The sequence below is a fragment of the Oncorhynchus mykiss genome, chromosome 10 (genome assembly GCF_013265735.2).
Source record: "Oncorhynchus mykiss isolate Arlee chromosome 10, USDA_OmykA_1.1, whole genome shotgun sequence".
NCBI classification, from domain to species: domain Eukaryota; kingdom Metazoa; phylum Chordata; class Actinopteri; order Salmoniformes; family Salmonidae; genus Oncorhynchus; species Oncorhynchus mykiss.
This window is the reverse complement of record NC_048574.1, coordinates 75,268,887-75,401,115: the sequence shown is the minus strand read 5'-3', so window position 1 is coordinate 75,401,115 and position 132,229 is coordinate 75,268,887. Positions and strand designations below refer to the sequence as shown.

The 132,229-nt window shown below is 44.9% G+C and overlaps 1 protein-coding gene, 2 long non-coding RNA genes and 1 pseudogene across 4 annotated transcripts; all 4 read right to left on the bottom strand.

The window, feature by feature from the left end:
- Positions 1-11,158: 11,158 nt before the first annotated feature.
- LOC110512116 (CD5 antigen-like) lies at positions 11,159-86,736 on the bottom strand. Of its 2 annotated transcripts, none has more exons than XM_036933978.1 (8): positions 86,147-86,736; positions 67,504-67,533; positions 66,961-67,272; positions 66,227-66,532; positions 65,823-66,101; positions 43,032-43,352; positions 11,684-11,775; positions 11,159-11,570 (listed from the first exon to the last, which is right to left on the bottom strand). In XM_036933978.1, the coding sequence occupies exons 1-8, from the start codon at positions 86,235-86,237 to the stop codon at positions 11,436-11,438; spliced, it is 1,566 nt and encodes a 521-aa protein (XP_036789873.1). In that variant the 5' UTR covers positions 86,238-86,736; the 3' UTR covers positions 11,159-11,435. The 2 variants fall into 2 exon arrangements, with proteins under 2 accessions (XP_036789873.1, XP_036789874.1); XM_036933979.1 differs by lacking the exon at positions 86,147-86,736 and adding an exon at positions 78,263-78,438.
- Positions 13,619-34,745, bottom strand: LOC118936767. Its single transcript, XR_005034231.1, has 3 exons — positions 34,539-34,745; positions 14,336-14,365; positions 13,619-14,104 (listed from the first exon to the last, which is right to left on the bottom strand). It is a non-coding gene; the product is annotated as an uncharacterized LOC118936767 (long non-coding RNA).
- Positions 86,737-94,451: 7,715 nt separating the features above from the next.
- LOC110516474 lies at positions 94,452-98,149 on the bottom strand (annotated as a pseudogene).
- Positions 98,150-98,820: 671 nt separating this feature from the next.
- On the bottom strand, positions 98,821-110,145 carry LOC118936769. Its single transcript, XR_005034233.1, has 4 exons — positions 109,968-110,145; positions 108,310-108,503; positions 99,130-99,159; positions 98,821-98,897 (listed from the first exon to the last, which is right to left on the bottom strand). It is a non-coding gene; the product is annotated as an uncharacterized LOC118936769 (long non-coding RNA).
- Positions 110,146-132,229: the final 22,084 nt, after the last annotated feature.

Here is a 132,229-nt window from a genome sequence, read left to right as displayed (position 1 = left end):
TACAACACACATCCCCAACTCAGATTACTATACTATACAACACACATCCCCAACTCAGATTACTATACTATACAACACACATCCCCAACTCAGATTACTATACTATACAACACACATCCCCAACTCAGATTACTATACAACACACATCCCCAACTCAGATTACTATACAACACACATCCCTAACTCAGATTACTATACTATACAACACACATCCCCAACTCAGATTACTATACAACACACATCCCCAACTCAGATTACTATACTAAACAACAAACATCCCCAACTCAGATTACTATACAACACACATCCCCAACTCAGATTACTATACAACACACATCCCCAACTCAGATTACTATACTATACAACACACATCCCCAACTCAGATTACTATACAACACACATCCCCAACTCAGATTACTATACAACACACATCCCCAACTCAGATTACTATACAACATACATCCCCAACTCAGATTACTATAGTATACAACACACATCCCCAACTCAGATTACTATACTATACAACACACATGCCCAACTCAGATTACTATACAACACACATCCCCAACTCAGATTACTATACTATACAACACACATCCCCAACTCAGATTACTATACAACACACATCCACAACTCAGATTACTATACAACACACATCCCCAACTCAGAGTACTATACAACACACATCCCCAACTCAGATTACTATACTATACAACACACATCCCCAACTCAGATTACTATACAACACACATCCCCAACTCAGATTACTATACAACACACATCCACAACTCAGATTACTATACAACACACATCCCCAACTCAGATTACTATACTATACAACACACATCCCCAACTCAGATTACTATACAACACACATCCACAACTCAGATTACTATACAACACACATCCCCAACTCAGATTACTATACAACACACATCCCCAACTCAGATTACTATACTATACAACACACATCCCCAACTCAGATTACTATACAACACACATCCCCAACTCAGATTACTATACTATACAACACACATCCCCAACTCAGATTACTATACTATACAACACACATCCCCAACTCAGGTTACTATACTATACAACACACATCCCCAACTCAGATTACTATACAACACACATCCCCAACTCAGATTACTATACTATACAACACACATCCCCAACTCAGATTACTATACTATACAACACACATCCCCAACTCAGATTAATATACAACACACATCCCCAACTCAGATTACTATACAACACACATCCCCAACTCAGATTACAATACTATACAACACACATCCCCAACTCAGATTAATATACAACACACATCCCCAACTCAGATTACTATACAACACACATCCCCAACTCAGATTACTATACAACACACATCCCCAACTCAGATTACTATACAACACACATCCCCAACTCAGATTACTATACTATACAACACACATCCCCAACTCAGATTACTATACTATACAACACACATCCCCAACTCAGATTACTATACAACACACAACCCCAACTCAGATTACTATACTATACAACACACATCCCCAACTCAGATTACTATACAACACACATCCTCAACTCAGATTACTATACTATACAACACACATCCCCAACTCAGATTACTATACAACACACATCCCCAACTCAGATTACTATACAACACACATCCCCAACTCAGATTACTATACTATACAACACACATCCCCAACTCAGATTACTATACAACACACATCCCCAACTCAGATTACTATACTATACAACACACATCCCCAACTCAGATTACAATACTGTACAACACACATCCCCAACTCAGATTACTATACAACACACATCCCCAACTCAGATTACTATACTATACAACACACATCCCCAACTCAGATTACAATACTATACAACACACATCCCCAACTCAGATTACTATACTATACAACACACATCCCCAACTCAGATTACTATACTATACAACACACATCCCCAACTCAGATTACTATACAACACACATCCCCAACTCAGATTACTATACAACACACATCCCCAACTCAGATTACTATACAACACACATCCCCAACTCAGATTACTATACAACACACATCCCCAACTCAGATTACTATACAACACACATCCCCAACTCAGATTACTATAGTATACAACACACATCCCCAACTCAGATTACTATACTATACAACACACATGCCCAACTCAGATTACTATACAACACACATCCCCAACTCAGATTACTATACTATACAACACACATCCCCAACTCAGATTACTATACAACACACATCCACAACTCAGATTACTATACTATACAACACACATCCCCAACTCAGATTACTATACAACACACATCCCCAACTCAGATTACTATACTATGCAACACACATCCCCATCTCAGAGTACTATACAACACACATCCACAACTCAGATTACTATACTAAACAACACACATCCCCAACTCAGATTAATATACAACACACATCCCCAACTCAGATTACTATACAACACACATCCCCAACTCAGATTACTATACAACACACATCCCCAACTCAGATTACTATACAACACACATCCCCAACTCAGATTACTATACTATACAACACACATCCCCAACTCAGATTACTATACTATACAACACACATCCCCAACTCAGATTACTATACTATACAACACACATCCCCAACTCAGATTACTATACAACACACATCCCCAACTCAGATTACTATACTATACAACACACATCCCCAACTCAGATTACTATACAACACACATCCTCAACTCAGATTACTATACTATACAACACACATCCCCAACTCAGATTACTATACAACACACATCCCCAACTCAGATTACTATACTGTGCAACACACATCCCCAACTCAGATTACTATACTATACAACACACATCCCCAACTCAGATTACTATACTATACAACACACATCCCCAACTCAGATTACTATACAACACACATCCCCAACTCAGATTACTATACAACACACATCCCCAACTCAGATTACTATACTATACAACACACATCCCCAACTCAGATTACTATACTATACAACACACATCCCCAACTCAGATTACTATACTATACAACACACATCCCCAACTCAGATTACTATACAACACACATCCCCAACTCAGATTACTATACAACACACATCCCTAACTCAGATTACTATACTATACAACACACATCCCCAACTCAGATTACTATACAACACACATCCCCAACTCAGATTACTATACTAAACAACAAACATCCCCAACTCAGATTACTATACAACACACATCCCCAACTCAGATTACTATACAACACACATCCCCAACTCAGATTACTATACTATACAACACACATCCCCAACTCAGATTACTATACAACACACATCCCCAACTCAGATTACTATACAACACACATCCCCAACTCAGATTACTATACAACATACATCCCCAACTCAGATTACTATAGTATACAACACACATCCCCAACTCAGATTACTATACTATACAACACACATGCCCAACTCAGATTACTATACAACACACATCCCCAACTCAGATTACTATACTATACAACACACATCCCCAACTCAGATTACTATACAACACACATCCACAACTCAGATTACTATACAACACACATCCCCAACTCAGAGTACTATACAACACACATCCCCAACTCAGATTACTATACTATACAACACACATCCCCAACTCAGATTACTATACAACACACATCCCCAACTCAGATTACTATACAACACACATCCACAACTCAGATTACTATACAACACACATCCCCAACTCAGATTACTATACTATACAACACACATCCCCAACTCAGATTACTATACAACACACATCCACAACTCAGATTACTATACAACACACATCCCCAACTCAGATTACTATACAACACACATCCCCAACTCAGATTACTATACTATACAACACACATCCCCAACTCAGATTACTATACAACACACATCCCCAACTCAGATTACTATACTATACAACACACATCCCCAACTCAGATTACTATACTATACAACACACATCCCCAACTCAGGTTACTATACTATACAACACACATCCCCAACTCAGATTACTATACAACACACATCCCCAACTCAGATTACTATACTATACAACACACATCCCCAACTCAGATTACTATACTATACAACACACATCCCCAACTCAGATTAATATACAACACACATCCCCAACTCAGATTACTATACAACACACATCCCCAACTCAGATTACAATACTATACAACACACATCCCCAACTCAGATTAATATACAACACACATCCCCAACTCAGATTACTATACAACACACATCCCCAACTCAGATTACTATACAACACACATCCCCAACTCAGATTACTATACAACACACATCCCCAACTCAGATTACTATACTATACAACACACATCCCCAACTCAGATTACTATACTATACAACACACATCCCCAACTCAGATTACTATACAACACACAACCCCAACTCAGATTACTATACTATACAACACACATCCCCAACTCAGATTACTATACAACACACATCCTCAACTCAGATTACTATACTATACAACACACATCCCCAACTCAGATTACTATACAACACACATCCCCAACTCAGATTACTATACTGTGCAACACACATCCCCAACTCAGATTACTATACTATACAACACACATCCCCAACTCAGATTACTATACTATACAACACACATCCCCAACTCAGATTACTATACAACACACATCCCCAACTCAGATTACTATACAACACACATCCCCAACTCAGATTACTATACTATACAACACACATCCCCAACTCAGGTTACTATACTATACAACACACATCCCCAACTCAGATTACTATACAACACACATCCCCAACTCAGATTACTATACTATACAACACACATCCCCAACTCAGATTACTATACTATACAACACACATCCCCAACTCAGATTAATATACAACACACATCCCCAACTCAGATTACTATACAACACACATCCCCAACTCAGATTACTATACTATACAACACACATCCCCAACTCAGATTAATATACAACACACATCCCCAACTCAGATTACTATACAACACACATCCCCAACTCAGATTACTATACAACACACATCCCCAACTCAGATTACTATACAACACACATCCCCAACTCAGATTACTATACTATACAACACACATCCCCAACTCAGATTACTATACTATACAACACACATCCCCAACTCAGATTACTATACAACACACATCCCCAACTCAGATTACTATACTATACAACACACATCCCCAACTCAGATTACTATACAACACACATCCTCAACTCAGATTACTATACTATACAACACACATCCCCAACTCAGATTACTATACAACACACATCCCCAACTCAGATTACTATACTGTGCAACACACATCCCCAACTCAGATTACTATACTATACAACACACATCCCCAACTCAGATTACTATACTATACAACACACATCGCCAACTCAGATTACTATACAACACACATCCCCAACTCAGATTACTATACAACACACATCCCCAACTCAGATTACTATACTATACAACACACATCCCCAACTCAGATTACTATACTATACAACACACATCCCCAACTCAGATTACTATACTATACAACACACATCCCCAACTCAGATTACTATACAACACACATCCCCAACTCAGATTACTATACAACACACATCCCCTACTCAGATTACTATACTATACAACACACATCCCCAACTCAGATTACTATACAACACACATCCCCAACTCAGATTACTATACTAAACAACAAACATCCCCAACTCAGATTACTATACTATACAACACACATCCCCAACTCAGATTACTATACAACACACATCCCCAACTCAGATTACTATACTAAACAACAAACATCCCCAACTCAGATTACTATACTAAACAACACACATCCCCAACTCAGATTACTATACTATACAACACACATCCCCAACTCAGATTACTATACAACACACATCCCCAACTCAGATTACTATACTAAACAACAAACATCCCCAACTCAGATTACTATACTATACAACACACATCCCCAACTCAGATTATTATACTATACAACACACATCCCCAACTCAGATTACTATACAACACACATCCCCTACTCAGATTACTATACAACACACATCCCCTACTCAGATTACTATACAACACACATCCCCAACTCAGATTACTATACAACACACATCCCCAACTCAGATTACTATACTATACAACACACATCCCCAACTCAGATTACTATACAACACACATCCCCAACTCAGATTACTATACAACACACATCCCCAACTCAGATTACTATACAACACACATCCCCTACTCAGATTACTATACAACACACATCCCCAACTCAGATTACTATACTATACAACACACATCCCCAACTCAGATTACTATACAACACACATCCCCAACTCAGATTACTATACTACACACATCCCCAACTCAGATTACTATACAACACACATCCCCAACTCAGATTACTATACAACACACATCCACAACTCAGATTACTATACTATACAACACACATCCCCAACTCAGGTTACTATACAACACACATCCCCAACTCAGATTACTATACAACACACATCCCCAACTCAGATTACTATACAACACACATCCCCAACTCAGATTACTATACAACACACATCCCCAACTCAGATTACTATACAACACACATCCCCAACTCAGATTACTATACTATACAACACACATCCCCAACTCAGATTAATATACAACACACATCCCCAACTCAGATTACTATACAACACACATCCCCAACTCAGATTACTATACTATACAACACACATCCCCAACTCAGATTACTATACAACACACATCCCCAACTCAGATTACTATACAACACACATCCCCAACTCAGATTACTATACTATACAACACACATCCCCAACTCAGATTACTATACTATACAACACACATCCCCAACTCAGATTACTATACTATACAACACACATCCCCAACTCAGATTACTATACAACACACATCCCCAACTCAGATTACTATACAACACACATCCCCTACTCAGATTACTATACTATACAACACACATCCCCAACTCAGATTACTATACAACACACATCCCCAACTCAGATTACTATACTAAACAACAAACATCCCCAACTCAGATTACTATACTATACAACACACATCCCCAACTCAGATTACTATACTATACAACACACATCCCCAACTCAGATTACTATACAACACACATCCCCAACTCAGATTACTATACTATACAACACACATCCCCAACTCAGATTACTATACAACACACATCCCCAACTCAGATTATAATACTAAACAACAAACATCCCCAACTCAGATTACTATACTAAACAACACACATCCCCAACTCAGATTACTATACTATACAACACACATCCCCAACTCAGATTACTATACAACACACATCCCCAACTCAGATTACTATACTAAACAACAAACATCCCCAACTCAGATTACTATACTATACAACACACATCCCCAACTCAGATTATTATACTATACAACACACATCCCCAACTCAGATTACTATACAACACACATCCCCTACTCAGATTACTATACAACACACATCCCCTACTCAGATTACTATACTATACAACACACATCCCCAACTCAGATTAATATACAACACACATCCCCAACTCAGATTACTATACAACACACATCCCCAACTCAGATTACTATACTATACAACACACATCCCCAACTCAGATTACTATACAACACACATCCCCAACTCAGATTACTATACAACACACATCCCTAACTCAGATTACTATACAACACACATCCCCAACTCAGATTACTATACAACACACATCCCCTACTCAGATTACTATACAACACACATCCCCAACTCAGATTACTATGCTATACAACACACATCCCCAACTAAAATTACTATACAACACACATCCCCAACTCAGATTACTATACTATACAACACACATCCCCAACTCAGATTGCTATACTATACTTGACCAACATATGTTATATTATAACAACTTAAATTACTTAGGATAAAAGCAGACAATATTGCCACTCCTATTTGACACATTTTCAATTTAAGCCTACTAGAAAGCATGTGCCCTCAGGCCTGGAGGGAAGCTTCAGTCATTCTGCTACCCAAGAATAGTAAATAGTAAATTGTGTGTTTGACCAGATACAATGCTATTTCACAGTAAACTAATTGACAACAGCATTTTAGCATGCTTATAGGGAAGGACACTCAACAAGCACAGCACTTACACAAATGACTGATGATTGGCTGAGAGAAATTGATGATAAAAATGATTGTGGGGGCTATCTTGTTAGACTTCAGTGCAGCTTTTGACATTATCGATCATAGTCTGTCGCTGGAAAAACGTATGTGTTATTGCTTTACACCCCCTGTTATAATGTGGATAAAGAGTTACTTGTCCAACAGAAGAGAGAGGGTGTTCTTTAATGGACGCCTCTCAAATATAATCCAGTTAGAAACAGGAATTCCCCAGGGTAGCTGTTTAGGCCCCTTGCTTTTTTCAATTTTTACTAACGACATGCCACTGACTTTGAGTAAAGCCAGAGTGTCCAGCCCTAAATATTTCTAAAACTAAAAGCAGTGTATTTGGAACAAAACATTCACTAAACCCTAAACCTCAACTAAATCTTGTTGAGATGACTAAACTGCTTGGAGTAACCCTAGATTGTAAACTGTCATGGTCAAAACATATTGATGTGGTAGTAGCTAAGATACGGAGAAGTCTGTCTATAATAAAGCTCTGCCTTAACAACACTATCAACAAGCAGGTCCTACAGGCCCTAGTTTTTACCTTCTTAACAACACTATCAACAAGCAGGTCCTACAGGCCCTGGTTTCTACCTTACTTAACAACACTATCAACAAGCAGGTCCTACAGGCCCTGGTTTCTACCTTCTTAACAACACTATCAACAAGGCAGGTCCTACAGGCCCTAGTTTCTACCTTCTTAACAGCACTATCAACAAGCAGGTCCTACAGGCCCTAGTTTCTACCTTCTTAAACAACACCATCAACAAGGCAGGTCCTACAGGCCCTAGTTTCTACCTTCTTAACAACACTATCAACAAGGCAGGTCCTACAGGCCCTAGTTTCTACCTTCTTAACAGCACTATCAACAAGCAGGTCCTACAGGCCCTAGTTTCTAACTTCTTAACAACACTATCAACAAGCAGGTCCTACAGGCCCTGGTTTCTACCTTACTTAACAACACTATCAACAAGGCAGGTCCTACAGGCCCTGGTTTCTACCTTCTTAACAACACTATCAACAAGCAGGTCCTACAGGCCCTAGTTTTTACCTTCTTAACAACACTATCAACAAGCAGGTCCTACAGGCCCTGGTTTCTACCTTCTTAACAACACCATCAACAAGGCAGGTCCTACAGGCCCTAGTTTCTACCTTCTTAACAACACTATCAACAAGGCAGGTCCTACAGGCCCTAGTTTCTACCTTCTTAACAACACTATCAACAAGCAGGTCCTACAGGCCCTAGTTTTTACCTTCTTAACAACACTATCAACAAGCAGGTCCTACAGGCCCTGGTTTCTACCTTCTTAACAACACCATCAACAAGGCAGGTCCTACAGGCCCTAGTTTCTACCTTCTTAACAACACTATCAACAAGGCAGGTCCTACAGGCCCTAGTTTCTACCTTCTTAACAACACTATCAACAAGGCAGGTCCTACAGGCCCTAGTTTCTACCTTCTTAAACAACACCATCAACAAGGCAGGTCCTACAGGCCCTAGTTTCTACCTTCTTAACAACACTATCAACAAGGCAGGTCCTACAGGCCCTGGTTTTGTCGCACCTTGACTAATGTTCAGTCGTGTGGTCAGGTGCCACAAAGGACTCAGGAAAATTGCAATTGGCTAAGAACAGAGCAGCACGGCTGGCCCTTGGATGTACACAGCTAATTCATACTGTATGTTGTAGTCTGTCCAAATGGATAATCACACAGACTGATCTCAGTTAATTCATACTGTATGTTGTAGTCTGTCCAAGAGGGGAATCACACAGACTGATCTCAGTTAATTCATACTGTATGTTGTAGTCTGTCCAAGAGGGGAATCACACAGACTGATCTCAGTTAATTCATACTGTATGTTGTAGTCTGTCCAAGAGGGGAATCACACAGACTGATCTCAGTTAATTCATACTGTATGTTGTAGTCTGTCTAATAATTAAATCACACAAGACTAACAGCCTGTAATTTTATTAAAATTGTTCAGTTGATTACATGGCAGTTTAGAGAGCAACATCAAAACAATAATCTACATCATAATCAATATCATAACATTTATAATCAATAACATCATTATCTCTATACTACTAACAACATAACACTAATCTACATCATAATCAACATCATAACATTTATAATCAATAACATAATGAAGTAAACAACATCATAAAAACAAACCCCAACAACAAACCACGATAAAGACTACTGTATGTTGTAGTCAAAAGACAAAAGCAAAAAGAAACACATTCTGGAACAAAAACAGACGAAATGTAGCTACTATCTTACAATAATAAAACCCCGTGTTACTAAAACCCATGTTACCCAAAACCCCATGTTACCCAGAACCCCATGTTACCCAAACCCCATGTTACCCAAAACCCCATGTTACCCAGAACCCCATGTTACCAAAACCCCATGTTACCCAGAACCCCATGTTACCAAAACCCCATGTTACCCAAAACCCCATGTTACCAAAACCCCATGTTACCCCATGTTACCAAAACCCCATGTTACCAAAACCCCATGTTACCAAAACCCCATGTTACCAAAACCCCATGTTACCCCATGTTACCAAAACCCCATGTTACCCCATGTTACCAAAACCCCATGTTACCCCATGTTACCAAAACCCCATGTTACCAAAACCCCATGTTGCCCAAAACCCATGTTACCCCATGTTACCAAAACCCCATGTTACCAAAACCCCATGTTACCAAAACCCCATGTTACCCAAACCCCATGTTACCCAAACCCCATGTTACCCAAAACCCCATGTTACCCAGAACCCCATGTTACCAGAACCCCATGTTTCTCTGGTGGTAAAAACCAAACTAAATGAATAATGGTGGTTGCAGTCACTCCTTTTAGATTTCTTCCAAGGTTCTAGAAAGAGAAACTAATTCTGAACTTGTTATTAAAATTAGAACCACTTCAGGTTTGTCACCACATTTTAAACACCAGTCCACTGCTGACCATCGATTTAAAACACAAAACTGACCTAAGATCAGCATGTAGGGTCAGATTCATTCTACTCCTACTCCGTCCCCTGGGCTGCTCTCTCCTCTCCCGGTCCAGCTTCAGCTCTGGAGCTCAGAGAGACCATCTCCATGGCATTGACGTCAAGATCCATGCTGCTCACCCTGTTCACTCTCTTCTGCCTCCTGGTGGGCTAGGGAGACACAGCACCAACAGTCAGACATTTACTCTCTGGTATCTCCATTCTCTCTCTCCCCCTCAACCTCTAGTTTAAATGACTTGTAACGTCTGAGTAAATGTCTTTACCTTGTAGTACAGGTAGGAGGAGGTGGTGATGGCTGTCAGTAGGGTCAGCAGCACTACAACGTGTCTGATGATGAAGGCTGGCAGAGGAGAGGCTGCAAACAGAAACACCTTTGATGAGGGGACTGATCATCATCACATAGATCTGTGGGAAATCTGTCAATGACAAGTTATAAGTCTGGTTCATGTTCACTTACCTGTGATGGTGAGGGAGAGGAGCTCACTCTCAGAGGAGAAGTTATGAGAGAAAACATAATTGTCATAAACACAGCTGTAGTTCCCTTGGTGGGAGTCATCTGCAGCAGGGAAGAGGAAGGCAGCAGAGTGATTGACAGCTGGCTGGGTCAGGGTTCTGTTGGAGCCGGTGAACGTGAGGAGGAAGGAGCCTCCTGGGTACTGTGGCTGAGTGGAGCAGGTGATGGTGAAGTTGTAGCCCCTGAACATCTCGGGCCCCTGGTGGCCCCTGAAGACCCCTCCCATTGAGTCAGTCAGGAAGATATCAGGCTGGACCAAGAGATCTGTAACAATAAAAGAGAACAAGAAAAACCTCTTCAACTAGTTTCCTATAGATATGACAATAACATCAGCATGTAACAGTGCCAGCCACCCTCCCTCACAGGGCAACATGAGTAGTGGGCCTACAGTCACTGAGACAACATATGTTGATATCAGGCTTAAGCAGGACATCTGGAACAAGAGGAGAGAAAAAGAAAACGTAGCTCCTCAAATACTTTCCTAATTTAGATATGACAATAACATGACATGTGACAGTGGTAGTGAGTAGAGACGTTCACTGAGATAACACTCAAATACAAAGCATTCTGGGATATTTAAGTTGTATTTGATTCCTACTTGACTGAGTGATCTATTTAGTAAAGCAGACATACAAGCTAAACAGTCATCATGAGAGGTGCAGAGGAAGTTGTATGAATGAAGGAAATCAGTTGAATGTAATTATAATATGCTATAATATGTTGTTATTACCTGAGCAGATCACTGTGAATCCAGGAAGGAGATCCTCTGATCTTCTACACTCCCTCAGTGAAGACTCAGACCAAGAACAGGAAACTACAAACCCTCTAGTGGTGTTTCCAGGAAGTACTGAAACAGTGGAGCCACAACCCAGCTGTCTACACACTACTGCAACTACATCCTCCTGGTCCCGGTCTTCAGTTCCCACAGTCCTCCACTCTCCCTGGTGGTACCACTCCACTCCACCAGCACAGCGACTGTCTCCTCCCACCAGCCTCACATCATCAGGCTCTGAGAAAAGAAAAGAGAGAGACAGTAATCTTACTATTTTCTCACTAAAACACACCTATATTGTCTCTCATATTCTTCACTCCAGGTGAGAAACAATGTTGATTGAGTGACAAACTGTTTCTTACCTGAGCAGGTGAGTCCAACAGCATTACCAGGTAGGCAGGTGTTGTGTTTTCTGTCTGAGGTGTCACAGTCCAGGAGAAGGGACTCATTGCCTTTACACTGGAACTCTTTATCCCAGGTCTGACCCTCACCTTCTCCATAGAGCCCCCCCTGTAGAGCTGCAGGAGCCCCACAGCCAACATCCCTACAGACTACCTCTGCATCCTGCCGGTCAAAGTCAGCTTCACACACTGAGGCCCAGGACTGATTGGACTTCACCTCCACTCTCCCAGAGCAGAGACCAGCTCCATCCACAAGCCGCACAGACTCTGGAGAAAAAGAGTTGGTTGAACATTCAATCAGTTTTGTTGATGACACTGTCAAGGACTAAACACAAATATGTTGGATAAAAGATTGTAGTTTGCTATGTTTGATACTGTAAGAGGTAGAAATGGGTTCTTAGTCACTCAGGATCAGGTTGGGAATAATGCAGGCAGGAGACAGGAATAAGTTCACTTCACTTTATAGAAAATAAACAGCTGGACATCCATCAGGCAGCTTCACTTCAGTACCATCTGAACTACAATGATCTGCCCATGAACATCTCCCATAAACCAATATGACAAACACAAATATAATGTTTAAATACATCTGACATCTCTCCCTCTATTTAAATGAAATAAAAACACATAAAACATGATACATGGTAATATTGTATAAATAAATCTCTCAATATGACCAGTCTCTTACCTGAACAGGTCACATGATGATAATATCCACCATCACAGACACCAGGTCCTCCTATGACATCACACTGTCTAATAGAAGACTCATCTCCATAGCAACTACTATATAGTGTGACTCCTCTTCTTCCATCTTCAAACAGAGGTCCTCTAGATTCAGCTACAGGATTCCCACAGTCCAGCTCTCTACACACAACCTTAACCTCTCTCATGCTCCACCACCCAGTACATAGACCTGACCACTCTCCTCTGTAGAAGGCTTCCACTGTCCCAGAACAGGAAGTGGTCCCATTCACCAGTCTGACTGAGAGTTCAGCTGTAAACAGCAGAGAGGAAAACACAGTGGTGAGGACAGATGATGACAGTGATTCTGTTATTCTAACAGCAGTGATGCTTTGTGGTTGACAAGTATTAGTAGTTCCATAAAACACTACTTGTTATTGGGGTTTAGAATGGTTTGTATGGACACATGAATTTCTCCATGTGGGATAATAAAATTGACTAATATTGAACTGCTATAATCACTGTAGATTTATACTCTACCTACCTGGTGGACTGACGCTTTGAGCCTGGAGATCTGAGGAGAAAGAGAGAGACAGAGGAGAAAGAGAGAGAAAGAGACAGAGAGATAGAGAGAAACAAAGGAGAAAGGGAGGAGTCAGAGGAAGAGAAAGGCAGAGGTGAAATGAACATCAACATGACCTTTCATGATGTGATGGGGAAGACAGGCTTATCGTTGGTATGGTGCAACAACACCCATGTGTACATACACCATATATACAAAAGTATGTGGACACCCCTTCAAATGAGTGGATTCTATTTCAGCCACACCCCTTCCTGCCAGATGTATAAAATCAATCACTCAGCCATGCAATCTCCATAGACAAACATTGTCAGTAGAATGGCCTTAATGAAGCGCTCAGTGACTTTCAACATGACAACGTCATCGGATGCCACCTTTCCAACTCATACGGTCAAATTTCATTATCCCCCAACTCTTCTCTTCTCCTCTTCTGCCCCTCTCGTCTACTCCTCTCCACCCACTCTTCACCTCCCACTCTCTTCTCCCTCTATTCTCATCTCTTCCCCCCCTCTCTTCTCTCTTCTCCTCCCCCTTTCCTCTCCTCTTCACCCCCACTATTCTACTCTTCTCCCCCTCTTCTCCCTGTCTTTTCTCCTCTTCTCCCCCTGTCCTCTCCTCTTACTTATCTTCTTCCCCACTCTTCTCCTCTTCTCCCTCTCTTCTGCCCCTCCCTTCTCCACCCCGCTTTCCTCCCCCTCACCCTCTCTTCCCCTCTCCGTTCTCTTCTCCTCTTCTCCACCTCTACCCTTCTTCTCCTCTCTTCTCCCCATCTCTTCTCCTCTCCTCCCCTCTCTTCATCTCTTCTCCTCTTCACCCCCACTCTTCTCCTCTTCTCCCCCTCTCTTCCTCTCCTCTTTCCCCCATCTCTTCTCCTCTCCTCTTCTCCTCTCTCCCCCATCTCTTCTCCTCTCTCCCCCATCTCTTCTCCTCTTTCCCCATCTCTTCTCCTCTCCTCTTCTCCACCTCTTCTCTTCTCCCCTCTTCTCCCTCTCTTCTCCTCTTTCCCCCATCTCTTCTCCTCTCCTCTTCTCCTCTCCTCCCCCTCTCTTCTCCTCTCCTCCCCCTCTTTTCTACACCCTCATCTCTTCCCCTCCCCCTCTCCTATTATTTTCTCTCCTCTCTTCTCCCCTCTCCTCTTCTCCACCTCTACCCTTCTTCTCCCCTTTTCTTCTTCCCCCATCTCTTCTCCTCTCTCCCCCATCTCTTCTCCTCTTTCCCCCCTCTCTTCTCCTCTCTCCCCCATCTCTTCTCCTCTTTCCCCCATCTCTTCTCCACCTCTCATCTTCTCCCCTTACCCACTTCTCCCCTCTCTTCTCCTCTCCTCTCCTCTCCTCTTCTCCAACCCTCTCCTCTTCTCCCCCTCTCATCTTCTCCCCTTCCCCACTTCTCCCCTCTCTTCTCCTCTCCTCCCTTCTCCACCTCTCCTCTTCTCCCCTCTTCTCCAACCCTCTCCTATCCTCTTCTCCCCCTCTCATCTTCTCCCTTTCCCCACTTCTTCTCCTCTTTTGACAATCTCTTCTCCTCGTCTGCCCCTCCCTTCTCCACCCCGCTCTCCTATCCTCTACACTCCTCCACCTCTCCCAGCTCCCCCTCTCTTCTCCTCTCCTCCCTCTCCTTCCTCTCTCTTCTTCCCTCTCCTCTTCTCCCCTCTCCTCTTCTGCACCTCTCCTCTTCTCCCCTCTCCTCTTCTCCCCTCTACTCTCCTCTTCTCCACCTCTCCCCCTCTCCCCTCCTCTTCCCCTCTCATCTCCTTCTCCCCCTCTCATTCTCCCTCCACTCCACTCCTCTTCTCCCCCTCTCATTCTCCCTCCACTCCACTCCTCTTCTCCCCCTCTCTACTCCTCTCCCTCCCCTCTCTTCTCTTCCCTCTCCTCTCCACCTTTCCTCTTCTCCCCTCTCCTCTTCTCCCCTCTCCTCTCCTCTTCTCCCCCTCTCATCTCCTCTTTTGACACTCTATTCTCCTCTTCTCCCCTCTCCTCTTCTCCCCTCTACTCTCCTCTTCTCCACCTCTCCCCCTCTCCCCTCCTCTTCCCCTCTCATCTCCTTCTCCCCCTCTCATTCTCCCTCCACTCCACTCCTCTTCTCCCCCTCTCATTCTCCCTCCACTCCACTCCTCTTCTCCCCCTCTCTACTCCTCTCCCTCCCCTCTCTTCTCTTCCCTCTCCTCTCCACCTTTCCTCTTCTCCCCTCTCCTCTTCTCCCCTCTCCTCTCCTCTTCTCCCCCTCTCATCTCCTCTTTTGACACTCTATTCTCCTCTTCTCCCCCTCTCATTCTCCCATCCAATCAGACGTGTCTCACCTCAATATGGATCTAGTCCAATCAGATGTGTCTCACCTCAAAATGGATCTGGTCCAATCAGATGTGTCTCACCGCAACACGGATCTAGTCCAATCAGACGTGTCTCACCACAACATGGATCTAGTCCTATCAGATGTGTCTCACCTCAACATGGATCTAGTCCAATCAGATGTGTCTCACCTCAACATGGATCTGGTCCAATCAGATGTGTCTCACCGCAACATGGATCTAGTCCAATCAGACGTGTCTCACCTCAACATGGATCTAGTCCAATCAGACGTGTCTCACCGCAACATGGATCTAGTCCAATCAGATGTGTCTCACCTCAACATGGATCTAGTCCAATCAGACATGTCTCACCTCAACATGGATCTAGTCCAATCAGACGTGTCTCACCTCAACATGGATCTAGTCCAATCAGACGTGTCTCACCTCAACATGGATCTAGTCCAATCAGATGTGTTCACACTGATATTGATCTAATAGACAACAGTGATTTTTTTAATGACACAGAATAAACACTAAAAAACACATTACATTTAAATAGCTGTAATAACTTAGCTCTGTACACTATTCTGATTAGATGCTATTTAATGCTGAGTTTGGACACAGGTTTCTATAGGAACACTAAGGCACCTGGACCACATATTGAGATGTGTCTTTAGTTAAGTAAATCAGCTGTTACATAAGGTGACAGTTGTAGGACTGCTGAGATGGGAGACTCTGTCCATAGGACAACAATCAGTCGTATATTGCACAAATCTGGCCTTTATGGAAGAGTGGCAAGAAGAAAGCCATTTCTTAAAGATATCCATAAAAAGTGTTGTTTAAAGTTTGCCACAAGCCACCTGGGAGACACACCAAACATGTGGAAGAAGGTGCTCTGGTCAGATGAAACCAAAATTGAACTTTTTGGCAACAATGCAAAACGTTATGTTTGGCGTAAAAGCAACACAGCTGAACACACCATCCCCACTGTCAAACATGGTGGTGGTAGTATCATGGTTTGGGCCTGCTTTTCTTCAGCAGGGACAGGGAAGATGGTTAAAATTGATGGGAAGATGGATGGAGCCAAATACAGGACCATTCTGGAAGAAAACCTGATGGAGTCTGCAAAAGACCTGAGACTGGGACGGAGATTTGTCTTCCAACAAGACAATGATCCAAAACATAAAGCAAAATCTACAATGGAATGGTTCAAAAATAAACATATCCAGGTGTTAGAATGGCCAAGTCAAATTCCAGACCTGAATCCAATCGAGAATCTGTGGAAAGAACTGAAATGTCATGTATTGTCATGTTGTGTCTTTCTGTCCTTTCCTTTCACCCTGTCTCCCTCTGCTGGTCGTATTAGGTTACCTTTTCTCCCCCGCTTTCCCCCAGCTGTTCCTTGTCTCCTCTTGACTACCTCGTCACCCCTTCTCCCACCTGTTCCCCTTTTCCCTCTGATTAGTCCCCTATATCTCTCTCTGTTTTTGTTCCTGTCCTTGTCGGATTCTTGTTTGTTGTGTTTCATGCCTGAGCCAGACTATCGTCATGTTTGCTGTAACCTTGTCCTGTCCTGTCGGAATCTGCCGGTCTATCTGAGCCTTCCACAGTTTGGTTATTAAAGAAGCTCTGTTTAAGTTAGTTCGCTTTTGGGTCCTCATTCACTCACCGTAACAGAAGAATCCGACCAAGAATGGACCCAGCGACTTCGGATCCTCTCCACTCAGCCGTCGAGATCCAGGGAGCGATGCTAGGCAGACACGAGCAGGAATTGTCTGCTGCTCGACATGCCGTTGAGACCCTGGCCACCCAAGTCTCCAACCTCACAGAACAGGTTCACCATCTCCGCCTCGATCCACCGGCCACTTCCAGGGCTTTCGAATCTCCGGAGCCCAGAATCATTAACCCGCCGTGTTACTCTGGGGAGCCCACTGAATGCCGCTCGTTCCTCACCCAGTGTGATATTGTGTTTTCTCTCCAGCCCAACACTTACTCCAGGAGCACTGCTCGTGTCGCCTACGTCATATCTCTCCTTATTGGACGGGCTCGTGAGTGGGGCACGGCAATCTGGGAGGCAAGGGCTGAGTGTACTAACCAGTATCAGGACTTTAAGGAGGAGATGATACGGGTTTTTGATCGATCTGTTTTTGGGGAGGAGGCTTCCAGGGCCCTGTCTTCCCTATGTCAAGGTAATCGATCCATAACAGACTACTCTATTGAGTTTCGCACTCTTGCTGCCTCCAGTGGCTGGAACGAGCCGGCTTTGCTCGCTCGTTTTCTGGAGGGTCTCCGCGCAGAGGTAAAGGATGAGATTCTCTCCCGGGAGGTCCCTTCCAGCGTGGATTCCCTGATTGAACTCGCTATTCGCATTGAGCGACGGGTTGATCTTCGTCACCGAGCTCGTGGAAAGGAGCTCGCGTTCTCCGTTGCCCCCCTCTCCGCATCACTACCATCTTCCTCTGCCGGCTCGGGAGCTGAGCCTATGCAGCTGGGAGGTATCCGCATCTCGACTAAGGAGAGGGAACGGAGAATCACCAACCGCCTCTGTCTCTATTGCGGTTCTGCTGGTCATTTTGTCACTTCATGTCCAGTAAAAGGCCAGAGCTCATCAGTAAGCGGAGGGCTACTGGAGAGCGCTACTATTCCTGTCTCTCCTTCAAGATCCTGCACTACCTTGTCGGTCCATCTACGCTGGACCGGTTCGTCAGCTTCCTGCAGTGCCTTAATAGACTCTGGGGCGGAGGGCTGTTTTATGGACGAGACCTGGGCTCGGGAACATGACATTCCTCTCAGACAGTTAAGGGAGTCCACGGCCTTGTTCGCCCTGGATGGTAGTCCTCTCCCCAGGATTCAGCGTGAGACGCTACCTTTAACCCTCACTGTTTCTGGTAATCATAGCGAAACCATTTCTTTTTTGATTTTTCGTTCACCTTTTACACCTGTTGTTTTGGGCCATCCCTGGCTAGTTTGTCATAATCCTTCCATTAATTGGTCTAGTAATTCTATCCTCTCCTGGAACGTCTCTTGTCATGTGAAATGTTTAATGTCTGCTATCCCTCCTGTTTCCTCTGTCTCTTCTTCACAGGAGGAGCCTGGTGATTTGACAGGGGTGCCGGAGGAATATCACGATCTGCGCACGGTGTTCAGTCGGTCCAGGGCCACCTCTCGTCCTCCACACCGGTCGTATGATTGTAGTATTGATCTCCTTCCGGGAACCACTCCCCCCCGGGGTAGACTATACTCTCTGTCGGCTCCCGAACGTAAGGCTCTCGAGGATTATTTGTCTGTAGCTCTTGACGCCGGTACCATAGTCCCCTCCTCCTCTCCCGCCGGAGCGGGGTTTTTTTTTGTCAAGAAGAAGGACGGGTCTCTGCGCCCCTGCATAGATTATCGAGGGCTGAATGACATAACAGTTAAGAATCGTTATCCGCTTCCTCTTATGTCTTCAGCCTTCGAGATCCTGCAGGGAGCCAGGTTTTTCACTAAGTTGGACCTTTGTAACGCTTACCATCTCGTGCGCATCAGGGAGGGGGACGAGTGGAAGACGGCGTTTAACACTCCGTTAGGGCACTTTGAATACCGGGTTCTTCCTTTCGGCCTCGCTAACGCTCCAGCTGTCTTTCAGGCATTAGTCAATGATGTCCTGAGAGACATGCTGAACATCTTTGTTTTCGTTTACCTTGACGATATCCTGATTTTTTCACCGTCACTCCAGATTCATCTTCAGCACGTTCGACGTGTCCTCCAGCGCCTTTTAGAGAATTGTCTTTTTGTGAAGGCTGAGAAGTGCACTTTTCATGCCTCCTCCGTCACATTTCTCGGTTCTGTTATTTCCGCTGAAGGCATTAAGATGGATCCCGCTAAGGTCCAAGCTGTCATTGATTGGCCCGCCCCTAAGTCACGCGTCGAGCTGCAGCGCTTTCTCGGCTTCGCGAACTTCTATCGTCGTTTCATCCGTAATTTCGGTCAGGTGGCAGCTCCTCTCACAGCCCTTACTTCTGTCAAGACGTGCTTTAAGTGGTCCGTTTCTGCCCAGGGAGCTTTTGATCTCCTCAAGAATCGTTTTACATCCGCTCCTATCCTTGTTACACCTGACGTCTCTAGACAGTTCGTTGTCGAGGTTGACGCGTCAGAGGTGGGCGTGGGAGCCATTCTTTCTCAGCGCTCCCTCTCTGACGACAAGGTCCACCCATGCGCGTATTTTTCTCATCGCCTGTCGCCGTCGGAACGTAACTATGATGTGGGAAACCGCGAACTGCTCGCCATCCGGTTAGCCCTAGGCGAATGGCGACAGTGGTTGGATGGGGCGACCGTTCCTTTTGTCGTTTGGACTGACCATAGGAACCTTGAGTACATCCGTTCTGCAAAACGACTTAATGCGCGTCAGGCGCGTTGGGCGCTGTTTTTCGCTCGTTTCGAGTTCGTGATTTCTTATCGTCCGGGCTCTAAGAACACCAAGCCTGATGCTTTATCTCGTCTCTTCAGTTCTTCAGTAGCCTCCACTGACCCCGAGGGGATTCTCCCTGAGGGGCGTGTTGTCGGGTTGACTGTCTGGGGAATTGAGAGGCAGGTAAAGCAAGCGCTCACTCACACTCCGTCGCCGCGCGCTTGTCCTAGGAACCTTCTTTTCGTTCCCGTTCCTACTCGTCTGGCCGTTCTTCAGTGGGCTCACTCTGCCAAGTTAGCCGGCCACCCTGGCGTTCGGGGTACGCTTGCTTCCATTCGCCAGCGTTTTTGGTGGCCCACCCGGGAGCATGACACGCGTCGTTTCGTGGCTGCTTGTTCGGTCTGCGCGCAGACTAAGTCCGGTAACTCCCCTCCTGCCGGCCGTCTCAGGCCGCTTCCCATTCCCTCTCGACCGTGGTCTCACATCGCCTTAGTTTTTGTCACCGGACTGCCTTCGTCAGCGGGGAAGACTGTTATTCTTACGGTTGTCGATAGGTTCTCTAAGGCGGCTCATTTCATTCCCCTTGCTAAGCTTCCTTCTGCTAAAGAGACGGCACAAATCATCATCGAGAATGTTTTCAGAATTCATGGCCTTCCGTCAGACGTCGTTTCAGACAGAGGTCCGCAATTCACGTCTCAATTTTGGAGGGAGTTTTGCCGTTTGATTGGGGCTTCCGTCAGTCTCTCTTCCGGCTTTCACCCCCAGTCTAACGGTCAAGCAGAACGGGCCAATCAGACTATTGGTCGCATCTTACGCAGTCTTTCTTTTCGCAACCCTGCGTCTTGGTCAGAACAGCTCCCCTGGGCAGAATACGCCCACAACTCGCTTCCTTCGTCTGCGACCGAGTAGCCTCGGGTACCAGCCTCCGCTGTTCTCATCTCAGTTCGCCGAGTCCAGCGTCCCCTCCGCTCAGGCTTTTGTCCAACGTTGCGAGCGCACCTGGAAGAGGGTCAGGTCTGCACTTTGCCGTTATAGGACGCAGACTGTGAGGGCTGCTAATAAGCGTAGAACTAAGAGTCCTAGATATTGTCGCGGTCAGAGAGTTTGGCTCTCCACTCAGAACCTTCCCCTTAAGACGGCTTCTCGCAAGTTGACCCCGCGGTTCATTGGTCCGTTCCGTATTTCTCGGGTCATTAATCCTGTCGCAGTTCGACTTCTTCTTCCGCGATACCTTCGTCGCGTCCACCCGGTCTTCCATGTCTCCTGTATTAAGCCCGTTCTTCGCGCCCCCGCTCGTCTTCCCCCCCCCCCCCCATCCTTGTCGAGGGCGCACCCATCTACAGGGTCCGCAGGATTTTGGACATGCGTCCTCGGGGCCGTGGTCACCAGTACCTCGTTGATTGGGAGGGGTACGGTCCTGAGGAGAGGAGTTGGGTTCCCTCTCGGGACGTGCTGGACCGTGCGCTGATCGAGGATTTCCTCCGTTGCCGCCAGGTTTCCTCCTCGAGTGCGCCAGGAGGCGCTCGGTGAGTGGGGGGGTACTGTCATGTATTGTCATGTTGTGTCTTTCTGTCCTTTCCTTTCACCCTGTCTCCCTCTGCTGGTCGTATTAGGTTACCTTTTCTCCCCCGCTTTCCCCCAGCTGTTCCTTGTCTCCTCTTGACTACCTCGTCACCCCTTCTCCCACCTGTTCCCCTTTTCCCTCTGATTAGTCCCCTATATCTCTCTCTGTTTTTGTTCCTGTCCTTGTCGGATTCTTGTTTGTTGTGTTTCATGCCTGAGCCAGACTATCGTCATGTTTGCTGTAACCTTGTCCTGTCCTGTCGGAATCTGCCGGTCTATCTGAGCCTACCACAGTTTGGTTATTAAAGAAGCTCTGTTTAAGTTAGTTCGCTTTTGGGTCCTCATTCACTCACCGTAACATGAAAACTGCTGTTCACAAATGCTCTCCATCCAACCTCACTGAGCTCAAGCTGTTTTGCAAGGAGGAATGGGAAAAAATGTCAGTCTCTCGATGTGCAAAACTGATAGAGACATACCTCAAGCGACTTACAGCTGTAATCGCAGCAAAAGGTGGCGCTACAAAGTATTAACTTCAGGGGGCTGAATACTTTCGCAAGGCACTGTAAATGATATTCTTCCATTTTAAACAGCCTACCAGGCTCTTCCACCATCTCTACTGATCTGGTCTGCTTGATGATGAACAAAATGTAGACCACAGCATGATTATTATATGACTACCACATCTCTGTACCCCTCACACACAATCCATGTTTGGCAGAAGCTCTTTTCAATTACAAATGAACCCTTCGCCTACAATTTCTGCGAACGTGTGAACCTGTAAACGATGGAAATATGAGACTCAGGAACACGATGATGTTCTCCGTTTTGTCCTACGACCCCATAAGCATCGTCTGAGGTCATACAGTCCATCTGTCAACTTCTGTCTGTAGTGTCAGAACCGTTTGGACGACACACTAACATGACCCCACTATGGAAAGGTGAGTCTCTCAGGAAGACATACAGGTTGTTGTGATCTAGGACACACTAACATGACCCCACTATGGAAAGGTGAGTCTCTCAGGAACACATACAGGTTGTTGTGATCTAGGACACACTAACATGACCCCACTATGGAAAGGTGAGTCTCTCAGGAACACAGACAGGTTGTTGTGATCTAGGACGTCCACAAGCTTTACAAGACTCGTCTGAAGGTCTCCTGGTACCAGTTTAACACATTTATGGAAGTAGATATGGAGATAGTTTAGTTCTTAACAATAAGGGGTTACATTCAAGTAAAAAATTATAGTTTCCTGATCTGTCTTATATCTCTCAGATAAAGACCATGATTAAAAAAACAACAACTAAAATCCAAGGTTTAAAAATGTCACAGTAGGATGAAAGACAGAGGACACTAAAGTCTCTTCATATCTGGGCTTAACAATAAGATATACGGGCCATTTCTGCTTGGCTGTCAATCAACTGAAAGAGGAAGGAAGAGGGACTTTTTGAGCTATCAAAAGACAAATTCAAATTGACATAACAATTAGAACCTCACACAAAGTATCCAAATCTACACTTGAACCAATTGCCCTTTGTGGGAGTGAAGTGTTAGGTCCACTAACCAATCAAGATTTTTTAAATGGGGCCAACATCCAATTGACATTCTGCAAAAACATTCTCATAGAAAAAGGCCCAAATAATGCATGTAGGGCAGAATAGGGCCAATATCCATCACTAATTAATATCCATCACTAATTAATATCCATCACTAATTAATATCCATCACTAATTAAAATCCATCACTAATTAATATCAATCACTAATTAATATCCATCACTAATTAATATCCATCACTAATTAATATCCATCACTAATTAATATCCATCACTAATTAAAATCCTTCACTAATTAAAATCCATCACTAATTAATATCCATCACTAACTAATATCCATCACTAATTAATATCCATCACTAATTAATATCCATCACTAATTAATATCCATCACTAATTAATATCCATCACTAACTAATATCCATCACTAATTAATATCCATCACTAATTAAAATCCATCACTAATTAATATCCATCACTAATTAATATCCATCACTAATTAAAATCCTTCACTAATTAATATCCATCACTAATTAATATCCATCACTAATTAATATCTATCACTAATTAATATCCATCACTAATTTAAATCCTTCACTAATTAATATCCATCACTAATTAAAATCCTTCACTAATTAATATCCATCACTAATTAAAATCCTTCACTAATTAATATCCTTCACTAATTAATATCCATCACTAATTAATATCCATCACTAATTAATATACTTCACTAATTAATATCCATCACTAATTAAAATCCTTCACTAATTAATATCCATCACTAATTAAAATCCTTCACTAATTAATATCCTTCACTAATTAATACCCATCACTAATTAATACCAATCACTAATTAATATCCAGAAACAAGTCTTCAATGTCTATAACCACATAAAAACAAGAGAGCAGCACTGAAATACCAAGAGATGAACATAGAGAAAAGTCCCTTCATCCAGCTGGTCCTGAAGCTTAGTTCACAAACCACTACTAACCCAACAAAGCCTCAGGACAGAACTCAGACAGTCTGGCCCAAACAAATTATAACCAAACATATTAAAAATGATTTTACCTATTGGGAAAACATTACAAATTCTCAATTTGAACTTAAATGCTATTTGGCCCTAAACAGACAGTACATGATAGCATACATAGAGACAATGTACAGACTTATTGAGCTTAGCCTTGCTATTGAGAGAAGTTGCCATAGGCAGAGAGAAGACGGGCTATGTGCCCACTGCCCACAAAATGAGGTGAAAACTGAGCTGCACTTCTTAACCTCCTGCCAAATGTACGATGATATAAGATACACATATTTCCCTCAGATTACAAAGATCCCAAAATAATTTGAAAACAAATATAATATTGACAAGCTCCTGTATCTGTTAGGTGAAATACCACAGTGTGTAATCATGTCAGCAGAATGTGTGACCTGTTGTGATGAGAACAGGGTAACCAGTGGAGAACAAACACCACAGTAAATAAAACCTAGGACTAGATTTATCACTTTAGTTCATTTCCCTTGACATTTGTACTTCTACTTTCTGTACATACATCTCACACTCTCCTACACACACCAGCTGACTGAGAGGGCCCTAGTGGAGCTCTCCTATAGACACCAGCTGACTGAGAGGACCTTAGTGGAGCCGGTTGACTGAGAGGGCCCACATAGAGCAGGCTGGCTAAGAGGGCCCTAGTGGAGCCGGCTCGTTGAAAGGGCCCTAGTGGAGCCAGGTGGCTGAGAGGGCCCTAGTGGAGCCAGGTGGCTGAGAGGGCCCTAGTGGAGCCAGGTGGCTGAGAGGGCTCTAGTGGAGCCAGTTGGCTGAGAGTGCCCTAGTGGAGCCAGGTGGCTGAGAGGGCTCTAGTGGAGCCAGGTGGCTGAGAGGGCACTAGTGGAGCCAGGTGGCTGAGAGGGCCCTAGTGGAGACAGCTGGCTGAGAGGGCCCTAGTGCAGACAGCTGGCTGAGAGGGCCCTAGTGGAGCCAGGTGGCTGAGAGGGCCCTAGTGGAGCCTGGTGGCTGAGAGGGCCCTAGTGGAGCCTGGTGGCTGAGAGGGCTCTAGTGGAGCCAGGTGGCTGAGAGGGCCCTAGTGGAGCCAGGTGGCTGAGAGGGCTCTAGTGGAGCCAGTTGGCTGAGAGGGCCCTAGTGGAGCCAGGTGGCTGAGAGGGCTCTAGTGGAGCCAGGTGGCTGAGAGGGCACTAGTGGAGCCAGGTGGCTGAGAGGGCCCTAGTGGAGACAGCTGGCTGAGAGGGCCCTAGTGGAGACAGCTGGCTGAGAGGGCCCTAGTGGAGCCAGGTGGCTGAGAGGGCCCTAGTGGAGCCTGGTGGCTGAGAGGGCCCTAGTGGAGCCTGGTGGCTGAGAGGGCCCTAGTGGAGCCTGGTGGCTGAGAGGGCCCTAGTGGAGCCAGGTGGCTGAGAGGGCCCTAGTGGAGCCTGGTGGCTGAGAGGGCTCTAGTGGAGCCTGGTGGCTGAGAGGGCCCTAGTGGAGCCAGGTGGCTGAGAGGGCCCTAGTGGAGACAGCTGGCTGAGAGGGTCTATGGTGGCAAAATTATGTTTATGTTTATCTATAATGTTTATCTAGTGTATCTATGTATTTAATTATAGTCTGTTATGTTTATCTAGTGTATCTCTGTATTTAACTAAAGTCACATGATGTTCTGATGAGATTTGCTCCCTCTGCTAGAACACTTCCCATTTGTCTACATGACTGACTCATGGTTCTGGACTCACAGCCAAATGCTGTTTCTCCATATCCTGTTATTGAGCAGTAGACTGAACTAAACTGTGAGAGACGAGCAGGACAAATGGTTGTGGTTCTCTTGAGAAACAGTGTTGAGACATTGAGCACTGAGAAATGGTGTGACATTTCTCAACAAGACCTCACCACAACAGTCACAATGTGGAAAGGTGGACCTCTCTCTGCAAAGGAGTTTATATATAATTTAATACATTTGCTTTCTTATGTTTCTGTTTTCTCAATTGTTCAGCTCCATAGGTCAGGGGTCAAGCTGAGCTGAGCCAATAGTGGAAGAGGGTACTGGTTATGATGACATCACTACTGGTTATGATGACATCACTACTGGTTATGATGACATCACTACTGGTTATGATGACATAACTGGTGAGAAGCCTGTAGTGAAAAGATATTCAGTTGACTTCATGTTAGTCTGTCAGCCCTCCCTCTCCTCCCCTTATCTCTCACCCTCCCCACCCCCTCCTCTCTCTCTTTTGACATCTCCCTCCCTCTCCTCCCCTTATCTCTCACCCTCCCCACCCCCTCCTCTCTCTCTTTTGACATCTCCCTCCTTCTCCTCCCCTTATCTCTCACCCTCCCCACCCCCTCCTCTCTCTCTTTTGACATCTCCCTCCCTCTCCTCCCCTTATCTCTCACCCTCCCCACCCCCTCCTCTCTCTCTTTTGACATCTCCCTCCCTCTCCTCCCCTTATCTCTCACACTCCCCACCCCCTCCTCTCTCTCTGCTCCTCTCAATTACATTCAATTGAAGGGCTTTTTTGGCATGGGAAACATATTAACATTGCCAAAGCAAGTAAACTAGTTAATATACAAAAGTGAACTAAACAATGAAAATGAACAGTAAACATCACACTGACAGAAGTTCCCAAAGAATAAAGACAGGTCAAATGTCATATTATGTATATATATACAGCGTTGTAACGATGTGCAAATGGTTAAAGTCCACAAGGGAAAATAAATAAACATAAATATGGGTTGTATTTACAATGGTGTTTGTTCTTCACTGGTTGACCTTTTCTTGTTGCAACAGGTCACAAATCTTGCTGGCTGTGATGTCACACTGTGGAATAGCAAGACTATGCTCACTGAGTCTGTACATAGTCAAAGCTTTCCTTCAGTTTGGGTCAGTCACAGTGGTCAGGTATTCTGCCACTGTGTACTCTCTGTTCAGGGTCAGTCACAGTGGTCAGGTATTCTGCCACTGTGTACTCTCTGTTTAGGGTCAGTCACAGTGGTCAGGTATTCTGCCGCTGTGTACTCTCTGTTTAGGGTCAGTCACAGTGGTCAGGTATTCTGCCGCTGTGTACTCTCTGTTTAGGGTCAGTCACAGTGGTCAGGTATTCTGCCACTGTGTACTCTCTGTTTAGGGTCAGTCACAGTGGTCAGGTATTCTGCCACTGTGTACTCTCTGTTCAGGGTCAGTCACAGTGGTCAGGTATTCTGCCACTGTGTACTCTCTGTTCAGGGTCAGTCACAGTGGTCAGGTATTCTGCCACTATGTACTCTCTGTTTAGGGTCAGTCACAGTGGTCAGGTATTCTGCCACTGTGTTCTCTCTGTTTAGGGTCAGTCACAGTGGTCAGGTATTCTGCCGCTGTGTACTCTCTGTTTAGGGTCAGTCACAGTGGTCAGGTATTCTGCCACTGTGTACTCTCTGTTCAGGGTCAGTCACAGTGGTCAGGTATTCTGCCACTGTGTACTCTCTGTTCAGGGTCAGTCACAGTGGTCAGGTATTCTGCCACTGTGTACTCTCTGTTCAGGGTCAGTCACAGTGGTCAGGTATTCTGCCACTGTGTTCTCTCTGTTCAGGGTCAGTCACAGTGGTCAGGTATTCTGCCACAGTGTTCTCTCTGTTCAGGGTCAGTCACAGTGGACAGGTATTCTGCCACTGTGTACTCTCTGTTTAGGGTCAGTCACAGTGGTCAGGTATTCTGCCACTGTGTTCTCTCTGTTTAGGGTCAGTCACAGTGGTCAGGTATTCTGCCACTGTGTACTCTCTGTTCAGGGTCAGTCACAGTGGTCAGGTATTCTGCCACTGTGTACTCTCTGTTCAGGGTCAGTCACAGTGGTCAGGTATTCTGCCACTGTGTACTCTCTGTTTAGGGTCAGTCACAGTGGTCAGGTATTCTGCCACTGTGTTCTCTCTGTTTAGGGTCAGTCACAGTGGTCAGGTATTCTGCCACTGTGTGCTCTCTGTTCAGGGTCAGTCACAGTGGACAGGTATTCTGCCACTGTGTACTCTCTGTTTAGGGTCAGTCACAGTGGTCAGGTATTCTGCCACTGTGTACTCTCTGTTTTGGGTCAGTCACAGTGGTCAGGTATTCTGCCACTGTGTTCTCTCTGTTCAGGGTCAGTCACAGTGGTCAGGTATTCTGCCACTGTGTACTCTCTGTTTAGGGTCAGTCACAGTGGTCAGGTATTCTGCCACTGTGTACTCTCTGTTTAGGGTCAGTCACAGTGGTCAGGTATTCTGCCACTGTGTTCTCTCTGTTTAGGGTCAGTCACAGTGGTCAGGTATTCTGCCACTGTGTTCTCTCTGTTTAGGGTCAGTCACAGTGGTCAGGTATTCTGCCACTGTGTACTCTCTGTTCAGGGTCAGTCACAGTGGTCAGGTATTCTGCCACTGTGTACTCTCTGTTCAGGGTCAGTCACAGTGGTCAGGTATTCTGCCACTGTGTTCTCTCTGTTTAGGGTCAGTCACAGTGGTCAGGTATTATGCCACTGTGTACTCTCTGTTTAGGGTCAGTCACAGTGGTCAGGTATTCTGCCACTGTGTTCTCTCTGTTTAGGGTCAGTCACAGTGGTCAGGTATTCTGCCACTGTGTACTCTCTGTTCAGGGTCAGTCACAGTGGTCAGGTATTCTGCCACTGTGTACTCTCTGTTTAGGGTCAGTCACAGTGGTCAGGTATTCTGCCACTGTGTACTCTCTGTTCAGGGTCAGTCACAGTGGTCAGGTATTCTGCCACTGTGTACTCTCTGTTCAGGGTCAGTCACAGTGGTCAGGTATTCTGCCACTGTGTACTCTCTGTTCAGGGTCAGTCACAGTGGTCAGGTATTCTGCCACTGTGTTCTCTCTGTTTAGGGTCAGTCACAGTGGTCAGGTATTCTGCCACTGTGTTCTCTCTGTTCAGGGTCAGTCACAGTGGTCAGGTATTCTGCCACTGTGTACTCTCTGTTCAGGGTCAGTCACAGTGGTCAGGTATTCTGCCACTGTGTACTCTCTGTTCAGGGTCAGTCACAGTGGTCAGGTATTCTGCCACTGTGTTCTCTCTGTTTAGGGTCAGTCACAGTGGTCAGGTATTCTGCCACTGTGTTCTCTCTGTTCAGGGTCAGTCACAGTGGTCAGGTATTCTGCCACTGTGTACTCTCTGTTTAGGGCCAAATAGCATTCTAGTTTGGTCTGTTTTTTTTTGTTGTTAATTCTTTCCAATGTGTCAAGTAATTTTATTTGTGTTTTCTCATGATTTGGTTGGGTCTAATTGTGTTGCTGTCCTGTTCTCTCTCTCTTCCTGACATATAGAATCAGGTCTGTTGATCTTGACTCAGCTCACAGACATCTAGGTTCCCCCTGATCTAACATAACCCCAATATAATACATAATATATGCTCTCATTAATTTACATAGAGACAGATACAATCAATCATTGACACACTGAATATACAACAGTCAGATGCATGACATCATCACCAATGTTCCCTCTAACTTTCTCCGTCACTGAGCAGATTTCAGGTCTTCCAGTGTGTGTTTACTGTGAACACTGAGGCTGTACCCCCTTTAACTTACAGTTCTAACAGTGTGTGTTTACTGTGAACACACAGGCTGTACCCCCTTTAACTTACAGTTCTAACAGTGTGTGTTTACTGTGAACACTGAGGCTGTACCCCCTTTAACTTACGGTTAACAGTGGACAAGTGGGCTACTGTGGCTATTTGATCATAATGTAGATCTACCACAGTAAAGGGACACGTTGACGGTGTGAACAGGAGAAACTCTAGAACAGTGATGGTGTTAACAGGGGAAACTCTAGAACACTGATGGTGTTAACAGGAGAAACTCTAGAACAGTGATGGTGTTAACAGGGGAAACTCTAGAACAGTGATGGTGTTAACAGGAGAAACTCTAGAACAGTGATGGTGTTAACAGGGGAAACTCTAGAACAGTGATGGTGTTAACAGGATAAACTCTAGAACAGTGATGGTGTGAACAGGAGAAACTCTAGAACAGTGATGGTGTGAACAGGGGAAACTCTAGAACAGTGATGGTGTTAACAGGAGAAACTCTAGAACAGTGATGGTGTTAACAGGAGAAACTCTAGAACAGTGATGGTGTTAACAGGAGAAACTCTAGAACAGTGATGGTGTGAACAGGATAAACTCTAGAACAGTGATGGTGTTAACAGGATAAACTCTAGAACAGAGATGGTGTTAACAGGAGAAACTCTAGAACAGAGATGGTGTTAACAGGGGAAACTCTAGAACAGTGATGGTGTTAACAGGAGAAACTCTAGAACAGTGATGGTGTTAACAGGGAAAACTCTAGAACAGAGATGGTGTTAACAGGGAAAACTCTAGAACAGTGATGGTGTTAACAGGATAAACTCTAGAACAGAGATGGTGTTAACAGGGGAAACTCTAGAACAGTGATGGTGTTAACAGGAGAAACTCTAGAACAGTGATGTGTTAACAGGGGAAACTCTAGAACAGTGATGGTGTTAACAGGGGAAACTCTAGAACAGTGATGGTGTTAACAGGAGAAACTCTAGAACAGTGATGGTGTGAACAGGGAAAACTCTAGAATGGTGATGGTGTTAACAGGAGAAACTCTAGAACAGAGATGGTGTGAACAGGGAAAACTCTAGAACAGTGATGGTGTGAACAGGGAAAACTCTAGAACAGAGACCTAAAGCGAAGTTTTTTTTTGGATGATTGACAATTAATAACTGTGGCTCTAAATGCTATAAAATCCACCTTCTCCACAATAAGTGTTTCCAGATCACTTGATTGACGTACAACATTTACAACTGGTTGTGGTTCATCCACCTCCATCTCTTCTTCAGAACTGTGGCCTCTTTTCCCTTCAACTCTCTTCATCACCTCCACATAGGAGACTTACTGTACAGCCCTGATCCTTGACTCCTCAACCTCTTTCACCCTAACAGGGAATTCTGGGAATTCAGGAATATGATCCCAGCTACATTCTCCATAGAGATCAAACAGCTACATTCTCCATAGAGGTCAAACAGCTACATTCTCCATAGAGGTCAAACAGCTACATTCTCCATAGAGGTCAAACAGTTACATTCTCCATAGAGGTCAAACAGCTACATTCTCCATAGAGGTCAAACAGCTACATTCTCCATAGAGGTCAAACAGCTACATTCTCCATAGAGGTCAAACAGCTACATTCTCCATAGAGGTCAAACAGCTACATTCTCCATAGAGGTCAATAATACATAATGTCCAACGGTACGCCAGAGATATCAACCCCATACCATTCCAGGTTACTATGACGACACCATACCATTCCAGGTTACTATGACTAGACCATATCAACACCATACCACTCCTGGTTACTATGACTGCACCATATCAACACCATACCAACCGGTTGGTGACCAGCTGCTCTAGAAAATTGAACGAAGTTCAATCTCGTGCTTCTCGCTATTGGCTGATTTATCTGCAGCTTAGGGAGAACATTGTGTCACACCCTGATCTGTTTCACCACTCTGCCTGTCCTGACTCTGAGCCCACCTGCCTGACCGCTCTGCCTGTCCTGACTCTGAGCCCACCTGCCTGACCACTCTGCCTGTCCTGACTCTGAGCCCACCTGCCTGACCACTCTGCCTGTCCTGACTCTGAGCCCACCTGCCTGACCACTCTGCCTGTCCTGACTCTGAGCCCGCCTGCCTGACCACTCTGCCTGTCCTGACTCTGAGCCCACCTGCCTGACCCTGAGACCACCTGCCTGACCACTCTGCCTGTCCTGACTCTGAGCCCACCTGCCTGACCACTCTGCCTGTCCTGACTCTGAGCCCACCTGCCTGACCGCTCTGCCTGTCCTGACTCTGAGCCCACCTGCCTGACTACTCTGCCTGTCCTGACTCTGAGCCCACCTGCCTGACCACTCTGCCTGTCCTGACTCTGAGCCCACCTGCCTGACCACTCTGCCTGTCCTGACTCTGAGCCCACCTGCCTGACCACTCTGCCTGTCCTGACTCTGAGCCCACCTGCCTGACCACTCTGCCTGTCCTGACTCTGAGCCCACCTGCCTGACCACTCTGCCTGTCCTGACTCTGAGCCCACCTGCCTGACCACTCTGCCTGTCCTGACTCTGAGCCCACCTGCCTGACCACTCTGCCTGTCCTGACTCTGAGCCCGCCTGCCTGACTACTCTGCCTGTCCTGACTCTGAGCCCACCTGCCTGACCCTGAGCCCACCTGCCTGACCACTCTGCCTGTCCTGACTCTGAGCCCACCTGCCTGACCACTCTGCCTGTCCTGACCCTGAGCCCACCTGCCTGACCCTGAGCCCACCTGCCTGACCCTGAGCCTGTCCTGACTCTGAGCCCGCCTGACTGACCACTCTGCCTGTCCTGACTCTGAGCCCACCTGCCTGACCACTCTGCCTGTCCTGACTCTGAGCCCACCTGCCTGACCACTCTGCCTGTCCTGACTCTGAGCCCACCTGCCTGTCCTGACTCTGAGCCCGCCTGCCTGACCACTCTGCCTGTCCTGACTCTGAGCCCACCTGCCTGACCCTGAGCCCACCTGCCTGACCACTCTGCCTGTCCTGACTCTGAGCCCACCTGCCTGACCACTCTGCCTGTCCTGACCCTGAGCCCACCTGCCTGACCCTGAGCCCACCTGCCTGACCCTGAGCCTGTCCTGACTCTGAGCCCGCCTGCCTGACCACTCTGCCTGTCCTGACTCTGAGCCCACCTGCCTTACCGCTCTGCCTGTCCTGACTCTGAGCCCACCTGCCTGACCACTCTGCCTGTCCTGACTCTGAGCCCACCTGCCTGACCACTCTGCCTGTCCTGACTCTGAGCCCACCTGCCTGACCACTCTGCCTGTCCTGACTCTGAGCCCACCTGCCTGACCACTCTGCCTGTCCTGACTCTGAGCCCACCTGCCTGACCACTCTGCCTGTCCTGACTCTGAGCCCACCTGCCTGACCACTCTGCCTGTCCTGACTCTGAGCCCACCTGCCTGACCACTCTGCCTGTCCTGACTCTGAGCCCACCTGCCTGACCCTGAGCCTGCTTGCTGATCTGTACCTCTGCCCTCCTCTGGATTACAGATCTCTGCCTACCCTGAGGATGCCTGCCGTCCTGTACCTTTGCCCCCTTACTCTGGACTATCGACCCCTCCCTGCCTTGACCTGTCTTTGCCTGAAACCTGTTGTCTGCATTTGGGTCTTACCTTGGTTCTTATAAGACTGACCATCACACCTTAACTGATATTAGTGCCTGTCCGCAGATGGACAGTTAGACTACAGTAAAGTACATTTACAGGTGATCACATCATTGTTCTGCTTTGAGACACATTTTTACTGTCTGCTTCCAGTTGCATGTTATTTTACTAACCCTGCAAATTATAATATATCTTACAATTTCGAAACATACCTGTGCTCCAGAACAGGATCATCAATATTACTGCAGGTATCATATCTTTCACTAACTGGGGCTCCACTGAGTGAAACAAGTCTACTGTCATGAAGAGAGGACTGAAGAGTGAGAAATACTGCTAGACTATATGACTTCTATCTCATTACTTCCTTACTTCAATTATGTGGCAAACTGTTAAGCAAATCAGAAGGAAACACTGACATCAGAAAAACTCCACAGGAAACTGCTGACAGAGCAGCAGTTACACATGGTGTCCTATAATATCTTACCTAATTGTCAGTGACTGACTTGAGAAAGTCACCTCTAACTTTCTGTGTTGTAGAAGCTAGAGGTCTGTCACCCAAGTCAACTCAACAGGTGTGGTGGTAAATGAGACATGCTATACTGTTTTTTTACTTAGAGAATTGTCTGTTAAATGCTAGTTTTTTTCCACTGATACAAACTTGTCTTGTGTGACTTAGTGTTAAGTCTGGGCGGACAGCAAAGAGCTGTTTGGGTGTGACCACAGTGTGTGACACATCCTGTTTTTCACCATCTGCAGGGACTCCACTGTGTGGAAATCTGTTAGAAATCATCAATGACATCACATCAACTCACAAGTATCACAGTCGGATTGAAATTAACACTTGGTAGACTATATAACTTCTACATCCATGGTGGTGATATTAACACTTGGTAGACTATATAACTTCTACATCCATGGTGGTGAAATTAACACTTGGTAGACTATATAACTTAAACATCCATGGTGGTGATATTAACACTTGGTAGACTATATAACTTAAACATCCATGGTGGTGACATTAACACTTGGTAGACTATATAACTTAAACATTCATGGTGGTGATATTAACACTTGGTAGACTATATAACTTAAACATTCATGGTGGTGATATTAACACTTGGTAGACTATATAACTTAAACATCCATGGTGGTGACATTAACACTTGGTAGACTATATAACTTCTACATCCATGGTGGTGATGTCGGGGCAGGTTCCTTGTACCTTGTCAATCATTTGCTTATTGGTGAAATCAGCAACCAGACAATATCTTTAAGTAAATAAATTGTTCATTTATTAATGTGGTTGCAGACAGAAGTTGACAACGGGAACACAGCATGTATGTTTCAGAGTAAGTTCTGCACCCCATCTAAGGGCACAGCTGATTATATACATGTGATCACTAGCTGGTGGTATGATCACCTACGTCAATGTGTGTGTGTATCAATAAGCTGAGGTTACCTTATAAAGTAACCTGGTACAGTAGCTTCTCTGAATTCATTAGCATTGACCACTGTCACACAATATCAACATGTCAAAACCAGACAGTGGTTACTTCTCTTTATCTAGTTTCAGTCTGACTCAGACCCAGCCTGCAAGCACACTCTCACAACAGTCAGGGCCTAACCACAAAGACTAATATAGACTCAGACCCAGCCTGCAAGCACACTCTCACAACAGTCAGGGCTTAACCACAAAGACTAATATAGACTCAGACCCAGCCTGCAAGCCCACTCTCACATCAGCCAGGGCCTAACCACAAAGACTAATATAGACTCAGACCCAGCCTGCAAGCCCACTCTCACATCAGCCAGGGCCTAACCACAAAGACTAATATAGACTCAGACCCAGCCTGCAAGCCCACTCTCACAACAGTCAGGGCCTAACCACAAAGACTAATATAGACTCAGACCCAGCCTGCAAGCCCACTCTCACATCAACCAGGGCCTAACCACAAAGACTAATATAGACTCAGACCCAGCCTGCAAGCCCACTCTCACATCAGCCAGGGCCTAACCACAAAGACTAATATAGACTCAGACCCAGCCTGCAAGCCCACTCTCACATCAGCCAGGGCCTAACCACAAAGACTAATATAGACTCAGACCCAGCCTGCAAGCCCACTCTCACATCAGCCAGGGCCTAACCACAAAGACTAATATAGACTCAGACCCAGCCTGCAAGCCCACTCTCACAACAGCCAGGGCCTAACCACAAAGACTAATATAGACTCAGACCCAGCCTGCAAGCCCACTCTCACATCAGCCAGGGCCTAACCACAAAGACTAATATAGACTCAGACCCAGCCTGCAAGCCCACTCTCACAACAGCCAGGGCCTAACCACAAAGACTAATATAGACTCAGACCCAGCCTGCAAGCCCACTCTCACAACAGCCAGGGCCTAACCACAAAGACTAATATAGACTCAGACCCAGCCTGCAAGCCCACTCTCACATCAACCAGGGCCTAACCACAAAGACTAATATAGACTCAGACCCAGCCTGCAAGCCCACTCTCACAACAGCCAGGGCCTAACCACAAAGACTAATATAGACTCAGACCCAGCCTGCAAGCCCACTCTCACATCAACCAGGGCCTAACCACAAAGACTAATATAGACTCAGACCCAGCCTGCAAGCCCACTCTCACATCAACCAGGGCCTAACCACAAAGACTAATATAGACTCAGACCCAGCCTGCAAGCCCACTCTCACATCAACCAGGGCCTAACCACAAAGACTAATATAGACTCAGACCCAGCCTGCAAGCCCACTCTCACAACAGTCAGGGCCTAACCACAAAGACTAATATAGACTCAGACCCAGCCTGCAAGCCCACTCTCACATCAGCCAGGGCCTAACCACAAAGACTAATATAGACTCAGACCCAGCCTGCAAGCCCACTCTCACATCAGCCAGGGCCTAACCACAAAGACTAATATAGACTCAGACCCAGCCTGCAAGCCCACTCTCACATCAACCAGGGCCTAACCACAAAGACTAATATAGACTCAGACCCAGCCTGCAAGCCCACTCTCACAACAGCCAGGGCCTAACCACAAAGACTAATATAGACTCAGACCCAGCCTGCAAGCCCACTCTCACAACAGCCAGGGCCTAACCACAAAGACTAATATAGACTCAGACCCAGCCTGCAAGCCCACTCTCACATCAACCAGGGCCTAACCACAAAGACTAATATAGACTCAGACCCAGCCTGCAAGCCCACTCTCACAACAGCCAGGGCCTAACCACAAAGACTAATATAGACTCAGACCCAGCCTGCAAGCCCACTCTCACATCAACCAGGGCCTAACCACAAAGACTAATATAGACTCAGACCCAGCCTGCAAGCCCACTCTCACAACAGCCAGGGCCTAACCACAAAGACTAATATAGACTCAGACCCAGCCTGCAAGCCCACTCTCACAACAGCCAGGGCCTAACCACAAAGACTAATATAGACTCAGACCCAGCCTGCAAGCCCACTCTCACATCAACCAGGGCCTAACCACAAAGACTAATATAGACTCAGACCCAGCCTGCAAGCCCACTCTCACATCAACCAGGGCCTAACCACAAAGACTAATATAGATGCTTGTACAACGTATAGTGGCAGAGTTTTAGACACATAGAAACAGTATCTATTATAAGGCCTGCAGCAAAACAGATGAATCTTCAAGTCCCTTAATCACTAATGGGGAGGGTCTTTGGGACCCACCCTCTACAATGACATCAACACTTGGTAGACTATATAACTGAAACATATTGGTTGTTCCTGTTGGGTAGCAACTTCACCAGCTTGTTGTTGTTGTTGTCATGGTTGTCCTGTTGGGTAGCAACTTCACCAGCTTGTTGTTGTTGTCATGGTTGTTCCTGTTGGGTAGCAACTTCACCAGCTTGTTGTTGTTGTCATGGTTGTTCCTGTTGGGTAGCAACTTCACCAGCTTGTTGTTGTTGTCATGGTTGTCCTGTTGGGTAGCAACTTCACCAGCTTGTTGTTGTTGTCATGGTTGTTCCTGTTGGGTAGCAACTTCACCAGCTTGTTGTTGTTGTCATGGTTGTTCCTGTTGGGTAGCAACTTCACCAGCTTGTTGTTGTTGTCATGGTTGTTCCTGTTGGGTAGCAACTTCACCAGCTTGTTGTTGTTGTCATGGTTGTTCCTGTTGGGTAGCAACTTCACCAGCTTGTTGTTGTTGTCATGGTTGTTCCTGTTGGGTAGCAACTTCACCAGCTTGTTGTTGTTGTCATGGTTGTTCCTGTTGGGTAGCAACTTCACCAGCTTGTTGTTGTTGTCATGGTTGTTCCTGTTGGGTAGCAACTTCACCAGCTTGTTGTTGTTGTCATGGTTGTTCCTGTTGGGTAGCAACTTCACCAGCTTGTTGTTGTTGTCATGGTTGTTCCTGTTGGGTAGCAACTTCACCAGCTTGTTGTTGTTGTTGTTGTCATGGTTGTTCCTGTTGGGTAGCAACTTCACCAGCTTGTTGTTGTTGTTGTCATGGTTGTCCTGTTGGGTAGCAACTTCACCAGCTTGTTGTTGTTGTCATGGTTGTTCCTGTTGGGTAGCAACTTCACCAGCTTGTTGTTGTTGTTGTCATGGTTGTCCTGTTGGGTAGCAACTTCACCAGCTTGTTGTTGTTGTCATGGTTGTCCTGTTGGGTAGCAACTTCACCAGCTTGTTGTTGTTGTTGTCATGGTTGTCCTGTTGGGTAGCAACTTCACCAGCTTGTTGTTGTTGTTGTCATGGTTGTCCTGTTGGGTAGCAACTTCACCAGCTTGTTGTTGTTGTTGTTGTCATGGTTGTCCTGTTGGGTAGCAACTTCACCAGCTTGGTGTTGTTGTCATGGTTGTCCTGTTGGGTAGCAACTTCACCAGCTTGTTGTTGTTGTCATGGTTGTTCCTGTTGGGTAGCAACTTCACCAGCTTGTTGTTGTTGTCATGGTTGTTCCTGTTGGGTAGCAACTTCACCAGCTTGTTGTTGTTGTTGTTGTCATGGTTGTTCCTGTTGGGTAGCAACTTCACCAGCTTGTTGTTGTTGTTGTTGTCATGGTTGTTCCTGTTGGGTAGCAACTTCACCAGCTTGGTGTTGTTGTCATGGTTGTTCCTGTTGGGTAGCAACTTCACCAGCTTGTTGTTGTGGTTTTTCTGAAGCATCTTGTGTGATGTTGGTCTTGAGGGGAGAGGGTGAGAGAAGATGGATTCTATTCATATGCTGTCCAGCTTCTGAAGAACGTATGGTGCTAGAATGGAGAGGAAGTCAATAAACAACAGAACGTATGGTGCTAGTATGGAGAGGTGAGGAGATCAATAAACAATATATTTAGATTCTCTTCACAACTGGACAGTTACAGTACATTTTACCTTAAAGTAAAATCCTAATTGTATATATACTTACCTATATAGACACACTTCCCATGGTTTGACAGTAAAAACCTAGCTATTATCCTACTGAACAGTACAGCTTGGGTTGGTCTACTATTATCCTACTGAACAGTACAGCTTGGGTTGGTCTACTATTATCCTACTGAACAGTACCACTTGGGTTGGTCTACTATTATCCTACTGAACAGTACCGCTTGGGTTGGTCTACTATTATCCTACTGAACAGTACAGCTTGGGTTGGTCTACTATTATCCTACTGAACAGTACCACTTGGGTTGGCCTGTAACAAGTAATTAAAGAGCAGCAGTAAAATAACAACAGCAGGACTATATACAGGTCAGTACCTGGCTCTCCAGAGAAGACAGGCTATGTGCCCACTACCCACAAAATGAGGTGGAAACTGAGATGCACTTCCTAACCTCCTGCCAAATGTATGACCAGTTAATTCATACTGTATGTTGTAGTCTGTCCAAGAGGGGAATCACACAGACTGATCTCAGTTAATTCATACTGTATGTTGTAGTCTGTCCAAGAGGGGAATCACACAGACTGATCTCAGTTAATTCATACTGTATGTTCTAGTCTGTCTAATAATTAAATCACACAAGACTGACAGCCTGTAATTTTATTAAAAACATTCAGTTGATCACATGGCAGTTTAGAGAGCAACATCAAAACAATAATCTACTTCATAATCAATAATCTATATCATAACATTTATAATCAATAACATTATCTCTATACTACTAACAACATAACACTAATCTACATCATAATCAATATCATAACATTTATAATCAATAACATCATTATCTCTATACTACTAACAACATAACACTAATCTACATCATAATCAATATCATAACATTTATAATCAATAACATCATGAGAGGTAAACAACAACAAACCCCTTTATTAAAAAATGTTTAAAAATACAAAGAATGAACAGATGATTATAATAATACCTGGACTAATAATGGAAACACTTCAAGATAAAGAATCTAAGAGACACTAAATAAGATAAAGAATCTAAGAGACACTAAATAAGATAAAGAATCTAAGAGACACTAAATAAGATAAAGAATCTAAGAGACACTAAATAAGATAAAGAATCTAAGAGACACTAAATAAGATAAATAATCTAAGAGACACTAAATAAGATAAATAATCTAAGACACTAAATAAGATAAAGAATCTAAGAGACACTAAATAAGATAAATAATCTAAGAGACACTAAATAAGATAAAGAATCTAAGAGACACTAAATAAGATAAATAATCTAAGAGACACTAAATAAGACAAAAAAATAAAGATAAGAAGCAATACTGGAACATGAAACAGACGTAATTGAGCTGCTCTCTTAAAATAATTAAAAAACGATTGTTACCAAAATCCCATGTTACCGAATTCCCATGTTACCCAAACAACATGTTCCCCCAAACCCCATGTTCCCCAAAACCCCATGTTACCCAAACCCCATGTTACCCAAAATCCAATTTTCCCACACCCCATGTTACCCCAAACGCCATGTTACCCAAACCTCATGTTATCCAAAACCCCATGTTACCAAAACCTCATGTTTTTTCAAAACCCCATGTTACCAAAACCCCATGTTACCCAAAACCCCATGTTACTCGAAACCCCATATTACCCAAAACCCCATGTTACCCAAAACCCCATGTTACCCATAACCCCATGTTACCCCAAAACCCCATGCTACCCAAACCTCATGTTTTTTCAAAACCCCATGTTACCAAAACCCCATGTTACCAAAACCCCATGTTACTCAAAACCCCATGTTACCCAAAACCCCATGTTACCCAAAACCCCATGTTACCCAAAACCCCATGTTACCCATAACCCCATGTTACCCCAAAACCCCACGTTACCAAAACCCCATGTTACCCAAACCTCATGTTATCCAAAACCCCATGTTACCCAAATTCCCATGTTACCCCCATGTTACCAAAACACCATGTTACTAAAACCCCATGTTACCCCCATGTTCCCAAAACCCCATGTTACTAAAACCCATGTTACCCCCATGTTACCAAAACACCATGTTACTAAACCCCATGTTACCAAAACCCCATGTTACCAAAACCCCATGTTACCCAAAACACCATGTTACCCAATCCCCATGTTACCCAAAACACCATGTTACCCAAAACACCATGATACCCAAACCCCATGTTACCCAGAACCCCATGTTACTAAAACCCCATGTTACCAAAACCCCATGTTACCAAAACACCATGTTACCCAAAACACCATGTTACCCAAATCCCCATGTTACCCAAAACCCCATGTTACCCAAAACACCATGTTACCCAAATTCCCATGTTACCCAAAACACCATGTTACCCAATCCCCATGTTACCCAAAACACCATGTTACCCAATCCCCATGTTACCCAAAACACCATGTTACCCAAAACACCATGATACCCAAACCCCATGTTACCCAGAACCCCATGTTACTAAAAACCCATGTTACCCCAAACCCCATGTTACCCAAAACCCCATGTTACCAAAACCCCATGTTACCCAAAACCCATGTTACCCAAAACCCATGTTACCCAAAACCCCATGTTCCCAAAACCCCTTGTTACCCAAAACCCCATGTTACCCAAACCCCATGTTTCTCTGGTGGTAAAAACCAAACTAAATGAATAATGGTGGTTGCAGTCACTCCTTTTAGATTTCTTTCAAGGTTCCAGAAAGATAAACTAATTCTGAACTAATTCTGAACTTGTTATTAAAATTAGAGTCACTTCAGGTTTGTCACCACATTTTAAACACCTGTCCACTGCTGACCATCGATTTAAAACACAAAACTGACCTAAGATCAGCATGTAGGGTCAGCTTCATTCTACTCCTACTCCGTCCCCTGGGCTGCTCTCTCCTCTCCCGGTCCAGCTTCAGCTCTGGAGCTCAGAGAGACCATCTCCATGGCATTGACATAAAGATCCATGCTGCTCACCCTGTTCACTCTCTTCTGCCTCCTGGTGGGCTAGGGAGACACAGCACCAACAGTCAGACATTTACTCACTAGTATCTCCATTCTCTCTCTCTCCCCCTCTCCCTCTCCCTCTAGTTTAAATGACTTGTAACGTCTGAGTAAATGTCTTTACCTTGTAGTACAGGTAGGAGGTGGTGATGGCTGTCAGTAGGATCAGCAGCACTACAACGTGTCTGATGATGAAGGCTGGCAGAGGAGAGGCTGCAAACAGAAACACCTTTGATGAGGGGACTGATCATCATCACATAGATCTGTGGGAAATCTGTCAATGACAAAGTTATAAGTCTGGTTCATGTTCACTTACCTGTGATGGTGAGGGAGAGGAGCTCACTCTCAGAGGAGAAGTTATGAGAGAAAACATAATTGTCATAAACACAGCTGTAGTTCCCTTGGTGGGAGTCATCTGCAGCAGGGAAGTGGAATGCAGCAGAGTGATTGACAGCTGGCTGGGTCTGGGTTCTGTTGGAGCCGGTGAACGTGAGGAGGAAGGAGCCTCCTGGGTACTGTGGCTGAGTGGAGCAGGTTATGGTGAAGTTGTAGCCCCTGAACATCTCGGGCCCCTGGTGGCCCCTGAAGACCCCTCCCATTGAGTCAGTCAGGAAGATATCAGGCTGGACCAGGAGATCTGTAACAATAAAAGAGAACAAGAAAAACCTCTTCAACTAGTTTCCTATAGATATGACAATAACATCAGCATGTAACAGTGCCAGCCACCCTCCCTCACAGGGCAACATGAGTAGTGGGCCTACAGTCACTGAGACAACACATGTTGATATCAGGCTTAAGCAGGACATCTGGAACAAGAGGAGAGAAAAAGAAAACGTAGCTCCTCAACTACTTTCCTCATTTAGATATGACAATAACATGACATGTGACAGTGGTAGTGAGTAGAGACGTTCACTGAGGTAAAACTCAAATACAAAGCATTCTGGGATATTTAAGTTGTATTTGATTCCTACTTGACTGAGTGATCTATTTAGTAAAGCAGACTGACAAGTTAAACAGTCATCATGAGAGGTGCAGAGGAAGTTGTATGAATGAAGGAAATCAGTTGAATATAATTATAATATGTTGTTATTACCTGAGCAGATCACTGTGAGTTCAGGAAGGTGATCATAACTTCTCCAACACTCCCTCAGTGAAGACTCAGGCCCATAACATGTAACTCCAAACCCTCTATTGGTGTTTCCAGGTAGTACTGAAACAGTGGAGCCACAACCCATCTGTCTACACACTACTGCAGACAAAAACATCCTGGTCCTGTCAGCAGTTCCCACAGTCCTCCACTCTCCCTGGTTGAACAGCTCCACTACACCAGCACAGCGACTGTCTCCTCCCACCAGCCTCACATCATCAGGCTCTGAGAAAAGAAAAGAGAGAGACAGTAATCTTACTATTTTCTCACTAAAACACACCTATATTGTCTCTCATATTCTTCACTCCAGGTGAAAAACAATGTTGACTGAGTGACAAACTGTTTCTTACCTGAGCAGGTGAGTCCAACAGCATTACCAGGTAGGCAGGTGTTGTGTTTTTCGTCTGAGGTGTCACAGTCCAGGAGAAGGGACTCTTTGCCTTTACACTGGAACTCTTTATCCCAGGTCTGACCCTCACCTTCTCCATAGAGCCCCCCCTGTAGAGGTGCAGGAGCCCCACAGCCAACATCCCTACAGACTACCTCTGCATCCTGCCGGTCAAAGTCAGCTTCACACACTGAGGCCCAGGACTGATTGGACTTCACCTCCACTCTCCCAGAGCAGAGACCAGCTCCATCCACAAGCCGCACAGACTCTGGAGAAAAAGAGTTGGTTGAACATTCAATCAGTTTTGTTGATGACACTGTCAAGGACTAAACACAAATATGTTGGATAAAAGATAGTAGTTTGCTATGTTTGATACTGTAAGAGGTAGAAATGGGTTCTTAGTCACTCAGGATCGGGTTGGGAATAATGCAGGCAGGAGACAGGAATAAGTTCACTTCACTTTATAGAAAATAAACAGCTGGACATCCATCAGGCAGCTTCACTACAGTACCATCTGATCTACAAGGTCTGATGCTGTATGTCAGGGTCAGGATGGGCCAAGAGTAGAAAAGGTTACTGGTTATGATGACATCACTGGTGAGAACTCAGTGATAAAAATATATTTGATCTCTCCCATATCTTCCTCTCCTCCTCCCTCATTCTCTCTTTGTGACAGTGGTAGTGAGTAGAGACGTTCACTGAGATAACACTCAAATACAAAGCATTCTGGGATATTTAAGTTGTATTTGATTCCTACTTGACTGAGTGATCTATTTAGTAAAGCAGACTGACAAGTTAAACAGTCATCATGAGAGGTGCAGAGGAAGTTGTATGAATGAAGGAAATCAGTTGAATATAATTATAATATGTTGATATTTCCTGAGCAGATCACTGTGAGTCCAGGAAGGAGATATAATACATGGACAAAAGTATGTGGAACTCAGCAGTGAGTTTTACAACAGAGGATTATTTTTAGGCTCTACGTGGTTCAGAACTCGGCGGTCCGTTCTGTGAGCTTGTGTTGTCTACCACTTCACGGCTGAGCCGTTGTTGCTCCTAGACGTGCCACGTTGAAAGTCACTGACATCTTCAGTAAGAACATTTTACTCCCTATGTTTGTCTATGGAGATTGCATGGCTGTGTGCTCGATTTTATACACCTGTCAGCTACAGGTGTGGCTGAAATAGCCGAACCCACTAACGTCCACATACTTTTGGTAATATAGTGTATCTTCTTATTACCTGAGCAGATCACTGTGAGTCCAGGACGGAGATAATACGTTCTTCTACACTCCCTCAGTGAAGACTCAGACCCAGATCAGGAAACTCCAAACCCTCTAGTGGTGTTTCCAGGTAGTGCTGAAACAGTGGAGCCACAACCCAGATGTCTGCACACTACTACAGCTATAGACATCACGTCAGAGAAAGATCCCACAGTCCTCCACTCTCCCTGGTCGTACCACTCCACTCCACCAGCACAGCGACTGCCTCCTCCCACCAGCCTCACATCATCAGGCTCTGAGAAAAGAAAAGAGAGAGACAGTAATCTTACTATTTTCTCACTAAAACACACCTATATTGTCTCTCATATTCTTCACTCCAGGTGAGAAACAATGTTGACTGAGTGACAAACTGTTTCTTACCTGAGCAGGTGAGTCCAACAGCATTACCAGGTAGGCAGGTGTTGTTCTCTCTGTCTGAGGTGTCACAGTCCAGGAGAAGGGACTCATTGCCTTTACACTGGAACTCTTTATCCCAGGTCTGACCCTCACCTTCTCCATAGAGCCCCCCCTGTAGAGCTGCAGGAGCCCCACAGCCAAGCTCCCCACAGACTACCTCTGCATCCTGCCGGTCAAAGTCAGCTTCACACACTGAGGCCCAGGACTGATTGGACTTCACCTCCACTCTCCCAGAGCAGAGACCAGCTCCATCCACAAGCCGCACAGACTCTGGAGAAAAAGAGTTGGTTGAACATTCAATCAGTTTTGTTGATGACACTGTCAAGGACTAAACACAAATATGTTGGATAAAAGATAGTAGTTTGCTATGTTTGATACTGTAAGAGGTAGAAATGGGTTCTTAGTCACTCAGGATCGGGTTGGGAATAATGCAGGCAGGAGACAGGAATAAGTTCACTTCACTTTATAGAAAATAAACAGCTGGACATCCATCAGGCAGCTTCACTTCAGTACCATCTGAACTACAATGATCTGCCCATGAACATCTCCCATAAACCAATATGACAAACACAAATATAATGTTTAAATACATCTGACATCTCTCCCTCTATTTAAATGAAATAAAAACACATAAAACATGATACATGGTAATATTGTATAATGTATAAATAAATCTCTCAATATGACCAGTCTCTTACCTGAACAGGTCACATGATGATAATATCCACCATCACAGACACCACGTCCACCTATGATGTCACACTGTCTAATAGAAGACTCATTTCCATAGCAACTGCTATATAGTGTGACTCCTCTTCTTCCATCTTCAAACAGAGGTCCTCTAGATTCATCTACAGGATTCCCACAACTCAGGTCTCTACACACAACATTAACATCTTTCATGTCCCACAACCTAGAACATAGACCTGACCACTCTCCTTCATTGAAGACTTCCACTGTCCCAGAACAGGAAGTGGTTCCATTCACCAGTCTGACTGAGAGTTCAGCTGTAAACAGCAGAGAGGAAAACACAGTGGTGAGGACAGATGATGACAGTGATTCTGTTATTCTAACAGCAGTAATGCTTTGTGGTTGACAAGTATTAGTAGTTCCATAAAACACTACTTGTTATTGGGTTTTAGAATGGTTTGTATGGACACATGAATTTCTCCATGTGGGATAATAAAGTTGACTAATATTGAACTGCTATAATCACTGTAGATTTATACTCTACCTACCTGGTGAACTGACGCTTTGAGCCTGGAGATCTGAGGAGAAAGAGAGAGAAAGAGACAGAGAGAAACAAAGGAGAAAGGGAGGAGTCAGAGGAAGAGGTTAAATGAACATCAACATGACCTTTCATGATGTGATGGGGAAGACAGGGATATCGTTGGTATGGTGCAACAACACCCATGTGTACATACACTTTATATACAAAAGTATGTGGACACCCCTTCAAATTAGTGGATACTATTTCAACCACACCTCTTCCTGCCAGATGCATAAAATCAAGCACTCCGCCATGCAATCTCCATAGACAAACATTGTCAGTAAAATGGCCTTAATGAAGAGCTCAGTGACTTTCAACATGGCAACATCATAGGATGCCACCTTTCCAAGTCAGATGGTCAAATGTCTCCCCTGATAGATTTGCCCCGGTTAGCTGTAAGTGCTGTTATTGTGAAGTGGAAACGTCTAGGAGCAACACCGGCTTTCCTCTGTTGCAACACTCACTAACGAGTTTCAAAACTGCCTCTGGAAGCAACGCCAGCACAAGAACTGTTCATTGGGAGCTTCATGAAATGGGTTTCCATGGCCGACCAGCCTCACACAAGCCTTAGATACAAATGGGAAACGCCAAGCGTCAGTTGGAGTGGTGTAAAGATCTCCGACATTGGACTCCGGAGCTTTGACCACATGTTCTCTGGAGTGATGAATCATGCTTCACCACCTGGCAGTCTGACAGACAAATCTGGGTTTGGCTAATGCCAGGAGAAAACTACCTGCCCGAATGCGTAGTGCCAACTGTAAAGTTTGGTGGAGGACAAATCATGGTTTGGGGATGTTTTTCATGGTTCTTAACGCTACAGCAAACAATTTGATAAAAATATATATTTTTAGTACTCACACATGAATCATATCCTGTTTTCAGGTCATGTGTTGTTTTAAGCCAGCAGTAAAAACACACTGACAGGACAGTTCCTCTTATGGCCACTAGGTGGTAATCTGGTGTCACAGACGCAGGACTGTAGACCAGAAAGAAGCATTGTCCCAATTATCTCTCCTTTCTCCTAATGTGTGCACTTGGTCCCTTCACTGAAATGACTGGTAAACTAAATATGGTAGAAACACATAATTGAACCGCTCTCCTTGAAGTTCTTGATGATCTGATAAATGATTTATTTAGGTGCAATCTTACTGGCAGCAATATCTTGCCTCTTTTTCTGCAAAGCAACGATGACGGCCCGTGTTTCCTTTTAGGTAACCATGGTTGACAGAGGAAGAACAATGATTCCAAGCACCACCCTCCTTTTGAAGCTTCCAGTCTGTTATTTGAACTCAATCAGCATGACAGAGTGATCTCCAGCCTTGTCCTCATCAACACACACCTGTGTTAACGAGAGAATCACTGACATGATGTCAGCTGGTCCTTTTGTGGCAGGGCTGAAATGCAGTGGAAATGTTGTTTTGGGATACATTTGCATGGCAAAGAGGGAATTGAATTAATTGGAAATCATCTGGTCACGCTTCATAACATTCTGGCGTATATGCAAATTGCCATCATACAAACTGAGGCAGCAGACTTTGTGAAAATTCATATTTGTGTCATTCTCAAAACTTTTTTTAGTTAATTACTTATATACATGATTAGCTCAATCAGGTGATATTAATTACGGATAAATTATTTTATAGAATAGCATGTCATAGCAATTATTCCGGCATAGCCAAAGACACGACAACACACACACACACACACACACACACACACACACACACACACACACACACACACACACACACACACTGTTACATTGACAATGTACTTATTCTGCTCTGTTCTTCATGTACATATCTACCTCAAATACCTTATTATTATCTATCCTGATGTCTAGTCACTTTACCCTGCCTTCATGTACATATCTACCTCAAATACCTTATTATTATCTATCCTGATGTCTAGTCACTTTACCCTGCCTTCATGTACATATCTACCTCAAATACCTTATTATTATCTATCCTGATGTCTAGTCACTTTACCCTGCCTTCATGTACATATCTACCTCAAATACCTTATTATTATCTATCCTGATGCCTAGTCACTTTACCCTGCCTTCATGTACATATCTACCTCAAATACCTTATTATTATCTATCCTGATGTCTAGTCACTTTACCCTGCCTTCATGTACATATCTACCTCAAATACCTTATTATCTATCCTGATGTCTAGTCACTTTACCCTGCCTTCATGTACATATCTACCTCAAATACCTTATTATTATCTATCCTGATGTCTAGTCACTTTACCCTGCCTTCATGTACATATCTACCTCAAATACCTTATTATCTATCCTGATGTCTAGTCACTTTACCCTGCCTTCATGTACATATCTACCTCAAATACCTTATTATCTATCCTGATGTCTAGTCACTTTACCCTGCCTTCATGTACATATCTACCTCAAATACCTTATTATTATCTATCCTGATGTCTAGTCACTTTACCCTGCCTTCATGTACATATCTACCTCAAATACCTTATTATTATCTATCCTGATGTCTAGTCACTTTACCCTGCCTCCATGTACATATCTACCTCAAATACCTTATTATTATCTATCCTGATGTCTAGTCACTTTACCCTGCCTCCATGTACATATCTACCTCAAATACCTTATTATCTATCCTGATGTCTAGTCACTTTACCCTGCCTTCATGTACATATCTACCTCAAATACCTTATTATTATCTATCCTGATATCTAGTCACTTTACCCTGCCTTCATGTACATATCTACCTCAAATACCTTATTATTATCTATCCTGATGTCGTCACTTTACCCTGCCTTCATGTACATATCTACCTCAAATACGTTATTATCTGTCCTGATGTCTAGTCCCTTTACCCTGCCTTCATGTACATATCTACCTCAAATACCTTATTATTATCTATCCTGATGCCTAGTCACTTTACCCTGCCTTCATGTACATATCTACCTCAAATACCTTATTATTATCTATCCTGATGTCTAGTCACTTTACCCTGCCTTCATGTACATATCTACCTCAAATACCTTATTATTATCTATCCTGATGTCTAGTCACTTTACCCTGCCTTCATGTACATATCTACCTCAAATACCTTATTATTATCTATCCTGATGTCTAGTCCCTTTACCCTGCCTTCATGTACATATCTACCTCAAATACCTTATTATCTATCCTGATGTCTAGTCACTTTACCCTGCCTTCATGTACGTATTGGTGCATTAGGAAAGTATTCAGACCCCTTGTCTTTTTCACATTTTGTTAAGTTACAGCTTTATTCTAAATGTAATTTTAAAAAACATCCTCATCAATCTACACACAATACCCCATAATGACATCACAATACCCCATAATGACATCACAATACCCCATAATTACATCACAATACCCCATAATGACATCACAATACCCCATAATGACACAGAAAAAACAGGTATTTAGAAATGCTTGCTAATTTATTAGAAATAAAAAACAGAAAAACACTATCGTTCAACAGTTTGGTGTCACTTAGAAATGTCCTTGTTTTTGAAAGATAAGCACATTTGTTGTCCATTAAAATAACATCAATTTGATCAGAAATACAGTGTAGAGATTGTAAATGTTCTTTCCTCTTCTCCACCTTTCCTGTTTTCCCTCTTCTCCCCCTCTCTTCTCCTCTTCTCCCCCTCCCCCTCCTCTCCCCTTTCTCCTCTCCTCCCCCTCTCCTCTTCTTCCCCTCCCCTCCCTCCCCTCTTCTCTCTCCTCTTCTCCCCCTCTCTTGTCCTATTCTCCCCCTCTCTTGTCCTATTCTGCCTATCATCTACTCTTCTGCCCCTATCTTCCCCCTCTTCTCCCCCCTCTTATCCCCCTCTGCCCTTCTCCCCTTCTCTTCTCATCTCCTCTACTCCCCCCCACTTCTCCTCTCCTCCCCTTCTCCTCTCCTCTACTCCCCCCCACTTCTCCTCTCCTCCCCTTCTCCTCTCCTCTACTCCCCCCCTCTTCTCCTCCCCTCTCCTCTCCATTTCATTCTGTACTCCAACATCTGCCTGGTATTCAAGATAACACACAACATTTCAGCACCAAATTTGTTTTCATCAACCTCAGACTTAAATATCAGTGTTCCAAGAACCTCCACCAGGGGAACTGTAGAATCCTCAAACGGTCCACCACCTTCTCCCAAACTGCCTTCTCACACAAACCAATAAAGACATGGAATGGTCTCACCTCAACATGGATCTAGTCCAATCAGACATGTCTCACCTCAACATGGATCTAGTCCAATCAGACGTGTCTCACCTCAACATGGATCTAGTCCAATCAGACGTGTCTCACCACAACATGGATCTAGTCCACTCAGACATGTCTCACCTCAACATGGATCTAGTCCAATCAGACGTGCCTCACCTCAACATGGATCTAGTCCAATCAGACGTGTCTCACCTCAACATGGATCTAGTCCAATCAGACGTGTCTCACCTCAACATGGATCTAGTCCAATCAGACGTGTCTCACCGCAACATGGATCTAGTCCAATCAGATGTGTTCACACTGATATTGCCTGCTGCTACCTGCTGCCTCTCATATCCAGTGCGATAGAGTCAATGCACAGGGCTTCTTCACAAAATTGGATCTCAGGAGCGCTTACAACCTGGTGCGTATCTGGGAGGGGGACGAGTGGAAGACGTCATTTAGTACCACCTCAGGGCACTATGAGTACCTCGTCATGCCGTACGGGTTGATGTCTTCCAGGCCTTTGTAGACGAGATTATCCGGGACCTGCACGGGCAGGGTGTAGTGGTGTATATATCGACCACATTCTGATGTACTACGCTACACGCGCCAAGTGTGTGTCCCTGGTGCACATGGTACTTGGTCGACTGTTGGAGCCTGACCTGTACGTCAAGGCTGAAAAATGTCTGTTCTTCTAACAGTCTGTCTCCTGGAGAGTGACTGCATTTCCACTTCAGGGGTGGAGATGGAGAGTGACTGCATTTCAGCTGTGCGTAATTGGCCGACTCCCACGAAGGTAAAGGAGGTGCAGCGGTTTCTATGGTTTGCCAACTACTACCGGAGGTTTATTCGGGGCTTTGGTCAGGTAGCCAACTACTACCGGAGGTTTATCCGGTGCTTTGGTCAGGTAGCCAACTACTACCGGAGGTTTATCCAGGGCTTTGGTCAGGTAGCCAACTACTACCGGAGGTTTATCCAGGGCTTTGGTCAGGTAGCCAACTTCTACCGGAGGTTTATCCGGGGCTTTGGTCAGGTAGCCAACTACTACCGGAGGTTTATCCGGGGCTTTGGTCAGGTAGCCAACTACTACCGGAGGTTTATCCGGAGCTTTGGTCAGGTAGCCAACTACTACCGGAGGTTTATCCGGGGCTTTGGTCAGGTAGCCAACTACTACCGGAGGTTTATCCGGGCTTTGGTCAGGTAGCCAACTACTACCGGAGGTTTATCCAGGGCTTTGGTCAGGTAGCGACTCCCATTACCTCACCGCTGAAGGGGGGACCGGTGCGACTGCAGTGGACGGCGGACAGGGCTTTTGGTCACCTGAGGGCTCTGTTGACCTCGGCTCCCCTGCTGGCTCATCCGGATCTGGGAAAGGAGCCGTGCTCCCTCAGCGCTCGGGTACGCCACTAAAGCTCCGCCCCTGTACTTTCTTTTCGAAGAAGCTCAGTCCGGCGGAGTGAAACTATGATGTGGGGGACCGGGAGCTGTTGGCTGTTGTCAAGGCTCTGAAGGTGTGGAGGCATTGGCTTGAGGGGGCTAAACACCCTTTTCTCATCTGGACTGACCAGCGCAATCTGGAGTACATCCGGGCAGCGTGGAGACGGAGCGGTCCATAGATCACTGATCATAGATCAGAGGAGTGGTCCATAGATCACACTCCCGAACTTCCGGCCTCTTGCCTGGTGGCACCGGTAGTGTGGGAGCTGGACGTGGACATCGAGGGGGCGTTACGTACAGAGCCCACAGTCCTTAGCCATTCCTGAATGACCGTGGTCTCACCTGTCGGTGGACTTCCTCACGGATCTTCCTCCCTCACGGTCCTGGTCGTTGTGGATCATTTCTCTAAGTCCTGCCGTCTCCTTCCTTTTCCCAGTCTCCCTACGGCCCTGACTGAGGAGGCCCTGTTTACACACGTCTTCCGGCACTATGGGGTGCCAGTGTCTGATCGAGGTCCCCAGTTCACGTCAAGGGTCTGGAGGGCGTTTATGGAACGTCTGGGGGTCTCGGTCAGCCATACCTCTGGTTTTCACCTCCGCCATCGGGTTTTCACTGGTCTGGCTCTTGACCCGAAACCTGCCCCTCTGCCTGCCCTGCCGGAAGCTGGGCCCGCGGTTCAAAGTCCTGAGGAGACTGAATGAGGTTTGCTACAGGTTACAGCTTCCCTCCGATTACCGTATTAACCCCTCGTTTAATGTGTCTCTCCTCAGGCCGGTGGTGGCTGGTCCACTCCAGGAGTCTGAGGTGCAGGTGGTTCCTCCACCCCCTCTGGACATCGAGGGGGCCCCGGCGTATGCTGTTTGAGCCATAATGGACTCGAGGCATCGGGCGAAAGGCCTTCAGTACCTCGTGGAGTGGGAGGGGTACGGTCCGGAGGAGAGATGCTGGGTGTCGGTGGAGGACGTTTTGGACCCTTCGTTGCTGCGGGAGTTCCACCGTCTCCATCCGGATCGCCCTGCGCGTCAAGGGGGGGTACTGTTACAACTTCCACAGAAGTCGGTCCCGCTCCTTGTTCGGGCAGCGACGTCACCGGCCTTCTAGCCATCGCTGATCCACTTTTCATTTTCCATTTGTTTTGTCTTTGTTTTACACGCCTGGTTCCAATTCCAAATTACATGTTCATTATTAAACCCTCTGTTTTCCCCATGGTTTTTGTGCGGGATTGTTTTATGTATGTTTGGTGTGTTACTGTGGGCTCGGTATTTACGACACGTTATTGGAATATTTGAGTAAAGTTACATGTGTTACTCATCTCTACTGTCCTGACTCCTCTGCATCAGCTACACCCAGAACATTACAGTAGGACTGTGAACAAAGTAGCTGAATCGTCAAAGACTGAGGTCACCCAAAGACAAGTAATCCAGAACTTTCTCTGGGAAAGAATTACAAATCTACCACTTTCATATAAACACCTCGATACACAGCAGAACATCTACACTGATTCCATCCAACAAACATGCTGATTTGTTTTAATGAACACTTTTAATAAGGTTGGTAACAAGATGGAACATCGTTGAGGAAATCTGTTGCAGCTCAAGTCGACTACAACATCCACAATGCAATGCTCTCTGTGTGGGCGGGCTGGCTGGCTACCTGGCTAGCTAAGTGTATCTACACACAATAATACCAAAGACAATATCAGCATGTGAGGAAGCTGTTAAATCACCTAAACAAACTGTACTATCAATTTAGGAGTCTACAATCTCACCATATTCAACCTTCAGATCGATGTGTCTCCCAGAGTGGAATCTAACATTCACAACTTCAGAAATACTGTTGAGGAGATGGGAAACGTTGCCCTTGCTACCTCAATAGGCGGTGCAGTGCATTCTGGGTGATTCTGGGACAAGGAGAGCGCTCTTTTAAGGCTTGAATGGGTCTATTGGGCTCTAGATCAAAAACACAACATTATCATGAGTTTTGTCAACAAGAAGTACAACATTCCAGATATTTTCGGAGATGTGAGATAATGAACTTGCTGTCTGTAGTATTGTATAGCTTTGGAATCGTGACAGAACGTACTTTTGATGAAAACAGGCAGTTTCTCGACATGAAGTACACTGACTTTGAGAAGGGATTTCGTGGTGATTGGTTTAGCAACCGCGTGACGCAGCATGACAACGTGAACGTGATTGGTCGACAAACCACTACCCTCTCCTCTGTCCCCTCCTCTACTCCCTTTCTCCACTACTCTCTCCTCTGTCCCCTCCCCTCCTCTCTCTCTCCACTACTCTCTCCTCTGTCTCCCTCCCCTCCTCTCTCTCTCCACTACTATCTCCTCTGTCCCATCCCCTCCTCTCTCTCTCCACTACTCTCTCCTCTGTCCCCTCCCCTCCTCTCTCTCTCCACTACTCTCTCCTCTGTCCCCTCCCCTCCTCTCTCTCTCCACTACTCTCTCTTCTGTCCCATCCCCTCCTCTCTCTCTCCACTACTCTCTCTTCTGTCCCATCCCCTCCTCTCTTTCTCCACTACTCTCTCCTCTGCCCTCCCCTCCTCTCTCTCTCCACTACTCTCTCCTCTGTCCCCTTCCCTCCTCTCTCTCTCTCTTCTACTCTCTCCTCTGGCCTCCCCTCCTCTCTCTCTCCATTACTTTCTCATCTGTCCCCTCCCCTCCTCTCTCTCTCTCTTCTACTCTCTCCTCTGGCCTCCCCTCCTCTCTCTCTCCACTACTCTCTCCTCTGTCCCCTCCCCTCCTCTCTCTCTCCACTACTCTCTCTTCTGTCCCATCCCCTCCTCTCTCTCTCCACTACTCTCTCTTCTGTCCCATCCCCTCCTCTCTTTCTCCACTACTCTCTCCTCTGTCTCCTCCCCTCCTCTCTCTCTCCACTACTCTCTCATCTGTCCCCTCCCCTCCTCTCTCTCTCTCTTCTACTCTCTCCTCTGGCCTCCCCTCCTCTCTCTCTCCATTACTTTCTCATCTTTCCCCTTCCCTCCTCTCTCTCTCCACTACTCTCTCCTCTGTTCCCTCCCCTCCTCTCTCTCTCCACTACCCCCTCCCCTCTCTCTCTCTCTCGTTCTCTCTCTCTTCCTGACATATAGCATCAGGCCTGTTGAGTTTGACTCAGGTCACATCTATGACGTGACAAACTTTTAGGCAGATAAGATCAGTTAAACCCACATAACAACAGGAAACACTGACATTAGAAAAACTCCACAGGAAACTGCTGGCAGAGCAGCAAAGTTACACATATAGTGTGTGCTATAATATCACCTCTAACTTTCTACTGCTTGAGTTCACCTCTTATAAGGGTTTACTGGACAACTTGAATAAGGTCTGGATGTCTTATATTGAAAACAGTACAACAAAAGGAGTCTGTATTGAAAAGATGCCCACTTCCTGTTTTCAATAGCTGCTGGGTTGTTCAGTCCTGCCCTGGGGGTCTGCTGTCCTGTGTGTTGTCACTCTGGCCTTGACCTAATACACCTGAAACCAATAATGAATGTTTCACTCAGACCCTAAAGCTGAGTAGGATGTGTTGGGTTGGGGCTCTGCAGGGCAGTGGACACATAGGGACAGAACAGGGAGACCCAGCTATATTGTGTGGATGTTAAACAGCTCTACAGTTCTACTAGGTCATATGAGATTAATTATATGGAGGATGTAATGTAGTGTATATTGTGTGGATGTTAAACAGCTCTACAGTTCTACTAGGTAATATGAGATGAATTATATGGAGGATGTAATGTAGTGTATATTGTGTGGATGTTAAACAGCTCTACAGTTCTACTAGGTCATATGAGATTAATTCTATGGAGGATGTAATGTAGTGTATATTGTGTGGATGTTAAACAGCTCTACAGTTCTACTAGGTCATATGAGATGAATTATATGGAGGATGTAATGTAGTGTATATTGTCTGGATGTTAAAGAGCTCTACAGTTCTACTAGGTCATATGAGATTAATTATATGGAGGATGTAATGTAGTGTATATTGTGTGGATGTTAAAGAGCTCTACAGTACTACTAGGTCATATGAGATGAATTGTGCTGTTTCTGTGTTAATGTATGTGCAGGTGTTTCCAAACCTTTCCCTTGGGATGAAAACTAAATCAAAAGGTAGGAATGAAATTGTGTTGGAGAGAGTTGAGTTATGTACTAGACTGGTGGGGACTGGAGAGAGAGTTGAGTTATGTACTAGACTGGTGGGGGTCAGGGAGAGAGTTGAGTTATTTACTAGACTGGTGGGGGTCAAGGAGAGAGTTGAGTTATGTACTAGACTGGTGGGGGTCAGGGAGAGAGTTGAGTTATGTACTAGACTGGTGGGTGTCAGGGAGAGAGTTGAGTTATGTACTAGACTGGTGGGGGTCAGGGAGAGAGTTGAGTTATGTACTAGACTGGTGGGGGTCAGGGAGAGAGTTGAGTTATGTACTATCTGCATAAACATTCTTAGAAAAAGACCCAAATAATGTTGGACAGAATAATTAATTAATATCCATCACTAATTAATATCCATCACTAATTAATACCCATCACTAATTAATATCCATCACTAATTAATATCCTTCACTAATTAATATCCATCACTAATTAATACCCATCACTAATTAATATCCATCACTAATTAATATCCATCACTAATTAATATCCCTCACTAATTAATATCCATCACTAATTAATATCCAGAAACAAGTCTTCAATGTCTATAACCACATAAAACCAAGAGAGCAGCACTGAAATACCAAGAGATGAACATAGAGAAAAGTCCCTTCATCCAGCTGGTCCTGAAGCTTAGTTCACAAACCACTACTAACCCAACAAAGCCTCAGGACAGAACTCAGACAGTCTGGCCCAAACAAATTATAACCAAACGTAGATAAACGATGGCAAACTATCTGACCACCGTGACTGAGAAAAAACGGAGAAAAAAATGGACAATTGACAGACTCAGTGAGCATCGCCTTGCTATTGAGAGAGGTAGGCAGAGAGAAGACAGGCTATGTGCCCACTGCCCACAAAATGAGTTGGATACTGAGCTGTTCTTCCTAACCTCCTGACAAATGTACAACGATATAAGAGACACATATTTCCCTCAGATTACAAAGACCCCAAAATAATTTGAAAACAAATATAATATTGACAAGCTCCCGTTTCTGTTGGGTAAAATACCACAGTGTGTAATCATGTAATTTGTACTTCTATGTTTTGTACACACATCTCACACTCTCCTACACACACCAGCTGGCTGAGAGGGCCCTAGTGGAGCCGGCTGGCTGAGAGGGCCTTAGTGGAGCCGGCTGGCTGAGAGGGCCCTAGTGGAGCAGGCTGGCTGAGAGGGCCTTAGTGGAGCCGGCTGGCTGAGAGGGCCTTAGTGGAGCCGGCTGGCTGAGAGGTCCCTAGTGGAGCCGGCTGGCTGAGAGGTCCCTAGTGGAGCCGGCTGACTGAGAGGGCCTTAGTGGAGCCAGCTGACTGAGAGGGCCTTAGTGGAGCCGGCTGACTGAGAGGGCCTTAGTGGAGCCGGCTGGCTGAGAGGGCCCTAGTGGAGCCGGCTGACTGAGAGGGCCCTAGTGGAGCCGGCTGGCTGAGAGGGCCCTAGTGGAGCCGGCTGGCTGAGAGGGCCTTAGTGGAGCCGGCTGACTGAGAGGGCCTTAGTGGAGCCGGCTGACTGAGAGGGCCTTAGTGGAGCCGGCTGGCTGAGAGGGCCCTAGTGTAGCCGGCTGACTGAGAGGGCCCTAGTGGAGCCGGCTGGCTGAGAGAGCCCTAGTGGAGCCGGCTGACTGAGAGGGCCCTAGTGGAGCCAGCTGACTGAGAGGGCCCTAGTGGAGCCGGCTGACTGAGACAATTTCTCTCTCCTCCACAAATGTCCCCTCCCCTCCTCTCTCCCCTCCCCTTCTCTATCATTCTCTCTCCTCCAAAAATCTCTCTCCCATCCACTTCTCCACCCTCCCTTCTCTCTCCACTCCCCTACCTAGACACATGACACCATCTCCCCAGACGCATGACACCATCACAACTTAACTGACATTAGTGCCTGTCCCCAGATGGACAGTTAGACTACAGTAAAGTACATTTACAGGTGATCACATCATTGTCCTGCTTTGAGACACATTTTTACTGTCTGCTTCCAGTTGTATGTTATTTTACTAACCCTGCAAATTATAATATTTCTTACAATATCAAAACATATCTCAGTAACTGTCACAAGTGTATATCAGTATAAGAGCATCTTACCTGTGCTCCACAACAGGGTCATCAGTACCACTGCAGGTATCATATCTGTCTCTAACTGGGGCTCCACTGAGCGAAACAAGTCTACTGTCATGAAGAGAGGACTGAAGAGTGAGAAATACTGCTAGACTATATGACTTCTATCTCATTACTTCCCTACTTCTATGACGTGACAAACTAAGCGGATAAGATCAGTTAAACACACCTACCTACAGGAAACACTGACATTAGAAAAACTCCACAGGAAACTGCTGGCAGAGCAGCAAAGTTACGCATAGTGTGTGCTATAATATCACCTCTAACTTTCTACTGCTTGAGTTCACCTCTTATAGAATATTGGCTTAATGTTCCAGCACCTAAATATAAACAGTACCAGCACCCAAAATGAGTACTGATGAGGTCTCATGTTAGAGCAGGAGAAGGGGGGATGTGGTGTAGAAGCTAGAGGTCTGTTACCCAAGTCAACTCAACAGGCCTGATGCTATATGTCAGGGGCAGGCTGGGCTGGGCCAAGAAAGGAAAATTATACTGGTTATGATGACATCACTGGTGAGAAGTCAGTAATGAAAATATATTCAGCTAATTTAAATGTCAGTCTATCTCTCCCTCCTCCCCTGTCTCCTTCTACCAACTCAGTCTGTCATTAAGTCCTATCTCTCTCTCTCTCATCTCTCTCTCCCTCCTCCCCTGTCTCCTTCTACCAACTCAGTCTTATCTCTCTCTCTCATCTCTCTCATCTCTCTCTCCTCCCCTGTCTCCTTCTACCAACTCAGTCTGTCATTAAGTCCTCTCTCTCTCTCTCATCTCTCTCTCCCTCCTCCCCTGTCTCCTTCTACCAACCCAGTCTGTCAATAAGTCCTATCTCTCTCTCTCATCTCTCTCTCCCTCCTCCCCTGTCTCCTTCTACCAACTCAGTCTGTCAATAAGTCCTATATCTCTCTCTCATCTCTCTCTCCCTCCTCCCCTGTCTCCTTCTACCAACTCAGTCTGTCATTAAGTCCTATCTCTCTCTCTCTCTCTCTCTCTCATCTCTCTCTCCTCCCCTGTCTCCTTCTACCAACCCAGTCTGTCAGTAAGAACTAAACTCAGCAAAAAAAGAAACGTCCTCTCACTGTCAACTGCCTTTATTTTCAGCAAACTTAACATGCGTAAACATTTGTATGAACATAACAAGATTCAACAACTGAGACATAAACTGAACAAGTTCCACAGACATGTGACTAACAGAAATATATAATGTGTCCCTGAACAAAGGGGGGAGGGGGTCAAAATCAAAAGTAACAGGCAGTATCAGGTGTGGCCACCAGCTGCATTAAGTACTGCAGTGCATTTCCTCATGGACTGCACCAGATTTAACAGTTATTGCTGTGGGATGTTACCCCACTCTTCCATCAAGGCACCTGCAAGTTCCCGGACATTTCTGGGGGGAATGGCCCTAGAATGCTAGAATGGGGAGGAGGACAATAAACAACAGAACGTATGGTGCTAGAATGGAGAGGAGATCAGTAAACAATATATTTAGATTCTCTTCACAACTAGACAGTTACAGTACATTTGACCTTAAAGTAAAATCCTAATTGTATATGTACTTACCTATATAGACACACTTCCCAGGTTTGACAGTAAAAAACCTTGCTCCAAAGACTATTTTCCTGACTGTCTCTACTGATGGCGTCTAACAGCAGAATAAAATAAGTGGGATATTTAAACAGCACTGAAACAGAGTAGGTTGCTAGTTGACGATGTGTTGTAAATTGTTTCAATGCTGCCGTCTACAGATCTTCTAATGTATTGTAATACCACATGTACCAATACAGTAGAATAGACAGGGACACTGTGTAATGACACAATGACCCTCCATCCAATGTTCTGCTGCTGTTGTGCAACATTGTGACGCCACTGACATGTTTACAGGTTGCCATGCCGACGAAAGAGAAGGTGTTTTCATTCTGTAACAAGGCCTTCACTTCAGTCTGGATGGCTGGTTGACTGCAGACCGGTTACACAGTATCAGTGGAGGTGTTAGGCTGTTTCTGCTCTCCTCCCAACTACTAATGGAATTGTCCTGCCAATGCAACGTATGAAAATGTATCCAGTCACTACTGTAAGTCTCTCTGGATAAGAGCGTCTGCTAAATGACTCACATGTTCAATGTAATGTTCAGTTTGACAATATCAATGGAATAGACCAAAGCAGAGCCATGTATTTAGATATGAACAGATATCTCGATGGAGGATAATGTCAGTATTGAGCTACGTTATTAGCTGTTTTGCTCACCAAAGGTGGAACAAAGTGAAACTGTTGATGTCAAAGCCTCAGTTCCGGGAGAGTAGTGGGTGAAACCATTCACCTCAGGAAAAGGGGTGATATAAATAACGTTTCCTTTCATTATGTGTTACTGAATTCATTAAAATATTTGCTGCCATTGTAGTAAGGTTGGTAATACGAGAGGTCTTCGGACTTACCATTTTTGTATAATTTTCTTTGAAAGAACAACTAGTGTGTTTTGAGTGCTTCTCCCCTATTTGGGAAGTTGGTCTGCCCGCTCCTCAGTCTGACAGATATTCTGAGAGCAGGTTCGCGTCCTCTTCCTCTGTACATAAAAACTGTTTCAAACTGTATAACACAATAGTGGTTTTGGAAAACTGGTTCACATATCCTAAAGTCAATAGCGAATGTGGCTCTGTAGATATTTATTTAGCCGTTCATGAATTGAAGACCTATTTCAGCCAGTTAACCAAGTTGTTGCTGTCTTAGCTAGCCGTGTTAATGACGAGCTAACGAGCACCGTTGGTCTCTGCACTACAATGTCACGCTAGTTATTACCAGCAGGTGATTTACTAGCAGGTGACTTGTTGAAATATTAAGTTAATGTTTATTTTCTTACTACCGTAAAAGGTTTATATAAAAGGGTTGTACTTGTGCTCTGTATTTATGGATTAATATCACTTCACATTGAGGGTTTGTATCACTAACGTTACTGTTGCTCCTATCTAACAGATATCTTGTGTCCTACCTAACCATGTATCACTACTGTTGTTACTATCTAACAGATATCTTGTGTCCTACCTAACCATGTATCACTACTGTTGTTCCTATCTAACAGATATCTTGTGTCCTACCTAACCATGTATCACTACTGTTGTTCCTATCTAACAGATATCTTGTGTCCTACCTAACCATGTATCACTACTGTTGTTCCTATCTAACAGATATCTTGTGTCCTACCTAACCATGTATCACTACTGTTGTTCCTATCTAACAGATATCTTGTGTCCTACCTAACCATGTATCACTACTGTTGTTACTATCTAACAGATATCTTGTGTCCTACCTAACCATGTGTCACTACTGTTGCTCCTATCTAACAGATATCTTGTGTCCTACCTAACCATGTATCACTACTGTTGTTCCTATCTAACAGATATCTTGTGTCCTACCTAACCATGTATCACTACTGTTGCTATTATATTACTGAACAGTACAGCTTGGGTTGTTCTACTATTATCCTACTGAACAGTACAGCTTGGGGTTGTCTACTATTATCCTACTGAACAGTACAGCTTGGGTGGGTCTACTATTATCCTACTGAACAGTACAGCTTGGGTTGGTCTACTATTATCCTACTGAACAGTACCACTTGGGTTGGTCTACTATTATCCTACTGAACAGTACAGCTTGGGTTGGTCTGACTGTGAAAGACCAATATGGGTATTTACAGTTTTAGGTCATTCAGAGTGTATGTCACTGTTTCCCATATAATATTTCACATCGTTTTACTAAATTAGAGTACTGTATACCCACTTCTCCTGTCACCACTACCCCACTGACCTACACAACAGCTTTCAACATACCAGTATTTAGTTGGGAAACTTTCAAAAGAAATGCTGAAATGAATAAGAATAAGAAATTAAAGTAACAAGTAATTAAAGAGCAACAGTAAAATAACAATAGCAGGACTATATACAGGTCAGTACCTGGCTCTCCAGAGAAGACAGGCTATGTGCACACAGACCTCAAAATGAGGTGGAAACTGAGATGCACTTCCTATCCTCCTGCCAAATGTATGACCAGTTAATTCATACTGTATGTTGTAGTCTGTCCAAGAGGGGAATCACACAGACTGATCTCAGTTAATTCATACTGTATGTTGTAGTCTGTCCAAGAGGGGAATCACACAGACTGATCTCAGTTAATTCATACTGTATGTTGTAGTCTGTTCAAGAGGGGAATCACACAAACTGATCTCAGTTAATTCATACTGTATGTTGTAGTCTGTCCAAGAGGGGAATCACACAGACTGATCTCAGTTAATTCATACTGTATGTTGTAGTCTGTCTAATAATTAAATCACACAAGACTGACAGCCTGTAATTTTATTAAAAGCATCCAGTTGATTACATGGCAGTTTAGAGAGCAACATCATAACACTAATCTACATCATAATCAATATCATAACATTTATAATCAATAACATCATGAGGGGTAAACAACAACAAACCCCTTTATTAAAAAAAAATTCAAAATACAAAGAATGAACAGATGATTATAATAATACCTGGACTAATAATGGAAACACTTCAAGATAAAGAATCTAAGAGACACTAAATAAGATAAAGAATCTAAGAGACACTAAATAAGACAAAGAATCTAAGAGACACTAAATAAGATAAAGAATCTAAGAGACACTAAATAAGATAAAGAATCTAAGAGACACTAAATAAGATAAAGAATCTAAGAGACACTAAATAAGATAAAGAATCTAAGAGACACTAAATAAGACAAATAAATGAAGATAAGAAGCAATACTGGAACATGAAACAGACGTAATTGAGCTGCTCTCTTAAAATAATTAAAAACCGATTGTTACCAAAATCACATGTTACCGAATTCCCAAGTTAACAAAACCCCATGGTACCCAAAATTCAATTTTTCCCAAAACCCCATGTTACCAAAACCCCATGTTACCCAAACCCCATGTTACCCAAAACACCATGTTACCCAAAACCCCATGTTACCCATAACCCCATGTTACCCAAAACCCCATGTTACCCAAACCCCATGTTACCAAATCCCATGTTACCCAGAACCCCATGTTACCAAAATCCCATGTTACCCAAAAACCCCATGTTACCAAAAACCCCATGTTACCCAAAACCCCATGTTACCCAAACCCCATGTTACCAAATCCCATGTTACCCAGAACCCCATGTTACCAAAACCCCATGTTACCCAAACCCCATGTTACCCAAACCCCATGTTACCCAAACCCCATGTTACCCAAAACCCCATGTTACCCAAAACCCCATGTTTCTCTGGTGGTAAAAACCAAACTAAATGAATAATGGTGGTTGCAATCACTCCTTTTAGATTTCGTCCAAGGTTCTAGAAAGATAAACTAATTCTGAACTTGTTATTAAAATTAGAACCACTTCAGGTTTGTCACCACATTTTAAACACCAGTCCACTGCTGACCATCGATTTAAAACACAAAACTGACCTAAGATCAGCATGTAGGGTCAGCTTCATTCTACTCCTACTCCATCCCCTGGGCTGCTCTCTCCTCTCCCGGTCCAGCTTCAGCTCTGGAGCTCAGAGAGACCATCTCCATGGCATTGACATAAAGATCCATGCTGCTCACCCTGTTCACTCTCTTCTGCCTCCTGGTGGGCTAGGGAGACACAGCACCAACAGTCAGACATTTACTCTCCAGTATCTCCATTCTCTCTCCTTCCCTCTACCCCTCACCCTCACCCTCTAGTTTAAATGACTTGTAACGTCTGAGTCAATGTCTTTACCTTGTAGTACAGGTAGGAGGTGGTGATGGATGTCAGTAGGATCAGCAGCACTACAACGTGTCTGATGATGAAGGCTGGCAGAGGAGAGGCTGCAAACAGAAATACCTTTGATAAGGGGACTGATCATCATCACATAGATCTGTGGGAAATCTGTCAATGACAAAGTTATTTGTCTGGTTCATGTTCAGTTACCTGTGATGGTGAGGGAGAGGAGCTCACTCTCAGAGGAGAAGCTATGAGAGAAAACATCAGTCTCATAAACACAGCTGTAGTTCCCTTGGTGGGAGTCATCTGCAGCAGGGAAGAGGAAGGCAGCAGAGTGATTGACAGCTGGCTGGATCTGCTGTATGTTGGAGCCGGTGAACGTGAGGAGGAAGGAGCCTCCTGGGTACTGTGGCTGAGTGGAGCAGGTGATGGTGAAGTTGTAGCCCCTGAACATCTCGGACCCCTGGTGGCCCCTGGAGACCCCTCCCATTGAGTCAGTCAGGAAGATATCAGGCTGGACTGTATCAATAAAAGAGAACAAGAAAAACCTTCAACTAGTTTCCTATAGATATGACAACAACATGATCATGTAACAGTGCCAGCCACCCTCCCTCACAGGGCAACATGAGTAGTGGGCCTACAGTCACTGAGACAACATATGTTGATATCAGGCTTAAGCAGGACATCTGGAACAAGAGGAGAGAAAAATAAAACGTAGCTCCTCAACTACTTTCCTCATTTAGATGTGACAATAACATGACGTGACACTGGTAGTGAGTAGAGACGTTCACTGAGATAACACTCACATACAAAAGCATCCTGGGATATTTAAGTTGTATTTGATTCCTACTTGACTGAGTGATCTATTTAGTAAAGCAGACTGACAAGTTAAACAGTCATCATGAGAGGTGCAGAGGAAGTTGTATGAATGAAGGAAATCAGTTGAATATAATTATAATATGTTGTTATTACCTGAGCAGATCACTGTGAATCCAGGAAGGAGATCATCTGATCTTCTACACTCCCTCAGTGAAGACTCAGACCCAGAACAGGAAACTCCAAACCCTCTAGTGGTGTTTCCAGGAAGAACTGAAACAGTGGAGCCACAACCCAGCTGTCTACACACTACTGCAGCTACATCCTCCTGGTCCCAGTCTTCAGTTCCCACAATCCTCCACTCTCCCTGGTAGTACCGCTCCACTCCACCAGCACAGCGACTGCCTCCTCCCACCAGCCTCACATCATCAGGCTCTGAGAAAAGAAGAGAGAGAGACAGTAATCTTACTATTTTCTCACTAAAACACACCTATATTGTCTCTCATATTCTTCACTCCAGGTGAGAAACAATGTTGATTGAGTGACAAACTGTTTCTTACCTGAGCAGGTGAGTCCAACAGCATTACCAGGTGGGCAGGTGTTGTGTTTTCTGTCTGAGGTGTCACAGTCCAGGAGAAGGGACTCATTGCCTTTACACTGGAACTCTTTATCCCAGGTCTGACCCTCACCTTCTCCATAGAGCCCCCCCTGTAGAGCTGCAGGAGACCCACAGCCAACATCCCTACAGACTACCTCTGCATCCTGCCGGTCAAAGTCAGCTTCACACACTGAGGCCCAGGACTGATTGGACTTCACCTCCACTCTCCCAGAGCAGAGACCAGCTCCATCCACAAGCCGCACAGACTCTGGAGAAAAAGAGTTGGTTGAACATTCAATCAGTTTTGTTGATGACACTGTCAAGGACAAAACACAAATATGTTGGATAAAAGATTGTAGTTTGCTATGTTTGATACTGTAAGAGGTAGAAATGGGTTCTTAGTCACTCAGGATCGGGTTGGGAATAATGCAGGCAGGAGACAGGAATAAGTTCACTTCACTTTATAGAAAATAAACAGCTGGACATCCATCAGGCAGCTTCACTTCAGTACCATCTGAACTACAATGATCTGCCCATGAACATCTCCCATAAACCAATATGACAAACACAAATATAATGTTTAAATACATCTGACATCTCTCCCTCTATTTAAATGAAATAAAAACACATAAAACATGATACATGGTAATATTGTATAATGTATAAATAAATCTCTCAATATGACCAGTCTCTTACCTGAACAGGTCACATGACGATAATATTCACCATCACAGAAACCAGGTCCTCCTGTGATGTCACACTGTCTAATAGAAGACTCATCTCCATAGCAACTACTATATAGTGTGACTCCTCTTCTTCCATCTTCAAACAGAGGTCCTCTAGATTCAGCTACAGGATTCCCACAGTCCAGCTCTCTACACACAACCTTAATCTCTCTCATCATTCTCCACCAACTAGAACATAGACTCAACCACTCTCCTCTGTAGAAGACTTCCACTGTCCCAGAACAGGAAGTGGTCCCATCCACCAGTCTGACTGAGATTTCAGCTGTAAACAGCAGAGAGGAAAACACAGTGGTGAGGACAGATGATGACAGTGATTCTGTTATTCTAACAGCAGTAATGCTTTGTGGTTGACAAGTATTAGTAGTTCCATAAAACACTACTTGTTATTGGGTTTTAGAATGGTTTGTATGGACACATGAATTTCTCCATGTGGGATAATAAAGTTGACTAATATTGAACTGCTATAATCACTGTAGATTTATACTCTACCTACCTGGTGGACTGACGCTTTGAGCCTGGAGATCTGAGGAGAAAGAGAGAGACAGAGGAGAAAGAGAGAGAAAGAGACAGAGAGAAACAAAGGAGAAAGGGAGGAGTCAGAGGAAGAGAGAGGCAGAGGTTAAATGAACATCAACATGACCTTTCATGATGTGATGGGGAAGACAGGCTTATCGTTGGTATGGTGCAACAACACCCATGTGTACATACACTATATATACAAAAGTATGTGGACACCCCTTCAAATTAGTGGACTCTATTTCAGCCACACCCCTTCCTGACAGATGTATAAAATCAAGCACTCAGCCATGCAATCTCCATAGACAAACAGTGTCAGTAGAATTGAGTTAATGAACTCCTCTCCACTCCAATCCTCGCCCCTCTCCTCCCCTCTCTACTCTTTTCTCCCTCTTTTCTTCTCTCCTTTCCTCTTCTCCCCCCCTCATCTCCCCCTTCTCCCCCCTCTCCTTTTCTCCCCCTTCTCCCCCTCTCTCTTCATCGTCTCCCCATCTCTCCCTCTCTTCGCCTCAACTCCCCCCTCTACTCTTCTCCCCTCCTCCCCCTCTCTTCTACTCTTCTTCCCAATTCTACCCCTCCCCTCTCCTCGTCTCACCCCTCTGCTCTTCCACCCTCCCCTCCCACCTCTGATCTTCTCCCCCTTTCTTCTCCTCCTCTCCCCTCTCTTCTTCTCCCCCTCTCTTCTCCTTTTCTCCCCTCCCCTCCCCTCTCCTTTTCTCCTCCTCTCCTTTCTCCTCCCCACTCACCTTCTCCCCCTCTCCTCTTCTCCCACCTCTCTTCTCCAACTCTCCTCTTCTCCCCCTTCTCCACCTCACTCTTCATCTTCATCTTCTCCACCCTTCTCCCCCTTCTCTCCTCCTCTCTTCTCCTCTTCTCCCCAATTCTACCCCTCCCCTTTCCTCTTCTCACCCCTCTGCTCTTCTCCCCCTCTCCATTTCTCCTCCCTGCTCCCACTCTCTTCTCCCCCTCTCCTCTTCTCCTCCCCCCCTTCTCCTCTTCTTCCCCTCCCCTTTTCTCCCCCTCTCCTCTCCTCCTCTCCACTCTCTTCTCCTTTTCTCCCCCTCTCATCTTCTCTTCTCTTCTCCCCCTCTCCTCCTCTCCCCTCCTCCTCTCCCCTCTCTTCTCCTCTTCTCCCCCTCTCTTCTCCTTTTCTCCCCTCTCTTCTCCTTTTCTCCCCTCTCTTCTCCTCTTTTCCCCTCTCTTCTCCTCTTCTCCCCTCTCTTCTCCTCTTCTCCCCTTCTCCCCTCTCTTCTCCTCTTCTCCCCTCCCCTCTCATTTTCTCCTCCTCTCCTCTCTCCTCCTCTCCCCCTCTTCTCCTCCCCCCTTTCTCCTCTTCTTCCCCTCACCTTATCTCCCCCTCTCTTCTCCTCTCCTCCCCCTCTCCTCTTCTCACCCTCTCCTCTCCTCCCCTCTCTTCTCCTCTTCTCCCCTTCTCTTCACCTCCTCTCCCCCTTATCCTCTTATCCTTTTCTCTTCTCTCCTTTTCTCCCCTCTCCTTTTCTCCCCCTCTCCTCTTCTCTTCTCCCCCTCTCCTCTCCACTCTCTTCTCCTCCTCTCTTCTCCTTTTCTCCCCCTCTCCTCTTCTCTTCTCCCCCTCTCCTCTCCACTCTCTTCTCCTCCTCTCTTCTCCTTTCCTCCCCCTCTCCTCTTCTCTTCTCCCCCTCTCCTCTTCTCCCCTCCCCTCTCCTCTTCCCCCCTCTCCTCTTCTCTTCTCCCCCTCTCCTCTTCTCTTCTCCACCTCTCTTCTCCTCTTCCCCCCTCTCCTCTCCTCTTCTCACCCCTCTTGTCTTCTCCCCCTCTCCATTTCTCCTCCTTGCTCCCACTCTCTTCTCCCCCTCTCCTCTTCTCCTCCCCCCCTTCTCCTCTTCTTCCCCTCCCCTTTTCTCCCCCTCTCCTCTCCTCCTCTCCAATCTCTTCTCCTTTTCTCCCCCTGTCATCTTCTCTTCTCTTCTCCCCCTCTCCTCCTATCCCCTCCTCCTCTCCCCTCTCTTCTCCTCTTCTCCCCCTCTCTTCTCCTTTTCTCCCCTCTCTTCTCCTCTTCTCCTTTTCTCCCCTCTCTTCTCCTCTTCTCCCCTCTCTTCTCCTCTTCTCCCTCTCTTCTCCTCTTCTCCCCCTCTCTTCTCCTCTTCTCCCCCCTTCCTCTTCTCCCCTCCCCTCTCTTCTCCTCTTCTCCCCTCTCTTCTCCTTTTCTCCCCTCTCTTCTCCCCCTTTCCTCTTCTCCCCTCCCCTCTCATTTTCTCCTCCTCTCCTCTCTCCTCCTCTCCCCCTCTTCTCCTCCCCCCTTTCTCCTCTTCTTCCCCTCACCTTATCTCCCCCTCTCTTCTCCTCTCCTCCCCCTCTCCTCCCCTCTCTTCTCCTCTTCTCCACTTCTCTTCACCTCCTCTCCCCCTTATCCTCTTATCATTTTCTCTTCTCTCCTTTTCTCCCCTCTCCTTTTCTCCCCCTCTCCTCTCCACTCTCTTCTCCTCTTCTCCTCCCACCTCGGATCTTCTCCCCATCTCTTCTCCTTTTCTCCCCTCTCTTCTCCTCTTCTCCCCCTCTCTTCTCCTTTTCTCCCCTCTCTTCTCCTCTCCTCTTCTCCTCCCACCTCGGATCTTCTCCCCCTCTCCTCTCCCCCTCTCTTCTCCTTTTCTCCCCTCTTCTCTTCTCCCCCTCTCTTCTCCTTTTCTCCCCTCTCTTCTCCTCTTCTCCACCTCTCCTCTCCGTTTCTCCCCTCTCTTCTTCTCCCCCTTTCCTCTTCTCCCCTCCACTCCCCTCTCCTTTCTCCTCCCCACTCGCCTTATCTCCCCCTCTCTTCACCTCCTCTCCCCCTTATCCTCTTATCCTCTTCTTTTCTCCCTCTCTCGTTTTCTCCCCTCCCCTCTCTTCTCGTCTTCTCACCTCCCCTCTCTTCTCGTCTTCTCCCCTCCCCTCTCTTCTCGTCTTCTCCCCTCCCCTCTTCTCCAGCCTCTTCTCCCTCCCTCTCTTCTCCTCTTCTGACCCTCTCTTCTCGTCTTCTCCCCTCCCCTCTTCTCCCCTTCCCTCTTCTCCAGCCTCTTCTCCCTCCCTCTCTTCTCCTCTTCTGACCCTCTCTTCTCCTCCCTTCTCCCCCCCTTCTCCTCTTCTTCCCCTCCCCTTTTCTCCCCCTCTCCTCTCCTCCTCTCCACTCTCTTCTCCTCCTCTCCCCTCTCTTCTCCTCTTCTCCCCCTCTCTTCTCCTTTTCTCCCCTCTCTTCTCCTCTTCTCCCCCTCTCCTCTCCTCTCCTCTCTTCTCCTCTTCTCCCCTCTCTTCTCCTTTTCTCCCATCTCCTCTTCTCCCCCTTTCCTCTTCTCCCCTCCCCTCTCATTTTCTCCTCCTCTCCTCTCTCCTCCTCTCCCCCTCTTCTCCCCCCTTCTCCTCTTCCCCTCGCCTTATCTCCCCCTCTCTTCTAGTCTCCTCCCCCTCTCCTCTTCTCACCCTCTCCTCTCTCCTCCTCTCCTCTCCTCTCCCCTCTCTTCTCCTCTTCTCCCCTTCTCTTCTCCACCTCTCTTCACCTCCTCTCCCCCTTATCCTCTTATCCTCTTCTCTTCTCTCCTTTTCTCCCCTCTCCTCTTCTCCCACTTTCCTCTTCTCCCCTCCCCTCTCCTTTTCTCCCCCTCTCCTCTCCTCCCCTCTCTTCTCCTTTTCTCCCCTCTCTTCTCCTCTTCTCCCCCCCTCTTCTCCTTTTCTCCCCTCTCTTCTCCTTTTCTCCCCCTCTCCTCTTCTCTTCTCCCCCTCTCCTCTCCTCTCCTCTTCTCTTCTCCACCTCTCTTCTCCTCTTCCCCCCTCTCCTATTCTTTCGCTCCCACCTCTGATCTTCTCCCCCTCTCCTCTTCTCCTCCCTTCTCCTCCTCTCCTCTTCTCCCCCTCTCTTCTCCTTTTCTCCCCTCTCTTCTCCTCCTCTCTTCTCCTTTTCTCCCCTCTCTTCTTCTCCCCCTTTCCTCTTCTCCCCTCCCCTCCCCTCTCCTTTCTCCTCCTCTCCTCTCTCCTCCCCACTCGCCTTATCTCCCCCTCTCTTCTCTCACCTCTCTTCTCCTCCCCCTCTCCTCTTCTCACCCTCTCCTCCCCTCTCTTCTCCCCTCTCTTCTCCTCTTCTCACCTTCTCTTCTCCACCTCTCTTCACCTCCTCTCCCCCTTATCCTCTTCTTTTCTCCCTCTCTCGTCTTATCCCCTCCCCTCTCTTCTCGTCTTCTCACCTTCCCTCTCTTCTCGTCTTCTCACCTCCCCTCCCTTCTCGTCTTCTCCCCTCCCTTCTTCTCCCCTCCCTCTTCGCCAGCCTCTTCTCCCTCCCTCTCTTCTCCTCTTCTGACCCTCTCTTCTCCTCTTCTCCCCCTCTGCTCTTCTCCCCCTCTCTTCTCCTCCCTTCATCTCCCAGTCTCTCTTCTCCTCTTCTGTCCCTCTCTATTCCCCCCTTTTCTCCCCCTCTCCTCTTCTCCCCCTTTCCTCTTCCGACCCTCTTTTCTCCTCATTTACCAGTCTCTCTTCTCCTACCCCTCCCCTATTCTCCCCCTCTCCTCTCCTTTTCTCCCAGTCTCTCTTCTCCTCTTCTCCCCCTCTCTTCTTCATCCACTCCCTCCTCTCCTCTTCTCCCCCCTGTCCTATTCTCCCCCTCTCTTCTCCCCCTTCTCCCCCCTCTCTTCTTCCCCTCCTCTCCACTTCTTTCCCTGCCCTCTTCTCCCCCTTTCCTCTTCTCTCCCTTTCCTCTTCTCCCCTTCTCCTCTCCTCTTCTCCCTCTCTGTTCTCCTCTTCTCCCCCTTCTCCCTTTCTCCTCTTCTCCCCTCCCCTTCTCTCTCTCCTCTTCTCCCCCTTCACCCCCTCTCTTCTTGCCCTCCCCTCCCCTCTCTCCTCTTCTCCCCCTTTCCTCTTTTCCCCCTCTCCCCCTCTCTTCTCCTCTTCTCCCCCTCTCTTCTCATAGTCTGCCTATCATCTACTCTTCTGCCCCTATCTTCCCCCTCATCTCCCCCTCTCCTCTTTTCCCCCCTCTGCCCTTCTCCCCCTCTCTTCTCCTCTTCTCCCCCTCTCCTTCTCTTCCTGCACTCTCATCATCTCCCCCCTCTCCTCTTCCCCTTCTCCTCTTCTGACCCTTTATTCTCCTCTTCTTCCCCTCTACTCCCCCCCTCCCCTCTTCTCCCCCTTTTCTCGTCACCCCCTCCCCTCTCCTCTTCTCCCTGTTGCTTCTCTTCCCCTCTACTCCCCCCCTCTTCTCCTCTCCACTCTTCTCCTCTCCTCTCCTCCCCTTCTCCTCTCCTCTACTCCCCCTTGCTTCTCTTCTCCTCCCCTCTCCTCTCCATTTCATTCTGTACTCCAACATCTGCCTGGTATTCAAGATAACACACAACATTGCAGCACCAAATTTGTTTTCATCAACCTCAGACTTAAATATCAGTGTTCCATGAACCTCCACCAGGGGAACTGTAGAATCCTCAAACGGTCCACCACCTTCTCCCAAACTGCCTTCTCATACAAACCAATAAAGACATGGAATGGTCTCACCTCAACATGGATCTAATCCAATCAGACGTGTCTCACCTCAACATGGAACTAGTCCAATCAGACGTGTCTCACCTCAACATGGATCTAGTCCAATCAGACGTGTCTCACCTTAACATGGATCTAGTCCAATCAGACGTGTCTCACCTCAACATGGATCTAGTCCAATCAGACGTGCCTCACCTCAACATGGATCTAGTCCAATCAGACATGCCTCACCTCAACATGGATCTAGTCCAATCAGACGTCTCACCTCAACATGGATCTAGTCCAATCAGACGTGTCTCACCTCAACATGGATCTAGTCCAATCAGACGTGTCTCACCTCAACATGGATCTAGTCCAATCAGATGTGTTCACACTGATATTGATCTAATAGGCAACAGTGACTTTTTAATGACAGAATAAACACTAAAAGACACATTACATTTAAATAGCTGTAATAACTTAGCTCTGTACACTATTCTGATTAGATGCTATTTAATGCTGTGTTTGGACACAGGTTTCTATAGGAACACTAAGACACCTGGATCACATATTGAGATGTGCCTTTAGTTAAGTAAATCAGCTGTTACAAAAGGTGACAGTTGTAGGTGTCACGACTTCCGCCGAAGTCGGTCCCTGTCCTTGTTCTGGCGGTGAAGAAGGAAGGCGGTCTGCGCCCGTGCATTGACTATCAAGGTATCAACCAAATCACTGTGAGGTACATCTACCTCCTGCCTCTCATATCCAGTGCGATAGAGTCAATGCACAGGGCTTCTTCACAAAATTGGATCTCAGGAGCGTTTACAACCTGGTGCGTATCCGGGAGGGGGACGAGTGGAAGACGTCATTTAGTACCACCTCAGAGCACTATGAGTACCTTGTCATGCCGTACGGGTTGATGTCTTCCAGGCCTTTGTAGACGAGATTTTCCGGGACCTGCACGGGCAGGGTGTAGTGGACCACATTCTGATATACTCTGCTAAACGCGCCAAGTGTGTGTCCCTGGTGCGCAAGGTACTTGGTCGACTGTTGGAGCCTGACCTGTACGTCAAGGCTGAGAAATGTCTGTTCTTCCAACAGTCCGTCTCCTTCCTAGGGTACCGCATTTCCACCTCAGGGGTGGAGATGGAGAGTGACCGCATTTCCACTTCAGGGGTGGAGATGGAGAGTGACTGCATTTCCACTTCAGGGGTGGAGATGGAGAGTAACCGCATTTCCACTTCAGGGGTGGAGATGGAGAGTGACCGCATTTCCACTTCAGGGGTGGAGATGGAGAGTGACCGCATTTCCACTTCAGGGGTGGAGATGGAGAGTGACCGCATTTCCACTTCAGGGGTGGAGATGGAGAGTGACCGCATTTCCACTTCAGGGGTGGAGATGGAGAGTGACCGCATTTCCACTTCAGGGGTGGAGATGGAGAGTGACCGCATTTCCACTTCAGGGGTGGAAATGGAGAGCGACTGCATTTCAGCCGTTTACCACGGTAAAGGGAGTGCAGCGGTTTCTATGGTTTTCCAACTACTACCGGAGGTTTATCCGGGGCTTTGGTCAGGTAGCCAACTACTACCGGAGGTTTATCCAGGGCTTTGGTCAGGTAGCCAACTACTACCGGAGTTTTATCCAGGGTTTTGGTCAGGTAGCCAACTACTACCGGAGGTTTATCCAGGGCTTTGATCAGGTAGCCAACTACTACCGGAGATTTATCCAGGGCTTTGATCAGGTAGCGACTCCCATTACCTCACTGCTGAAGGGGGGACCGGTGCGACTGCAGTGGACGGCTGAAGCGGACAGGGCTTTTGGTCACCTGAGGGCTCTGTTTACCTCGGCTCCCCTGCTGGCTCATCCGGATCTGGGATAGGAGCCGTGCTCCCTCAGCGCTCGGGTACGTCACTAAAGCCCCGCCCCTGTACTTTCTTTTAAAATAATCTCAGCCCGGCGGAGCGAAACTATGATGTGGGGGACCGGGAGCTGTTGGCTGTTGTCAAGGCTCTGAAGGTGTGGAGACATTGTCTTGAGTGGGCTAAACACCATTTTCTCATCTGGACTGACCACCGCAATCTGGAGTACATCCGGGCATCGAGGAGACGGAGCGGCCCATAGATCACTGATCATAGATCAGAGGAGCGGTCCATAGATCACACTCCCGAACTTCCGGCCTCTTGCCTGGTGGCACCGGTAGTGTGGGAGCTGGATGCGGACATCGAGCGGGCGTTACATACAGAGCCCACTCCCCTCCACCTGCCCAGAGGGAAGTTACAGCCCTTACCCATTCCACAACGACTGTGGTCGCACCTGTCTGTGGACTTCCTCAAGGATCTTCCTCCCTCATGATCCGGGTCGTTGTGGATCGGTTCTCTAAGTCACGCGGTCTCCTTCCTTTTCCCAGTCTCCCTACGGCCCTACAGACTGAGGAGGCCCTTACACATGTCTCATGGGCACTATGGGGTGCCAGAGGATATAGTGTCTGATCGAGGTCCCCAGTTCACGTCAAGGGTCTGGAGGGCGTTCATGGAACGTCTCGGGGCCTCAGTCAGCCTTACCTCTGGTTTTCACCTCCGCCATCGGGTTTTCACCGGTCTGGCACTCGACCCGAAACCTGCCCCTCCGCCTGCCCTGCCGGAAGCTGGGCCGGCGGATTGTGGGGCCATTCAAAGTCCTGAGGAGACTGAACGAGGTTTGCTACAGGTTACATCTTCCTCCCGATTACCGTATTAACCCCTCGTTCCATGTGTCTCTCCTCAGGCCGGTGGTGGCTGGTCCACTCCAGGAGTCTGAGGTGCAGGTGGTTCCTCCGCCCGCTCTGGACATCGAGGGGGCCCCGGTGTTTGCTTTTCGAGCCATACTGGACTCGAGGCGTCAGGCGAAAGTCCATCAGTACCTCGTGGAGTGGGAGGGGTACGGTACGGAGGAGAGATGCTGGGTGCCGGTGGAGGACGTTTTGGACCGTTCGTTACTGCGGGAGTTCCACCGTCTCCATCCGGATCGCCCTGCGTGTCAAGGGGGGGGTACTGTTACAACTTCCACAGAAGTCGGTCCCGCTCCTTGTTCGGGCAGCGACGTCACCGGCCTTCTAGCCATCGTCACCGGCCTTCTAGCCTTCGCCACCGGCCTTCTAGCCATCACCACCGGCCTTCTAGCCATCGCCACCGGCCTTCTAGCCATCGCCACCGGCCTTCTAGCCATCGCCACCAGCCTTCTAGCCATCGTCACCGGCCTTCTAGCCATCGCCACCGGCCTTCTAGCCATCGCCACCGGCCCTCTAGCCATCGCCGATCCACTTTTCATTTTCCATTTGTTTTGTCTTTGTTTTACACGCCTGGTTCCAATTCCAAATGACATGTTCATTATTTAACCCTCTGTTTTCCTCATGGTTTTTGTGCCGGACTGTTTTATGTATGTTTGGTCTGTTACTGTGGGCTCGGTATTTACGACACATTATTGGAATATTTGAGTAAAGTTACATGTGTTACTCATCTCTACTGTCCTGACTCCTCTGCACCAGCTACCCAGACCATTACAGTAGGACTGTTAACAAAGTAGCTGAATTGTCAAAGACTGAGGTCACCCAAAGAAAAGTAATCCAGAACTTTCTCTTGTAAAAAATTACAAATCTACCACTTTCATACAAACACCTCGATACACAGCAGGACACCTACACTGAATCCATCCAACAAACATCCTGATTTGTTTTAATGAACACTTTTTATGACACTAAAATAACCTTCAACTACAGTATATATGATGGGATTATTGTCATTGTTACATTATATAGGCTACAGGAAGTTATATTCTTCCATTGTAAATAACAGGTTCTCCCTCCATCTACAATCATCAGGTCTGCTTGCAGATGAACAGAATGTCTTGGAAAGCCAGACCTTTAGACCTCATAGTTCTGTCCAATACATTGCGGATTTTTTTCATATTTATTCTTTCCTTACAAGTTGGGATTTAAATTGATGGACACACCATGATGTCTCAGTGAAAAATGTATTACGTAGTATCTACCATTTCCATTACTATTTATCTAGCATCTCGTCCATGTGTCCAACCGCATGCGACCACCTGCAAAAGGTACCTGCATCAGTATAGTTGCCTAGCTGTGTAAAAGGGACCTGCATCAGTATAGTTGCCTAGCTGTGTAAAAGGTACCTGCATCAGTATAGTTGCCTAGCTGTCTAAAAGATAGCGTTAGGAAGTAGTTTGGGGCTGTAGGGTATGGCTAAATGGGATGTGTAGAAATACAGCTAAACCTAGGGTATGGCTAAATGGGGTGTGTAGAAATACAGATAAACCTAGGGTATGGCTAAATGGGGTGTGTAGAAATACAGATAAACCTAGGGTATTGCTAAATGGGGTGTGTAGAAATACAGATAAACCTAGGGTATGGCTAAATGGGGTGTGTAGAAATACAGATAAACCTAGGGTATGGCTAAATGGGGTGTGTAGAAATACAGATAAACCTAGGGTATGGCTAAATGGGGTGTGTAGAAATACAGATAAACCTAGGGTATGGCTAAATGGGGTGTGTAGAAATACAGCTAAACCTAGGGTATGGCTAAATGGGGTGTGTAGAAATACAGATAAACCTAGGGTATGGCTAAATGGGGTGTGTAGAAATACAGATAAACCTAGGGTATGGCTAAATGGGGTGTGTAGAAATACAGATAAACCTAGGGTATGGCTAAATGGGGTGTGTAGAAATACAGCTAAACCTAGGGTATGGCTAAATGGGGTGTGTAGAAATACAGATAAACCTAGGGTATGGCTAAATGGGGTGTGTAGAAATACAGATAAACCTAGGGTATGGCTAAATGGGGTGTGTCGAATCCCTCCACCAGTTGTAGCTCATTTACTATAAACTCGAAAGTAGTATTTGGAGAACAGCAAAAACTAACAGAAATGTCCCCAGACATTCACTATTTAACTGTACTTGAATGCTTAAAAGGTCGCAAAATGTTTTATATCGGTTATCGGTATGGTTTATTTTTGGCAAGGAAAATATTGGATATCAGTATCGGTCACTATCGGTGCTTCCCTAATAATAAGGTTGGTAACAAGATGGAACATCATTGTGGAAATCTGTTGCAGCTCAAGTCGACTACAACATCCACAATGCAATGCGCTCTGTGTGGGCTGGCTGGCTGGCTAGCTAAATGTATCTACACACAATAATACCAAAGACAATATCAGCATGTGAAGTAGCTGACTAGTTGTTAAATCACCTAAACAAACTGCACTATCAATTTAGGAGTCTCCAATCTCACCATGTTCAACCTGCAGATCGATGTGTCTCACAGAGTGAAGTTTAAATCACAACGGCAGATATACTTTTGAGGAAACGTTGACGATACTACGTCATTGGCCCACGCGGTGCATTCTGGGCGACTCTGGGACAGGGATCGCTCTCCATCACGGAGTGAATGGAGTCTACTGGGCGCTAGCTCAAAAACCCAACATTAACACGAATTTAGTCAACAAGAAGTACAACATTACTAGTCTTTACCGAGATGTGAGGTAATTAACTTGTTATTTGTAGTATCGTATAGCTCTGGAATCGTGGCATTACGTACTTTCGACGAAAATAGGCACATTTCTCGACAAGGAATTGCATGACGATTATCTTAACAACCGCGTGACGCAGCATGACAACCTGAACGTGATTGGTTGATAGTCTGCTGGGAAGGGCGTTACAAATTGATTCATTATATTAGATTCCTATCTCCTTTTCTATAATATCTCTGGCAAAGGCACCACGCAATGCATCCTGGACTAAAGAGGCAGACAAATAGGAGAAACGTGTTAGACCCTCCGTTAAATGACCAGTTTCTCAAGGCAGGAATATCACAAAAATATGATCAATGGCTCATTCGAGAGAAGACCTCCCGAGTTAAATCGTCCAGTATTGAAATCTGACATGTATGAATAACGTTTTCGCGATCTAAAAGTCATATTCCTATTAACTTCCAGTGTAGTGAGACTTTATCACGGTGCGACGTCATAATGGACATATTTCTGCCTGCTTGAAGGCAAATGACTCAGATACACATGAAAACATGAAATGACGCAGGGAATCGATAGAACATCACTCAGAAACGAACAAAAACAATACAATATTTAACCTTCACCTGAACCCACACCGCTGATTGGACAGCGCCTCCATACAGGAAGGCAATGCATAGTGGGGCTCCGTGGCCTGTGGTTGAATGAACAACGTTTCTGTCCAGTAGCCAGCTAGAAATATTCCGTTTGTGGGCAGTTAAACATTTTTGGGGCTCAGTTGAGTATCATAAAATAATATGGACATAATTACAGTCACGCAGATCTTTAGGAATTGTAGGATCAATTGTAAAGTGTCACTCGTGAAAAACGTTGTTGACCCCCTGCTATAATGTATATGAAGTCACCCTTGTGGAGCGATTCGTATTGTGTACTATGACAGTGTCATTGTCTCATGTTCGTCCCACCTACATTGTTGCTCTGCATTCAGAGATGTTCCTTATGATGTCTGCACCCAAATCATTTTGGAAACTGAAACATTTAGTATCAACAAGACAACTCTGATAATATTCACATTGCAACATAGTAGTCAACACGGAGGCAGCACGGGCCAGCTGGTCTGTCTGATATTATTGTGTTGAATACGCAGCATCTTGGTGCTCATTATATACTAAAAACAGCCCTACATCCACACTATAGATAAATAACTTAGCAATATTGAATGATGTTATGCCAGCAATATTGATCTGTTCATCTTTTAATTCAGGAAGATGGACAGACCAACACTGATGTAGTGAGAGGTGGAAATGCATTATACCAGAGGTAGGTAGACTACAGGTAGGGATGAGGATGCAGACAGAGAAACACTGATGGAGTGAGAGGTGGAAATGCATTATACCAGAGGGAGGTAGACTACAGGTAGGGATTAGGATGCAGACAGAGCAACACTGATGTAGTGAGAGGTAGAAATGCATTATACCAGAGGTAGGAAGACTACAGGTAAGGATTAGGATGCAGACAGAGGATGATGATGTAGTGAGAGGTGGAAATGCATTATACCAGAGGTGGGTAGACTACAGGTAGGGATTAGGATGCAGACAGAGGATGATGATGTCGTCCTATTGTTTTATTTAACTTATCAAGTCAGTTCAGAACAAATTCTTATTTACATTGACAGACTAGGAACAGTGGGTTAACTACCTTATTCATGGGCAGAACAACATATTTGTACCTTGTCAGCTCAGGGATTCGATCTAGCAACCTTTCAGTTACTGGCCCAACACTTTAACCACTAGGCTACCTGCCGCCCCTATAAGCAAAAAGTGTATTTTTGGCTCCCTACAGAAGGCTGTATCAAACCGCTTATATAGTACTGGACTACTAGGGTGAAAAAATGTTCCCGGAAGTTTACAAAAAATTATAAATGACACTGCGCTGCAGCACCCTCCTCATGCCTCCTTCCCTCAGCTATACTCTGTCTCCTCCCCTCCTCTTTCTCCTCCCCACCCCCTCCTCCCCTCAGCTATACTCTGTCTCCTCCCCTCCTCTTTCTCCTCCCCACCCCCTCCTTCCCTCAGCTATACTCTGTCTCCTCCCCTCCTCTTTCCCCCTCCCACCCCCTCCTCCCCTCAGCTATACTCTGTCTCCTCCCCTCTTCTCTCTCTCTCCTCTGCCCTCCCCACCCCCTCCCCTCCTCTCTCTCTCCTCTGCCCTCCCCACCCCCTCCCCTCCTCTCTCTCTCCTCTGCCCTCCCCACCCCCTCCTTCCCTCAGCTATACTCTGTCTCCTCTCCTCCTCTCTCTCTCCTCTGCCCTCCCCACCCCCTCCCCTCCCCTCCTATCTCTCTCCTCTGCCCTCCCCACCCCCTCCCCTCCTCTCTCTCTCTCCTCTGCCCTCCCCACCCCTCCTTCCCTCAGCTATACTTGGTCTCCTCCCCTCCTCTCTCTCTCCTCTGCCCTCCCCACCCCCTCCCCTCCTCTCTCTCTCTCCTCTGCCCTCCCCACCCCCCCCTCCTCTCTCTCTCCTCTGCCCTCCCCACCCCCTCCTTCCCTCAGCTATACTCTGTCCCCTCCCCTCCTCTCTCTCTCCTTTGCCCTCCCCACCCCCTCCTTTCTCTCTCTCGTTCTCTCTCTCTCTTCCTGACATGTAGCATCAGGCCTGTTGAGCTTGACTCAGGTCACAGACCTCTGCCATCGACAATCCCCCTTCTCCTACTCTAACATAAGACCAATATTAAATATAATATATACTCTCCTTCCTTTACATAGAGACAGATACAATCAATCATTGACACACTGAATATACAACAGTCAGATACATGACACAAACACAACTTAACTGACATTAGTGCCTGTCCCCAGATGGACAGTTAGACTACAGTAAAGTAAATGTACAGGTGATCACATCATTGTCCTGCTTTGAGACACATTTTTACTGTCTGCTTCCAGTTGTATGTTATTTTACTAACCCTGCAAATTATAATATATCTTACAATATCAAATCATATCTCAGTAACTGTCACAAGTGTATAGCAGTATAAGAGCATCCTACCTGTGCTCCACAACAGGGTCATCAGTACCACTGCAGGTATCATATCTGTCTCTAACTGGGGCTCCACTGACATACACAAGTCACTGTCATGTAGAGAGGACTGAAGAATGGAACATACTGCTAGGCTTTTTGACTTGTCTCTCATTACTTCCTTATTTCAATGGTGTGAAAAACTTGTGTTAGATCAGTGGTTGAACTCAGCTAAATACAGCAAACTGATCTCTTCTGAAGAACCCCACAGGAAACTGCTGACAGATCAGCAAAGTTTCACATACAGTTGAAGTTGGAAGTTTACATACACTTAGGTTGAAGTCATTAAAACACATTTTTCAACCACTCCACAAATCTCTTGTTAACAAACTACAGTTTTGGCAAGTCGGTAAGGACATCTACTTTGTGCATGACACAGGTAATTTTTCCAAAAATTGTTTACGGAGATTATTTCACTTATAATTCACTGTATCACAATTCCAGTGGGTCAGAAGATTACATACACTAAGTTGACTGCGCCTTTAAACAGCTTGGAAATTTCTAGAAAATGATGTCATGGCTTTAGAAGCTTCTGATAGGCTAATTGACATCATTTGAGTCAATTGGAGGTGTACCTGTTGATGTATTTCAAGGCCTACCTTCAAACTCAGTGCTTCTTTGCTTGACATAATGGGAAAATGTAGACCTCCACAAGTCTGGTTCATCCTTGGAAGCAATTTCCAAACGCCTGAAGGTACCACGTTCATCTGTACAAACAATAATATGCAAGTATAAACACCATGGGACCACGCAGCCGTCATACCGCTCAGGAAGGAGACGCGTTCTGTCTCCTAGAGATAAACATACTTTGGTGCGAGAAGTGCGAATCAATCCCAGAACAACAGCAAATGACCTTGTGAAGATGCTGGAGGAAACAGGTACAAAAGTATCTATATCCACAGTAAAATTAGTCCTATATTGACATAACCTGAATGGCCGCTCAGCAAGGAAGAAGCCACTGCTCCAAAACTGTCATTAAAAAGCCAGACAGTTTGCAAATGCACATGGGGACAAAGATCATACTTTTTTGAGAAATGTCCTCTGTTCTGATGAAACAAAAATAGAAATGTTTGGCCATAATGACCATTGTGATGTTTGGAGGAAAAAGGGGGAGGCTTGCAATCCGAAGAACACCATCCCAACCGTGAAGCACGGGGTTGGCAGCATCATGTTGTGGGGGTGTTTTGCTGCAGGAAGGACTGTTGCACTTCACAAAATAGATGGCATCATGAGGAAAGGAAATGGTGATATATTGAAGCAACATCTCAAGACATTAGTCAGGAAGTTAAAGCTTGGTCGCAAATGGGTCTTCCAAATGGACAATGACCCCAAGCATGCTTCCAAAGTTGTGGCAAAATGGCTTAAGGACAACAAAGTCAAGGTATTGGAGTGGCCATCACAAAGCTCTGACTTCAATCCTATAGAAAATTTGTGGACAGAAGTGAAAAAATGTGTGCGAGCAAGGAGGCCTACAAACCTGACTCAGTTACACCAGCTCTGTCAGGAGGAATGGGCCAAAATTCACCCAACTTACTGTAGGAAGCTTATGGAAGGCTACCTGAAACGTTTGACACAAGTTAAACAATTTAAAGGCAATGCTACCAAATGCTACCAAATACTTTTTTGCCCGCTTTGAGGACAATACAGTGCCACTGACACGGCCTGCAACGAAAACATGCGGACTCTCCTTCACTGCAGCCGAGGTGAGTAAGACATTTAAACGTGTTAACCCTCGCAAGGCTGCAGGCCCAGACGGCATCCCCAGCCGCGCCCTCAGAGCATGCGCAGACCAGCTGGCCGGTGTGTTTACGGACATATTCAATCAATCCCTATACCAGTCTGCTGTTCCCACATGCTTCAAGAGGGCCACCATTGTTCCTGTTCCCAAGAAAGCTAAGGTAACTGAGCTAAACGACTACCGCCCCATAGCACTCACTTCCGTCATCATGAAGTGCTTTGAGAGACTAGTCAAGGACCATATCACCTCCACCCTACCTGACACCCTAGACCCACTCCAATTTGCTTACCGCCCAAATAGGTCCACAGACGATGCAATCTCAACCACACTGCACACTGCCCTAACCCATCTGGACAAGAGGAATACCTATGTGAGAATGCTGTTCATCGACTACAGCTCGGCATTCAACACCATAGTACCCTCCAAGCTCGTCATCAAGCTCGAGACCCTGGGTCTCGACCCCGCCCTGTGCAACTGGGTACTGGACTTCCTGACGGGCCGCCCCCAGGTGGTGAGGGTAGGCAACAACATCTCCACCCCGCTGATCCTCAACACTGGGGCCCCACAAGGGTGCGTTCTGAGCCCTCTCCTGTACTCCCTGTTCACCCACGACTGCGTGGCCACGCACGCCTCCAACTCAATTATCAAGTTTGCGGACGACACAACAGTGGTAGGCTTGATTACCAACAACGACGAGACGGCCTACAGGGAGGAGGTGAGGGGCCCTCGGAGTGTGGTGTCAGGAAAATAACCTCACACTCAACGTCAACAAAACTAAGGAGATGATTGTGGACTTCAGGAAACAGCAGAGGGAACACCCCCCTATCCACATCGATGGAACAGTAGTGGAGAGGGTAGCAAGTTTTAAGTTCCTCGGCATACACATCACAGACAAACTGAATTGGTCCACTCACACAGACAGCATTGTGAAGAAGGCGCAGCAGCGCCTCTTCAACCTCAGGAGGCTGAAGAAATTCGGCTTGTCACCAAAAGCACTCACAAACTTCTACAGATGCACAATCGAGAGCATCCTGGCGCACTGTATCACCGCCTGGTACGGCAACTGCTCCGCCCACAACCGTAAGGCTCTTCAGAGGGTAGTGAGGTCTGCACAACGCATCACCGGGGGCAAACTACCTGCCCTCCAGGACACCTACACCACCCGATGTTACAGGAAGGCCATAAAGATCATCAAGGACATCAACCACCCGAGCCACTGCCTGTTCACCCTGCTATCATCCAGAAGGCGAGGTAAGTACAGGTGCATCAAAGCTGGGACCGAGAGACAGAAAAACAACTTATATCTCAAGGCCATCAGACTGTTAAACAGCCATCACTAACACAGAGAGGCTGCTGCCAACATACAGACTCAAATCTTTGGCCACTTTAATAAATGGATTTAATAAAGGTATCACTAGTCATCAGGTTACTTTGACAACACCATATCAACACCATACCATTCCAGGTTACTTTGACAACACCATACCATTCCAGGTTACTTTGACGACACCATATCAACACCATACCATTCCAGGTTACTATGACGACACCATATCAACACCATACCACTCCTGGTTACTATGACTACACCATATCAACACCATACCACTTTTGGTTACTTTGCCTGCACCATATCAACACCATACCACTCCTAGTTACTATGACTACACCATATCAACACCATACCACTCCTGGTTACTATGACCACACAATATCAACACCATACCACTCCTGGTTACTATGACTACACAATATCAACCCGGCGTGCAGGGCAACTGAATCGGGGGCACCGACTGCCAACAGCCCGAGACCCCCCAAAAAATAGGAACACAAGGCTTTATCGTGGGTTTTTACAGAAGTGTTTGTCGATCCACTAGGAATAGCATGGAGATCGACCAGTTCGGTATCAACCGGTTGGTGACCAGCTGCTCTAGAAAAGTTAGTGAATTTCAATCTTGTGCTTCTCGCTATTGGCTGATTTATCTGCAGCTTAGGGAGAACATTGTGTCACACCCTGATCTGTTTCACCTGTCTTTGCGATTATCTCCACCCCCTTCCAGGTGAAGCCCATCTTCCCCATTATCCCCTGTGTATTTATGATGTTTCCCAGTCTCTGTTTTCTTGTCTTCCTGGTTTTGACCCTTGCCTGTCCTGACTCTGAGCCCACCTGCCTGACCACTCTGCCTGTCCTGACTCTGAGCCCGCTTGCCTGACCACTCTGCCTGTCCTGACTGAGCCCACCTGCCTGACCACTCTGCCTGCCCTGACTCTGAGCCCACCTGCCTGACTCTGAGCCCACCTGCCTGACCACTCTGCCTGTCCTGACTCTGAGCCCGCCTGCCTGACCACTCTGCCTGTCCTGACTCTGAGCCCGCCTGCCTGACCACTATTCCTGTCCTGACTCTGAGCCCACCTGCCTGACCACTCTGCCTGCCCTGACTCTGAGCCCACCTGCCTGACCCTGAGCCTGCTTGCTGATCTGTACCTCTGCCCTCCTCTGGATTACAGATCTCTGCCTACCCTGAGGATGCCTGCCGTCCTGTACCTTTGCCCCCTTACTCTGGACTATCGACCCCTGCCTGCCTTGACCTGTCTTTGCCTGAACCCTGTTGTCTGCATTTGGGTCTTACCTTGGTTCAAATAAGACTGACCATCACACCTTAACTGATATTAGTGCCTGTCCCCAGATGGACAGTTAAACTACAGTAAAGTACATTTACAGGTGATCACATCATTGTCCTGCTTTGAGACACATTTTTACTGTCTGCTTCCAGCTGGATGTTATTTTACTAGCTGCACAAATTGTAATATATCTTACAATTTCGAAACATACCTGTGCTCCAGAACAGGATCATCAATATCCCTGCAGGTATCATATCTTTCTCTAACTGGGGCTCCACTGAGCGAAACAAGTCTACTGTCATGAAGAGAGGACTGAAGAGTGAGAAATACTGCTAGGCTATATGATTTCTAACTCATTACTTCCTTACTTCAATTATGTGGCAAACTGTTAAGCAAATCAGATCAGTTAAACCCACCTTCCTAAAGGAAACACTGACATCAGAAAAACTCCCCAGGAAACTGCTGACAGAGCAGCAGTTACACATGGTGTCCTATAATATCTTACCTAATTGTCAGTGACTGACTTGAGAAAGTCCCCTCTAACTTTCTGTGTTGTAGAAGCTAGAGGTCTGTTACCCAAGTCAACTCAACAGGTGTGGTGGTAAATGAGACATGCTATACTGTTTTATTACTTAGAGAATTGTCTGTTGTTAAATGCTAGTTTTATTCCACTGATACAAACTTGTCTTGTGTGACTTAGTGTTAAGTCTGGGCGGACAGCAAAGAGCTGTTTGGGTGTGACCACAGTGTGTGACACATCCTGTTTTTCACCATCTGCAGAGACTCCACTGTGTGGAAATCTGTTAGAAATCATCAATGACATCACATCAACTCACAAGTATCACAGTAGGATAGAAATGAACACTTGGTAGACTATATAACTTCTACATCCATGGTGGTGACATTAACACTTGGTAGACTATATAACTTCTACATCCATGGTAGTGACATCAACACTTGGTAGAATATATAACTTAAACATTCATGGTGGTGACATTAACACTTGGTAGACTATATAACTTCTACATTCATGGTGGTGACATTAACACTTGGTAGAATATATAACTTAAACATCCATGGTAGTGACATCAACACTTGGTAGAATATATAACTTAAACATTCATGGTGGTGACATTAACACTTGGTAGACTATATAACTTCTACATCCATGGTGGTGATGTCGGGGCAGGTTCCTTGTTCCTTGTCAATAATTTGCTTATTGGTGAAATCAGCAACCAGACAATATCTTTAAGTAAATCAATCATTCATTTATTAATGCAGTTGCAGACAGAAGTTGACAACGGGAACACAGCATGTATGTTTCAGAGTAAGTTCTGCACCCCACCTAAGGGCACAGCTGATTATATACATGTGATCACTACCTGGTGGTATGATTACCTACGTCAATGTGTGTGTATCAATAAGCTGAGATTACCTTATAAAGTAACCTGGTACAGTAGCTTCTCTGAATTCAATAGCATTGACCACTGTCACACAATATCAACATGTCAAAACCAGACAGTGGTTACTTCTCTTTATCTAGTTTCAGTCTGACTCAGACCCAGCCTGCAAGCACACTCTCACAACAGTCAGGGCCTAACCACAAAGACTAATATAGACTCAGACCCAGCCTGCAAGCCCACTCTCACAACAGCCAAGGCTTAACCACAAGACTAATATAGACTCAGACCCAGCCTGCAAGCCCACTCTCACAACAGCCAAGGCTTAACCACAAGACTAATATAGACTCAGACCCAGCCTGCAAGCCCACTCTCACATCAGCCAGGGCCTAACCACAAAGACTAATATAGACTCAGACCCAGCCTGCAAGCCCACTCTCACATCAGCCAGGGCCTAACCACAATGACTAATATAGACTCAGACCCAGCCTGCAAGCCCACTCTCACAACAGCCAGGGCTTAACCACAAAGACTAATATAGACTCAGACCCAGCCTGCAAGCCCACTCTCACATCAGCCAGGGCTTAACCACAAAGACTAATATAGACTCAGACCCAGCCTGCAAGCCCACTCTCACATCAGCCAGGGCTTAACCACAAAGACTAATATAGACTCAGACCCAGCCTGCAAGCCCACTCTCACAACAGCCAAGGCTTAACCACAAGACTAATATAGACTCAGACCCAGCCTGCAAGCCCACATTAACACTTGGTAGAATATATAACTGAAACATATTGGTTGTTACTGTTGGGTAGCAACTTCACCAGCTTGTTGTTGTTGTCATGGTTGTTCCTGTTGGGTAGCAACTTCACCAGCTTGTTGTTGTTGTCATGGTTGTTCCTGTTGGGTAGCAACTTCACCAGCTTGTTGTTGTTGTCATGGTTGTTCCTGTTGGGTAGCAACTTCACCAGCTTCTTGTTGTTGTCATGGTTGTTCCTGTTGGGTAGCAACTTCACCAGCTTGTTGTTGTTGTCATGGTTGTTCCTGTTGGGTAGCAACTTCACCAGCTTCTTGTTGTTGTCATGGTTGTTCCTGTTGGGTAGCAACTTCACCAGCTTCTTGTTGTTGTTGTCATGGTTGTCCTGTTGGGTAGCAACTTCACCAGCTTGTTGTTGTTGTTGTTATTCTGAAGCATCTTGTGTGATGTTGGTCTTAAGGGGAGAGGGTGAGAGAAGATGGATTCTATTCATATGCTGTCCAGCTTCTGAAGAACGTATGGTGCTAGAATGGAGAGGAAGTCAATAAACAACAGAACGTATGGTGCTAGAATGGAGAGGTGAGGAGATCAATAAACAATATATTTAGATTATCTTCACAACTGGACAGTTACAGTACATTTTACCTTAAAGTAAAAACCTAATTGTATATATACTTACCTATATAGACACACTTCCCATGGTTTGACAGTAAAAACCTAGCTACAAAGACTATTTTCCTGACTGTCTCTACTGATGGCCTCTAACAGCAGAATAAAATAAGTGGGATATTTAAACAGCACTGAAACAGAGTAGGTTGCTAGTTGACGATGTGTTGTAAATTGTTTCAATGCTGCCGTCTACAGATCTTCTAATGTATTGTAATACCACATGTACCAATACAGTAGAATAGACAGGGACACTGTGTAATGATACAATGACCCTCCATCCAATGTTCTGCTGCTGTTGTGCAACATTGTGACGCCACTGACATGTTTACAGGTTGCCATGCCGACGAAAGAGAAGGTGTTTTCATTCTGTAACAAGGCCTTCACTTCAGTCTGGATGGCTGGTTGACTGCAGACAGGTTACACAGTATCAGTGGAGGTGTTAGGCTGTTTCTGCTCTCCTCCCAACTACTAATGCAATTGGCCTGCCAATGCAACGTATGAAAATGTATCCAGTCACTACTGTAAGTCTCTCTGGATAAGAGCGTCTGCTAAATGACTCACATGTTCAATGTAATGTTCAGGTTGACAATATCAATGGAATAGACCAAAGCAGAGCCATGTATTTAGATATGAACAGATATCTCGATGGAGGATAATGTCAGTATTGAGCTACGTTATTAGCTGTTTTGCTCACCAAAGGTGGAACAAAGTGAAACTGTTGATGTCAAAGCCTCAGTTCCGGGAGAGTAGTGGGTGAAACCATTCACCTCAGGAAAAGGGGTGATATAAATAACGTTTCCTTTCATTATGTGTTACTGAATTCATTAAAATATTTGCTGCCATTGTAGTAAGGTTGGTAATACGAGAGGTCTTCGGATTTACCATTTTTGTATAATTTTCTTTGAAAGAACAACTAGTGTGTTTTGAGTGCTTCTCCCCTATTTGGGAAGTTGGTCTGCCCGCTCCTCAGTCTGACAGATATTCTGAGAGCAGGTTCGAGTCCTCTTCCTCTGTACATAAAAACTGTTTCAAACTGTATAACACAATAGTGGTTTTGGAAAACTGGTTCACATATCCTAAAGTCAATAGCGAATGTGGCTCTGTAGATATTTATTTAGCCGTTCATGAATTGAAGACCTATTTCAGCCAGTTAACCAAGTTGTTGCTGTCTTAGCTAGCCGTGTTAATGACGAGCTAACGAGCACCGTTGGTCTCTGCACTATAATGTCACGCTAGTTATTACCAGCAGGTGATTTACTAGCAGGTGACTTGTTGAAATATTAAGTTAATGTTTATTTTCTTACTACCGTAAAAGGTTTATATAAAAGGGTTGTACTTGTGCTCTGTATTTATGGATTAATATCACTTCACATTGAGGGTTTGTATCAATAACGTTACTGTTGTTCCTATCTAACAGATATCTTGTGTCCTACCTAACCATGTATCACTACTGTTGTTCCTATCTAACAGATATCTTGTGTCCTACCTAACCACGTATCACTACTGTTGTTCCTATCTAACAGATATATTGTGTCCTACCTAACCATGTATCACTACTGTTGTTCCTATCTAACAGATATCTTGTGTCCTACCTAACCATGTATCACTACTGTTGTTCCTATCTAACAGATATCTTGTGTCCTACCTAACCATGTATCACTACTGTTGTTCCTATCTAACAGATATCTTGTGTCCTACCTAACCATGTGTCACTACTGTTGTTCCTATCTAATATATATCTTGTGTCCTACCTAACCAGTGAACGTGTGGCTGTGACCGTCCTGTCAATGCCTGTCATCACTGTTTGTTATCTTTTACTGCAGATAAAAACTGAGTCAACCTGAAGTGTGGGTGTCCGTGTGCCTTTCTTCTGGGGGGCGATGTGAAGTTGGTTCCACCAGGTGCCTGAACTATATAAACACTGCTAATACAACAATAGTGCTGGGTGTTTGTACTATATAAACACTGCTAATCCAACAATAGTGCTAGGTGTCTGTACTATATAAACACTGCTAATCCAACAATAGTGCTAGGTGTCTGTACTATATAAACACTGCTAATCCAACAATAGTGTAGGTGTCTGTACTATATAAACACTGCTAATACAACAATAGTGTAGGTGTCTGTACTATATAAACACTGTTAATACAACAATAGTGCTAGGTGTCTGTACTATATAAACACTACTAATACAACAATAGTGCTAGGTGTCTGTACTATATAAACACTGCTAATACAACAATAGTGCTAGGTGCCTGTACTATATAAACACTGCTACTACAACAATAGTGTAGATGTCTGTACTATATAAACACTGCTAATCCAACAATGGTGCTAGGTATCTGTACTATATAAACACTGCTAATCCAACAATAGTGCTAGGTGTCTGTACTATATAAACACTGCTAATCCAACAATAGTGCTAGATATCTATATAATAGATCTTCTCAATATATCATCAAATCCTTTATGATGAGACAATTTGACTTCAGGTGTTTCAGTGGTGGTCTGGAACAACATCCTGCAAAGCCTGTATCTCTCCAGGGTGACTGTATCTCTCCAGGGTTGGTGGGTGACTGTATCTCTCCAGGGTTGGTGGGTGACTATCTCTCCAGGGTGACTGTATCTCTCCAGGGTTGGTGGGTGACTGTATCTCTCCAGGGTTGGTGGGTGACTGTATCTCTCCAGGGTTGGTGTGTGACTGTATCTCTCCAGGGTTGGTGGGTGACTGTATCTCTCCAGGGTTGGTGGGTGACTGTATCTCTCCAGGGTTGGTGTGTGACTGTATCTCTCCAGGGTTGGTGGGTGACTGTATCTCTCCAGGGTTGGTGACTGCTGGACCCTGATCAGACAGGAGTAGTTGGCTCTGCATTTACACTCACTCACCCACCTATCACCATCAATCACCACACACACACACACACACACACACCAGGACAACAATACATCATAGTCTATGGAGAATAAATAACTACACACCAGGACAACAATACATCATAGTCTATGGAAGATAAATAACTACACACCAGGACAACAATACATCATAGTCTATGTGGAGGATAAATAACTACACACCAGGACAACAATACATCATCGTCTATGTGGAGGATAAATAACTACACACCAGGACAACAATACATCATAGTCTATGGAGGATAAATAACTACACACCAGGACAACAATACATCATAGTCTATGTGAAGGATAAATAACTACACACCAGGACAACAATACATCATAGTCTATGGAGGATAAATAACTACACACCAGGACAACAATACATCATAGTCTATGTGGAGGATAAATAACTACACACCAGGACAACAATACATCATAGTCTATGTGGAGGATAAATAACTACATACCAGGACAACAATACATCATAGTCTATGTGGAGGATAAATAACTACACACCAGGACAACAATACATCATAGTCTATGTGGAGGATATCTTCTCTCTTTCTGTTTGTTTGTAGTTTCTCACTGTTTGAATTATGCATCTGTTTGTGAGAGAGCGAGAAACACAGACAGAGAGAGAGACATACAGAAGAGTCCCCTAAGCAAGCTAGACCTGGTGCTCTGTTCACAAACAGACCCGGCAGAGCCCCAGGACAGCAAACACATTAGGCCAACCAAATCATGAGAAAAAAAAGATAATTACTTGACACATTGGAATTAATGATCAAAATCAGAGCAAACTAGAATGCTGTTTACCCCTAAACAGAGAGTACACAGTGGCAGAATACCTGACCACTATGACTGACCCAAACTTAAGGAAAGCTTTGACTATGTACAGACTCAGTGAGCATAGCTTTGCTATTGAGAAAGGCTGCCGTAGGCAGAACTCAAATCAAATGTTATTAGTTACGAGCCCCTAACGAACAATGCAGATTGAAAAAATATGTACAAGAATAAGAAATGAAAATAACAAGTAATTAAAGAGCAACAGTAAAATAACAACAGCAGGACTATATACAGGTCAGTACCTGGCTCTCCAGAGAAGACAGGCTATGTGCACACAACCCACAAAATGAGGTGGAAACTGAGATGCACTTCCTATCCTACTGCCAAATGTATGACCAGTTAATTCATATTGTATGTTGTAGTCTGACCAAGAGGGGAATCACACAGACTGATCTCAGTTAATTCATACTGTATGTTGTAGTCTGTCTAATAATTAAATCACACAAGACTGACAGCCTGTAATTTTATTAAAAGCATCCAGTTGGTTACATGGCAGTTTAGAGAGCAACATCATAACACTAATCTACATCATAATCAATATCATAACATTTATAATCAATAACATCATTATCTCTATACTACTAACAACATAACACTAATCTACATCATAATCAATATCATAACGTTTATAATCAACAACGTCATGAGAGGTAAACAACAACAACAAACCCCTTTATTAAAAAATGTTTAAAAATACAAAGAATGAACAGATGATTATAATAATACCTGGACTAATAATGGAGACACTTCAAGATAAAGCATCTAAGAGACACTAAATAAGATAAAGAATCTAAGAGACACTAAATAAGATAAAGAATCTAAGAGACACTAAATAAGATAAAGAATCTAAGAGACACTAAATAAGACAAAGAATCTTAGAGACACTAAATAAGATAAAGAATCTAAGAGACACTAAATAAGACAAAGAATCTAAGAGACACTAAATAAGATAAAGAATCTAAGAGACACTAAATAAGATAAAGAATCTAAGAGACACTAAATAAGACAAAGAATCTAAGAGACACTAAATAAGATAAAGAATCTAAGAGACACTAAATAAGACAAAGAATCTAAGAGACACTAAATAAGATGAAGAATCTAAGAGACACTAAATAAGATAAAGAATCTAAGAGACACTAAATAAGATAAAGAATCTAAGAGACACTAAATAAGATAAAGACAAAAGCAAAAAGCAAACATTATCTCTAAAGACATGAAGACAAAGTCAATACATTCTGGACACAAAACAGATGTAATTGAGTTACTCTCTTAAAATAATTAAAACCCCATGTTACCAAAACACCATGTTACCCAGAACCCCATGTTACCCCAAACCCCATGTTACCCAAAACCCCATGTTACCCAAAACCCCATGTTACCCAAAACCCCATGTTACCCAAACCCCATGTTACCCAGAACCCCATGTTACCCAAACCCCATGTTACCCAAAACCCCATGTTACCAAACCCCATGTTACCCAAAACCCCATGTTACCCAGAACCCCATGTTACCCAGAACCCCATGTTACCCAGAACCCCATGTTACCCAGAACCCCATGTTACCCAAACCCCATGTTACCCAAAACCCCATGTTACCCAAACACCATGTTACCCAGAACCCCATGTTACCCAAACCCCATGTTACCCAAAACCCCATGTTACCCAAACCCCATGTTACACAAAACCCCATGTTACCCAAACCCCATGTTACCCAAAATACCATGTTACCCAAAACCCCATGTTACCCAGAACCCCATGTTACCCAAAACCCCATGTTACCCAAAACCCCATGTTACCCAAAACCCCATGTTACCCCATGTTACCCAGAACCCCATGTTACCCAGAACCCCATGTTACCCAGAACCCCATGTTACCCAAAACCCCATGTTACCCAAAACCCCATGTTACCCAAAACCCCATGTTACCCAAAACCCATGTTACCCAAAACCCATGTTACCCAGAACCCCATGTTACCCAAACCCCATGTTACCCAGAACCCCATGTTACCAAAACCCCATGTTACCCAGAACCCCATGTTACCCAAAACACCATGTTTCTCTGATGGTAAAAACCAAACTAAATGAATAATGGTGGTTGCAGTCACTCCTTTTAGATTTCTTCCAAGGTTCTAGAAAGATAAACTAATTCTGAACTTGTTATTAAAATTAGAACCACTTCAGGTTTGTCACCACATTTTAAACATCAGTCCACTGCTGACCATCGATTTAAAATACAAAACTGACCTAAGATCAGCATGTAGGGTCAGCTTCATTCTACTCCTACTCCGTCCCCTGGGCTGCTCTCTCCTCTCCCGGTCCAGCTTCAGCTCTGGAGCTCAGAGAGACCGTCTCCATGGCATTGACATAAAGATCCATGCTGCTCACCCTGTTCACTCTCTTCTGCCTCCTGGTGGGCTAGGGAGACACAGCACCAACAGTCAGACATTTACTCTCTAGTATCTCCATTCTCTCTCCCCCTCACCCTCTCCCTCTAGTTTAAATGACTTGTAACGTCTGAGTAAATGTCTTTACCTTGTAGTACAGGTAGGAGGTGGTGATGGCTGTCAGTAGGATCAGCAGCACTACAACGTGTCTGATGATGAAGGCTGGCAGAGGAGATGCTGCAAACAGAAACACCTTTGATGAGGGAACTGATCATCATCAGATAGATCTGTGGGAAATCTGTCAATGACAAAGTTATAAGTCTGGTTCATGTTCAGTTACCTGTGATGGTGAGGAAGAGGAGCTCACTCTCAGAGGAGAAGTTATGAGAGAAAACATAATTGTCATAAACACAGCTGTAGTTCCCTTGGTGGGAGTCATCTGCAGCAGGGAAGAGGAAGGCAGCAGAGTGATTGACAGCTAGCTGGGTCTGGGTTCTGTTGGAGCCGGTGAACGTGAGGAGGAAGGAGCCTCCTGGGTACTGTGGCTGAGTGGAGCAGGTGATGGTGAAGCTGTAGCCCCTGAACATCTCGGGCCCCTGGTGGCCCCTGGAGACCCCTCCCATTGAGTCAGTCAGGAAGATATCAGGCTGGACCAGGAGATCTGTAACAATAAAAGAGAACAAGAAAAACCTCTTCAACTAGTTTCCTATAGATATGACAATAACATCAGCATGTAACAGTGCCAGCCACCCTCCCTCACAGGGCAACATGAGTAGTGGGCCTACTGTTTTTCAAAGCAGACTGAGAAGTTAAACAGTCATCATGAGAGGTGCAGAGGAAGTTGTATGAATGAAGGAAATCAGTTGAATGTAATTGTAATACGTTGTTATTACCTGAGCAGATCACTGTGAGTCCAGGAAGGAGATAAGAACTTCTCCAACACCTCCTCAGTGAAGACTCAGACCCAGGACATGTAACTCCAACCCCTCTAGTGGTGTTTCCAGGAAGTACTGAAACAGTGGAGCCACAACCCAGCTGTCTACAAACTACTGCAGCTACATCGTCCCAGTCGTCAGTTCCCACAGTCCTCCACTCTCCCTGGTCGGACCGCTCCACTTCACCAGCACAGCGACTGCCTCCTCCCACCAGCCTCACATCATCAGGCTCTGAGAAAAGAAAAGAGAGAGACAGTAATCTTACTATTTTCTCACTAAAACACACCTATATTGTCTCTCATATTCTTCACTCCAGGTGAGAAACAATGTTGATTGAGTGACAAACTGTTTCTTACCTGAGCAGGTGAGTCCAACAGCATTACCAGGTAGGCAGGTGTTGTGTTTTCTGTCTGAGGTGTCACAGTCCAGGAGAAGGGACTCTTTGCCTTTACACTGGAACTCTTTATCCCAGGTCTGACCCTCACCTCCTCCATAGAGCCCCCTCTGTAGAGCTGCAGGAGCCCCACAGCCAAGCTCCCCACAGACTACCTCTGCATCCTGCCGGTCAAAGTCAGCTTCACACACTGAGGCCCAGGACTGATTGGACTTCACCTCCACTCTCCCAGAGCAGAGACCAGCTCCATCCACAAGCCGCACAGACTCTGGAGAAAAAGAGTTGGTTGAACATTCAATCAGTTTTGTTGATGACACTGTCAAGGACTAAACACAAATATGTTGGATAAAATATAGTAGTTTGCTATGTTTGATACTGTAAGAGGTAGAAATGGGTTCTTAGTCACTCAGGATAGGGTTGGGTATAATGCAGGCAGGAGACAGGAATAAGTTCACTTCACTTTCTAGAAAATAAACAGCTGGACATCCATCAGGCAGCTTCACTTCAGTACCATCTGATCTACAAGGTCTGATGCTGTATGTCAGGGTCAGGATGGGCCAAGAGTAGAAAAGGTTACTGGTTATGATGACATCACTGGTGAGAACTCAGTGATAAAAATATATTTGATCTTTCCTATCTCTCCCTCTTCCTCTCCTCCTCTCTTTGTGACAGTGGTAGTGAGTAGAGACGTTCACTGAGATAACACTCAAATACAAAGCATTCTGGGATATTTAAGGTGTATTTGATTCCTACTTGACTGAGTGATCTATTTAGTAAAGCAGACTGACGAGTTAAACAGTCATCATGAGAGGTGCAGAGGAAGTTGTATGAATGAAGGAAATCAGTTGAATATAATTATAATATGTTGATATTTCCTGAGCAGATCACTGTGAGTCCAGGAAGGAGATATAATACATGGACAAAAGTATGTGGAACTCAGCAGTGAGTTTTACAACAGAGGATTATTTTTACGCTCTACGTGGTTCAGCCCTCGACTGTCTGTTCTGTGAGCTTGTGTTGTCTACCACTTCACGGCTGAGCCGTTGTTGCTCCGAGATGTTCCACGTTGAAAGTCACTGACATCTTCAGTAAGGACATTTTACTGCTGATATTTGTCTATGGAGATTGCGTGGCCATGTGCTCAATTTGATACACCTGTCAGGTGTGGCTGAAATAGCCGAATCCACTAATGTCCACATACTTTTGGCCATATAGTGTATCTTGTTATTACCTGAGCAGATCACTGTGAGTCCAGGAAGGAGATAATATATTCTCCAACACTCCCTCAGTGAAGACTCAGACCCAGAACAGGAAACTCTAAACGTTCCAGTGATATTTCCAGGTAGTGCTGAAACAGTGGAGCCACAACCCATCTGTCTACACACTACTGCAGCTACATCCCTCTGGTTCCACACTCCAGCTCCCACAATCCTCCACTCTCCCTGGTCGTACCGCTCCACTCCACCAGCACAGCGACTGCCTCCTCCCACCAGCCTCACATCATCAGGCTCTGAGAAAAGAAAAGAGAGAGACAGTAATCTTACTATTTTCTCACTAAAACACACCTATATTGTCTCTCATATTCTTCACTCCAGGTGAGAAACAATGTTGACTGAGTGACAAACTGTTTCTTACCTGAGCAGGTGAGTCCAACAGCATTACCAGGTAGGCAGGTGTTGTTCTCTCTGTCTGAGGTGTCACAGTCCAGGAGAAGGGACTCTTTGCCTTTACACTGGAACTCTTTATCCCAGGTCTGACCCTCACCTTCTCCATAGAGCCCCCCCTGTAGAGCTGCAGGAGCCCCACAGCCAACATCCCTACAGACTACCTCTGCATCCTGCCGGTCAAAGTCAGCTTCACACACTGAGGCCCAGGACTGATTGGACTTCACCTCCACTCTCCCAGAGCAGAGACCAGCTCCACCCACAAGCCGCACAGACTCTGGAGAAAAAGAGTTGGTTGAACATTCAATCAGTTTTGTTGATGACACTGTCAAGGACTAAACACAAATATGTTGGATAAAAGATTGTAGTTTGCTATGTTTGATACTGTAAGAGGTAGAAATGGGTTCTTAGTCACTCAGGATCGGGTTGGGAATAATGCAGGCAGGAGACAGGAATAAGTTCACTTCACTTTATAGAAAATAAACAGCTGGTCATCCATCAGGCAGCTTCACTTCAGTACCATCTGAACTACAATGATCTGCCCATGAACATCTCCCATAAACCAATATGACAAACACAAATATAATGTTTAAATACATCTGACATCTCTCCCTCTATTTAAATGAATTAAAAACACATAAAACATGATACATGGTAATATTATATAATGTATAAATAAATCTCTCAATATGACCAGTCTCTTACCTGAACAGGTCACATGACGATAATATTCACCATCACAGACACCAGGTTCTTCTATGATGTCACACTGTCTAATAGAAGACTCATTTCCATAGCAACTAATATATAGTGTGACTCCTCTTCTTCCATCTTCAATCAGACCTCCTCTAGATTCAGCTACAGGATTCCCACAGTCCAGCTCTCTACACACAACCTTAACATCTGTCATCATGTCCCACAACCCAGAACATTGACTTAACCACTCTCCTCTGTAGAAGACTTCCACTGTCCCAGAACAGGAAGTGGTCCCATCCACCAGTCTGACTGAGTATTCAGCTGTAAACAGCAGAGAGGAAAACACAGTGGTGAGGACAGATGATGACAGTGATTCTGTTATTCTAACAGCAGTAATGCTTTGTGGTTGACAAGTATTAATAGTTCCATTAAACACTACTTGTTGTTGGGGTTTTAGAATGGTTTGTATGGACACATGAATTTCTCCATGTGGGATAATAAAGTTGACTAATATTGAACTGCTATAATCACTGTAGATTTATACTCTACCTACCTGGTGGACTGACGCTTTGAGCCTGGAGATCTGAGGAGAAAGAGAGAGACAGAGGAGAAAGAGAGAGAAAGAGAGATAGAGAGAAACAAAGGAGAAAGGGAGGAGTCAGAGGAAGAGAGAGACAGAGGTTAAATGAACATCAACATGACCTTTCAAGATGTGATGGGGAAGACAGGCTTATCGTTGGTATGGTGCAACAACAACCCTGTGTACACACACTATATATACAAAAGTATGTGGACACCCCTTCAAATTAGTGGATTCTTTTTCAGCCACACCCCTTCCTGACAGATGTATAAAATCAAGCACTCCGCCATGCAATCTCCATAGACAAACAGTGTCAGTAGAATTGAGTTAATGAACTCCTCTCCACTCCAATCCTCGCCCCTCTCCTCCCCTCTTCTCCCAGTCTCTCGTCCCCCTTCTCTCCTTTCCTCTTCTCCCCCCCTCATCTCCCCCTTCTCCCCCCTCTCCTTTTTTCCCCGTTCTCTTCATCGTCTCCCCATCTCTCCCTCTCTTCTCCCCCATCTCTCCCCTCTACTCTTCTCCCCTCCTCCCCCTCTCTTCTACTCTTCTTCCCAATTCTACCCCTCCCCTCTCCTCGTCTCACCCCTCTGCTCTTCCACCCTCTTCTCTCCTCTTTTCTTCTCCCCCTCTCCTCTTCTTCCCCTCCCCTCCCACCTCTGATCTTCTCCCCCTTTCTTCTCCTCCTCTCCCCTCTCTTCTTCTCCCCCTCTCTTCTCCTTTTCTCCCCTCCCCTCCCCTCTCCTTTTATCCTCCTCTCCTTTCTCCTCCCCACTCACCTTATCCCCCTCTCCTCTTCTCCCCCTCTCTTCTCCAACTCTCCTCTTCTCCACCTCCCCTCTCTCTCTCCTCTTCTCCCCCTTCTCCACCTCACTCTTCATCTTCATCTTCTCCCCCCTTCTCCCCCTTCTCTCCTCCTCTCTTCTCCTCTTCTCCCCAATTCTACCCCTCCCCTCTCCTCTTCTCACCCCTCTCCATTTCTCCTCCCTGCTCCCACTCTCTTCTCCCCCTCTCCTCTTCTCTTCTCCCCCTCTCCTCTTCTCTTCTCCACCTCTCTTCTCCTCTTCCCCCCTCTCCTCTCCTCTTCTCCCCCTCTCCATTTCTCCTCCTAGCTCCCACTCTCTTCTCCCCCTCTCCTCTTCTCCTCCCCCCCTTCTCCTCTTCTTCCCCTCCCCTTTTCTCCCCCTCTCCTCTCCTCCTCTCCACTCTCTTCTCCTTTTCTCCCCCTCTCATCTTCTCTTCTCTTCTCCCCCTCTCCTCCTCTCTTCTCCTCCTCTCCCCTCTCTTCTCCTCTTCTCCCCCTCTCTTCTCCTTTTCTCCCCTCTCTTCTCCTCTTCTCCCCCTCTCTTCTCCTCCCCTTTCTTCTCCTCTTCTCCCCTCTCTTCTCCTCTTCTCCCCCTCTCTTCTCCTTTTCTCCCCTCTCCTCTTCTCCCCCTTTCCTCTTCTCCCCTCCCCTCTCATTTTCTCCTCCTCTCCTCTCTCCTCCTCTCCTCTCCCCCTCTTCTCCCCCCCTTCTCCTCTTCCCCTCGCCTTATCTCCCCCTCTCTTCTCCTCTCCTCCCCCTCTCCTCTTCTCACCCTCTCCTCTCTCCTCTCCTCCCCTCTCTTCTCCTCTTCTCCCCTTCTCTTCGCCACCTCTCTTCACCTCCTCTCCCCCTTATCCTCTTATCCTCTTCTCTTCTCTCCTTTTCTCCCCTCTCCTCTTCTCCCACTTTCCTCTTCTCCCCTCCCCTCTCCTTTTCTCCCCCTCTCCTCTCCTCCTCTCCACTCTCTTCTCCTCCTCTCCCCTCTCTTCTCCTTTTCTCCCCTCTCTTCTCCTCTTCTCCCCCTCTGTTCTCCTTTTCTCCCCTCTCTTCTCCTTTTCTCCCCCTCTCCTCTTCTCTTCTCCCCCTCTCCTCTCCTCTCCTCTTCTCTTCTCCACCTCTCTTCTCCTCTTCCCCCCTCTCCTATTCTTTCCCTCCCACCTCTGATCTTCTCCCCCTCTCTTCTTCTCCTCCCTTCTCCTCCTCTCCTCCTCTCCCCTCCTCTTCTCCCCCTCTCTTCTCCTCTTCTCCCCCTCTCTTCTCCTTTTCTCCCCTCTCTTCTCCTCTTCTCCCCCTCTCTTCTCCTTTTTTCCCCTCTCTTCTTCTCCCCCTTTCCTCTTCTCCCCTCCCCTCCCCTCTCCTTTCTCCTCCTCTCCTCTCTCCTCCCCACTCGCCTTATCTCCCCCTCTCTTCTCTCACCTCTCTTCTCCTCCCCCTCTCCTCTTCTCACCCTCTCCTCCCCTCTCTTCTCCCCTCTCTTCTCCTCTTCTCACCTTCTCTTCTCCACCTCTCTTCACCTCCTCTCCCCCTTATCCTCTTCTTTTCTCCCTCTCTCGTCTTCTCCCCTCCCCTCTCTTCTCGTCTTCTCACCTCCCCTCTCTTCTCGTCTTCTCCCCTCCCCTCTCTTCTCGTCTTCTCCCCTCCCTTCTTCTCCCCTCCCTCTTCGCCAGCCTCTTCTCCATCCCTCTCTTCTCCTCTTCTGACCCTCTCTTCTCCTCTTCTCCCCCTCTGCTCTTCTCCCCCTCTCTTCTCCTCCCTTCATCTCCCAGTCTCTCTTCTCCTCTTCTGTCCCTCTCTATTCCCCCCTTTTCTCCCCCTCTCCTCTTCTCCCCCTTTCCTCTTCTGACCCTCTTTTCTCCTCTACTCATTTACCAGTCTCTCTTCTCCTACCCCTCCCCTATTCTCCCCCTCTCCTCTCCTTTTCTCCCAGTCTCTCTTCTCCTCTTCTCCCCCTCTCTTCTTCATCCACTCCCTCCTCTCCTCTTCTCCCCCTGTCCTATTCTCCCCCTCTCTTCTCCCCCTTCTCCCCCCTCTACTCTTCCCCTCCTCTCCACTTCTTTCCCTGCCCTCTTCTCCCCCTTTCCTCTTCTCTCCCTTTCCTCTTCTCCCCTTCTCCTCTCCTCTTCTCCCTCTCTGTTCTCCTCTTCTCCCCCTTCTCCCTTTCTCCTCTTCTCCCCTCCCCTTCTCTCTCTCCTCTTCTCCCCCTTCACCCCCTCTCTTCTTGCCCTCCCCTCCCCTCTCTCCTCTTCTCCCCCTTTCCTCTTTTCCCCCTCTCCCCCTCTCTTCTCCTCTTCTCCCCCTCTCTTCTCATAGTCTGCCTATCATCTACTCTTCTGCCCCTATCTTCCCCCTCATCTCCCCCTCTCCTCTTCTCCCCCCTCTGCCCTTCTCCCCCTCTCTTCTCCTCTTCTCCCCCTCTCCTTCTCTTCCTGCACTCTCATCATCTCCCCCCTCTCCTCTTCCCCTTCTCCTCTTCTGACCCTTTATTCGCCTCATCTTCCCCTCTACTCCCCCCCTCCCCTCTTCTCCCCCTTTCCTCGTCACCCCCTCCCCTCTCCTCTTCTCCCCGTTGCTTCTCTTCCCCTCTACTCCCCCCCTCTTCTCCTCTCCACTCTTCTCCTCTCCTCCCCTTCTCCTCTCCTCTACTCCCCCTTGCTTCTCTTCTCCTCCCCTCTCCTCTCCATTTCATTCTGTACTCCAACATCTGCCTGGTATTCAAGATAACACACAACATTGCAGCACCAAATTTGTTTTCATCAACCTCAGACTTAAATATCAGTGTTCCAAGAACCTCCACCAGGGGAACTGTAGACTCCTCAAACGGTCCACCACCTTCTCCCAAACTGCCTTCTCATACAAACCAATAAAGACATGGAATGGTCTCACCTCAACATGGATCTAATCCAATCAGACGTGTCTCACCTCAACATGGATCTAATCCAATCAGACGTGTCTCACCTCAACATGGATCTAGTCCAATCAGACGTGTCTCACCTCAACATGGATCTAGTCCAATCAGACGTGTCTCACCTTAACATGGATCTAGTCCAATCAGACGTGTCTCACCTCAACATGGATCTAGTCCAATCAGACGTGTCTCACCTCAACATGGATCTAGTCCAATCAGACGTGTCTCACCTCAACATGGATCTAGTCCAATCAGACGTGCCTCACCTCAACATGGATCTAGTCCAATCAGACGTGCCTCACCTCAACATGGATCTAGTCCAATCAGACGTCTCACCTCAACATGGATCTAGTCCAATCAGACGTGTCTCACCTCAACATGGATCTAATCCAATCAGACGTGTCTCACCTCAACATGGATCTAGTCCAATCAGATGTGTTCACACTGATATTGATCTAATAGGCAACAGTGACTTTTTAATGGCAGAATAAACACTAAAAGACACATTACATTTAAATAGCTGTAATAACTTAGCTCTGTACACTATTCTGATTAGATGCTATTTAATGCTGTGTTTGGACACAGGTTTGTATAGGAACACTAAGACACCTGGATCACATATTGAGATGTGCCTTTAGTTAAGTAAATCAGTTGTTACATAAGGTGACAGTTGTAGGTGTCACGACTTCCGCCGAAGTCGGTCCCTGTCCTTGTTCTGGCGGTGAAGAAGGAAGGCGGTCTGCGCCCGTGCATCGCCACCGGCCGTCTAGCCATCGCCACCGGCCTTCTAGCCTTCGTCACCGGCCTTCTAGCCATCGCCACCGGCCTTCTAGCCTTCGCCACCGGCCTTCTAGCCATCGTCACCGGCCTTCTAGCCATCGCCACCGGCCTTCTAGCCTTCGCCACCGGCCTTCTAGCCATCGCCACCGGCCTTCTAGCCATCGCCACCGGCCTTCTAGCCTTCGTCACCGGCCTTCTAGCCATCGCCACCGGCCTTCTAGCCATCGCCACCAGCCTTCTAGCCTTCGCCACCAGCCTTCTAGCCTTCGCCACCAGCCTTCTAGCCATCGCCACCAGCCTTCTAGCCTTCGCCACCAGCCTTCTTCCTCAGCAAGTTATATTCTTCCATTTTAAATAACAGGTTCTCCCTCCATCTACAAACATCAGGTCTGCTTGCAGATGAACAGAATGTCTTGGAAAGACAGACCTTTAGACCTCATAGTTCTGTCCAATACATTGTTTATTATTTATTATTTATACTTTAGTTACAAGTTAGGATTTAAATTGATGTACACTCCATGACGTCTCAGTGAAAATGTATTATATATATTTATTATAAAACAATTGAGAAAACGTCACTCAAATCCTGTTAAAACGTATATAGAGGTATTAGTCTCATTGTAGTAGGAGTATTTTAATGATGTCACAATGTAGAATGTTTTAACATTGTAGTAGGAGTATTTTAATGATGTCACAATGTAGAATGTTTTAACATTGTAGTAGGAGTATTTTAATGATGTCACAATGTAGAATGTTTTAACATTGTAGTAGGAGTATTTTAATGATGTCACAATGTAGAATGTTTTAACATTGTAGTAGGAGTATTTTAATGATGTCACAATGTAGAATGTTTTAACATTGTAGAAGGAGTATTTTAATGATGTCACAATGTAGAATGTTTTAACATTGTAGTAGGAGTATTTTAATGATGTCACAATGTAGAATGTTTTAACATTGTAGTAGGAGTATTTTAATGATGTCACAATGTAGAATGTTTTAACATTGTAGTAGGAGTATTTTAATGATGTCACAATGTAGAATGTTTTAACATTGTAGTAGGAGTATTTTAATGATGTCACAATGTAGAATGTTTTAACATTGTAGTAGGAGTATTTTAATGATGTCACAATGTAGAATGTTTAAACATTGTAGAAGGAGTATTTTAATGATGTCACAATGTAGAATGTTTTAACATTGTAGTAGGAGTATTTTAATGATGTCACAATGTAGAATGTTTAAACATTGTAGAAGGAGTATTTTAATGATGTCACAATGTAGAATGTTTAAACATTGTAGAAGGAGTATTTTAATGATGTCACAATGTAGAATGTTTTAACATTGTAGTAGGAGTATTTTAATGATGTCACAATGTAGAATGTTTTAACATTGTAGTAGGAGTATTTTAATGATGTCACAATGTAGAATGTTTAAACATTGTAGTAGGAGTATTTTAATGATGTCACAATGTAGAATGTTTTAACATTGTAGTAGGAGTATTTTAATGATGTCACAATGTAGAATGTTTTAACATTGTAGTAGGAGTATTTTAATGATGTCACAATGTAGAATGTTTTAACATTGTAGTAGGAGTATTTTAATGATGTCACAATGTAGAATGTTTTAACATTGTAGTAGGAGTATTTTAATGATGTCACAATGTAGAATGTTTTAACATTGTAGTAGGAGTATTTTAATGATGTCACAATGTAGAATGTTTAAACATTGTAGAAGGAGTATTTTAATGATGTCACAATGTAGAATGTTTTAACATTGTAGTAGGAGTATTTTAATGATGTCACAATGTAGAATGTTTAAACATTGTAGAAGGAGTATTTTAATGATGTCACAATGTAGAATGTTTAAACATTGTAGAAGGAGTATTTTAATGATGTCACAATGTAGAATGTTTTAACATTGTAGTAGGAGTTGTCGTGGAAATTTCCTCTTTTTACCAAATCATGAGAGCAAACCACACACAAGTCAGAGTTAGTTATCACAAAGTCCATCTTTAATTATATGAGCTCTATCACAACCCTGTGACTCTCAAATCAATTCATGATGTCTCAGTGAAAAATGTATTACGGAGTATCTACCATTTCCATGACTATTTATCTAGGATACACACTCACACTCTTTCAAACATTATTATTTGGGAAAGTTATCAGGGGTAGTAACTAGCATAACGTATTTGACTATTTCTTTCATACACACCTCATTGGCTAGGTTAGCAAGCTAGCTAACTAGCCACATTTAGCACAAGCTCACGACTAAACTGACCTGGCGATCCTACTATCATGGACACTTGTCTCCAGGCAGCATTGTTTGTGTTTATGTCCCTGTAGCTGTCAGCAGTTGTTTCAAAAAGACACGGTTTTGAGGAAACAGAGAAAATGATTCTCTCCTCCATGTGTCCAACCACATACGACCACCTGCAAAAGGTACCTGCATCAGTATAGTTGCCTAGCTGTGTAAAAGGTACCTGCATCAGTATAGTTAGCTAGCTGTGTAAAAGGTACCTGCATCAGTATAGTTGTCTAGCTGTGCAAAAGGTACCTGCATCAGTATAGTTGCCTAGCTGTGTAAAAGGTACCTGCATCAGTATAGTTGTCTAGCTGTGTAAAAGGTACCTGCATCAGTATAGTTGTCTAGCTGTGTAAAAGCTACCTGCATCAGTATAGTTGCCTAGCTGTGTAAAAGCTACCTGCATCAGTATAGTTGTATAGCTGTGTAAAAGGTACCTGCATCAGTATAGTTGCCTAGCTGTGTAAAAGGTACCTGCATCATATACCTGTGTATAGAAGTGTAAGGAAGTAGTTTGGGGCTGTAGAAATACAGCTAAACCTAGGGTATGGCTAAATGGGGTGTGTAGAAATACAGATAAACCTAGGGTATGGCTAAATGGGGTGTGTAGAAATACAGATAAACCTAGGGTATGGCTAAATGGGGTGTGTAGAAATACAGATAAACCTAGGGTATGGCTAAATGGGGTGTGTAGAAATACAGATAAACCTAGGGTATGGTTAAATGGGGTGTGTAGAAATACAGCTAAACCTAGGGTATGGCTAAATGGGGTGTGTAGAAATACAGATAAACCTAGGGTAAGGCTAAATGGGGTGTGTATAAATACAGATAAACCTAGGGTATGGCTAAATGGGGTGTGTAGAAATACAGATAAACCTAGGGTATGGCTAAATGGGGTGTGTAGAAATACAGATAAACCTAGGGTATGGCTAAATGGGATGTGTAGAAATACAGATAAACCTAGGGTAAGGCTAAATGGGATGTGTAGAAATACAGCTAAACCTAGGGTATGGCTAAATGGGGTGTGTAGAAATACAGATAAACCTAGGGTATGGCTAAATGGGGTGTGTAGAAATACAGATAAACCTAGGGTAAGGCTAAATGGGGTGTGTAGAAATACAGATAAACCTAGGGTATGGCTAAATGGGATGGGTAGAAATACAGCTAAACCTAGGGTATGGCTAAATGGGGTGTGTAGAAATACAGCTAAACCTAGGGTAAGGCTAAATGGGGTGTGTATAAATACAGCTAAACCTAGGGTAAGGCTAAATGGGATGTGTAGAAATACAGCTAAACCTAGGGTATGGCTAAATGGGGTGTGTAGAAATACAGATAAACCTAGGGTATGGCTAAATGGGGTGTGTAGAAATACAGATAAACCTAGGGTATGGCTAAATGGGGTGTGTAGAAATATAGATAAACCTAGGGTATGGCTAAATGGGGTGTGTAGAAATACAGATAAACCTAGGGTAAGGCTAAATGGGGTGTGTAGAAATACAGATAAACCTAGGGTATGGCTAAATGGGATGGGTAGAAATACAGCTAAACCTAGGGTATGGCTAAATGGGGTGTGTAGAAATACAGCTAAACCTAGGGTAAGGCTAAATGGGGTGTGTATAAATACAGCTAAACCTAGGGTAAGGCTAAATGGGATGTGTAGAAATACAGCTAAACCTAGGGTATGGCTAAATGGGGTGTGTAGAAATACAGATAAACCTAGGGTATGGCTAAATGGGGTGTGTAGAAATACAGATAAACCTAGGGTATGGCTAAATGGGGTGTGTAGAAATACAGATAAACCTAGGGTATGGCTAAATGGGGTGAGTAGAAACACAGATAAACCTAGGGTATGGCTAAATGGGGTGTGTAGAAATACAGATAAACCTAGGGTATGGCTAAATGGGGTGTGTCGAATCCCTCCACCAGTTGAAGCTAATTTACTATACTATAAACTCGAAAGTAGTATTTGGAGAACAGCAAAAACTAACAGAAATGTCCCCAGACATTCACTATTTAACTGTACTAGAATGCTTAAAAGGTCGCAAAATGTTTTATATCGGTTATCGGTATGGTTTCTTTTTGGCAAGGAAAATATTGGATATCAGTATCGGCCAAAAATTCACTATCGGTGCTTCCCTAATAATAAGGTTGGTAACAAGATGGAACATCGTTGTGGAAATCTGTTGCAGCTCAAGTTGACTACAACATCCACAATGCAATGCGCTCTGTGTGGGCTGGCTGGCTGGCTAGCTAAATGTATCTACACACAATAATACCAAAGACAATATCAGCATGTGAAGTAGCTAACTAGCTGTTAAATCACCTAAACAAACTGCACTATCAGTTTAGGAGTCTCCAATCTCACCATGTTCAACCTGCAGATCGATGTGTCTCCCAGAGTGGAGTTGAAATCACAACGGCAGATATACTTTTGAAGAGATGACAAGCCTAAGTCATTGGTCCACGCAGTGCATTCTGGGCGACTCTGGGACAGGGATCGCTCTCCTTCACGGAGTGAATGGAGTCTACTGGGCGCTAGCTCAAAAACCCAACATTAACCTGTTAGAGCTCTAGGGGCGCTATTTCATTTTTGGATAAAAAACGTTCCCGTTTTAAGCGCGATATTTTGTCACGAAAAGATGCTCGACTATGCATATTCTTGACAGTTTTGGAAAGAAAACACTCTGAAGTTTCAGAATCTGCAAAGATTTTGTCTGTAAGTGCCCCAGAACTCATTCTACAGGCGAAACCAAGATGATTTATCACCCAGGAATTAGCAGAATTTCTGAAGCTCTGTTTTCCATTCTCTCCTTATATGGCTGTGATTGCGCAACGAATGAGCCTACACTTTCTGTCGTTCGCCCAAGGTCTTAGCAGCATTGTGACGTATTTGTAGGCATATCATTGGAAGATTGACCATAAGAGACTACATTTTCCAAGTGTCCGCCTGGTGTCCTGCGTCGAATTCGGTGCGCAATTGCCAGCTGCTTCTACTTTACCATTTGATTCAGGGGAGAAAGCATGTGTCCAAGAACGATGTATCAATGAAGAGATATGTGAAAAACACCTTGATGATTGATTCTAAACAACGTTTGCCATGTTTTCAGTCGATATTATGGAGTTAATTTGGAAAAAAGTTTGCGTTTTGAGGACTGAATTTATGGATTTTTTTTGGTAGCCAAATGTGATGTATAAAACGGAGCTATTTCTAATACACAAGGAATCTTTTTGGAAAAACTGAGCATCTGCTATCTAACTGAGAGTATCCTCATTGAAAACATCAGAAGTTCTTCAAAGGTAAATGATTTTATTTGAAGGCTTTTATGTTTTTGTTAATGTTGCGTGCTGGATGCTAACGCTAACGCTAAATGCTAACGCGAAATGCTAACTCTAGCTAGCTACTTTTACACAAATTATTGTTTTCCTATGGTTGAGAAGCATATTTTGAAAATCTGAGATGACAGTGTTGTTTACAAAAGGCTAAGCTTGAGAGATGGCATATTTATTTCATTTCATTTGCGATTTTCATAAATAGTTAACGTTGTGTTATGCTAATGAGCTTGCTGATAGATTTACACAATCCTGGATACAGGGGTTTTTTCATAGCTAAACGTGACGCAGAAAACGGAGCGATTTGTCCTAAACAAATAATCTTTCAGGAAAAACGGAACATTTGCTATCTGAGAGTCTCCTCATTGAAAACATCTGAAGTTCTTCAAAGGTAAATTATTTTTTTGAATGCTTTTCTGTTTTTTTGTGTAAATGTTGCCAGCTGAATGCTAATGCTAAATGCTACGTTAGCCATCAATACTGTTACACAAATGCTTGTTTTGCAATGGTTGAGAAGCATATTTTGAAAATCTGAGATGACAGTGTTGTTAACAAAAGGCTAAGCTTGAGAGCTAGCATATTTATTTCATTTCATTTGCGATTTTCATGAATAGTTAACGTTGCGTTATGGTAATGAGCTTGAGTCTATATTCACGAACCCGGATCCGGGATGGGGAGATCAGAAAGGTTAACACGAATTTAGTCAACAAGAAGTACAACATTACTAGTCTTTACCGAGATGTGAGGTAATTAACTTGTTATTTGTAGTATCGTATAGCATTGGAATCGTGGCATTACGTACTTTCGAAGAAAATAGGCACATTTCTCGACAAGGAATTGCATGACGATTATCTTAACAACCGCGTGACGCAGCATGACAACCTGAACGTGATTGGTCAACAGTCTGCTGGGAAGGGCGTTAAATATTGTTCCATTATATTAGATTCCTATCTCATTTTCTATAATATCTCTGGCAAAGGCACCACGCAATGCATCCTGGACTATAGGAGAAACGTGTTAGACCCTCCGTTAAATTGCCAGTTTCTCAAGGCAGGAATATCACAAAAATATGATCAATGGCTCATTCGAGAGAAGACCTCCCGAGTTAAATCATCCAGTATTGAAATCTGACATGTATGAATAACGTTTTCGTGATCTAAAAGTCATATTCCTATTAACTTCCAGTGTAGTGAGACTTTATCACGGTGCGACGTCATACCGGACATATTTCTGCCTGCTTGAAGGCAAATGACTCAGATACACATGAAAACATGAAATGACGCAGGGAATCGATAGAACATCACTCAGAAATGAACAAAAACAATACAATATTTAACCTTCACCTGAACCCACACCGCTGATTGGACAGCGCCTCCATACAGGAAGGCAATGCATAGTGGGGCTCCGTGGCCTGTGGTTGAATGAACGTTTCTGTCCAGCAGCCAGCTAGAAATATTCAGTTTGTGGGCAGTTAAACATTTTTTGGGCTCAGTTGTGTATCATAAAATAATATGGACATAATTACAGTCACGCAGATCTTTAGAAATTGTAGGATCAATTGTAAAGTGTCACTCGTGAAAAACGTTGCCGCCCCCCTGCTATAATGTATATGAAGTCACCCTTGTGGAGCGTTTCGTATAGTGGACTATGACAGTGTCAATGTCTCATGTTCTTCCCACATACATTGTTGCTCTGCATTCAGAGATGTTCCTAATGATGTCTGCACCCAGATCATGTTGTATTTTCCTGTCTGCATTATTCTCCAGGGAAAGGAAACATTCTGTGAACACTGAAGCATCAACAAGGTGTCTCTGATAACACTGAAGCATTGCATCAACAAGGTGTCTCTGATAACACTGAAGCATTGTATCAACAAGGTGTCTCTGATAATATTGAAACATTGCATCAACAAGGTGTCTCTGATAATATTGAAGCATTGCATCAACAAGGTGTCTCTGATAACACTGAAGCATTGCATCAACAAGGTGTCTCTGATAACATTGAAACATTGCATCAACAAGGTGTCTCTGATAATATTGAAGCATTGCATCAACAAGGTGTCTCTGATAACACTGAAGCATTGCATCAACAAGGTGTCTCTGATAATATTGAAACATTGCATCAACAAGGTGTCTCTGATAACACTGAAGCATCAACAAGGTGTCTCTGATAATATTGAAGCATTGCATCAACAAGGTGTCTCTGATAACACTGAAGCATCAACAAGGTGTCTCTGATAATATTGAAGCATTGCATCAACAAGGTGTCTCTGATAACACTGAAGCATCAACAAGGTGTCTCTGATAACACTGAAGCATTGCATCAACAAGGTGTCTCTGATAACATTGAAACATTGCATCAACAAGGTGTCTCTGATAATATTGAAGCATTGCATCAACAAGGTGTCTCTGATAATATTGAAACATTGCATCAACAAGGTGTCTCTGATAACACTGAAGCATTGCATCAACAAGGTGTCTCTGATAACACTGAAGCATTGCATCAACAAGGTGTCTCTGATAACACTGAAGCATTGCATCAACAAGGTGTCTCTGATAATATTGAAACATTGTTTAAACTAACAAGGCGGCTCGGAGAAACTGAAATTGTGTTGAATAAGCAGCATCTTGGTGCTCATTACATACTAAAAACATACTGTTCAACTTTTTAATTTTTTTTTACTTTTTCTCCCCAATTTCGTGGTATCCAATTGTTGTAGTAGCTACTATCTTGTCTCATCGCTACAACTCCCGTACGGGCTCGGGAGAGACGAAGGTTGAAAGTCATGCGTCCTCCGATACACAACCCAACCAAGAATCCAACCTGGAAGCCAGCCGCACCAATGCGCCGGAGGAAACACCGTGCACCTTGGCTAGCGTACACTGCGCCCAGCCCAATGAGACAAGGACACCCCTACCGACCAAGCCCTCCCTAACCCGGGCGACGCTAGGCCAATTGTGCGTCGCCCCACGGACCTCCCGGTCGCGGCCGGTTACGACAGAGCCTGGGCGCGAACCCAGGAACTCTGATGGCACAGCTGGCGCTGCAGTACAGCGCCCTAAACCACTGCGCCACCCGGGAGGCCGATCTGTTCAGCTTTTAATTCAGGAAGATGGACAAGCAACACTGATGGAGTGAGAGGTAGAAATGCATTATACCAGAGGTAGGTAGACTACAGGTAGGGATGAGGATGCAGACAGACCAACACTGATGGAGTGAGAGGTGGAAATGCATTATACCAGAGGGAGGTAGACTACAGGTAGGGATGAGGATGACAGAGGATGATGATGTCGTCCTATTGTTTTATTTAACTTATCAAGTCAGTTCAGAACAAATTCATATTTACATTGACAGACTAGGAACAGTGGGTTAACTACCTTATTCATGGGCAGAACAACAGATTTTTACCTTGTCAGCTCAGGGATTCGATCTAGCAACCGTTCAGTTACTGGCCCAACACTTTAACTACTACTTTGCCCCTATAAGCAAAAAGTTTATTTTTGGCTCCCAACAGAAGGCTGTATCAAACCGCTGATACAGTACTGGACCACTAGGGTGAAAAAATGTTCCCGGAAGTTTACAAAAAATTATAAATTACATATTTGTATTTATTTTTTATTTTTGTGGGGGAGCTGCAGCACCCTCATCATGCCTCCTTCCCTCAGCTATACTCTGTCTCCTCCCCTCCTCTCTCTCTCCTCTCCTCTGCCCTCCCCACCCCCTCCTTCCCTCAGCTATACTCTGTCTCCTCCCCTCCTCTCTCTCTCCTCTGCCCTCCCCCTCCTTCCTCTATCTCTCGTTCTCTCTCTCTTCCTGACATGTAGCATCAGGCCTGTTGAGCTTGACTCAGGTCACAGACCTCTGGCATCGACACTCCCCCTTCTCCTACTCTAACATAACACCAATATAATATATAATACATATTATATACTCTCATTCATTTACATAGAGACAGATACAATCAATGATTGACACACTGAATATACAACAGTCAGATGCATGACACCATCACAACTTAACTGACATTAGTGCTTGTCCCCAGATGGACAGTTAGACTACAGTAAAGTACATTTACAGGTGATCACATCATTGTCCTGCTTTGAGACACATTTTTACTGTCTGCTTCCAGTTGCATGTTATTTTACTAATCCTGCAAATTATAATATATCTTACAATATCAAAACATATCTCAGTAACTGTCACAAGTGTATATCAGTATAACAGCATCATACCTGTGCTCCACAACAGGGTCATCAGTACCACTGCAGGTATCATGTCTGCCTCTAACTGGGGCTCCACTGGCGAAACAAGTCTACTGTCATGAAGAGAGGACAGAAGAGTGGAACATACTGCTAGGCTTTTTGACTTGTCTCTCATTACTTCCTTATTTCAATGGTGTGAAAAACTTGTGTTAGATCAGTGGTTGAACTCAGCTAAATACAGCAAACGGATCTCTTCTGAAGAACCCCACAGGAAACTGCTGACAGAGCAGCAAAGTTTCACATACAGTTGAAGTTGGAAGTTTACATACACTTAGGTTGAAGTCATTAAAACACATTTTTCAACCACTCCACAAATGTCTTGTTAACAAACTACAGTTTTGGTAAGTCGGTAAGGACATCTACTTTGTGCATGACACAGGTCATTTTTCCAAAAATTGTTTACGTAGATTATTTCACTTATAATTCACTGTATCACAATTCCAGTGGGTCAGAAGATTACATACACTAAGTTGACTGCGCCTTTAAACAGCTTGGAAATTTCCAGAAAATGATGTCATGGCTTTAGAAGCTTCTGATAGGCTAATTGACATAATTTGAGTCAATTGGAGGTGTACCTGTTGATGTATTTCAAGGCCTACCTTCAAACTCAGTGCTTCTTTGTTTGACATAATGGGAAAATGTAGACCTCCACAAGTCTGGTTCATCCTTGGAAGCAATTTCCAAACGCCTGAAGGTACCACGTTCATCTGTACAAACAATAATACGCAAGTATAAACACCATGGGACCACGCAGCCGCCATACCGCTCAGGAAGGAGACGTGTTCTGTCTCCTAGAGATAAACGTACTTTGGTGCGAGAAGTGCGAATCAATCCCAGAATAACAGCAAATTACCTTGTGAAGATGCTGGAGGAAACAGGTACAAATGTATCTATATCCACAGTCAAATGAGTCCTATATCGACATAACCTGAATGGCCGCTCAGCAAGGAAGAAGCCACTGCTCCAAAACTGTCATTAAAAAGCCAGACAGTTTGCAAATGCACATGGGGACAAAGATCATACTTTTTGGAGAAATGTCCTCTGGTCTGATGAAACAAAAATAGAACTGTTTGGCCATAATGATCATCGTGATGTTTGGAGGAAAAAGGGGGAGGCTTGCAATCCGAAGAACACCATCCCAACCGTGAAGCACGGGGTTGGCAGCATCATGTTGTGGGGTGTTTTGCTGCAGGAAGGACTGTTGCACTTCACAAAATAGATGGCGTCATGAGGAAAGGAAATGGTGATATATTGAAGCAACATCTCAAGACATTAGTCAGGAAGTTAAAGCTTGGTCGCAAATGGGTCTTCCAAATGGACAATGACCCCAAGCATGCTTCCAAAGTTGTGGCAAAATGGCTTAAGGACAACAAAGTCAAGGTATTGGAGTGGCCATCACAAAGCTCTGACTTCAATCCTATAGAAAATTTGTGGACAGAAGTGAAAAAATGTGTGCGAGCAAGGAGGCCTACAAACCTGACTCAGTTACACCAGCTCTGTCAGGAGGAATGGGCCAAAGTTCACCCAACTTACTGTAGGAAGCTTATGGAAGGCTACCTGAAACGTTTGACCCAAGTTAAACAATTTAAAGGCAATGCTACCAAATACTAATTGAATATATGTAAACTTCTGACCCACTGGGAATGTGATGAAATGAATAAAAGCTTAAATAAATCACTTCTATTATTCTGACATTTCACATTCTTAAAATAAAGTTGTTAAATGTCAGGAATTGTGAAAAACTGAGTATAAATGTATTTGGCTAAGGTGTATGTAAACTTCCGACTTCAACTGTAGTGTGTGCTGTAATATCACCTCTTAACTTTCTACTGTTTGAGTTCACCTCTTATAGAATATTGGCTTAATGTTCCAGCACCTCAATATAAACAGTACCAGCACCCAAAATGAGTACTGATGAGGTCTCATGTTAGAGCAGGAGAAGGGGGGGATGTGGTGTAGAAGCTGAAGTCTGTTACCCAAGTCAACTCAACAGGCCTGATGCTGTATGTCAGGGTCAGGCTGGGCCAAGAGAGGAAAAGGTTACTGGACAGGGGGGGGGGGTCATGAATACACATTAGACATGGGGGGGGGGGGGGGGGTCGTGAATACACATTAGACATGGGGGGGGGTCGTGAATACACATTAGACATGGGGGGGGGGGGGGGGTCATGAATACACATTAGACATGGGGGGGGGGTCATGAATACACATTAGACATGGGGGGGGTCATGAATACACATTAGACATGGGGGGGTCATGAATACACATTAGACATGGGGGGGTCATGAGTAAAATATCATTAGTGAGGCTTTATACAGGGGTACTGGTACAGAGTCAATGTGGAGGCTATATACAGGGGTACCGGTACAGAGTCAATGTGGAGGCTATATACAGGGGTACCAGTACAGAGTCAATGTGGAGGCTATATACAGGGGGTACCGGTACAGAGTCAATGTGGAGACTATATACAGGGGGTACCAGTACAATGTGGAGGCTATATACAGGGGGTACCAGTACAGAGTCAATGTGGAGGCTATATACAGGGGGCACCAGTACAGAGTCAATGTGGAGGCTATATACAGGGGGTGCCGGTACAGAGTCAATGTGGAGGCTATATACAGGGGTACTGGTACAGAGTCAATGTGGAGGCTATATACAGGGGGTACCAGTACAATGTGGAGGCTATATACAGGGGGTACCAGTACAGAGTCAATATGGAGGCTATATACAGGGGGTACTGGTACAGAGTCAATATGGAGGCTATATACAGGGGGTACCGGTACAGAGTCAATGTGGAGGCTATATACAGGGGTACCAGTACAGAGTCAATGTGGAGGCTATATACATGGGGTACCAGTACAGAGTCAATATGGAGGCTGTATACAGGGGGTACCGGTACAGAGTCAATGTGGAGGCTATATACAGGGGTACCGGTACAGAGTCCATGTGGAGGCTATATACAGGGGGTACCAGTACAATGTGGAGGCTATATACAGGGGGTACCGGTACAGAGTCAATGTGGAGGCTATATATAGGGGGAACTGGTACAGAGTCAATGTGGAGACTATATACAGGGGGTACCGGTACAGAGTCAATGTGGAGGCTATATACAGGGTACTGGTACAGAGTCAATGTGGAGACTATATACAGGGGGTACAGGTACAGAGTCAATGTGGAGACTATATACAGGGGGTACTGGTACAGAGTCAATGTGGAGACTATATACAGGGGGTACTGGTACAGAGTCAATGTGGAGGCTATATACAGGGGGTACAGGTACAGAGTCAATGTGGAGGCTATATACAGGGGTACCGGTACAGAGTCAATGTGGAGGCTATATACAGGGGGTACTGGTACAGAGTCAATGTGGAGGCTATATACAGGGGGTACTGGTACAGAGTCAATGCGGAGGCTATATACAGGGGTACCAGTACAGAGTCAATGCGGAGGCTATATACAGGGGGTACCGGTACAGAGTCAATGTGGAGGCTATATACAGGGGTACCAGTACAGAGTCAATGTGGAGGCTATATACAGGGGGTACCGGTACAGAGTCAATGTGGAGGCTATATACAGGGGGTACCAGTACAGAGTCAATGTGGAGGCTATATACAGGGGGTACTGGTACAGAGTCAATGTGCGGGTCACCGGTTAGTTGAATTAACTGAGGTAATATGTAGGTAGAGTTAAAGTGACTATGTATAGATAGTAAACAGAGAGTAGCAGCAGTGTGAAAGAGGTCTGGCTAGCCCTTTGATTAGCTGTTCAGGGGTCTTATGGGGGTAGAAGCTGTTGAGAAGCCTTTTGGACCTCGACTTGGCGCTCCGGTACCGCTTGGTGAGTGGTAGTGTTGGTTTGTTGCTTACTTTTAACAAATAAGGAATAATCAAAATGTGAATAAATAAAATTAAGATATTTTATTTAGAATACAGCTGTTGACAGAAGTCAAAGATCAACATACAACTGATGTCTCTCCTGAGTTGTGAACTAAAGAAAGACAGGATCTTCTATAGATCAAACCTCTTGTTGTCAAACCCTGCATGTGCAGTTTAAAGACCCAGTTATTCTAAACACAAGGTTTCTGAGAACCTGTCTCAGCAGTATGTAAATCTGCCCTGGTTTCAGAGAAAAACAGACAGTCACTCTGTCTCGCTGTCATCCACAGGCCCTTTTCTCACCTCTTCTCACAGACGCGGGTCTGCGGTTTTGGCAGAGAGCTACACACAGAGAGGCCTCAATATTCAGCTATACAGTGAGTATAAGTACAATGACACGTAAGCAAATGAATAACAACATAATCAATAGTGGGGTCTTTAGAAGACCCCCAGAATCAACTTGAACCCTTCAGTAGCAGAGAGAACAGTCCATGACTAGGGTGGCTGGAGTCTTTGACAATATTTAGGACCTTCCTCTGATACCGCCAGATATAGAGGTCCTGGATGGCAGGAAGCTTGGCCCCAGTGATGTTCTGTACTGACCCAGTCACTTGTGCTTCCTGCTTGTAAGCAGCAAACAGGAGGATAGAATGATGGTCAGATTTGCCAAATGGAGGGCGAGGGAGAGCTTTGTACGCGTCTCTGTGTGTGGAGGAAAGGGGGTCTAGAGGGAGAGCTTTGTACGCGTCTCTGTGTGTGGAGGAAAGGGGGTCTACAGTTTTTCCCCCTCTGGTTGCACATTTAACATGCTGGTAGAAATGAGGTAAAAGTGATTTGAGTTTCCCTGCATCCCCGGCCATTAGGAACACCTCTGGATGAGCGGTTTCCTGTTTGCTTACGGTGGTATACAGCTCACTGAGTGGGTTAAGTGCCAGCATCTGTCTGTGGTGGTATTCAGCTCACTGAGTGGTTTAAGTGCCAGCATCTGTCTGTGGTGGTATACAGCTCACTGAGTGGGTTAAGTGCCAGCATCTGTCTGTGGTGGTATTCAGCTCACTGAGTGGTTTAAGTGCCAGCATCTGTCTGTGGTGGTATACAGCTCACTGAGTGGGTTAAGTGCCAGCATCTATCTGTGGTGGTATACAGCTCACTGAGTGGGTTAAGTGCCAGCATCTATCTGTCTGTGGTGGTATACAGCTCACTGAGTGGGTTAAGTGCCAGCATCTGTCTGTGGTGGTATACAGCTCACTGAGTGGGTTAAGTGCCAGCATCTGTCTGTGGTGGTATTCAGCTCACTGAGTGGGTTAAGTGCCAGCATCTATCTGTCTGTGGTGGTATACAGCTCACTGAGTGGGTTAAGTGCCAGCATCTGTCTGTGGTGGTATACAGCTCACTGAGTGGGTTAAGTGCCAGCATCTATCTGTGGTGGTATTCAGCTCACTGAGTGGGTTAAATGCCAGCATCTATCTGTCTGTGGTGGTATACAGCTCACTGAGTGGGTTAAGTGCCAGCATCTGTCTGTGGTGGTATATTTAAAAAAAATGTTTTATTATATTTAACTCGGCAAGTCAGTCAAGAACAAATTCTTATTGACAATGTGTGTGAGTCATGTTCATTGTGTGTGTGGGAGAGAGAGGCATGTTTTCAACTCAGATAAAAAGCACATCATTTCCTCAAACTGTAAACATGAAGCCTTAGTCCTTTACAATATTATCAATCCCCCTTTAATTTGATATGGAGAGTAATTCTGTAGATATTGAGAACGGACATGAAGGAGTAGATCTCTCCAATACTCAAATAAAATGCAGCAAAACATGAAATTAACAAGTCATTACAACGTATTTACATTGTGGATAATGTGTGTTGTGTTTTATGTTTCCTTGTCAGCCACCCATCTCTGCTTTGTCAGTCTAGAAAGGCCCAGTGTCTTCTGGGTGAGGCTGTCAGGCAGATCTGAAAGAGAGACACACAAAGTGACAGTACGTATACAGGTCAACAACATGTCTGTGTACATCTGTTGGTGTGACTGAGCATATAAAACAGAATTCTGAATTACAATTTTACAGATTATTATAAAGTTGACTCATCAGTATGCTGCTCTCTCGGGAAATAGAGTGAGGCACCCAGATATGAGGCTAGCGCCATTAGCATTAGCTAGCTAGCAGAGACAGCATGTTAACTATGAAAGGATCGATCCAGCAACAATGTCGAGGTCAAAAACGAAAGGAACAATCAATCAAAGAAGCAAAATGTCGGTATAGGGAAAAAATTAAGTTGCAATTCAACGGCCCAGACAGGAGACGTATGTGGCAGGGTCTTCAGGCCATCACGGATTACAAAAAGAAAACCAGCCACATCACAGACACTGACATCTTGAGACACCGACATCTTGAGACACCGACATCTTGAGACACCGACATCTTGAGACACCGACGTCTTGAGACACCGACATCTTGCCACCAGACAAGCTAAACACCTTCTTCGCCCGCTTTGAGGATATACAATGCCACCGACACGGCTCGTTACCAAGGACTCCGGGTCCCCCCTCTCCTTCTCTGTGGCCGACGTGAGTAAGACATTTAAACGTGTTAACCCTCGCAGGGCTGCTGGCCTAGACGGCATCCCTAGCCGGGTCCTCAGAGCATGTGTAACAGTATAATTTTAAACCGTCCCCTCGCCCATACCCGGGCGCGAACCAGGGACCTTCTGCACACATCAACAGTCACCCTCGAAGCATCGTTACCCATCGCTCCACAAAAGCCGCGGCCCTTGCAGAGCAAGGGGAACTACTACTTCAAGGTCTCAGAGCAAGTGACGTCACTGATTGAAACGCTATTTAGCGCCCACGCTAACTAAGCTAGCCGTTTCACATCCGTTACACATGAGCAGACCAGCTGGCTGGGGCGTTTACGGACATATTCAATCTCTCCCTATCCCAGTCTGCTGTCCCCACGTGCTTCAAGATGGCCACCATTGTTCCTGTTCCCAAGAAAGCTAAGGTAACTGAACTAAATGACTATCGCCCCGTAGCACTCACTTCCGTCATCATGAAGTGCTTTGAGAGACTAGATCATTTCACCTCCACCTTACCTGACACCCTAGACCCACTTCAGTTTGCAGATCGCCCCAACAGGTCCACAGACGATGCAATCGTCATCACACTGCACACTGCCCTATCCCATCAGGACAAGAGGAATACCCATGTAAGACTGCTGTTCATTGACTACAGCTCAGCCTTCAACACCATAGTACCCTCCAAGCTCATCACTAAGCCCACCTCCTGAACCCCACCTCTCACTCAACGTCAACAAAGCAAAGGAGATGATCGTGGACTTCAGGAAACAGCACAGAGGCGGTAGGGTAGCCTAGTGGGGTGGCAGGGTAGCCTAGTGTTGGACTAGAGTGTTGGACTAGTAACTGGAAGGTTGCAAGTTCAAAACCCCGAGCTGACAAGGTACAAATCTGTCGTTCTACCCCTGAACAGGCAGTTAACCCACTGTTCCTAGGCCGTCATTGAAAATAAGAATTTGTTCTTAACTGACTTGCCTGGTTAAATAAAGGTAAAATAAAGGTTAATCGATGGGACAGTAGCGGAGAAAGTTCCTCGGCGTCACAACATCACGGACAAACTGAAATGGTCCACTGAAGAAATTTGGCTTGTCACCTAAAACCCTCAAAATCTTTACAGATGCACAATCGAGAGCATCCTGTCGGGCTGTATCACCACCTGGTACGGCAACTGGACCGCTCTCAACCATAAGGCTCTCCAGAGCGTAGTGAGGTCTGCACAACGCATCACCGGGGGCAAACTACCTGCCCTCCAGGACACCTACACCACCCGATGTCACAGGGAGGCCATAAAGATCATCAAGTACAACAACCACCCGAGCCACTGCCTGTTCACCCCGCTATCATCCAGAAGGCGAGATCAATACAGGTGCATCAAAGCAGGGACCGAGAGAATGAAAAACAACTTATATCTCAAGGCCATTAGACTGTTAAACAGCCATCACTAACATAGAGAGGCTGCTGTCAACATACAGACTCAAATCTCTGGCCACTTTAATAAATGGATTTAATAAAGGTTTCACTAGTCACTTTAATAATGTTTACATACCCTACATTACTCATCTCATATGTATATACTGTACTCTATACCATCTACTGCATCTTGTTTACATACCCTACATTACTCATCTCATATGTATAGACTGTACTCTATACCATCTACTGCATCTTGCCCATGCCGTTCGGCCAATGCTCATCCATATATTTATATGTACATATGGGACAGTAGCGGCATCTCTACATTTGTGTGTTAGGTAGTTGCTGAGAAATTGTTTGATTACTTGTCAGATATTACTGCACTGTCGGAACTAGAAGCACAAGCATTTGGCTACACTCACATTAACATCTGATACCATGTGTATGTGACCAGTAAAATAATAAGTAAAGATATATATTGACTGACTTCGGTCTATGGTGGAAAAATGGCTGTTATGTTTATCTAGTGTATCTACGTACTTAACTAAAGTCACATGATGTTCTGATGAGACTTGCTCCCTCTGCTAGAACACTTCCCCTTTGTCTACATGACTGACTCATGGTTCCATATCCTGTTATTTAGCAGTAGACTGAACTAAACTGTGAGAGACGAGCAGGACAAATGGTTGTGGTTCTCTTGAGAAACAGTGTTGAGACATTGAGCTCTGAGAAATGGTGTGACATTTCTCAACAAGACCTCACCACAAAAGTCACAATGTGGAAAGATGAACATTTCTTTACAGAGGAGATTATATATCATTTAATTTATTAGCTTACATCAATTTTTGTTTATCTCAATCCCTCAGTTCCATAGGTCACGGTCAAGCTGAGCTGAGCCAATAGTGGAAGAGGTTACTGGTTGACTGTTGACTATATTCAGTTGACTGTATGTTACTATGTCAGCCCTCTGTCTTTTAACACCTCACTCCCTTTCTCTCACCCCCCCCCCCTCTCTTGTTCTCTCTCTTCCTACCATGTAGCATCAGGCCTGTTGATCTTGACTCAAGTAACAGACCTCTAGCATCTACACCCCTCCCTTCTCCTGCTCTAACATAAGACCAATATGAAATATAATATATACTCTCTTTTACATAGAGACAGATACAATCAATCATTGACACACTGAATATACAACAGTCAGATGCATGACATCATCACCAATGTTCCCTCTAACTTTCTCCGTCACTGAGCAGATTTCAGGTCTTCCAGTGTGTGTTTACTGTGAACACTGAGGCTGTACCCCCTTTAACTTACAGTTCTAACAGTGTGTGTTTACTGTGAACACTGAGGCTGTACCCCCTTTAACTTACAGTTCTAACAGTGTGTGTTTACTGTGAACACTGAGGCTGTACCCCCTTTAACTTACAGTTCTAACAGTGTGTGTTTACTGTGAACACACAGGCTGTACCCCCTTTAACTTACAGTTCTAACAGTGTGTGTTTACTGTGAACACTGAGGCTGTACCCCCTTTAACTTACAGTTCTAACAGTGTGTGTTTACTGTGAACACTGAGGCTGTACCCCCTTTAACTTACAGTTCTAACAGTGTGTGTTTACTGTGAACACTGAGGCTGTACCCCCTTTAAGTTACAGTTCTAACAGTGTGTGTTTACTGTGAACACTGAGGCTGTACCCCCTTTAAGTTACAGTTCTAACAGTGTGTGTTTACTGTGAACACTGAGGCTGTACCCCCTTTAACTTACAGTTCTAACAGTGTGTGTTTACTGTGAACACTGAGGCTGTACCCCCTTTAACTTACAGTTCTAACAGTGTGTGTTTACTGTGAACACTGAGGCTGTACCCCCTTTAACTTACAGTTCTAACAGTGTGTGTTTACTGTGAACACTGAGGCTGTACCCCCTTTAACTTACAGTTCTAACAGTGTGTGTTTACTGTGAACACTGAGGCTGTACCCCCTTTAACTTACAGTTCTAACAGTGTGTGTTTACTGTGAACACTGAGGCTGTACCCCCTTTAACTTACGGTTAACAGTGGACAAGTGGGCTACTGTGGCTATTTGATCATAATGTAGATCTACCAGAGTGACCTACCATCAAAAACTATGGAGAAAATACATCCCATAACATGTTGACATGGAAACAGCTGTTCTGTCATTCAGTCTACAGTAGCAGCCAATGTGTGGTGTTCAACGTAGACCTACATCCCATAACATGGAAACAGCTGTTCTGTCATTCAGTCTACAGTAGCAGCCAATGTGTGGTGTTCAACGTAGACCTACATCCCATAACATGTAAACAGCTGTTCTGTCATTCAGTCTACAGTAGCAGCCAATGTGTGGTGTTCAACGTAGACCTACATCCCATAACATGTAAACAGCTGTTCTGTCATTCAGTCTACAGTAGCAGCCAATGTGTGGTGTTCAACGTAGACCTACATCCCATAACATGGAAACAGCTGTTCTGTCATTCAGTCTACAGTAGCAGCCAATGTGTGGTGTTCAACGTAGACCTACATCCCATAACATGTAAACAGCTGTTCTGTCATTCAGTCTACAGTAGCAGCCAATGTGTGGTGTTCAACGTAGACCTACATCCTATGAGACTTTTGAAAGAAACATGCAGGGCTTGACATTAACCTGTTTATCCACTTTATAAATGCAATAGAATCCTACTCCGATGCGTTAACTCTAGAACAGTGATGGTGTTAACAGGGGAAACTCTAGAACAGTGATGGTGTGAACAGGGAAACTCTAGAACAGAGATGGTGTTAACAGGGAAAACTCTAGAACAGTGATGGTGTTAACAGGGAAAACTCTAGAACAGTGATGGTGTTAACAGGAGAAACTCTAGAACAGTGATGGTGTGAACAGGAGAAACTCTAGAACAGAGATGGTGTTAACAGGGAAAACTCTAGAACAGTGATGGTGTTAACAGGGGAAACTCTAGAACAGTGATGATGCGAACAGGAGAATCTCTAGAACAGTGATGGTGTTAACAGGGAAAACTCTAGAACAGTGAGGGTGTTAACAGGAGAAACTCTAGAACAGAGATGGTGTTAACAGGGAAAACTCTAGAACAGTGATGGTGTTAACAGGGAAAACTCTAGACCAGTGATGGTGTTAACAGGGAAAACTCTAGACCAGTGATGGTGTTAACAGGGAAAACTCTAGACCAGTGATGGTGTTAACAGGGAAACTCTAGAACAGTGATGGTGTTAACAGGGAAAACTCTAGAACAGTGATGGTGTGAACAGGGAAACTCTAGAACAGTGATGGTGTTAACAGGGAAAACTCTAGAACAGTGATGGTGTTAACAGGGAAAACTCTAGAACAGTGATGTGTTAACAGGGAAAACTCTAGAACAGTGATGGTGTGAACAGGGAAACTCTAGAACAGTGATGGTGTTAACAGGGAAAACTCTAGAACAGTGATGGTGTTAACAGGGGAAACTCTAGAACAGTGATGGTGTTAACAGGGAAAACTCTAGAACAGTGATGGTGTTAACAGGGGAAACTCTAGAACAGTGATGGTGTTAACAGGGAAAACTCTAGAACAGTGATGGTGTTAACAGGGAAAACTCTAGAACAGTGATGGTGTTAACAGGGGAAAACTCTAGAACAGAGATGGTGTTAACAGGGAAAACTCTAGAACAGTGATGGTGTTAACAGGGAAAACTCTAGAACAGTGATGGTGTTAACAGGGAAAACTCTAGACCAGTGATGGTGTTAACAGGGAAAACTCTAGACCAGTGATGGTGTTAACAGGGAAAACTCTAGACCAGTGATGGTGTTAACAGGGAAACTCTAGAACAGTGATGGTGTTAACAGGGAAAACTCTAGAACAGTGATGGTGTGAACAGGGAAACTCTAGAACAGTGATGGTGTTAACAGGGAAAACTCTAGAACAGTGATGGTGTGAACAGGGAAACTCTAGAACAGTGATGGTGTTAACAGGGAAAACTCTAGAACAGTGATGGTGTTAACAGGGAAAACTCTAGAACAGTGATGGTGTTAACAGGGAAAACTCTAGAACAGTGATGGTGTTAACAGGGAAAACTCTAGAACAGTGATGGTGTTAACAGGGAAAACTCTAGAACAGTGATGGTGTTAACAGGGAAAACTCTAGAACAGTGATGGTGTTAACAGGGAAAACTCTAGAACAGTGATGGTGTTAACAGGGAAAACTCTAGAACAGTGATGGTGTTAACAGGGAAAACTCTAGAACAGTGATGGTGTTAACAGGGGAAACTCTAGAACAGTGATGGTGTTAACAGGGAAATCTCTAGAACAGTGATGGTGTTAACAGGGAAAACTCTAGAACAGTGATGGTGTTAACAGGGAAAACTCTAGAACAGTGATGGTGTTAACAGGGAAAACTCTAGAACAGTGATGGTGTTAACAGGGAAAACTCTAGAACAGTGATGGTGTTAACAGGGAAAACTCTAGAACAGTGATGGTGTTAACAGGGAAAACTCTAGAACAGTGATGGTGTTAACAGGGAAAACTCTAGAACAGTGATGGTGTTAACAGGGAAAACTCTAGAACAGTGATGGTGTTAACAGGAAAAACTCTAGAACAGTGATGTTGTTAACAGGGAAAACTCTAGAACAGAGATCTAAAGCGAAGTTTTTTGTTGATTGATTGACAATTAATAACTGTAGCTGTAAATGCTACAAAATCCACCTTTTCCACAATAAGTGCATCCAGATCACTTGATTGACATATAACATTTACAACTTGTTGTGGTTCATCCACCTCCATCTCTTCTTCAGAACTGTGGCCTCTTTTCCCTTCAACTCTCTTCATCACCTCCACATAGGAGACTTACTGTACAGCCATGATCCTTGACTCCTCAACCTCTTCACCCTAACAGAGTACAGCCCTGACCGCTCTGCCTGTCCTGACTCTGAGCTCGACTGCCTGACCACTCTGCCTGTCCTGACTCTGAGCCCACCTGCCTGACCGCTCTGCCTGTTCTGACTCTGAGCCCACCTGCCTGACCGCTCTGCCTGTCCTGACTCTGAGCTCGACTGCCTGACCACTCTGCCTGTCCTGACTCTGAGCCCACCTGCCTGACCACTCTGCCTGTCCTGACTCTGAGCCCGCCCGCCTGCCTGACCACTCTGCCTGTCCTGACTCTGAGCCCACCTACCTGACCCTGAGCCCACCTGCCTGACCCTGAGCCCACCTGCCTGACCACTCTGCCTGTCCTGACTCTGAGCCCACCTGCCTGACCACTCTGCCTGTCCTGACTCTGAGCCCACCTGCCTGACCCTGAGCCTGTCCTGACTCTGAGCCCGCCTGCCTGACCACTCTGCCTGTCCTGACTCTGAGCCCACCTGCCTGACCACTCTGCCTGTCCTGACTCTGAGCCCACCTGCCTGATCACTCTGCCTGTCCTGACTCTGAGCCCACCTGCCTGACCACTCTGCCTGTCCTGACTCTGAGCCCACCTCTGACCACTCTGCCTGTCCTGACTCTGAGCCCACCTGCCTGACCACTCTGCCTGTCCTGAATCTGAGCCCACCTGCCTGACCACTCTGCCTGTCCTGACTCTGAGCCCGCCTGCCTGACCACTCTGCCTGTCCTGACTCTGAGCCCACCTGCCTGACCACTCTGCCTGTCCTGACTCTGAGCCCACCTGCCTGACCACTCTGCCTGTCCTGACTCTGAGCCCACCTGCCTGACCCTGAGCCTGCTTGCTGATCTGTACCTCTGCCCTCCTCTGGATTACAGACCTCTGCCTACCCTGAGGATGCCTGCCGTCCTGTACCTTTGCCCCCCTACTCTGGACTTTTTGACCCCTGCCTGCCTTGACCTGTCTTTGCCTGAACCCTGTTGTCTGCATTTGTGTTAAATGAGACATGCTATACTGTTTTTCTACTTAGAGAATTGTCTGTTGTTAAATGCTAGTTTTATTCCACTGATACAAACTTGTCTTGTGTGACTTAGTGTTAAGTCTGGGCGGACAGCAAAGAGCTGTTTGGGTGGGACCACAGTGTGTGACACATCCTGTTTTTCACAATCTGCAGAGACTCCACTGTGTGGAAATCTGTTAGAAATCATCAATGACATCACATCAACTCACAAGTATCACAGTCGGATAGAAATTAACACTTGGTAGACTATATAACTTCTACATCCATGGTGGTGATATTAACACTTGGTAGACTATATAACTTCTACATCCATGGTGGTGATATTAACACTTGGTAGACTATATAACTTCTACATCCATGGTGGTGACATTAACACTTGGTAGACTATATAACTTAAACATTCATGGTGGTGACATTAACACTTGGTAGACTATATAACTTCTACATCCATGGTAGTGACATTAACACTTGGTAGACTATATAACTTCTACATCCATGGTAGTGACATTAACACTTGGTAGACTATATAACTTCTACATCCATGGTAGTGACATTAACACTTGGTAGACTATATAACTTAAACATATTGGTTGTTACTGTTGGGTAGCAACTTCACCAGCTTGTTGTTGTTGTTTTTCTGAAGCATCTTGTGTGATGTTGGTCTTGAGGGGAGAGGAGATGGATTCTATTCATATGCTGTCCAGCTTCTGAAGAACGTATGGTGCTAGAATGGAGAGGAGATCAGTAAAAAACAGAACGTATGGTGCTAGAATGGAGAGGAGATCAGTAAACAACAGAACGCATGGTGCTAGAATGGAGAGGAGATCAGTAAACAACAGAACGTATGGTGCTAGAATGGAGAGGAGATCAGTAAACAACAGAACGTATGGTGCTAGAATGGAGAGGAGATCAGTAAACAACAGAATGTATGGTGCTAGAAGGGAGAGGAGATCAGTAAACAACAGAACGTATGGTGCTAGAATGGAGAGGAGATCAGTAAACAACAGAACGTATGGTGCTAGAATGGAGAGGAGATCAGTAAACAACAGAATGTATGGTGCTAGAATGGAGAGGAGATCAGTAAACAACAGAACGTATGGTGCTAGAATGGAGAGGAGATCAGTAAAAAACAGAACGTATGGTGCTAGATGGAGAGGAGATCAGTAAACAACAGAACGCATGGTGCTAGAATGGAGAGGAGATCAGTAAACAACAGAACGTATGGTGCTAGAATGGAGAGGAGATCAGTAATCAACAGAACGTATGGTGCTAGAATGGAGAGGAGATCAGTAAACAACATATTTAGATTCTCTTCACAACTAGACAGTACTTTTGACTCATGTTGGTTCCATGTAGAACCCTCTGTTAAATGGAACCCCAAAGGGTTCTACCTGGAACTAAAAAGGTTCTTCAAAGGGTTCTCCTATGGGGACAGTGGAAGAATCCATCTAGGTTCTGGATAGCACCTTTTATTTAAGAGTGCAGGCCTATATTCTAATCCACCGAGCTGACAAGGTAAAAATCTGTTGTTCTGCCCCTGAACAAGGCAGTTAACCCACTGTTCCTAGACCGTCATTGAAAATGAGAATTTGTTCTTAACTGACTTGTTAAATAAAGGTTAAAACATAAATAAAACAACTAGACAGTTACAGTACATTTGACCTTAAAGTAAAATCCTAATTGTATATATACTTACCTATATAGACACACTTCCCAGGTTTGACAGAAAAAACCTTGCTACAAAGACTATTTTCCTGACTGTCTCTACTGATGGCCTCTAACAGCAGAATAAAATAAGTGGGATATTTAAACAGCACTGAAACAGAGTAGGTTGCTAGTTGACGATGTGTTGTAAATTGTTTCAATGCTGCCGTCTACAGATCTTCTAATGTATTGTAATACCACATGTACCAATACAGTAGAATAGACAGGGACACTGTGTAATGATACAATGACCCTCCATCCAATGTTCTGCTGCTGTTGTGCAACATTGTGACGCCACTGACATGTTTACAGGTTGCCATGCCGACGAAAGAGAAGGTGTTTTCATTCTGTAACAAGGCCTTCACTTCAGTCTGGATGGCTGGTTGACTGCAGACAGGTTACACAGTATCAGTGGAGGTGTTAGGCTGTTTCTGCTCTCCTCCCAACTACTAATGGAATTGTCCTGCCAATGCAACGTATGAAAATGTATCCAGTCACTACTGTAAGTCTCTCTGGATAAGAGCATCTGCTAAATTACTCACATGTTCAATGTAATGTTCAGTTTGACAATATCAATGGAATAGACCAAAGCAGAGCCGTGTATTTAGATATGAACAGATATCTCGATTGAGGATAATGTCAGTATTTAGCTACGTTATTAGCTGTTTTGCTCACCAAAGGTGGAACAAAGTGAAACTGTTGATGTCAAAGCCTCAGTTCCGGGAGAGTCGTGGGTGAAACCATTCACCTCAGGAGAAGGGGTGATATAAATAACGTTTCCTTTCATTATGTGTTACTGAATTCATTAAAATATTTGCTGCCATTGTAGTAAAGTTGGTAATATGAGAGGTCTTCGGACCTACCATGTTTGTATTATTTTCTTTGAAAGAACAACTAGTGTGTTTTGAGTGCTTCTCCCCTATTTGGGAAGTTGGTCTGCCCGCTCCTCAGTCTGACAGAGATTCTGAGAGCAGGTTCGAGTCCTCTTCCTCTGTACATAAAAACTGTTTCAAACTGTATAACACAATAGTGGTTTTGGAAAACTGGTTCATATATCCCAAAGTCAATAGCGAATGTGGCTCTGTAGATATTTATTTAGCCGTTCATGAATTGAAGACCTATTTCAGCCAGTTAACCAAGTTGTTGCTGTCTTAGCTAGCCGTGTTAATGACGAGCTAACGAGCACCGTTGGTCTCTGCACTACAATGTCACGCTAGTTATTACCAGCAGGTGATTTACTAGCAGGTGACTTGTTGAAATATTAAGTGAATGTTTATTTTCTTATTACCTTAAAAGGTTTATATAAAAGGGTTGTACTTGTGCTCTGTATTTATGGATTAATATCACTTCACATTGAGGGTTTGAATCAATAACGTTACTGTTGTTACTATCTAACCGATATCTTGTGTCCTACCTAACCATGTATCACTACTGTTGTTCCTATCTAACAGATATCTTGTGTCCTACCTAACCATGTGTCACTACTGTTGTTCCTATCTAACAGATATCTTGTGTCCTACCTAACCATGTATCACTACTGTTGCTCCTATCTAACAGATATCTTGTGTCCTACCTAACCATGTATCACTACTGTTGTTCCTATCTAACAGATATCTTGTGTCCTACCTAACCATGTATCACTACTGTTGCTATTATATTACTGAACAGTACAGCTTGGGTTGGTCTACTATTATCCTACTGAACAGTACAGCTTGGGTTTGTCTACTATTATCCTACTGAACAGTACCACTTGGGTTGGTCTACTATTATCCTACTGAACAGTACAGCTTGGGTTGGTCTACTATTATCCTACTGAACAGTGCAGCTTGGGTTGGTCTACTATTATCCTACTGACCAGTACAGCTTGGGTTGGTCTACTATCATCCTACTGAACAGTACAGCTTGGGTTGGTCTACTATTATCCTACTGAACAGTACATCTTGGGTTGGTCTATTATTCCGACTGAACAGTACAGCTTGGGTTTGTCTACTATTATCCTACTGAACAGTACCACTTGGGTTGGTCTACTATTATCCTACTGAACAGTACAGCTTGGGTTGGTCTACTATTATCCTACTGAACAGTACAGCTTGGGTTGGTCTACTATTATCCTACTGAACAGTACAGCTTGGGTTGGTCTACTATTATCCTACTGAACAGTACAGCTTGGGTTGGTCTACTATCATCCTACTAAACAGTACAGCTTGGGTTGGTCTACTATTATCCTACTGAACAGTACAGCTTGGGTTGGTCTACTATTATCCTACTGAACAGTACAGCTTGGGTTGGTCTACTATTATCCTACTGAACAGTACCACTTGGGTTGGTCTACTATTATCCTACTGAACAGTACCGCTTGGGTTGGTCTACTATTATCCTACTGAACAGTACAGCTTGGGTTGGTCTACTATTATCCTACTGAACAGTACCACTTGGGTTGGCCTGTAACAAGTAATTAAAGAGCAGCAGTAAAATAACAACAGCAGGACTATATACAGGTCAGTACCTGGCTCTCCAGAGAAGACAGGCTATGTGCCCACTACCCACAAAATGAGGTGGAAACTGAGATGCACTTCCTAACCTCCTGCCAAATGTATGACCAGTTAATTCATACTGTATGTTGTAGTCTGTCCAAGAGGGGAATCACACAGACTGATCTCAGTTAATTCATACTGTATGTTGTAGTCTGTCCAAGAGGGGAATCACACAGACTGATCTCAGTTAATTCATACTGTATGTTGTAGTCTGTCCAAGAGGGGAATCATACAAGACTGATCTCAGTTAATTCATACTGTATGTTGTAGTCTGTCCAAGAGGGGAATCACACAGACTGATCTCAGTTAATTCATACTGTATGTTGTAGTCTGTCTAATAATTAAATCACACAAGACTGACAGCCTGTAATTTTATTAAAAACATTCAGTTGATTACATGGCAGTTTAGAGAGCAACATCAAAACAATAATCTACTTCATAATCAATAATCTATATCATAACATTTATAATCAATAACATTATCTCTATACTACTAACAACATAACACTAATCTACATCATAATCAATATGATAACGTTTATAATCAATAACATCATGAGAGGTAAACAACAACAAACCCCTTTATTAAAAAATGTTTAAAAATACAAAGAATGAACAGATGATTATAATAATACCTGGACTAATAATGGAAACACTTCAAGATAAAGAATCTAAGAGACACTAAATAAGATAAAGAATC

Bases quoted from the DNA above. Each gene is read 5' to 3' on its own strand.
- LOC110512116 (XM_036933978.1), bottom strand. From the start codon at position 86,237: ATGACAGTAGACTTGTTTCGCTCAGTGGAGCCCCAGTTAGAGAAAGAT. The intron at 67,273-67,503 runs GTAGGTAGAGTA...TGCTGTTTACAG, and splicing joins TCAAAGCGTCAGTCCACCAG to CTGAAATCTCAGTCAGACTG. The intron at 43,353-65,822 runs GTAATAACAACA...TTATTGTTACAG, and splicing joins ATTCACAGTGATCTGCTCAG to ATCTCCTGGTCCAGCCTGAT.